This window comes from Drosophila persimilis, unplaced genomic scaffold (assembly GCF_003286085.1).
Source record: "Drosophila persimilis strain 14011-0111.01,24,50 unplaced genomic scaffold, DperRS2 tig00000000-arrow-pilon, whole genome shotgun sequence".
Lineage (NCBI taxonomy): Eukaryota > Metazoa > Arthropoda > Insecta > Diptera > Drosophilidae > Drosophila > Drosophila persimilis.
In genome coordinates this window covers 10,088,947-10,226,208 of record NW_020825288.1, presented here as the reverse complement: position 1 = coordinate 10,226,208, position 137,262 = coordinate 10,088,947, and the positions used below count along the sequence as shown (strand labels likewise).

Genomic DNA, 137,262 nt, shown 5'->3' with positions numbered 1-137,262 from the left:
ACTTCATTTCAGCTGGCCTTTGCGGCAACGACTCGATGCTTTGCCAAAATATATGTACATGTCCTCATGCATGCCCCCGCCCCATACTCGTACATATCTAGTAATAGTATCTATGTACAAGACAGTACATATGTATATGGTCAGTGCCTGAAGCCTCTGGCTGGATCGGGCTTGTGCTCTGCCCGCCTCTGGATTATTTAAGCCGACCGAATGCTCTCACTTAATAGACTTGTTCCATGGCCATCCAGCGCCAGTCAGCTCGGGGAGTACTGTTCGTAATATACTGGAAAGGTAAGCGGATTCATAGAACAATGAAGTGCAATTCATACTGAAATTGCATCCTGCATAGGCAGCAGAGCGAGTCGGATTTGCTGGAAAGGTAATAGGATTGATGGAACACTGAAATAAAATTCATACATGAATTTCAGCCTGTCCGAGCAGTGTGGAAAATACGACTGCCCCAAGATAAGCAATCATCCATAAACGGAGATAAGTGATAGCACAATGCACAAGGTTTCTGTCTTTCCAAGGCCCCAGCAAAGTTCAGTTGGAGGAAACGGCGATCTTATCGATGGTTCCAACGCATCTGTAAAATCAAATAATTTTATCTTTTCCACTATTCATTAACTACACCAAAGTTAAAACTATATATTGTTACGTTCCGGCGATTCGTATTCCGGATTAAGGAACAGCGACAGAGAGGTAACATATTTTCTACTATTTAGAAAGGATTTGTTTTCGAAACAAACTATGTGTTGTTCCAAACTACTCTGAGCACAGATTGACTATTTCTCATCAATCCGGCATAACATCTCAATAGTCATATTAAAAAACTTATACCAGTGTCCAACAAATATCTTAAGGTCATTATTTCAACTTCTGTATTATTAATAAATTGTTAGGGGGTAGGTTAGTTGAATACCTTTGACATTTACCAACGTTTCTCCCTCTCCCTGGCGATTGTGATTTCAGAGGTATGTGCGTTCTGCTCTGTCCACGTCCTACCACAACCAACACCGCCACCAGTAGCCCAAAATTAAATTACAAATCAATTAGTCCGTTTTGCGAACAGCGATACCAAAAAGTCAGAGAGATATGTAGATATTTATCTCGCGTATAGTTTACGTAGGCATTGCGTAGTAGCGCATTTTCGCATATTTTAGGGGCAATTTGTAGGCAGAAGATCTGAATTATAGTCCGTTGTGCCGCGGATCCTTGCATTCCCCACTTCAAAAGGAGCCCTGAAGTTCAGTGGCGAACGCCGCTGAAGTTTTCATAATCAGGAATATTGTTTATCGGTCTGCGGGCAGCTTAGAGCTCAGCCATTCCGAGTGCATTTGAGCATAATGGGATAGACTCTGAGAAGCCTCGAGCTCGCTCTGACTGGGGGCTGAACTGGAGTCGCGCTTAAGCAGCTTGCTAAGTGCTAAGTAAAGAATAAGTAAGGCTGTAACAAAGCGCTGAAGGAGCCGGCGAGACTCTTTACATTGCATTGGTTTCTGGGCGGTGTGAAAAGCCTCCTCTTTAAGCCAGCCACGTGCTCATGTTCATAATATGTTGGTTCAAAGGTTTACAGCGTATTTACACATGGCATTACACAAATGCTGAGCGCATTAACTTTAATTGAAAAGTATTTTAATTAATAAATTTTCAGCACGTTGCCGCCAGTGTAGCCAGCATAGCACATAATTGCAAGTAGGCATTACACTCCCATCCCGCCTTCCCTTTGTGGCAACAATCGTCACTGCAATAACAATATTATGTCCAGCACAAACAAGAATATGTATGATCTTTATGTAGCTTGTCTGTTCATATATATGTACATATATAAGCATACGTACGTATGTATGTACGCATGTATGTACATATGTACGTATGTACATCCCATTGATATGTCAGACAACATCAGTAACAACAGCAAAGAGGAAAAAAGGTTAATTGACCAACAAATAACTTAATTAAATCAAATGAAAATTAAACAATTCAATTTTTAATGAGGTTCGCTGGTTTTGACCTCGTTTCAATTATGAATAGCAACAATGGGCACAAGGGCCCGGAAAAAGCGGTGGGCGGCAGGCAGTAGGCAGTATTCCGATCCCGGCTGTCCGATGGGCTGGACGGATGTCGGCCCGCCCACCTGGAAAAGTGGCTTGTCTGACAGCTCCATTAAAATTTCGAATACCCCCAATTTGGTCCACCTCTAGCACTGAGACGGACCGCCAGAAGGACTGGCCCATTGGCTCTTCCCTCAGTTCCCTCTCCGTGTAGTGGTTGCTGGAAACTATTAATTATAGGTGTGTACGAGAAAGTTCGGAATGGGACCCACCATGAGCCACTAATTAGTAAAATACCTAATCATATGTATGTCGGAAAATTCTATAACAATTTACACTGGGTTTCGCCGTGGAGAGCTTTATTTATAGATACTTGATACTTATTTCGATGAACAAAAAGTGAAGCGCCATTACACAATAATGCTAGAATGTATTGATGGACTAGACTGGACTGAAAGCTGCCCCGCAATCAGAACAGTATTAAACTGTACATATTTTAGCAGGCATAATTGTTTCTCAGAGGATTATTTGATATTATAGCGGATCCAACCTTTGTGGTGCTTTCATGGAATGTGAATACTCTTCACCCATTCACAAAGCGAACACATCCATCCAAGGCCGGTCCGACCCTTCGATGGCAGAGAAGATGATACGAAAAAAACACACCCACATAAATTATGTAAATTGATTAAAAAAATCAGCATGCCTCAGCAATAAAATGATTATAAAAATGAATAAACAATCAGCACTTGAAAAAATAACTGCAACAACTGCAGGACGCGACTCTCGTGGAACAACAATTTTCAACTGCTGAATGGCAATTGAAACTAAGACTAGGGCCAAATGTTTCGATTGTGGGCGCTTAATGAATTTTATTGATTGCAAGGGCGAAACAGGAGCAACAGCAAGCAAATGGACCCCATTTACAGCTTAAAAATATTTAATTACCATCCCTCAGCCCCAGACCCAGCCCCAGCCACCTCCTGGGTGGATGGGCTGGTTGGGCTCAGGGTTTCAGGTCTTGCCACCAAATTGCAATTAATCTTCTTTTAACAGCAAACTTTTGATCCGCTTTATTTGCATTTCACTTCGGCCCCAACGGCAGCACAGCGGTGGAAAGCGACGGTGGAAGTGGACGAAATGAATGGTGGTGGGGGGCTCGCTCGCAAAAATAACGAAAATGCTTGTCATAAAAAATTATCAAGGGTTAAAAATTATGTTACGCGTTTCATTTTTGGTGGCTGTGAAATGATTTATGCAAAATCTGTGCCCCAACAGCAAAACAACAGCAAAATGAATATAAATTGTGCAATTTCATGTTTTTCTTTCGCCCCAACTTGGCGCAACTTTTTATGTCCAGCAAATTAATTTAAAAGTATCTCGCAACAGCCACCCACAGCCACAACCACAGTTACAGCAACAATAAGACCAATTGCCACAAGTACACATTAAGCCCAGCAAGCAAACAAGCAAACTGCAGAAGGGTCGTCGGGCCGCATCGCGCTGCACATTATTTATAATCTCACATTGAATGAATGAATTTCATGTTTGTCGGTGGTTGAGCTACGCATTAGCCGATTATAATTTTCTGATAGCCCAGGTAGCCCGGATAATAGCCATAGTACGGGGGTGCAGGCCCGTAAGAGCCATAGCCCAGGCCGGGAAGGGACCAGCCGTAGCCACTACCCCAGCCGCCGAAGGGATAGCCCGGGAAGCCGACGTTTAAGAAGATGCCACGCTCTCGACGGGCACCTCGTTGCTGCTCCTGCTCTTCCCTCCGCACCGCAGAGCCGCCAATTTCCGGCTCCAATGACAGCAGATCCGTTGTTACATCGCCAACTGGTGCCACTTCCTTGTCATCAGCTGCGCCGACGCTGACAGCCGCCGCTCCAGTCAAGTGCGTGCCCCGCAGCAGCAGCACCAGCACCAGCAGCAGCGCAGCCAGCGCCGGCGGCATCGTATATGTGGCACGCATTTTTTAAATATTTAATTCAGCTGCGAGATATGATATTTATATTTAATTCAATCGACAAGCCGCGTCTGTGTTTTCCACCCAACTGCCAGTCAAAGGGCCGCTGATATTTCCTATTTATACCCGAGCCGAATGTGAAAATGCGGGTTGAATTTAATGCCAACACCATTTGCATTTGTTTCAAAGTCCGCTAATTGTGGCCAATGCAAATTGTTTAGTACAAAAAGCTACATAGACACGCACAAACAAACACAAAATGCCAAAAAGCAAACCAATAAAGTAGCAAAGGGCGTGAGACAAAAAATGTGCTAACAAATGAGTCGCATTAGACGGGGGCAATCAATGGGGCAACAGCGACAGCAGCTTAGAGTCGAGCTGGACTGACAAATCCGACTTTGGGAGACACTAATTTTTAAATTATCAATAAACATGTTCACATACACGCTACAATTTGTTTGTAAAACTTTTTTCAGAATATACAATTGCACTTGCGGATACAGTTAAGCGATAAAACTCTTAATTTTTGCTCTGAACTTGGACTGATGCCATCCATCCCTCAATAGCTAAATCGCTTCATGAACCGAATTATTAGGGCATGACGGCATTTGTCTGACATTTGTCGCTAGTACACTCACATCCACACATGGATAGCCCCGGCGCAGGCAGTTGAATGACTGGCTGACAGACAGACAGACCTTGTGTCCCTTTTCACACATTACGCATACGCCACGTTACTTCTTTCTTTGGATCCAATCGCCTGCTTGCCTGCCTGCTGCGCGTCGGCTGCCAATTGACACATTTCATGTTCAGATAGGCGTAAATAACAATTATTGTAATTTTTCACAGCGCTCGTTGCGAGACAAAGCGCAGACTTGTGACAATTCAGGCGATAATACCAGAGCGCAACCTTAACCGAGAGCGTGTGAACCTTGAACTTGAGTGACAGGGGCAAAGGCGACGGCTCCGGATGCTTTTTTGAACAGCTTTCTCCCACCATCGGAGTGTCGTTGTGCCCGTGTCGGCGTGTGTGCTGTGCGCTTGTTTGTGCTGTTTGCCAATGTGTCAACATTTTAGATTGCCTTGCATGATTTGCAAGAAAAATGAAGACAATAGTTGAGTTTACGCTCTCCACTCGACCCTATGTCAGCGCAACAACAACAGAGGCAGGGCAGGGGCAGAGGCAGAGGCAGAGGCACAGGCAAAGGCACAGCCAAAGGCAAGTACCGCTGTCAGCATGTCACGCGATTTGTTGCCCATGAACAAGTATGAAATGAATATATTTGTCGTAAAGAAAAGTCATGGCTCTGCGGTGGGTGTGGGTGTGGGTGTGGGTGTCGCCGAGTTCTTTATCCCCGATTAACAAGTGCTAAGCCAAAGGGTAGAGTAAAAAGTGTATCATAAGAAAACCGATGCTCGACCAATGTATACCTAGAAGGCTGCTGCGATTAGCAATTGATTTTCGGGCAACCTGAAGGTAATTTCCAAAAACTACATGTATATATTGTATATATATAGTCGTATATGTATGGTATCTATACACACAGGTGTCGTTTGGCTAAAGGCTTTACTTTTTATTCTGCTGCCCGAAACCGAACATTTAGTTTATCTAAAAAATAGCCTTAATCGAAATAATCTCCTCTGTCTTTCTGACCAATATACCCTGAGTGTGCCTCTGGCAATCACGTTGAACAAAAAACCCCCCGCAGTGAGAAATCAGAATTGGGTTAGTTCCGTCGCATTTTAATTCTATTTGCACACTCGAGCAAAACTTACAAATACAAAGACAAAGACAGACAACAAACAAAGGAACAGAGCAGAAAAGAACAGAACAAGAAATTGCGACGCCTAGATAACTTCAACAACTTTTCGCGAGAATATCGCGACTTGCGACTTTGGTATTGTGTGTGAGTGTGTGTGTGTGTGTGTGTGTATGAGTATCTGTGCGAGTGTCAACAAATGACTCGAATGAAATTTATAAGCAAAGTTAGCTGAGCGCAGTAGCAGTGGCAGTGGCAGTGGCAAAGTTGATAAGGGTTCGGCAGTAAGTGAAGTTTCACCAAGATGCCCCCCGCCAGAGATACCGAGGGGGGATTTTAGCCTGGCATAGTTGTGGTCCCAAAAGTTCAACAGGAGGCCAATAACATGGCCAATGTATTAATTTACGCAAGTCAAATGCAAACTTTGAGTTTAGTTTGAGTTAATTAAATGCCCGGCCGCTGCCGCTGCCGCTGCCACTGCACAAGAGCTCAACTCAAACAGAAACTGATGATAAAAGGGTAATGGAAAGCCATCCAACCAAGCAGACTACTGGTCAAGAAAGCAGGCCCTCTACCTCCACGAACCGAATGGAACGCAGACCAGCGGTCGCTGAGAATGAGAGGCCTCCCACTTATGATTAAGCCACCCATCGGGCTGGTGGCTGAATGCTGGGGGAAATCTTTGAATAAAGTTTCCGAGGCGAAACTCTTTAGCATGAAAGCAAAGAATACTCGGCCATTTAATGAGTGAATACCAAGAGAAATGTTTAATCAATGGAACGCCCTCCGTGGCGCCTTCGGAATGTGGTACCTATTGGTACATACATATGTATTCATGAAACGGAGCTTGCATTAGGTATTCCTATCTTTTATTCATCGCAAGTGAGATAACACTAGCAAGTACCTACTGATAATTACATTTTGTAGCTTGTGTTGGATGTGATCATTTAAGCATCACATAACTCGTAAACATCATTAGCATTGACTGCCAAGCCACTGAGACGCTAAGACCTCTCCACCACTCCGACACTTGCCTAGGCCTAATGAATCCCACTTCAGATGCACTTCCCAGTCAACTGTGGTTTAGCTTCTTACGAAGTTCCGAAGTTGCTTTAAATTAATTCATACATACATATATTGTGCATACTATGATTCAAATTGAATTAACAATTATAATTATACTTGCCATCGTTGCCTGGCACCCTGGCACCCTGGCACCATGACAGACACACGCACCATATTCAATTAACTCTTTCACAAGGAGGAGGATTGGAAGTCGCAAAACGTTGCATGCACACTTAAGAGCTCTATTAAAAACGCATTTATATCAGAGCCACCGAGGACCAAGGAGGAACATTCGGGAGCGAAGGAGGCGAGGAGGCCCCCTCTGCAGCTCTGCTTTTCCTCGAACGTCACAAAACAAAAAGTTGACTCTGACATTTGTCCGACAGTATTTTCACACTTAATGAGAACGTTACATATTTTTCTTTGGAGCGAGTCAATTACCCCATCCTTTCTCTCCCTTCAAGAAGCGAGCCTTCCCACCTCTTTGCTTCCACCATTCATTCCCCGTGACGGCTACGCCCAAGCCGCGAAGCAATTTTTATTTAATTAGCGTTGATTTACGGTTGCCAGGCCATAAAACTGGTCTACCAGCAGAACCATTGTTCGCATAATCGCAGTAATGTATATTCAGCTTGAACGTATCAAATATCTTTGATCTATAATAGTCGTATCAAAACGCATTTTGCTTAATCATCATTTGAGCCCACCTCCCCGCGGCCTCACCCAAGGGCAATGACAGGTTGTGAGAGAAAAAGTAACTTTTTCAATTTGGTATAGCTTAATTGTTATCGTTGTTGCTGCTGCTCTGCCACTCTTTGGGCGACTCTGCCTCTTTTTGTTGCTATTATCATTATGACAGGGCACTTTGCGATGTCATTGTCGCTGTCTCGGAGTCAACGCCGGAGACGCGACAGCTAATGTGTCGCCTCTTATTGGGGCTTCCCCAAAAAGGTTACTTTTCGTATGACTTTTATGACATCGTAGTCGGCCAATAAATAAAGCATGACGCGATTCGAGTTGCGTCCCTGTGTCTGATCCTTCCAGGGAGACGGAGCCGTAGACGGTGGCGGAGGCGGAGGCGGAGGAGGCGGAGCACCGCCATGTGCCCAAACAAATGCCAAAGTAATCAGCTGGTTAGCTGACTGGCTGCTTGCCTCCTGCAAAAAGTCAAAAAGCAGTTTGGCAGAGTGTGTGGCTGCTTTAAATTCGTGCAGTCAGCACACAAAGAACACCCCAATACCCACTCGGAGCTGGAGCTAGAGCCGGACCCGTGCCCCGTGGCCCGTGCCCCGTGCCCCGTGCCCCGTGCCCCGTGCCCCGTCTTGTCACACTCGACACAACTTAACTCTTGAACACATGCCGCCAGCAGGCACAGAGAGGAGAAACTTTTGTGACGTCGCCAAGGACGAGGACAGCAACAATGAAGACGACGTCGACCAAAACTTGCACTCGACACAGACACACCGACACACAGACACACAGCCACACAGGCACTCTCACATAGACACATAGAAATAGAAATGGTCCCTAAAGTCCGGGGATCGCACAATGGTCAATAAGTGGAGCAATTTCTATGAAAATTGGGTCACGAAATGGCATCGAAGTTGGAATTTCAAAACGGTGCCTCCTGGCCTGCAATTGTAATTGATATTTGAAATGTCATATTTGGGAGCGGTTACATGGAATCGATTAAAGTTAGGGAGGAATATTACGATCATTTAAAGGCAATAAGTTAGTCCCAATGGATTTTCATGAGCGCTGCAGTAAGAACCTACTATATGCCATAGACAGAGTACAATCAGTTTCAGTGCACACAAAAACAATCATACATACGGACATATTGTGTGTATGTTACTACACCAAAACGATAATTAGAAATGCCCCAGTTGCCTTTCCCTAGCCAGGTCGTTTGGGGAATGTGAATGAGAGCTCATGGATGGGTCTTTAACCGGCCATTCATCGACTGCCACCCACTGTGCGACTGCCAGTTGGTATGCTGGGTAATTAGCCGTATTGAATTTTTGGCATAGAAATATACAAAGAATACCAAAACTTTGTTTTGAGCGCTTTGCGGCTGCCAGAGAATTTCACAACTTGTCAAATTTTACGTTGTTCCCCACACAAGCTGCTCCGTTTCTGCTTCTGCTTCTGCTTCTGCGTTTGCTACTGCCTCTGCTTCGGTGGTACGCGCCCTTCACCTCTGCCTCGGTCCATAGGTCAGACGGAATGCCCAGTCCGTCCATCTCTGTCCGTGTTTGTCCGTCGGCTTGTCGGCCTGTCTTCTGGTCTGTTGGTCAGTTGGTTTGGCTCCTGTTGCCGTTTCTGGTGTTGCTGTTGGTGTTGGTCCAGCCTTTTGGTCAGTAGTTTACTGGCGGCGTCCAACCCACTCGATACATTTGTGCTACGTGACTGGTTACAATGCGTCGGGGGAGTGAATAAGGGGCGTTCTGGGGCCCACAAACATCCTTGCAGTACGGACGGAAAAATATACAATTTGTTGGTTGAAATTGATTTGGCTTAATTCGTGCACATTTTAAATTTGCCAAGCCCACACGCACTCACGGACGCAGAGAGGGATATGGCACGGATATTGTATTTATGCAAAAAACAAAGAAAATCCAAGGCAAACAATGCACACACACACACAAAGACACGCATACAGACATCACATGGCGGAATGGCGGCATAAGAGATGGGTGGATGGTTGACTAGGGCTGGGGATCAAGGCTTCCCTAGGGTGCATTTAGGTCTAAAGCGGCATTTAAAATATTTACACAGCTGCCGCAAAACTATGTGCACACAAATATACACAAATACATGCATAATACATTTTGCTCATTATAACGGCAAACAGCAGTGGGGGACGTGGCTACGGGTACGGGGCGTTGAAAACACATAGTTGAAACAACCAAAACCAAAACCAAAACCCTAGCCAAGCACAAATATTCAGAGTTTAGTTGGTTATTTGTATTAATGATGGGAAAAAGCGCAAAAACTAATAGGAAACTTCGTTAATATGAAACGACAAAACTACTTAAAAACTTTCGCATGCCATAAGTCGATCCCGTGGAGTTGGGCCCTACCTCAAATCCTAGCCCAAACCATTGCTCTAGCTCTCTGCTCTGCGCAGGTAAACCCCAGCCGAAAACCCTGGCAAATAGTGGGGAAAACGGAAAATGGAAACAAGAACGAAAACTAAAGTAAATACCTAACAACAAGCAAATCCCTTGATGAGTTATTAAATCATTTTAAGCCACTTACAACTAAAAACAAATTGAAATATCACGCAATACCTCTGAGAGTCAAGCGCGGGACCCACGCGAATACTCCTCCTGCCCAGCTCCATTTTGTGCCTCCTGTGGCTGTGTGGTGGCTTTTGGTGGCGCTAATGCTGCTGCTGTTGGTGCTGTTGCTGCCCCTTGTAGCAGGCCAAACGTAACAACTTAATAACGTACTAAGCCTCAAACACAAATATGAATAGCAGAGGCAAGTTGGCTTCGCTGCCTTACTGCCTCGCTCAGCGGCATTTTTCGGCTGCTCACCTCAGCCAGAGCCGCAGCAGCAGGAGAAGGAAAGAGAAGGAGAAAACTAAATGGAAAGCGAAAGGGAAAGGGAAAGAGAAGGAGACACATACGCACCAAACACCGCACTGAGAGTGCTTTCTGGTTGCCTGCGTAGACGTTGCGGCCTCTGTTCCTGTTTCTGCTCCTGGCCCGAACCCTGCCCCGAACCCTGCCCCAAAACGCTAATAACTTTTAAGCTGCGCCAAAAGTTTTTTTCTGCCAACTTCCGCCCACCGCCCACCGCCCACCACCTACCACACCCCCGAACATCTTGCTTGCTCCTCCTCTCGGGCGGCCCTCTCGTGCCTGACGATGCGACTTCCGCCTGCACCCCATTCAGCTTAATTTCGCTGCGTGCACAGTGGTCCAACGTTATGCCATAAATCATATTTAGCATCGGATTGGTGGCTTGCCTGTCAGATCGCCATCTCTTCTACAATTTCCAATTTAAGATTAACAATTGGTTCCCACATGACGTTCATGAGTTGCATCCACTGTTTGTCGGTATTGGCAAAAGGTTTCTAGTATGAGCAGTTCTATTTGTCCTAATAAAATTGCCACACATGCAGCAATCAACTATTTCTGTTGCTGCGAATGATTTTATTTGGAATCATGAATTGAATTAGGACTTTGAATCTCGATATGGGATATTTTGGAAGGATAAGAGGGTGAAAAATAATGAATAATAACCTGTCCCCATTCAGACTCAATACACAAAGAAAATTTCGGTGGAAATTATTCACAATTAATCACACCGTGTCTACCAGTAGCTGATATACAAAACAAAGGATTTTGTCACACCGAAAACCACGGTGCACTGCGGGAGCTTCGCTTGAAAGCGGACCTGGACCAGGAAGAGGACTTCGACGATGATGATGCAGCAACACTGCCTATGCCTCACAGTGTTGCTCGTTCTCGTTGAAAACTTGCTTGATAGTTGTGTAGGACGTGCCCACGCGCACAGACAGCCCCAACCACCCGCGCGTGTGTGTGGGTGCATGTGTGTGGGTGCGAGTGTGTGCGTACAGACGCCTCCTGTGCCGCCGCGGCCGCAGAGCCTGCTTGACTCGCGGCCCAAAAGTCAGTCGGCTGAATCAGCGACGCATAACGGGAGCGGCGTGGTAGCTCGCCAGACGACAGGAAGCGACGTGTTTGCAGCGCAAGCAAAACTTTTCATTTAACTTTTTTTGTGGGTAGCGAGGGTTTGCCCCGGGCCACCCTACGACCCACCCACGATGCCCCATGGTCCCATTCCACAGAGAGAGCTACCAGCATTAATATTGTTTTGTGTGCGAAAAATCAGCCAAAATTACGACACTTGAGTGTGTTAAAAGTTGCGCGCGCTGCTCGTTGCTGCGACCCGCTACCCCCCAGCAGCAGCTCCTCCTCCTGCCACACAAATCGAAAAGTAGGAGAAAAGTAAAAGAAAAGAACAAGTAGAAAGTAGAAAGTAGAAAGTAGCAGGAAAACTTTGCAGAAGGAGTCACAGCGAGAGCACGCAAAACAGCAAAAGACAGCGGAAAACTTGGCTGGCGACGGTGTCGAAAGGAGCGACGGCCGCCTTGTCTATCACAGATACTCCTACTATCCTGTCACAGTGGGCGGCGGCACACAGGCTGCTGAAACCGAAACTGATGCTGCAGCAGGAGGATGGGAGGATGGGTGGATGGGTGCGGTGGAGAGGACTGGAGTGGGATCGGGAGGAGCAGAAGCATCTTTGATGGCTCGCCCTGTGCACGGAGCGCGTTCTCGTGCTCGTAGTTTGCTTTCCCTTCTTTCGCCAGTTTACACGCTCCGCTGGGATTTCACAGTGGCAAAGAGGCGAAAAAGTTACCATGATCCATTAACGTTAATTGTTTGGCGGCGGCGTCGGCAGCGAGACAACTTGCTTGGGATTTGGTCGACACGCAGCTGCAGCCTCACGCCACACGCCACACAGAACCAAAACTACCACCACAGCCACACAATGGAGAGGCAGCAGCAACAGCAGCAACAGCAGCACTCGGCTCTGTGAGGTGTGTATTACAATGACAGGGCAGGAAAGTTTTTCGGGGCATCTCCCAACTCCATACTTATCTTCCCCTTACTCCCACCACCCACACACAGCCGGAGAAGACACAGACAGAGTCGTGGAGTGGACTAAATTCAATTAGAGCTGCCTCAAATTGGCATGCGCACACCTGTCATTGGGCTTGATAATGATGCATCTGGTGCGGCCAACAAAACTACGCCAATCCATTGCCAGGCAGTCGTCGGTCCTTTGGCAACTTTGTCCTTTGTCTGTGGGATTTTAAAGGAGAGACAACGCCAACGCCAACGCCAACGCCGAAGCCAACTCTGCGCTAATTTTTGAGGCAAACTCATTCGACACTTTGACATACAGTTTTTTAAGTAATTGAGAGTGGAGAGGGGAGACATGGTCGGGCTCGGGCTCAGGGTCGGGATTGGGGTCGGGATTGGGGTCGGGATTGGGGTCGAGGTCCCATACTACCACACTCCAAACTAAATCAATTAAAGTTATTCGAGAAAAATTAAACAGCTCTGCAACAAAGGAACTCGCGCAGAGATGAAAAATGTGCGAGAGCCAAACGGCTTTTCACACTTGTTAATCACATTTTCGCGTCTTAAGCAAATGGGAGTGGCAGGGGCTGTGGCAGTGGAAGTGCCAGCCAGCAACTCATTGTAATTAAGCGGCTTAGGCGTTTGAGAGCCTCTGCTGGCACAAAAGCGTTGCCTGCTTTTAGGCCTCGGCCTCGGCCTCGGCTGCCACAAGACCAAGGTCGTCGCCAGCTCGGCCCGCCGTCATTGCTATGTCTTTAGAGGCCAGTTTATCGAATTAAAAAAAGCAATACGCAAGTAGGCCAGGGAGCCGTGGAGCCACGGAGCCATGGAGCCACGGAGCCAGGGGTCCTTTCGGCTCACACTTCATTGTTCCCGGCCATAGCGGAGGGGCACAATAAAACTGAAGTGGCTGTGGGGATGCCGCTGGCCCGGATCCCGCACCCTCCTCCCCATATCCTCTTCTCTGCATGTACACACTCGTACTGGGGAATTGCTACGAGGCTGCAGAGTGGGGTCTGGGGCATGGGGCATGGGGCATGGGCCATGTGCGGCCAGTGGCTGTGCCGGGCAAAGTTGGCATAATTATTTCATTAACACTTAACAAGTGGCCAAGCCGAGTCGGGTTTGGTGCGGGTGCGGGTGCGGGTGCGGGTGCGGGTGCGAGTGCCAGTCGGGGAGCGGACCTAAGTCCGGGTCCGGGACGCTGTTCGTTGCCCGATGCCGGAGAGCAAAAACTTTCGCATTACGCATTTGTGTGCAATTTTCAAATTAACAATTGTTAATTTTGTTCTTGTTGCCAGTTTCTTTTTTCTTTTCTTTCAGTCCTTCCCTCTTTTCATTCTTTCTATCATGCGGGCGTGTAACAAAACAAAACGCAAAATGAACACAAAAAGTCTGCAAAAAATTTTAAAAATATATAAACTTGACCGTTTGCCTTTTAAAAACAAATTTTTTCAGCGCCGCTGCAGCTATGTATGTCCAGTTGTTGGTTTTCTTCGTTAATTTCGTATTTTTCTCTTACCAACTTTTTATTGCGTGTTTAGCATAATTTTTTAATAATTACATTTTTGTGTGCTTGACCAAAAAAAAAACAGAAAAAAGCGCGAGAACAAAAAAGAGCGAAAAACTGAAACAAGGAAGAAACGAAGGAAAATACAAATAATAAGGAACAAGGGCAGGCGAAAGGAAAATCATCGTTTTCGTTGTCCGCTCGTTGCCCCCTCGTTGGCTGTGGACAAAAGTTGAACAAAGTTTATTTGCATTACTGACAAACTGTTTAATTAGGGATTTTTTCTTAGATTTTTCAGCTGCGAAACTTTCTGTGTGCCACTGTACGTACATGTCAGCCTAAGTGTATATGTGTGTGGTTGTGGGTGTGGGTGTGTCATGCCACAAATACAATTAAACATGCCACCCGAGAGAGAACACCACGAGCCACGAAACCAAAATAAAATCAGCCTTAATCTGGCCAGAGTACGTTGGTGGATAGGGCGGGTCGATGTCGATTTAGGATGAATTCATATCAGGCTGCCAATCGAAGGTTTTTAAATACATACATATATATTACTGGAATGCCCATTTAGAGCTTTCACCAACATTCAACGTTATCTTGAAATAATCCCATCAAATGGAATATATTTCAAGTGGAAATCAATGATATTTAAGTTAAAACTGATGAAAAATTATCAATAAATAAAAGAAGTGCATAGAGTACCAATTAAGGTACAAAAATTTGTACATGGCATGGATTATTGTCGACCAACAAGACAAAAATGTAACAAATACACAAAAGTTATCAGAATTGTCGTAAATAAAAAATTCTAAAAGTCGAACTTTTCATGTTGTGGATGAAAACCTTAATTCTGCGTAATATTTTGGACCAGATTGATTAGCTTTTTATTACTAACCTAGAATATATGTACAAAGCATGAGTACCGCCATAAAATATACTCGAATATTGGAAAGATATAAGATATTAAAGATTTACGTATGTAAAACATGATATATGTACATAAATGTATTTCCATCAGAATTGTATGTATCTAAGTCAAACTATCTCCTACATCGATTTCGGAACTCGCACAATAAAATCAAATCTAGTTGCTACAAAAATCTATGTTTTGTATTTGAGTAAGCGATGGAAAACCTGTGAAATATTATTGACAAAAAAATACACATTTTGGAATTTATTCGGGCAAAAATGTAACAAGTTTTTAACCCGAAAAACCCACAGCATAAAATACCCTTCGTTGCAGATAAGTAAGATTACTTCTAATTGGGGCTGTAACTATGAAATATGTATTTCCGCGATGCAAAGGAATATGAAGATGCAGAATTTTAAATCTTCGTTAGTTGCGACTTGGAAGAGAATATCCACGATGATTACTGGTTTAGAGAATATCAACTAGAGCCAAGCCAAGCTCTTTATCAAAAGTATACCACCCTTTTCGAGGGCATCAAACAATCCATTCTTATTGCTATTGGTCAAAATCTCTCGAACTGAGGCAAGTGAACGAGCCGAGCCGTCTTTGTGTGTGTCTGCACCATGCCGCTCCGTGGAGCGGCAGCATAGAGGAGCCACAACCACATCTACCCCCACATCTGCACCCACATACAAAGACAACAGGACGACAGGCATCCACATTCTGATAGCAGCTGTCAGTCACTCAGGCAGTCCGTTAACCAGGCAACCAAGCGAAAGGAGCAGCACAGGCCCAGGTCCAGGTCTAGCGGGGTCGGGAGCATCGGCAGGGGCCAGCAGAATGTGCTCGCATCATTGTAATTGTTAATTACTTTGATATTTATTCTTTTCTTCTGATCCCTCCCCTGGTCCACACACGCAGGCTCAGAGCTGCGATCCAGTGGTTCGCCGGAAAGGAGAGCAACAACTTGGGCAGCTGGTGTGTCCAGTGGGGCTCACGCATATTTATGCTTATGGCAACGTCTTTTGCTTAAGCCACGACTGGAGCGCTGATTTGGCCGCCACACGCAGCTAACAAGCGATGACCACCCACCCATACCACGCCACCCACACGTCGCCACCAAACAACGTCGTCATGCCATTTGGCAGTGGGTGGGTGGGCTCTCGGCCAGAACGAGCCACGTCAAGTGAGTTCACAATTTTTGCGTGCCACCATTTTTCTTCCGCCTCTGTTAGCCCCTGTTCCCCTGTTCCCCTGTTTCCCCGCTCTGCTCTCCTTCGGCCGTATGCTGCACGGATTATCCTTGGCATGCAACGCCTTTATCCTGTTTTATTTGTGTTGTGCTGAAGGCTCTCCTCCGCCATATCCTATTCTTCCCCTGCTTCCTTTTTTTTTGCCCGCTGATTTCGCTACTTAATTTTTCTTTTTGCCCTTTTTTGGTCCGCCATGCTGTCTGTGTCTCTCGGTTCACCCGTCTCTCTGTCCTTCCGCCTGTCTGTCTGTCTGTCTGTCTGTCTGCCCTCTGTGTATCGTCTCGTTTCCGTTCTGGCGGAGCTGATTGGGCGTATTTTGTTATTTTCATGTAGCTGCTGCTGCTGATTCTGCTTCTGCTGCTGCTGTCTGTCAGTCAAGCCAAACGAAGCCAGAAGAATTCCCGCTCCTGCTGTTGGTCGTGGCCCTGGCACAGGTCCCAGCCACGGCCACGGTCCTTGTCCTAGCCAGGGACAAGTCCTGGGCGGCACCCGCTCGTTTGTTCATTCGCTTTTTTCCCACGTAATTAAAACTTGAAACGCATATGAATTAGAAAATAAAAAAGAGCGCAGAATAAAATACGAGAACGCGACCCGGAATGGAGCCATTTCATGCTACAGAATGACATCCTGTTCCCGCAGTCTGACATCGTTAACATCGCTGATTAAGTTTTCTTGTCCTGTGCTCTGTCTGCCCGTCTGCCCGTCAGTCAACGTGATTTGAAATGAAATTTTTATAATTTCTGCACCACCCCTTGGGAGCAATGGTAGCCCGAAACCCCTTTCACATGAGCTTTACTCCCAGAATTTACTTTCGTCAATTCTTTGCTTTATTGCCGCTTCATCGTCATTGAGAACAGAACTTGCCGGACCTCAGCGACCATAGAAGCCGCCAGGGAAGCTTCCAGCATATCTTCGGCCAGGGGGACCGCCATAGACGGGCCCGCAATAGGGACCCCCGCGATAGGGGTCAAAGCGGCCTCGGCCTTGCCTTCCTCCAAAAGCACCCAAGCCGACTGCAAATCCTCCAACTTGACGTCGCACCCGGTCCCCTCTGACATCTACATCAACATCTCCTTCTGCCAGTAGGTCCTGTGGCTGCTGTTGCTGCTCCTCCGCCTTTGGCATTAGTGCTGCATCGCCTTCCGCCAGAGCATCCCTCACAAAGACAGCCAGCAAGGCTGCTAAAACTACCAGACAAAGTATGGAACGCATCTTAGTACTTGAATGTCGTTCTGGATCATGCCTGTCCCTATTTATAGGAATTGTCAAGACCCGATCTTAACAGCACAAACAAGTTTTAGTCTAAGTAAAGCAATTAAAGCCGCGGCTGATTTGCGTATGCAGGGAGATATTCCTTCCCCGTAGCTAACTGTTAAGACGTTGTACCACATACGAGTACAGCCATGCAGCCTGTAAAGGCAGAATTTACTCCTACGAGGTCGCAGTGCATGCCTAACCTCTAACACAATATCAATTGTCTACCAAATATACCCTTCTAACATATTTAGCCATTCTCCAGAAATTGTTTTTTCATGACCGCTGTCTGGGTTTCAGGTAAAACGGCATTCGGGGCCTTCAGACTCGAGGACCTTCGTCGCAAAGTCTGCCTTCGATGCTGATCCGCACCTTCTCTAACGTAGATGAATCTCCTCTACCATCACCAAAGTGATTTACCCTGCTCGTATCTAGATCCCCGGCCAGAACTCCATTAGCTTCTGTGACATCTTCCGCCAGAGGCAACGCACAGAAAAGGTAATGGCACCCATTCAATGGATCCACTGGCTGAGTACCTTGAAATCACAATATAACACGATGTGTACTAAACTGAATACCTATTAGATTACCTTTTACAAGGCGGAGATGACTCCACACGAGTATGCGAGTCGCGAGCCGTGACAGAACAAACAGGTTTAGCACTTGGTAGGGTAATTAGAGCAGTAGCTCGCGGTGATTTATTAGCAGCTAATCCAGGTCTGATCATATCACATATGCACATTAAATGAATAACACTTAGCCGAAAAAGGGGCCTCCAAAGAAGGGCGGGGGCGGGGGAGGATAGAAGCCGCCAAAACCACCGCCGAATCCGCGCCTGCGGAACCCACCGCCGCCAAAGCCGCCGCCATAGCCGCCGCCGCCGCAACAGAATCGTCTCCTCCCGCCGCCAAAGCCTCCTCCAAAGCCGCCTCCTCCAAAGCCGCCTCGTCTGCCGTAGCCAAATTGCCTGGCCAGGCGCACTGCCGGCATCTCCTGCTGCTCTGTTCCCTGATTTACATCCGCCAAAGTCAGTTGCTTCACATCCGCCTCAGCTGCCGCCTCCTGTGCCAGGGATTGGGACTTCGCCAGGGCTAGGACCAGAACCAGGCCGACACTTAGCACTAATAGATTCAAGTGGTGTACGCGCATTGCTGTTTACTTTCGCTTCGTTGGGGGCTCACTTCTCTAAAACAGAGCTGAGCGCTGGCATAGGCCTTTATATACCCATTGCCAGGCCCTCCTAGATGACTGGGGGTTCTAAACGAGTTGTGCTGACGACCTTAAGCAATTAAATTTCCTGAGCATAATCGAATCGCGAAGAAAACCCCCGAAATCAAGAGCCCCGGGCAGATAGACGCAAAAAACAGAAATTAGGCACGCAAAAAATAAGAATAACAAAATCATTCCTACACAACAAAAACTACCTGTTCCCCCTTTATCCCCAACCACTCTATCACCCAGATTCTCGCTTCGTTCTCGATTCTAATTATGTTTGACCCGCGGGGGGAGTATCGAGCCCCAGGAACTTTTTAATGAAGTCTCTTTCGAGACATACCCTACGATCTTCAAGTGGAAATATTTCAGTTCTTTGGCTCTCAGAACTACTCAACAATATCCTTATGTACGTTAGTGCTGAAAGATATTGAAGCAGTTGAAAGTTCTGCGACAGTATTGTATTTTCTAAACTGTTTCTCAACTGCGAACTCCTACGCTTGAAACTACGCTCCAACAAAAAGGTATTCAGAATGTTCATGAGCATCATTAGCCAACTCGTAAAGTTCTCTCTTTGCCTTGAATATAAGTTTCGAAAACGAAAACTTCAGCTTTGGAAAACATCTAAACAGAAATACACAACCTGGTAACATTATATCCAGTATTTAAACAAGTACTAGATTCGAGTGTCTCAACCAATTAATCAAAGATTTGTTTCATTCTTAATGAATATTTAGGAGATCACAAAGTCCCCCGAAAAAGAGGGAAGCAAGTAAATCGGACTATTTCTATTCCTCTTTTTCAGATGGCCCTCGAATAACTTCGATTTTTCTAATCGACTTCACAGTTGACAGATTATTCTTTTGCGTCATCGTTTGAGAACTACAAGTTAAAACAAATTTTGTACTAGGCAAAATATGTATCCGAATTAGAAAATAATTGATTAAGCCAAAAGAATGAAATTGTAATATGATAGCCAATGCTAGGGTGTTTTCTTTGAATTAACGAACAATGTTTACCCCCAAGTCTTAACTCCAACGAACTCTGAAACACAAAGATTAGTCTTTAAACCTATTTGCTTCAATATAGTTATATATATCTCTCCATATTAGGAGGTTGCAGAACTGAAATCCCGTACCTCCCAACTGGAGAAGAGTATTTTGTGCTTCTGTTTTATACGTCATGAAATGAATGTACTATATACCCACTCGCATGAGTCAGTTTGTTGGGGATATATAAATACGAGTAAGCTCTGTGGGTAAACAGTTTGACGCAATTCAGATGGCAAGAGAACAGGTAAACCATCTCTAATCCAATTAAATATATATTCATACATATGTAGGTATATATGTATTTATATACATATGTATGTCTACGTGAATATGTTATTTCATTTGTCGGCATCTAATGCTCATTAAGAGATTTCGTAAGCACTGGCCACATGTGAGCTGTTTACAATTTTGAGAAGCCGCCCCGAGCGCTGCCCAAACGATACGTATTTATAAGCCATAAATAACGTGCAAACAAAAACATGCCACAAACAACAAGTATGCGCCCGGTGGGGCCACGGCAGGCCTGGGCCACAGGACCTTCCTCTGGCAATGTTGTGGCAGCAGCCGCAGCGACAACAACAGCAATAGTAACAACATCGCGGCCAAATTATAAGGCTATAAAAGGCAATAAAAAAACTTTGCGATATCAAATTACAACGCCCTCATAAAGTTATAAAAGTTTCGAGCGTATCAAGCAAAGCACGTTCCGCCCCGCCCCTGCTCCTGCTTCTGCTCCTGCCCACCTCGCCTGATCCCCTCTCCGACCGCCCTCTTTGGGGAGCAGGCCTAATATTTTCAATAACAAATCAATCAGCTGCGGCTGCTGCCTCGACGGTCAACATGGATAATCAGTTCGAGCGGCTTTTACCCCTCCTCTCCGGATCCTGTGAGGGATGCTGCCAGTTGCCAGCAGCTTGGGTGAGGGCGTGGGCGTGGCGTGGGCGAGGGCGTCGGCGAGGGCGACTGTGTGAGAATTGGCATGGATAGGGTCCAGAGTGGGCGGGCGTATTTTTGAAGGTGCCGTAGATTTATTGAGACACGATTTCGATAAGAACAGCGCTATTAAAATGGCCAAAAGCAGAAGAAATGAGATGAAACAGAGGCTCATCGAAGCTTGAATACTCTACCGTGGTTTCAGAAATAACTTCCGCATCATCTTCAGTTCTCTAAGGATCTAAACTATGAAAATCTGCGATTTTGTTGTTGTATCTTACAGACATAAGCATCGATCCAATTATAATCCACTGCGACAGTTTGTCGTTATTACTTCATTAATAATTATAATTCAGATTCCGACTGAGACATGTGGGACGGTGCATGTTTCAAGAACCTATATTGCAACTTGCTACAGCATCAGGTCTCCCCGCCCAAAGTGTCAACATAATTGCTCCTCAACAACGCACCGAGTATATCCCGTGAAAGTGCAGACTAACAAGGCCCGTTGCAAGACTGCGTTTCGATAGCAAGAAATTTTTCTCTTGGCTAAAATGGGAAAAAGAACAAAGTCGCGGACGAGGGCGAAGGCGAAGGCGAAGGCGAAAAAAACGAAAACTTTTATCAATGTTGGCGTATGGCTCTTCCATGGCTGTGTGGGTGTATGGGTGCCCTCCACACTAAGGTCAAGGGATAACAAAAGGCGTAAATTTAAAGCCCAGTTAATTTTTTAACAATAAAGGGCGCTTGTCAAGGCGAAATTTTACAGCAAACGTTTAATCTTAAACGACTTAGGGGCCTAAGAAGGGAGAAGACGAGATTGGAAAGACGGATAGGACCCGCCAGTGGCAGCATCAGCAGCACCAGCAGCTCCAGCAGCTGGGAGCAATGGATTGCTTTGTTATAAATAGGAAAAGCAAACGAGAAAAGAAGGAATTAAATGCTTCCTCTGCTAAACAATGGAGGAGCGTGGGGCAGCAATGGATCTGCCAATCACTGGGAAAGCTTCTGTTGATGAGCGAGCGACAATGCAAATGACAAGGAAATTAAGTGAGCCAAAGAGCAGGCAGATGTATTTCGAACTCAATTAAAACGTGCTCGATTGCACTGTGATTTCACATTCTATTCTATTTGTAGGCTATAACACTAGTCAGTCACGTCGCGGATTGTGATGCTGGTGGGGTGTTTGTATTTAGCGACCAAAGCCAAAACCACCTCCTGGTCCTCCGCCAAAGCCGCCACCGGGCCCGCCGAAACCACCGCCGCCAAAACCGCCTCCTGGTCGTCCGCCGAAGCCACCTCCAGGTCCTCCGCCAAAGCCTCCACCGGGCCCGCCGAAACCACCGCCGCCAAAACCGCCTCCTGGTCGACCGCCAAAGCCGCCGGGCCCGCCGAAACCACCGCCGCCAAAACCACCTCCAGGTCTTCCTCCGAATCCTCCGAATTGACGAGCCTGACGCACAGAAATCGGCTCTGAGACACCTGCATCCACATCGAGCAGCGTAGTGGCCGCGTTGGTGCTGGCGACCAGGGCAAGGACGAGGGCCGCCAGGACGAGGCAAATAAATGTGCGCATTTTGGACAAACTTCTTTCACTAATCACCGCCAAAGTTAAAGCGGCTTCTATGGAGACCCAGCCCCGTGGCCGGCCAATTTATATGATTTGGGATTTATCGACTCGCGGGAGCGGCAGCGATAGCAAATAAAAGCTGAAGTGGTTCGACCGGGCCCGGGCATCAGCAGCATCAAAGTTGTGAGTGGTTCGCCAACTGAAATGAATACTCGGCGCAGAGCGATTCGTGTTAACTGACACTGACTAAGCGGGCAAGCCAGCAATGCGTATAAGAGAAGGAGATCAAACACACAGAGAGCGGCGCAGCAATGTCAATAGGCATAGTCATAGACAGTAGCAAAAGCAATAATAATAACCAAAACCTATTAGGCAACAAAACAGAGAGGCAAAAAGAGGCAAAGTTTTAGCCAGGGCCCAAAGGAGACTTACAGCATCTGCCAAGTGGCCCGTTCGAGGTGTTTCTTCTCCTCCACCCCACCCCATGCCTCCGTCCCCGCTCCATCTCCATCTGTCTAGCCAGAAGCTGTCCAAATGCGCAAAACATTCAAGTTCCAGATCGATAGACAAGTGGCCAAGTGTGCAAGTGTGAGCTGCCGGGAACCACCGCCCCAAGTGGGGCTCTCCTTCATCTATCAGATTTCGTAACGCTTTTTGTTTGCATTGTTTCTGTATTTCTGATTGTCTGACTTAATTAAAATCTAGGCAATACAGCAACAGCTCAAGCAACTGGTTGTTATTCAAATGCCAGCGCTGTTTTCGTTTTCGTATTCGATTCCGTTTACATTTGGACTGGCTCTGACTCATCCCGGTTATTGGGTTATTCAGTGGCTAGCACATGCTTAAGAAGCGTCTACCTAGCCATCTAGGAGGCTTTTGCATAATAAACAGCCGCATTTAAATGGGCTGTGGGAATAACTAGGTATTGAAAGGCACCTGCACTGATAAGATCTTTATTAAGACGTCAATCATTTTTAAACTTCCAAAGCAGTGCAGTCTAAAAATAATTGCATTTATCACCAATCAACCAAACAATTTGATTTTCATAATAAACAATTTAAAAACAAACATGGCACTTAAAACTTTACATCCATAAAATATAGTGTTCGGAGTTTCGAGTTATGTGTAATCTTGCTTTTGAATTCAATTTTGTTTATTTTTCGGCAACCTGTTGAGTGAATGGAGTCCCATTTAAACATCAAATTCACATATGTAGGTCTTTTGCAGGTCCAATCAATAATAAATGTAATAAAAATCATAAAATAGTAGCGAACAGAACTAACAATAGCTCATAATAAAATATTAAAACACTCTTATAGTCCCTCTGCTTTTTGTAAATTTTTCAGAATTTGACTTTAAGAGCCTTAATACCAGATATTTTAAAAAATTATACGTTTTTCTGTGTCTCTGAGAGAATACTTTTAAGCAAGATATAAGTAAAATTTGATTAGCATAGGTAAATCAAATAAAATCAAATTGCATCCGGTTTTTGCTCCATTAAAAAAAAAAAAAAAAAAATTTTATGAATTCCCCAATAAGCATCTTGGATCTAACCTTAGTCAGAAGTCAGACAAAATTGAAGTGCAAAAGTAACAAAAAAAGATATTCTAAAAAGTCTGGCGGCAGACGATTATTAAAAAAAATTCCATTAAAAACGAGGGGAACATTGTGAGTTGTTGCGGAGACCGCAACTCTACATTTATACCCGATACCCGATGCGTGCGGGAGAGACAGAAAACGTGTCTGAACATGTCGTCGGGCGCTGCGTAGCGACTGAATATTAATTTGTTCCTTTTGGCTATAAAAATGATCCGATCTCATGCAGATTCAGAAATCTCATATATTCAGCAACCGGATAGATATGGTCATTCTCTATGATTGTGCGTTTTTAGTTTTCTCGTATCTTCAATATTGTGGATGCCACAGGGGCGGAAGTGTGTAGGGCGAAATTTTGAAATACACTGGCTATAATAATAATACGATCTGGTTAAGATTCTGCAGTCTTAAAGATATGGTCATTCTCTACGATTCTGCGTCTTTTGTGGGGGCGGAAGGGGGCGGGGCGAAGTTTTTAAATACACTTGCAGCAGTGCCATATCACAGAAGTCTTGATACAAAATGTTGTTGCTCTAGCTCTTATAGTCTTTAAGCACTAGGCGGTGCGCTAAATCGACTCGGCTATTGATGCTGATCAAGAATGTATATACTTTATGGGGTCGGAAACACTTCCTTCTTTATACTCCTATACTCATTTTGAGTATCGGGTATACAAAATATTAAATTGAAGTCTCTATGGTTAAATTAAGAACAAATGCCACAAGCGAATTTCTTTCCCATAGTGCAGTGAAAGTCCATCATGGGTGAAGTAAACATCCTACATTTCAAAAATTTGTATTCTCTTAATTATCGTTTCTCTTAAGCTGCGTTGACGTCATACTATAGAGCATTACATATCTTCTCCATGCTTCTTCAAAAAGGTATAGTACAAATATTGATGGTATCACTGTCTTTAATTGAAATGTAATGCGCAACGACGATTACCCTGTATGCACTCATTATGGGGAATTATATGCAGAAAAGCTTAAATGATATGATAGCCTTAACAAGACCCAAGGGTCATGTTGTGATGCTCTGAGAGAAATAATTAAGAAAACGGCCATGTCACCGTTGTTACCGTGAGATTGGGGTATCCCCCCTGCCCAACATATAATATAATAAATAGTTTTGCGGAGTTGATAGCGACAGCGAGAATTAGCGACTAGTCAGTCGATCGATTGCCGTGACGGTTTAGAATGTGTCAGATTGGAGATCGATTGTGCAAATTGTATATCAAGACTGAATTCAAGGGCGGACGTTCCTCAATGCAGTAGTGCAAGCGAGAGCGCGATAGACCGACAGAAGAAAGATGCAGAAGGCGAAAAAAAATGTGAGAAAACGGCTGCTGCCGTGCGGCATATATGTAAATATATAATCTATGGATTATGGTCTAATTTTGGGCTGCGTAATACAATATAAACATTTCTTTGAACTTTTAAACTAAACACACAAAAAGTGAAAAGGGAAGAAAAATGTACAACTCATGATCAAGTATGGCCTGTAAAAATAATACAACAATTAATGCCTTCGCTGCTCGAACAGGACAGGCCTGTTTACTTCTAGGTTGTTTTTGAAGACATGTAATTATGCATAATTAATAATTAAAGTCAGCTAAATTGCCGCAGAGAGCAGTTCAAGTACCCGTAAATCATAATGTTCTGATGTAGCTGCACTCATTAAAGGGAAAATTGCGTTTTTGTTGTTAAATAATTGTGTGTACAGGTAGTACGAGTATGTTGTCAAACTTTTTCAACGTGAATCGACATTAAATTAATTAAAAAGAATTTTTTGTGTAAGGCATCCATATCCATACCTTATGCTTTTTTGCGCATATCCCATTTCCCTTTATATGCCCTTAATACAAAATATATGGACATCGAAAAGCTCTTAAAAATACAAAACTTTAAATGCCCTTTTTGCCGATTCTGGTGAAAGATTGAAAATGTTCATTAAAAGATGAGTAAATTTGAATTCTCAAATAAATTAAATCTGATTTAATTGGATGCGTTTATAGATGGCTGAATTTTCTTCGACTCTTTTCAAAACTACACCCCGTTGGCGGCTGGTCTATCTCATATTTACATAGGTTGAACCTAAGGTCATCAAGAGTAGATCTTCTGGATGGCCAAGTTTTTTTTGCGTTCACTTCGGGTAGACAGAAAAACTTCAAGAAAAAAAGCTTGACCCTCAACCCATTCCCAAAATCGCATATTTATGCTGGTCCGGAAGTTTCAGCATTCGCATCAAAACGTGAATGAATTACCTGGCGAGACCCGAACATCTGACCGTCGGCTGCGCTGGCGCCAATGTAAATTAGTAATTTAACTAATCGCCAACTGGTTTTTGGAGAGCTGGAGAATATATTTTTGTCTGCTGGTCCCTCCCTGCTCCCGCTCCTGCTCCTGCTGCCGCACTGCTGATTATGACAATCGTCAAAGTCAAAGTAGTTTTTCGGCGGCTGTGGCCGAGTAAAAAATGTATTTTTAATTTATGCCGGGGCTGTTGGTTTTTTCCGCCCGTTTTTTGTTGCACTCTCTGGGAAATTTATGCGGAAGTTTACAGCATCCACTGGATCGGTGTACTGCGAGTGGGACTGAAGACTGGGGACTGGGGACTGGGGAGCACGGCAGGAGGATGTTGAATCTGAAAATGTGCATCGTTTTGACGTTGACATCGTTAATTGACCCAGTTTCTGGACTGGCTAAAAGCGTTTAAATTTGAATAAGCAAATTTGGGCAGCGAAATGGAGCGATTTCCCCATCGCCCTGCCACAACGAAAGCTTTGCATAAATGAATTAAAGTGCCGCAGCTCTGGCTTTGGATTAGACTTAGGATTTGCCGATTCGCAATTTGCCAAAACACATGCGGCAAAACCGCAATAGGGCAATGGAGAGCTATAGAGCTATAGAGCTATAGAGCCGAGGCGCTTCAGAGTTATAGAGCCATAGAGCCGAGGCGCTTCAGAGTTATACATCGATTGAGCCATCGAGCTATAGAGCGATGGAGCCATCGAGCATTGTTAATGGCCAGCCAGCGCTCATAAAACAAACAGCGTGCCAAACAAAGCCAAACAAACATACAGACAAACAGACACACAAGCCGGCAAACTGGCAAACTGGCAAACTGGCCGAAACGGGCAAACAACCAGAACAACAACCAACAGCAATTCACACTTACGCACCCAAAGCCAAAGTTGGAGGAGGCGTCGCTTATGACGTGCGCCGGAATCTGAATGTGAATGTGGTGGGCCTGGAATGAGAGAGGAATGAGGATGAGAGGCTCGCCAGGTCAATAGCATAACTAACCTTCGAATGAAATTAGCACATTTACACAGCTTAGCCGACCACAGCCACAGCCCGGTCGAAGTTCGGCCGCCACAGAGTGAAATGCTTTGCTCTTTAAACCGCCGTACACCTGGCCATTCGATTCCATGAACGCCACTTAGCGCGCCACCCAATGGCCACGGCGATTCAGAGCTGCGAACGGAGAGCAAGTGCCTGGATAGGCATACGTATATGAATTAGCTTTTTGTTCCCCTTTGGCCGCACTCGCATATTTTAATAGTTTGTTTTATGACATTTACATTAGCGTCTCATTTTGCTAACAAGCAGCAGGGCAACAGCAGAGCCGAGGTAGCAGGAAAAAAAGAGAACAAAAGTTTCTATTTTATGCCCAAAGTTCTAGGCTATAAATGCGACGGGCCAGACCTGCCCAGGTCACAGTTTGCCTCACAGCATCCACCCAGACGGCACACGGAACACGGAGCACGCAGCAAGCAGCACGGAGTGCGCGGACACACCTAAAAACCCACTGATAAAGTCAAACAACCAGTTCAAGGAGTCATAAGGATAATGCGTAGCTGGCTTTTATTGGGATTATATGCGCTGCTAATCGCCGCAACAGTTGGCCAGCCGCTGGAGCAGAATGCGCCTGCCGAGACGGAGGGATCAGAGCGAGGAGAGCGCGTGAGTCGCCAAATTGGCTATCCATATAGCTACGGAGGATATGGGGGCTACGGAGGATATGGGGGCTACGGAGGATATGGAGCTGGTATACGCTATCCTTATTATCCTTATGGCAATCTGTACGGCTCCATCAGCCTGGGGCTGGCGGGCAGCGGATATTATGGTCGTCCTTATGGTTATGGCAATGGCTATAATATTGGATATCCGCTCATTGGCGGCTTTGGTGCTACTGCCGGAGGCATCTACGGCGGTGGTGCACCATTCGCCCCATTCGCTTAAGAACCAAAAAAGTACAAATAGAAACGAAAACACTTGACAGAATCCCAGTAAAGAGAAAACTACTAAAACCCAACCACTCAACGCAGATGTTTCACTTTGATAGCCGCGTTTTCTGGTCTAGCACCCGTGCTTATTTGCTCTGTGTCCTGCACTCCTTTGACACGCTTAATTGCTATGCGATTCAAAACGATTATCGCTTTCATTCATTAAAATCATGTGTGGCGTACCTCATTATTTGCACAGCTCAGCTCGACGTTAAACAGAGTGCACTCCGGCTGGCAGGGTGAGAAGCTTAAGCAAATAGCCAGCCAGCGTCGGAGCCGGGCAGCATGTCCACGCAGACAGGAAGAGCTGGCTTCTTTTTAGATTTTAATTGCCGATACTGCACGATAAGCACTGCACCCGTACACTCACAGCCGGGCCAAGTCTTCCGGCTGCCGTTGCCGGCGAGCAGCCGACCAAAGTGTCCAAGTGCCATTTAATTAGTGTGTGACTTTTAAACAACTTGCGTTGCTCATACGCCCCGTTGCACTCACAGCACAACCAACTTCCAGCTGCCGACTGTCGACTGCCGCCCGCTTCCGCTTCCGTTTCGCTCAGTGTAGGCAAACACACACTGGTCTGCTCAGACAGACAGACTCAAGCAACAGGATGCCAGGGACTGACTTGGCAGAATGGGCACGGGGCACATGTCCAATGCCCTAACAAGCTACGTGAGCATGAATTATTCTTTCAATTATCGGCTTGAAGGCTGCAAGACCTGCAATCGTCTGGAGTCGGGAAAACCAGAAAACCTCAATTGATGGTAAGGCTCTTCGATTTTTCGACTTCCTCAGAAAATATCAAGGATTATATCGATATTCTGCATTTAGGAATACTTAAAAGCTGAGTGGATTATGTCAGGCTTAGATACAGGACGATTAGGCAGTACCTTTTATACATTTCGAGCAATGTCAAGCAATCTTTTAGTTAAGAAAGATTTTAAAAACTGTGAAGTTTTCATAAGATTAAAATTGTAGTCCAAGAACAAGTAACTGTGTATTAACTAGATTATAGATTATATATAGATATATGGGTATATTTCCTGTATATTTCCTGTTAGAGATTGTTCTCTTGCTATAAGCTCAACTCCAAATGGGTCCTCCAGTCCATCGACCCGCATCCGAAAGTTCATCATTTGACAAGTTGGCTTTGACAGTCCTTAGACAAATACGGAGTGTGTCCACCCAGCCTTTCCGCTCTTCTCCGCAGCCGGACTCTGATTGCGCTTCTACTTGGTGCCGATTATCTTTTAATGTCTCTGCGGGCACACGCCGCCAGGGCCCGTACCCGTACCCGTACCCGGATCATACAAACGATAACCCAGCCCATTCATTGAATTTTCAGCTTTTCATGCGCTCACTCAGCCTTTCAGGGAGCTTCGCTTTTGATTTTGCCATTGCGATTGCATTCGCAATTGCTGTAGCCGCTTCTATTGCTCCCTCTGTGATGTGGATGTTGCAGTCGCTGTGTTTAAAATGGCAATCAGATAACACCTTCTTTTTTGCCCAGATCTGCTCTGCTCTGCTCTGCTCTGTTCTGTTCTGTGCAACTCCACTCCGGTCCCGGTCCCGGTCCATTCAAAGCGGGCGAGAGCGGTTGACGTGGCTGCTGCATTGAAAATATATTTGCTTTTTATGCGTAGTTGGTCAGGCGGTGACGGCGACGGCGACGGCGAAGGGAGGGTGTGCTAGTACCAGTGCCAGTGCCAGTACCAGTACCAGTGCCAGTGCCGTAGACATGGTGGCTAAAACTGAAATACTGTGCCTCACTGACTGACTGACTGACTGACTGAGTGACTGAGTCAGTGTGGGGGGCTGGGGCTGACTCTGAATGGGGCATAAGCTTTATACATTTTTACGCTTTGTGGCCTCTACTGTGCTATGCTATGCTGTGCTATGCTATTTGCATGTGTATCTGCTCAAAGTAGCGTAAAATAAAAAACGTCGACACTTGAAGCCGAAGCCTTTGAGTGCTGGGTGTGTGGAACGGTCCGGTCCGTCCGTGTTGAAGCGTGAAATAAAAAGGAAAGCGAAGGAAAATAGAAATAAAGCAAGCAAAACGACTGGTATGAGCATAGCACATGCACATCTTGGCCGCCTGAAAAAGGACTTCGCCTAAAGTGGGAGATCTCTGGTTTTTTCCAAGATCTGTCCATCAAAATGGCGCATTAAGAAAAGGACACTAAGGCCCTCAACTGACGGCCACGCCAGAAACGACCGGCAGGGGATTGAGGCGGACAAAGATGAGAGACCCTGTCCCCATCCCAATCCAGTGAAGGTGCGGCTGTGGTGAAGCCGCAACCAAAATACCTTCGTACCCTTTCATCAGCAAAGTGCCCGAGCAACAGTTGTGCCTAGTTTTCAAAAGGACTCGGGCTGACCAAAGGAGAGCTCCGCCTTGCTCCACCCTTTTACCTCATTTTACACTGCTCGTAGACCCTGGATCATCCCCACACTCGTCCCAGGCCAGGCCGCAAGCTCCTAGCCAAACAGTTTAAAGCGCATTAAACCTATCTGATGGTAAGACGCTGGCGACTGTGTACACAGCCTGGAGCTGTGATGGGCGATGGGCGATGGGCGATGGACGATGGCTGATGGAGCCACTTGGCTTATCAATGCATTTTAAACGAGCCGCTCGTAAGCTATGGATGTACGTCGCTGCTCAAATTAATGACAAATTAATATTAACAAAGCAATCTACCACCACCCCGGCACCAGCACCAGCCCCAAACAAAACCCCAACCCCAACAACATCAACATCAACAACAAGAACAAGAACAGGGACAAATGCCAGAGGCACTCCCACTGATTTGCCTAGAATGTTACTTAATTGGAACTTAATGTCCCTCGAATTGTTTACGAACACGAGCCATGGGAGGTGGAACGGGTGACGGGCGACGGGCGACGGAATGGGCCACACGGACATCAGGCGAATGGTCGGTCCGAAGATACATCCAAGTGGCGACAGCTTTGAGCTACACTTCAAAATGTTACCCGGGCGGGGCGAAAGAAAAATGCGTTTTAAAGTGACACTTGATGTAGGTAATGTGACAGCGGAACAACCCGACGAGAGGAGCGGAATAAGACGGCATAAAACGGGATAAAATGAAATAAAATACCAAAACAGCACAATTTTTTCGCCCTCGGACTAGTCAATACTCTGCGAATGTTTGGGTTTGGGAATAAAGGTTATTCTTAAATCCTCGAGCAAACGATATTGTAGAGTGGTGGCCGGTGACTTGGGTATCGTTTACAAAACACCTGCCAGCTTGCTATAAATATAATTTAATTTATTTTGATTTAATCGTATGACTTTATTTTAGTCTCAATAATTAAGGTTGTTTAAATTCAAATTCTCTAAGTTTTGTTGCGGGTTTTGAATGCAAGGCTGGCTTTGATGCAATATACTTGAAAATAATATGGAATCAATGAAACTCTTCTGAACTCTTCTATATCATACATCTATTATTACAGTATTTTGTATAGCATTTTCCAGTCTATGACGGTATTTTTATTTTATTATTAACATTCAAAAGCTGAAATTTAGTCATTTACCATTTGGATTACAAATTTACCTTTATAAATATTTCAATCTTGAAAATTAGATTGTTTTCTGTGTACGTGATCGAATCAACGTTGAACTTTCTTTCTGCTTTGGTGCCCCAGATATTCGGATATTCTATACATTACGTATGGCATTATGCCAATGGGCAACATAGCGCATTGTTGTCTGCGGCGCTCAAGGGTCTCGGCGAAAGGAGACTCTCCACAGATCCCAGGCTCCGGAGGCAGGGCTTTAATTTGCTCGCTCCATTTCCCCGCTCATCAGGCGGCGACTCCGCTGGCCGGCAGACATTATCTTAAGAGCTGCCCTCGCTCGCCCTACAATAAGTCCGGCCCCAGCTCCAACGCTAAGTCGCGTCCGTCCCGCGTTGACAGCTGCTCCAGCTGCAGAAATATGCAAATCGGAAGGCGTTTTAATAGATAAAGAGAAGAGGCGGAGTGCCGCGGCGGAGATGGCGACAGTGCCAGGCAGGACACGCAAAGGGCCAAGGACGAAAAAAGTACACCCGGCTCGCAATGGGGAAGAATGCGTGGAAAATGTGGAAAAAACTGAGCTAAATGGAAGGCAGACATAATAATAGCTTTGGTGCATATTGTGAAGTGAAGTGTTCAAAGCTTATAATCTCATTTTCCACGAGGGAATCAGTGGATTTGGATTCGGTATCTTTGAAACGAATGCGGCTCAGTCCGGACTTACATTTCCTTGCATTTACACACTTTTCCAATATCGGCAAATCGATTAATCAAATGTTTACTTAAACCAGATAATGGACATTATAGTTTAAAAGTTTTAAGGACATACAAACCGATGTATGTGTGCAGCTAAAGATAAGGAATCCTTTCCTGGGACTTAAACATTAAATCAAATGAAGTTTTATTTAACAAAGCAATAGTTTTAAAATAACAGGCACCGTCCTATGAAATCAGTTTAGAACCAAAAGCAAACTTCGAATTTATTTGTGTATGCCGAATGAGATAGGAGGAAAATATACACACTCAACATTAAATTCTAAGCAGGAGGTCATTTTTCTTAAAGAATATTAATGTATCATTTTTAATCTTTTAGATTTGTGCTTTCATTTATTTTATAGCCATATTTTCCAGTCTTATGCTCCCACATTGAAATGCAGTTTTGCACAGAAGGCACCTTTACAATTCCTTTCTAATACTGTGTATTTTCTCGCATACAGTTTCTGTAGGAGGATTACGTTATTAGCCTTTTCCGGTGTAAGTCTAAGGTCTTTTCGATTGCCAGCAGATCAACCGACACCGAAGAAAGTATTTTGTTTGTATAGTATTTGCCAGCATTGAACCTTTACGAAGGAAGCCGGGACCGATACATAAATGTGATGCATGATAAAGACTATTAGTATATATATGTACATACGAGTATGTACAGTGTATACTCGCTCTTTAGATGGCAGCCACCGAATAACCAATGATAATAATTCTGTTAATTAGTATAGTAATATAGTATGAAATATTGTTAATGATATTCCATTAAACACTCGATTAACAGAGTACTCACCTGATAACCCGTTGAGTAATGACAATAAGGCTGTTATTATCACATATCTCAAACGAAATGAATGACTCCATAATCAACAAATAATTACTATTCGTCAGAAACTATCCAATCAAATTTAATTAAAAAATTGAAAAGTGGAAACATGGAACAACTATTTCGATGGCGATACATAGTCAAAGAGGGACCAGGACCACTTACTTCGATCCCATCTTGACACCTGCCACCCATAGCTAATGTGCGAACACTTTTTCCATGTCCTTTTCCCTCTCCGTGGTGGTCTCAGAGTGCGTGTCCGTGGGGCTGCCTCGGACACAGCTTAAAATGCAAAATACAAACTTGAAGGCTGGCCCGAAACCTTTTGGTTAGTTGCGCTGTCATGGCCGGTCTTGCGTTAGGGGTGTTAGGGATGTTAGGGATGTCCTGGGTGTTGGGTCCTGGGTCCTGTGTCCTGTCGTTCCATACAATCGGCAGAGCACAATCCTGTTGCGCGCTTTACGCTCTACAGCTCTTTTCTGCTCCGGAGCCACGCTCGTTTTTTTTTTGCTTTTGGGCGCCCTTTTTGCCGTTTTCGCTGTCGGTTCCACTTTCGCCCGGGCCTTAACACTAAATTGACTTTTAATGCAAAATAAACCAAAATAATGTATTGCGTAATTTTCTTTAAAGAATTTTTACATTAGCATTTCAAAAGAGATTTTTCTTTGTTGCTCTCCCGAGCACGCCACAGCGCTCCCCTCTCCCCCCACCGCTCTCGTTTTGCCATTTTGCCAGCCTTTCCTGCCTTCGCTTTTCACGCCCTTGATTCCGCTGTCCTGGCCGTCCAGTTGCCAAGGAGCACGAGCACCTTTCCCTGGCCATAGCCATCCTGCCTTTCGCAGCCACTGCTAAGTGCGACATTAAATGTTGCGTGAGGATAATCCAATCTGCTTGACATGAATTTTAATTTGCATTGAGTAATTAGCCGAAGTTCATTTTGTTGGCCAACGCCAGCACTGGCCAAGTGCTTTGGCAGGACGTTGTCGTCTCTCTTCCTCTGCCGCTGCCGCTGTCGTTGTCCTGCAAATGCTAAATAGAATTAGTCCGGAGTCAGGTTGGCCATTCCTCCAGTGTCTTTGGTCGCTCCTTCGCCTCATACGTTTGCTTGATTTCGTACAAATTAAACTAATTTGGTTTTTTCCTTACCTTTTTGGGAGATGGAACGAAGATGGAGCTGGGGTGGTGTGGTGTGGCTTGGTACGGGGCGGCGGTGGCCCAACCCGCTGTCGTTTGGCACATTTGCTGATTACGCTCGTCCTGCACATCCCGGCACCGCTTTGGCTCTGGCACTGGTACTAGCACTGGCTCTGGCTCTGGCTCTGGCTCGGGCTCGGGCTCTGGCTCGTCAGCAGGCAATTGAAACAAACAATAATACGTGCGCTTTTCGTAATTTAAATCAGACAGAGAAGGAGATAGAGAAAGAGACAGAAACAGAGAGAGACGCAGTAAAAGCAGCGTCGACGGCGACAGCGAAAAAGGTACTTTTGCCGCATTTAAAGTTGGCTGAGAGAGCGAGAGTTAGAGAGTGAGAGGGTGAGAGCGGGGAAAATGGGGAATCAAACGAGAGATTGAATTTCTGCTTGCCTGCACTTTAATTTTCCAGATGCTAACGCAAAATGCTAAAAACACACGTACGCCAGAAACGAATTGAAAATCGCACACACACACACACACACACACACACACACACACACCGACGCACATAGTGAGTGAAAGAGAGCGCATATAGAAAGAGAGGACATGCATATAAACGTAATCAACAGCTCTCAGAGCATTCGGTGGAATAATAAATAAATTCATAATGGCTTTAGCAAATGACAAAATATTGCATCGACAATCGGCCGAATATTAACACTCACTCGCACTCGCACACACACCAACGCCAGCACCAACACCAGCTGGGGGCCACACAGATGCACACAGCCGGCGCCCCAGAGCCGTGACGGACATTCCATCAGTGCTGACGTCCCAAAAGCCACGACAAATTATTGCATTGCCCGCCACAGAATTTCATAAACCGGAAACGCAATCAAGCATCGCTTATGCCGAGCACCATTGCCCGTTGTTTGCCAGTCAAGCATTTTTGTCACCCCATAACCCCCCTCCCCCCCCCCCTTCGGCCAGTCAGTGACAAAATGCAGTTATATTTTGCGTTAGACAAAATTCAAAACCGCATTGATATGCGTATGTGAATGCATGCCCCACTGCCTCTCTGCCAGCCTCTCCAACCATCCAGCCATCCAGCCAGCCAGCCATCCAACCATCCAACCAACCATCCATTCATCTCCCTCTCATTTGTTAGTGTGCAATGAACTGTGGAGACGAATTAACTCGATTTTGGAATGATTTGATGGTGATTTGATTTGGGCCGAGACAAGCGGTGCGGCCAGCCAGTGGCCCCACGAACCACACCAGTCCAATCACCCACCCACAGCCACAAATGGGCCGCTCGAACGATTCCATCATAGTACGGCAAACTCGGAGTCGAGTCTTGAGAAACTCCAAATAAATCGTTCAAAAAACCAAAAATTTTACTATGGAAAGACAATTTTCCGACTATAGGACAGCCGATACATACATATGATTATTTGCTGTGCACTAATTGGAGTTAGATAAGTAGTGGAAAGCTGAGGATTAGCTCAGCTAATGATTCCTATTACAGTTTTACAATTTGCGACTCAGACGCAGGAAAAGGAAGTATTTGATATGAGTTATATTATTATATGATTTGAAATATAAACATTCTTAACAGGTTCGACCGGCTCTAAGTTGAACAAATCTGCGTAAAGTTATAATAATCAAGAGTACTTATAGTAAAGATGAAGGAGGGTAAGTAATTTATTGCACTGTTCTACTGATTACAAAAAGTCTTCAGAATCCAACATAGACAGACCGACAGTACCCGCTTATTCTCACAGATAAATAATTGCATACGCCCCCACACTCTACGAGTGCCAAATACAACCAGAGCTGCGATTATGAGGCTGTCATTAGCGCAGGAGCGAAAATTGCAGTCGAATAGCTGCAAATAGCGAAAATGCTAATGAACATTACGAGTACAACCTGCACAAGGGCTTTATGCGCATAAATAAATGAATTAACCAACAACCTGTCGCAGACATAGACGTTCACTCCAACTGCGTGCCAGAGATGAGATTGAAGAGTACGGGGTTACGGGGTACGGGGTTACGGGGTACGGGGTTACGGGGTACGGGGTACTCTGGTGCTCGAAAAATACAATTTCAGGCTATAAAAACTCCATTACAATCGAAAAAAAAGTTTTTAATTAATACTGTTTAAGCAATAAAAGTCACCTCCAAACCCTCACTGTGGATGGGCATTATATTTAATTAGTACAAACATATTTATTTAAATCAATTACAAAAGTTCTGAAATACTAACAGGTATTAGAATGTTAACAAATGGGAAAAAAGACATAATTACTTTATTTATTCAAATGCCAACAGCATGACTTTATGGCTCATGCATTATTGTCATTTAATTAAATTATTGATGGACGGACGACATGAAATATAGATTATTCCCATTCTGACAACCCACCAGTCAGTGAAACTAAAGCTAATTTATCATTCAATCGATGACTTGACAGGGAAATACATAACTAATAATCGAGGGAACTACGAAATTAGCTTTTACTGGCTAACAGAATTTATTAGGCATTTTATTTTATTATTTTCAGTTTTATGGATCTCATAGATCAAATTATAGTTTATTGTACGAGTCGTCTTGAACTGGAGAAAAAATACCTTAAATTGCAGGTAAACTTCATGCTTTTCTTAGACTGTAATTACTATGCAGTCACCAAATTTGTTCTTTAACTTGACTTAACTTAATTGTACACTTTACGAGTACGTACGAGTATAGTCCAGCATAATCGTATTACCCCACTCGTCTTAATCGAATAGATTCTCAGCCAACCTAATCTGTACATCATTTTGGAATCATTTAAAACCTTGCTGAACTTTATTAAATTGATTAAAAACGTCGACAACGTAAATAATAAAAAACAAAATCGATTTTGCAGCCAGCTGCTGCCGTTGCTGTTGATCCTTGATCCGTGTTGCGGCCGGACATTGTCCTGGCCAAAAGGTAATTCAATTAAAATGCAACAAAAAATCGCCTGAGTGAAAACAATTTGTAAGTAATTTTAAACAAATGTGCTTTAATTGAATTGAAAGTCGGGTCGGGCTTAATGTTATTAATGGAGTTTTTAGCTTTCATTGGCCACATTTGCGGTGAACTGGCGAAGCCACCCGGAGCAGGCTGATTTTCCCTGTCTTTCAGGACTCCGGGACTTGGGGGAACTGACTTGGGGGAAGTCGGGGGAACTGACAGAGCTGAAAGAGATTTGTTTGCCCAAGTCATCAACGGTACTGAATAGGCCGAACATGTGTATGTACACATGCTTGTGTATACAAATTTCGTAATTAAATTTTAAGTAAATATCAATTCAAAACTGCAAATGACATTTTGTGCACCAAACGCCATGCGGGTTGGGCTGGGCTGCTCTTTGAAAATTGAGCAACCAAGATGCTGGAGCACTGGAGCTCTGTAGCACTGTAGCACTGTAGGAGCAGTAGGAGCAACAACAACAACTGGAGCAGCGCTGATGATGATGATGACACTAAATAAAAGATTTTATACTGTTGATTTTTGCGCTTTTTGCAACTTTGCACGTTGCATTGCACTTGATCTGTGTGCCAAACGTTACAACGACACTTCAGCAGGAGCACGGGCTGAAGATGAAGACGGAGTACGAATTGTAGTAGAGTAGAGAGGGAGGCGGGGGAAGGCCAGGGCAGGAGACGATTGCTGGCAGCAGCTGCAGCAGTTGTTTGTAGCATACAATCAGCTCGTTTCGTTTTATTGCCAACGTCGTCATACTCGTAGAGCAGCGCCAAGCCAACACAGTCAACATCGTCATCGTCATCGTCGTCGTCGTCGTCGTCGTCGTCATCGTTGCCGTGCCGTTCGTTGCCGTTGCCATTGCCATTGCCATTGCCATCGTTGTCGTTGTCGTCGTCGACTAGACACAAGACTTGACAGCAAAGCAAAATTGTATTTACATTCAATTAGTGCCAACAAAATTGTCTTTGGCTGCTTGCCGTACACCACTGTGCCTAGTTGCCAGAGAAAGCCCAAGCTCAGGCCAAAGACCAGGCCCAGGCCCAGGCCCAGGCCAAGCAAGTTCTTTGCAAGTTGGCTGAGCGTAAATTACTTTCTGCTTTGGTAAGGAGTCGTAGTGGCTGGTGGGTGTCACTGGGAGTGTGCCAGGAGTAGGCGCATGACCCATGTTTGCAGCCTTTTAGTTGGGAGCTAAGTAATGTAAAATTTATTTTAAATAAACTGAAAATATGTTTTGGCTTGTACTAGTTTTTCCCTCTTTCGGCGCCTGCTTATTTCTTGCCAGGCATTTTATTTATGCATAACAAAGCACCACTTAAATCTGTTCAGCATTTTGCTTTTTTCCTTTCTTAGAGTGCGCCTCTACCGCTGCCGCTGACGCTGGTGATGCTATTCGAAAGTTTGCAATCTGCATGCCAAGTTGTCGACGTTTTCACACAAACAGGCCAGGAAAGCAGGCGGGACAGGGCAGGAGGGGCCTGTAAGGATAAGGAGAGGAAGTCGGGAACTGGAACTGGAGTTGGAGTTGGAGCTGCAGCTGGTATTGCAATGGGCGATGGGCGATGGGCAATGGGCGAGGTGGAGCCCTGTGCCGAGTGCAAGTGCCTGCGCGTTTATAAGTTTTCAACTGTTGTATGAAATTTTACAAATTAGATTCATTTCTATGCATTGAAATACATTTTCAAACTTTGCTGCAGAAAGTTTCCAGGATATTTGCACACACACACACACACAAACACGTACACATGGCAGGCCAGGTCTGATAGACAGACAGACTGACTGCAGGAGCAAAGGCAGAGTATAGCCCAGCCCAGGACAACGACTACGAGCAATACGAGTACGACCCAGTGACACAACATGCCAAAACTCACTCTATTAGTTTGCCAGTTTATAAAGAAACATGTATAAAAGTTTCACACACATATTTGCAATTTCATTAATACAAAACTTATTTGAAGGCCCGAAGACCGAACACCCAATCCAGCTCTGCTCTGCCTTGCCTCCCCTGCTCTTTTCCAATCCCCAATGATGCCCATTTTTGTTAATTTTAACTTCAGCCTCACTCACACACACACTCACTCCCACTCGAACACACACGTACACAAAAACGTACAGAGGATTCGGGAAAAGTTGTTGGGTAAAATTCCAGAAATTGAAATGTGAAAACTCAAACATTCCAATGATGAAAAAAGAAATGAGAAAAGAAATACTCAACTCGAACATCATTTGCAGCAATAAAAGAAGTCAGAACACCCGAAAGCGGCAGCGGCAGCGGCAGCAGAAGCAGTACAGCGATGCGTCAAATGAATCGAGGCGTGGTCCTTTGGGGTGTGGCGGAGGAAGCTGGCTGCCCGTGGCATCCTCGCACACCCACTCAGAGCTCGCTCACTACGACATTATCATAATTAATTAAAAAAGTTTTTAAAATCAATTTCCAAATGCCAAGATGTGTCTGTGGAGAACTGTTTGATGAACCATGGCCAAAGAGAGCAGCTGGAAAAATTGATAACTTTGGCTTGTCATGGACAAAGCGAGACCCTAAAGCAGGGCACAAAATTCCATGCCAGAAAAAAAATGTCATTCCAATCCATGCAGAAATATTCTACAAATTTGTTCCATAATATTGTGAACGGAGTAAAGTGTGCACAAAAAATAAAAGCATTACATGGGTTTTTATTCAACTTAATAATCCTTTTTCCCAGTTGACAGAGAGGTTATTCAGTGTAATTGGCTGCAACGGTGGACTGTGAAGATCATCCAGCATCCATCATCAATGAACACAGTGGAAACGGAAATCCGAATAAAACGGATGTACATATATTTTGGCAATTGGCCTAACCTAATTTTTCGTATTCAGGATAATATCAAATAACCATGGCATTCCCACGATATTCCTTTTGATAGTTTAATAAGTAAGAAAGACTTTGTGGTATAACTTTTATCATGACTCCTTATATGAAATAATAAAGAAAATACATAGGTAATTTACTAGGTCTTTTAAAATGCATAAATACATATGTACATATATATGTATGCACAATTTGTAGTTCGAAGCCCACTGAGAAAACCATGGACCTACATATTTGGAGCGATATCTGTCCTTAACCCTAATACCAATAAAGAAATTAATTTTAAAAAATGTATTCATATGTACGTGCATTCTTATTATACCATATAGCTTTTTAGGAAAATGTAAAAACAATTTTAAAAAATTTAAAATATTTAAAAAAAAATATTTCGCTTTGTCGCACATTGAGGGTGCACGGATAAGAAATGAGGATAGCTCAATTGATATTTTCATCGATGGAGAATAATATCCCTAGTTTGAAACTGATTACCGACTATGAAAATAGACTCTCGCCTGATACGGCTGAGATTTAAAAAAAAAATATTAAAAAAAAACATTGTGTCGCGATGGTGGGGTGCTTACCAAAATTGTATTTCCTTTTTCGCTTACAAAATTTTAGAAAATAATGTACGAAGCGACGCTTATAAAAATTAGCCAATCTTATAGAAAACTGATTAAGCTATCGAATCAAATTGTTTTTCTTTTGAAAATAGCAGTAAACTGAAATATTATTGCTGTGCCAACACTTAAGTCCGGCACTGTATAATGTGGTGGCTAATGAGAATATGAAAGTACCTTAAACCTTATACCGTATAAATTCTGGAAATTACAATAATCGTGGCAGGTGAGATGACTTGAAGAAGTCGTCGTTCAGGTGTGTTTACGAGTATTCACGAATTGTTGGCGGAAACTGGAAGATGTTTCCACGTACCGTGCCGTTTGTCTTGCCCAGCAATTTATGGTCACTATGTTGCGAAAAATGAGGGTCGGGTCCAATCGCTGGGAAGAGCTGGCACAGCAGCTAAGATACGCTTTGAACATTAAAGAAATTGAAAGCACTACAAAATTGCTAGACGCAAGCACTACAGTGGGACTGGGAGTGCAAATCAAAAAGCCAGCAATAGTGCAATGCATTTTAATTTGGCCCCGCAAACACAACACAAACCAAACCGATCCAAACCAAAAGGAAGCCACACAGTGCACACAGATACGTACATACATACATACATATGTACATGCGAGCGGAGGCAGTACATAAATAAATACTTGAGCAAATATTTACAACTCTGGCGTGGAATTATAAGCAGCGCCCGAAATGCAAGTATGCACTACAAAAATGACGGCAGCCAGCCATCAGTGCTGCCATTTCAGATATTTTCCGCTATTAATTTAGTTTTTTTGTTTAATAACTTTTCTTGATAAGTTTCCACCGCAAGCCAGGTATTTCCTAATTCTGTTCTATCGATCGTGTTTTTTTCAAAAGCGAATTAAGAAAACAAAAACAACTACGATCCTTGGATGCTGGATTCCAATAATCAAGAACGTACGTTGAATAAGGCAACTGAACCCCCCAACAGGACTGGATAACCAAGATTAATACTTCCATTTCATCCAGCTCTAATTGTTTCATAAGATCGAGCTAGAATGGAATTATACTTATCTACGAGTACGAAGGAAGATTAGATAGGATTCTTCATAGTCGATTGGGTTGCCTTATCATTACCAAATAGGTAAATTTCCACCACAAGGAATGTACTTTAAAGTGGTGCAACGAACCCTTTTCCAGCCGTCTGAATTAACTTGGATAGCTGAGCCGCCTGTGCACCCGATGAAAGAGATTTATAATTTGGCATCGGTCTAGGCTAATTGCACAAGTATTCGTATCTTTATTCAGTCTTATTAATTGCAATTTTAATTAGCAATGGTAGTCACTCTCCAAGCGCCGCTCGCTAAGCCGTTCCGCCAAGGTCTACGCCATTACTCCATTATGATTCCTCACAGTGGTTGTGGAGCGGTGTTTATATTGCTTCTGAAAATTGTGGTTGGCTTTTCCCAGCTAGCCACAAATGTTGATATGGCTGTTTTGGGCCCTCAAGAGCTGGCAACACTGCCAGCGTGTGTGACGAGAGAGCGAGAACGAAGCTTCTCGCACCTGTTTGCATGTGTTGTGTGTGTGTGTGTGTGTGTGCGAGCGCGCGCATAAAACGCGCCGCAGCAGAAGTGAGCAGCATTTTTATTTATTTGCCGAGACGTGGGTTTTATTTTGCTTTGCTGGTGCCTCTTTTTGTTCTGCAGCCAAATATGCAGGGCTGGAATTCCAGGACTCCGCCGTCGTGATGCACTGCAGCAGCAGCCAGGTGGGCGTGTCCGCGAGGGGGAGAGACAAGCCAGATAAGGTTGGCAGCGCCGTTTGCGGAGCAGCAAGGCGTAGTCGGGCACCGAGTGTCGAGTGCGAGCTTGTTTGGCAAAGCGCCTGTTTAACACTTAAGATATCGTATTTCTTACACTTGCATGTATGTGTGTACATATGGCTTGGTGTGTGTGGTATGCATGCCACAAAGGAGCTCGTTCGGGGCTGAAGCTACAGCCGGCACTGGCAAAAGATAAATATGCATGCGGTTGGTTTCAGAAGGCATGGCAAAAGGTGCACATGAGTACACCGAGAAAAACAGACTCTAAAATTCAAAACATGTTTTTGACCATGAAGAAACCCCAACTCTGCTAACTCTGTTAACTCTGCTATCAAGAGTACCGTACTCAAATCATTAAATATGTTAAAGGGATAGATAGATGGTCCATGTCCATCAGTATTTTATCTCAACAGATCTTCGATCAATCGTCAAGAGTTTAAACAGCTTCGTCACCAAAGATAGCCTTCCTTTCGGGTTTCCCCTCAGTGCATCAGCATTTGATCTATGTGTGAGTGTGTGCCCATGTGTTAGTACGTCAGCCATTTCAACAGAGACGCCTCCTTTTTGCGCCGTCTCTCGCACATTTGCATGCAATAAAGATGGCGGGCGATAACTAGGTTGCCTGCCATTGTTTGCCTTTTTCCCATATTTCTGCTTAACTCTTTCACCGTGTGTGCCACTAGCTGGCCGCCAAGGAAGCAGACAGAGCCCAAGCAGCCACTAAAATAAAAGGCAACGTACGCCAACTGCCGTATCCTGCCACAGCCACAGCCACAGCCACGGCTGCGCTGCTCCTTCTTCTTTTGGCGGTTCTGCTGCTGCCGTGCATTATGCAGATGTACACCAGGTTCATGAATATATATGCCGGCACTTTGTCTACCTACACACGAGCACTCACACCCGGAACCCCTGAACGCGGATGTCTGTGCGATTGTGTGAAAAAGAAGTCAAACAAACTAACTGACAAAATGCCATATGTTTGTGCACGATAAGCCCCTCCACTGAGCCACACCAAACCCCACAGCTCTCCCTCCCAGCGACCCCGTTTGGAGAGCTCGAACCCATAATTATAATTTAACACCGCATCAAATCAAACAGGGAACACAATAAGAACAAAACCCCAGCAAATCGATGGCCCGGCCACCACACGCACACGCATTTTCATAGCCGAAACCCCAAAGCCCCCAATCCCCCATCAGGGCTATGCTCACCCGGCTGAGTAAATCAAAAATGTGCAATAAAAACTGCAATAAAGCACGCTTCAAAGGTGGCATGGGAATGGGTATGGGCATTGGTATGGTCATGGCAAGGGGAAGGGAAAGGGGAAGGGGAAGGGAAGCGGGGAAGTGGAGGGAAATGCCTGGTTGCAAACCTCATCTAAGCAACGATAATGATTGCAATTCGTTTTTATGACCCACAACCAACTAACCGTTTCCGGGTATTACGATTCTGCAAAGCAATTTGCCAGCACGAATATACCCGTACCCGTACTCGAAACAAAATTAAATTAAAAGCAAGCTCCGATTTCCAACAGAAGGGAAGCATTTATCCTAAATTCGTCGCTTTAAACGCACAAATAATATGTTCTTAGATTTAAGTAATTGGAGAATTTATGTTAAATTATAATAGTTCTTGCGAGGAGATATTGATTTATAAGACCAATTTCAAGACCAATTTCAATGAAGAAAACATCTACTTAGAAAACCAATAGGTATAATGAATAAAGAGTACTGAGTACTGAGTGCATTTATCATTTGTCAGCATAGTGGATATTTGTGTAGAAGAACAATCCTAATGAACTACTTTCACAACCGATTCAGTGATACGTATTTACCGAGGCAAAGGCGGTGCCCGCATGGAAGTTAGAACTCCAGGAGCAAAAAGGGCATCTGGCCAAACACTAGAAATGCCACGGAGAACCGCCCTTCAGGTTATTTTTAGTCGCGTGGCCAGAAGTGGCCCGAGTGGCCCGACTGGCCCGAGTGACCGGCTTGAAGTGGTCAGGTGTATAGTGCACCTGTCGTCGCCAATCAACCTTGACTCGTGCTGGCCGTTAGGCGGGCGGCAGTGGGGTATTCCGGAGGTTCATGGACCCAACACCACCGCTACCAATTGCAGTCCCAGCTCTCCACGCTCTGCGAGGTAGCCAGACCCTTGTCGCCGCTGTTGGTTGGTTTTGGATGCGATTTGCTTGGTTGGATGGCCAGCGATTTTCCAATAAAGTAAAATTGCATTTGATGATGCCAGGATATGTTTTTTCCAATCACTCTGACATTTCTCGGTTCCTCTTTGTTTTCTCCTGTTTTCCCCCAGCCATTTATAGAAAATTGAATAAAAGTGTTGGTGGCATTGCGACAAACTGGGCGATGAATGAGCGCGTGATTGGAAGCGATTTGTAGAACGGTGAACGCCGCTCGGCCAGCACTCCGCTTTCCGCTTTCCACTCACCACTCTCCGGGGTCTCCGGGCCGGGCACGAGGAGGAAGTGATTAGTGTTGCGCTCCTCCAAAGCTTCCTTGCGTGCGCCGTACGAAGTGCGCCTTGCGCCGTGCAACCGGCTCCTCGGAGAAACGTAGGCAAACACAGCGGAGCGCAGAAATCCAATTTGTAATATGGACCGAGCTAGGTGGCCCTTGACTTCATTGTTTCACTCAGTTACTTTGGCTTTTATATACAAACACAAATACATACCTATATCGTAGGGACTTTCGATTGTATTTCACACAATTTTCGTACTCAACAAAAATACAAAAAACAGTTAACAATACTTGAGCCAATATGCATACGACCAAGATAGAGGAGGGCGATGACAGGGTAAGTCCAAGTCCATGTCCGAGCCCGTGTCATATGTGCCGGACATTAAACATGCTCAACTAATTTGCCTGCCCATCCAATCTCCCTTGAACCGTCTGCAGGAGGATATGGAGCTCAACCAAGTCTGGCGGGCCTGTCGTAAAATTCAAGGTGCTATTTTTCGTTATAACTTTGACATCTGTGCCGATTTGAAGCAGCAGGATCCAGGATGCAGCGGCTTCGTATCGGGTAAGAACGACATCCGCTAGGGACATTTCGGTCTGCCCTTTTTTATGTAATTTTTATGACCCCAACAGAGCCCATCTTCACGGCTGTGCTGGGAAAGTATCGCAAGGTGGCCGGCATGTCCGAAACCGAGCTGAGGGACGTCACCGACTACTTCCAAATCCGCGACGGGCGCGTGGCCTATCGCCAGTTCTGCAAGGTGGTCTGCAGCGAAAGTGAGTTGGGCATGGTTCCTGTTCATGATTTTCTGGCTCTGACCCGGCTCTGACCCGCAGCCCTGCACAAGAGCGCCAAGACGGACCTGGCCACTGGCCTGGAGTGGAACGATCCCTGGCATGTGAATGTCATTCCCCAGCCGGAGGATCGACGCAGGCTCTGTCTGATTTTGCTTAAGATTGCTCAGGAGGCGAACATACCATTGATGCCGTACTTTCAGGACTATGAACTGGTGATTGCTCCTCGGCGCTGTGCCTTATACCAGGAAAAACGTATTTTATTTCACTTCTAGATTGCTCAAAATGTGGGCGTGGTCACGGTGTCGCACTTCTCGCGGGTGCTGCACTTCATGAAGATACCGCTGTCGGAGCCGGACTTTCTGCTGCTGCTGAGGCGCTATATGAAAGACGGCTATTTGGTTAATTACGTGGCGTTCCTCAAGCACATCGATAACATAATTGCCTACCTGAAGGACCACCGTCTGCTGGACAACTCTCAGGTGGGGCATTTTGGGACATTTTATTCTATTCATTTTAATCGGGTCCCGTTCTTCAGGATATCATTAAGGACTTCCCAGGTCGCCTAGTGGACTTGGAGCTCTCCCAGCTGCCGGCAATCAATGGCTGCAAGCTGGTGCACCCTATCTTTCCGGATGCGTGCAATCATCCGAAGAAGAATCGCAGCCAATGCGACATCATTTTCTGCATACAGAACTACGTCTACAAGAACCAGGTGCGCACCTCCGAGTTCCTGGAGAGCTTCGACGCCTTGAACATCGGCAGCATCACCAAAAACCAGTTCGAGCGCGGCCTGTCCACCATGGGAGTGGGCAAGTACCTGTCCCAGCGCGAGATGGCTGTTCTGGTGGATCGCTATCTGGATCCAATGGACATCAACCGCGTACGTTGGCGCAATTTTGTGGATGAGATCGACACGGGTGGGGAGTGGTTAAGAGTAGTCTAGGGAATTTTTAATTTATTTGACCCTGTTTCTGTAGTCTTCACCATCAAGAACCTAGACAAGATGCCGCAGTGCGTGGTCGAGTCGCCGCTGCGCCACATCCAAGAGCTGCCCCGACCCGGCGCCGTGGACTGGCAGTCGGCCCCGCAGAGCATGCGTGAAGTGTGCGAGGAGGCAATGGCAAAGATACGCATCCGCATCCGCAACCGTCGCCTATACCTGCACCCCTTCTTCCGCAGCTATGACAAGTGAGTGGAGTGGATGACTCGAGTCCTGATTCCTAGGTTTTTTTACCCATCCGCCCTGCCCTTTCCAGACTCAATAGTGGCCATGTGCGCTGCAACCAGACCAATCAGATCTTCCGCACCAATGGCATACTCCTGTCCGATCAGGAGCTCGATGCTGTGCTGCATCGCTATGGCAATGAGCTCGGCTTTCATTACACCAAGTTCCTGGACGACGTGGATCCAGCCGAGTACGCCATGCCCAGCATGGTGACCAAGCAGCAGCTTCAGGATTGTCCGCCATTCGCCCGGGACAATCTGGAACAGGAGGAGGCCAGCGAGGAGACCATTATTCGCATCCTGACCAGTGCCAAGCGTCAGGCCCTGACCAAGGGACTGGCCGTCATCGATTTCATGACCGACTACGACCGTCACCGCGAGGGCGAGATTCTGGAGTCTGACTTTAAGCGGTCCCTGGACAACTCAGGCGTCATCCTGACTGAGGAAGAGACCACAATTCTTTGCAACATGTAGGCTGTCCAGTGACTACCATAACCATCAATCTCACCTTATCTCTCGATCTCCACAGCTTCCGTTCTCCCCGGCGCATGGCGTGCGTGCGCTACCGGGACTTCTGCAAGGCCCTGGACGAGATCTTCATACAACTCGAATCGAGTCTTGGCGACCAGGTGGTCACAGCTGTTCCTCTACTGCACCTGCCCAACTTGGACTGCGTCGATTGCTTCCTCAGCTTCGACGAGCGGACCATTTGTTCGCAGGCCCTCATGAAGCTCGCTCGCAAACCCGACGAGATTTCGAACTTGAGCCAGGTCTTCAAGGACTTTGACCGCGAGAACTGTGGCTCCATCTCCCAGAACCAGTTCCTGCGCGGCCTCACCGTCCGCGAGATGCACCAGATGCTGAGCAGCCGCGAGTTCGAGGCCATCTGCAAGTGCTTCGGGATGCAGCGTGGCCTCTGCCTCGAGTTCAACTACCGCGAATTCCTTAAAATTCTGGACGTGCTCTTCACCACCGGCCAGGTGAAGCGAAACTATTAGAGATCATTGATGAGAGCCTGATGTTCCAAATTCTCAGTGTGTAATCGTTTTTGTTTGTGCAAAATTATGATTGTTACGAGTGTTATAAATATAAGAAAACGCAGCAAAATAAAGTTTACTTTTCTTTAATTAATGTAATTCGCTTGAAAACCGCCCCCTCTCTCATCCCACGGTTATGACGGAAGAGAATAACGTTTTTGTTTATATTTTTAGGGGGTAGAAACTATATTTATACAATTTTCAAATTCGTCTTAGCCTAAGCTGAATCTGTTCCGAAAATGCTACCCTACCCCAAGTCTGTGGCCCGTCTCATCTGTGCGATTTCGCAATGCCGCGCATCCCTCTACTTCTACCTTTACGGACGTTTCTTTCACACGATCTCATCTGGTTTGTAAATATAGTAGTTTAAGTATGTATACATATATAGAGAATTCTTTCAACAAGTATTCCGGCATCTATTATACAGTTCTGTGTGTACCACGCATATGTGCATATGCACGTGTTTTTGTTTATGTTTTCGTTTGTGGGTAGCAAATAAACTCGAGTTTGATTTTTAATAAAATATTATCTGCTCTGCCCCACCAAGGAGTATATAAATATAGATATACAAGTAGTCTATAAGCTAATGCACATACCCAAGAAACAGAATTAAACAGAAGTATGTTTGCTGCTTGAAAATCGTTTGTTATCGCGTTCTTTGTGTTTTGGTGGATCTGTTGGTTGTCGTAGTTTATGTAGTTCAATAGTTCCTTAATTTATAATTCATTCAGGACGCTACCACCCTCGTCCATTGCCCACCAGTCAACTTCCATTGCTCTCTTGTGTTGCTTTTTCTCGTGTTTATAGTTACTACAATATTACATGTTACAGTTATCAGTAATTAGAGTTAAACAAATACTTATCTCTACAGTATTGTATTTTGTTGCAAAATGTGTTGAACAATTTCCTCGTGTAGCTGTCTCGTGTCGCTGCTGCACTTTAAACAATTACCCCGCATAACACATGAGACTACATTAGAAAAACGAATTTGTTTCGACGCACAGACCTTGTGGGGGCCACCACGGCTCCAGTAACGTGTTCCGACTGTTTCTTGTGGGAGGCTTTTGGGCTTGAGGGATAGCTCTTGCTTTTGCTTTCGCTGTTGCTTTTGGGTGGGTGTGGGGGTTGGTTGGTCTGCCGGCTTAATGAGCGTGTGGCTATGAAAAATTAGCCACTTGCTGAGAAAATATTACATGTCTCTAGGCCTAACTATCTATGTATGTATGTATTTATGTACTCGTATTTGTGGTGGGGATGTATTAATGACGCTCCTGTTGCGGCTGGTGTTGTTGCGGCTGGTGTTGTTGTGGTTGTAGATTTAATTGTTGTTGGAATGGTGCTACACATCATGTGTGTAAGGATGTAGCTTGTTGGTTGTAGCTGCTGCTGCTGCCAGTCTGCCAGTTCGTCTAATGCAATAAGAATAGGGATCTGCCTCCGTGCAGTCCCTTTTCAAATGTATATCCATATATACAGGTGCGTATATATGCGTTTACTCAGAAGTGGGTTGGTGTGTTGTGGTTGTAGTAATGCTGCAACGGAAAAAGAATTAGCTTCGGTTAGCAAGTGCCTCGCCGGGGGTACGGCATGTATGACTTGTACTCACCATAACAAACTAAACTAGGTAAAATTCAAATAGTTTGTAGTTATCTGGAGAGTGTGAGTGCCCAGTGACCGGTGCTTAGTAGGGCTGGTGCCTGGGCTGGCGTCCCGAGCCGCGCTGCTTGCCCCCGTTGAAGCTGCCGCCTCCGCCACCACCGCCGCCGCCTGTTGTGGAAATGGAGGAATCGGTTCGAGGGATTAGTACATCTCATTCGGCCCTAACACTCGGGCAATACACATGCTCAAAGTCTGACGGGAAGGGGATATAAAAGTGTTTTGTTACTACGCCAAACGATTCAAGCGACTGTTTAGAAATTTTGACCAAGGCTAGACTAGGGATAGCGCAAAGGATAGAACAATGTCTAGGAAACATAACTCTGAACAGGCAATGGGGGGCAACGCAACTGAAAATGGAACAAAACTCGGGAGCTTGGGTTACAGACGATAAACATAAAATAATTGATCGGATTCGACAGTTCAAAAGGTACGAGTACTTGGAGATGGAATAAATGCAAAGAGTTGGATGATAGTTCTGGGCGTTTCTGTGATTTTATACCTTTGGGGCCGCCGCCGCCGCCACCGCCACCGCCGCGTGGGCCGCCGGCACCGCGACCGCCCAAGCTGCCACCACCGCCGCCGCCGTAGCCATTACCGTCGAAGCCGCCGCCGTAGCCATAGTCTTTCGTTTCGAGTATATTTTGTGGTGCAACCACGTGGTTATTGCAGTGGTTTGGTGTGGTGGTTTGTGGTTTGTTGTTTTTTCGTATAGAAGATTGATGAAAACACAAACAGAGCTTAGCTTATAAATGGTGTAGACGACACAAACGAAAGAGGATGGAGTGGAACTTGCTGTGTCTAGAATATGGATCGGGATCGGATCGATTCGGTTTGGGATTCTGGTACGGATTGGAATGGTCAAAATTTGCTGCTACTGAGGGGCGACGCCGCGCCGAGGGGAGACAATTCAAATTCACAAGTCAAGAGCTGGAAAGGAGATCTCCAGAATCCGGAATACAGGATTCGGAGAAGGGACCAACGGGGATGGAACGGAACGGGACAGGAAAGGTAAGTGGGAAGGGAAAGGCAACTGAAATACACACAAAATTGTTGTCTGGTTGGTTTTTTTTTGTTTTTCTTTTATTTGCTCATTTCTCGTTTGTGGATTTTGATTATAAGATTGATGGTTAAAATGTTTCTTGTTATTGCTGTAGCTCAAAGTACAATATGGTTTGTGGTGGTTGTTGGCTGTTGCTGATACACAAATAAAAATTAAAAACAATTTACTCTCTTCTCTCCCGACTCGCTCTGGAGCGATGGAGGGGAGCAGGCGCAAGGCGACGCTCACACATACATGCGGATCGATTTGTTGTTGATATTGTTAACTGATGTTGTAGTTGTCTGATTCTGGTTAGGTATCATAATCTTTATCGTTACCGACTCGACTCGACTCGACTCGACACGACTCGTTTCGACTTATTAACATGTTTCACAATGCATTGCAATGGACTTCTCCTTCATTCGATCGATCAATCGATCGATCTCTCATCTTACAGCACTCGTTATCGTTATGCATTTATGTTTCTTTTAAAATCTTTAATTTTTACCTCATTTTCCACACAACAATTTCAGCATTTCAATTTCAAGTTATTTGCTTTGTTTAACAATTCGATAAACAATTTATCATTGATTGGATGATGCCAAAGATTGCGAATTCATTTGCTGCTCTTGTGTGTGTGTCTTTTGAATGTCTCACCTCAGCAAAAAAGATATATAAAGTGTTCTCATTTTGTTTGATTCTCGTTAGTTTCTCTTTTAAAGGGGGAGTACGTGGGGGCGGATCGGGATCGGGGATAAAATGGGGCGGCGTATGCGTGGTTCGTCGCGAATATTCTGGAGTGTCGTTGAAAACGTTTTGCGAAAAACAAAAACAAATGCAATAGTCAACAAATTTTACTTTTTACTCGAGTTAATATAATGTTTATAATAATTACTCTTTGTGTTCGCTGTTGTTGTTGCTGTTGTTGTTAAAAACAAGAAAACTGGTTTAGCTTAAAAATTGTCTCGGGAAATCGCTTGACAAATCGTTAAATGTAAATTACTTTGGGTTTTACTTTTTTTGTAGAGTTTTTCAATGCATTTCACTAAAAACAAATATTAATTACGCTAAATTACTTGTAAATATATACGCTTTAAGTTTAATAGAAAGGAAGATTTAAGTAAAAAATGAAAATCGTTACAGTTAAGTGAAAATAACACTGTGGTGCTGTTTTTCTTGGTTGCTTGCTCGGTTGTTTGGTTGTTTGGTTGTTGGGATAGTGGGTCGTTGTCCTCTGGGCCAGACAACAACGATTCGGACACCGGGAATATATCGTACCGCCACGGGGGCTTGGACAAGACAGACGCGCGGCGGCGATCGCTTTGGATATTCACTTTTGGGTGGTTTTAATTATCCCTCATTAAGGGTCGGTCATTATCTTTCTTTTCTTTTCTTTTCTTTTCTTTTCTTTACTGTTCTTTTGCGGTTGGTTGGTTGGTTTGGTTTGATTATTTTGATCTTTCTTTTTCGTTTTTGTGAGGCGAAACATCGGAAAATTCGGCATTACAATCATCGTATATAAATATATGCTCAAAATCATAATTACGAAAGTAACATTACATAATTAAATAGTTATCGGGGGTAAAACTGCGGGGAAGTGCAAGCGGAAGCGGTAATATGCACCGTGGATCCGTGCAGCCGTCCTTCCCCGCACTTTAGTGGGGCTTGTTGGTTAGTTTCAAGATTTCAGAGAATAACGGAAGAGATAATTATAAAGAAATTAAGAATATATTGTTGTTAGGAATTTAATATTAAAGGGGGGCACAAAATTATTGCTATAAGTATATGTAGAGGTATACAAAAATTTTGTTTATATCAAAAGATTGTTTACACATTTAAACAGGATAATAATCGGTATAATAATCAATAAAAATATAGCATAATATGTATAAAAAACTTGATTTGTATGGGTAGTTTTTTTAAGATAGGGGTTAATATTTTTTTTCTTATTTTTGTTTAGTTTTTTCGTTTGTTTTTTGTTTGTATAAAGAAAACTGCTAAAAACATTGAGAAACATGCAAATTTGTTGTAAAATTGATGAATATATATGTATGCACAAATGTATATATAATCGGCGTACAATATTTGATATGTCCATCAGAACTCGGTTTCCCGGACTCTGCCTTCGGAATCTTCGGAACTTCAAATACGTATAAATATACATATATATATATACATTTGCCAAAGCAAAGCTCGTAAGTATGTGTGGGTTGTGTGCTCGACTTAACATTTAAAAACCATAAAAGGAAAATTATATATGTATAATTGTTTGAATTAAAATTACTAAAATTGACGAAGTGTGTTTTGTTTTGTTTAGCTTTGTTTCGTTAAGTTTTCACTTGATGATTGTTTGAAAAGTTCTCTAATCAGCTGTCGTTGTTGTTCAGTTAGTTGTTGTTTTCTTTTCTTTTTGGTTGTTGTTTGTTGTTGTTGTTGTTGTTGTTGTTTTTGTTGTTGTTTCAGTGTGGTTCTTGAAATCGACGTATGAACGTGCAGAATGCCGCAATGCGCGATCTAAAATTGAGTGCTGTTTGTTTACGTTTGATACGTCTGTTACGTTGTTGCTCTACGTTACGTTACGCTACGCTACGCAAGTTACATTTAGTCAAGAAAGTGCAGCGAAAATGCAAATAAAGCAAATAAAAGAATGATCCTTCGGGGCTTGCCCCTGGATCCAAGAGCTGTCGTTGTTGTACTCTTCCGTTTTGTAGTTGTTTTTTACAAGGATTTGCCTTAAAGTAATACTATCAAAAATAGTACCATAGTTAAATGTTACGTGTATGTATAAATATATATAACATTCGTATATACTCGATATAAATATATGTATATATATATATATATATATATATATGGTAGGTATATTGACGTATGTGCATACGAAAACATATGCATTGCAAGAACGTGAATATCATCCCGTTGCCGGGATAATAATATGTATCTAAAAATATATGTATATGCTATATATATTTAAATAGACATTGAATCAAAGCTTTGATTACGCGTTTCGTTTTTTGTTTGTTTGTTTGTTTGTTTGTTGTCTCTGTTGTTCTTGCTGTATTTCGTCTTCTTCTTGTTGTGGTTGTTTGTTGTTTAGTGTTTTGTTTAACAAAACAAAGAGGAAAAACTATTAAATAACTATATTTTTGAGAAGGGAGTGTGTGTGTGTGTGCGCTCGGGCATGAGTGTAGGAGTGGGGAGTAGGGGAGTGGGAGTGGGAGTTGGAGTGGGTTTGTTTGTCTGGCATTGGTATTGGTATTGGTGTTTGTGTGGTTTTGATTTTGGTTTCAGTTGGCTCAAACAATAACAGTTAGTTAACAATTAAAAGGCACATGTTGCAGTTGCGCAAAAGGCCAAAAACGCTGGCACTTCACACAGTTTTCACATACTCGCAATTGGCACATGCTTCTCGTGTGTGTATGTCTGTGGTTGTGTGGTGTGGTGTGGTGTGTTTGTGTGTGTGTGTGTGTGGTGTTTTTGCTTGTTGTTTTGGTTGTTTGTTTGTTTGTTGTCTGGTCTTGGTCTTGTTGTTTGCTGCCTTTGCGTTTGAGGTATTTGTCATCTTTGGAAAGTCTGTTGAAAGCGACCTCGTATCAACATCGCGCTGCTGCAGGATTTCCTGCTCTGGCTGGTCCGGTCCGGTCTGGTCTAGTGTGGTGCGGTTTGGTGTGGTGTGATGTGGGGTCGCCTGATCGGGAGATCCCACGACCCAAACGCCTCGCCACGTCTACTCTTCACTTCACTTCACTTCACTTGGCTTCATCCTGCTCTCTATCTCCTGCTCTCTCTCACTCTTTAAACAACACAATCGTTTACACACGCTTCGTCAGTTTTATGTTTAAATGCTACACAACTAATAATTGATAATTAAATGTTTCGTGTAAGTGAAGAATGCTCGTTAAAAGTACGCTTTAAAATGTAAAACATCAAATATTCTTTTAAAATTATACGTTGTTTAGATATACATATATAAATGTGTGTATAAAATTACTAATTTTTTTGCTTTTATATAAATGAAGAAAATCTTTCTGTTCGACTCTTCGCTGAATATGATTAAATTTTACAATTAGTTTTAAAAAGTTTTCTTGTTTTTAGCGACGTTGCTGTTGTTGTTGTTTTTTGTTGTTGTTGTTGTTGTTTGTTTATTTTTGGTTGTTCTTGGACATATGCATACCGTATATGCACCCGGCCGCCACCCGCCACACACATGTACACGGGGGTGCACGCGTGCATACACATAAATGCAGCACAACGATGTTTTTGTTTTTGTTTTTGCTTTTGCTTTTGTTTTTGCCTTTGCTTTTGTTTTTCTCTCAGTTTTGTTTGATTTGGGAAACACAACAACGTGGAAATTTCGATTCAGGTCTATGGCAAAGTAATTGATAATTAATCTGGTGGTTGTTGCTGTGATTGGTGTTGCCTGTCTGTGGTGGACTGTGGCTACTTAAAACTGCTGGTAGTTGTTGCTGCTACTGTTCTTGTTTTGGTGGTAGTTACTCGACGTGTTGTTATTGTAATAGTTGCTATGAGCATTATTATGTTGTTTGTTGTATTTACCATAACCGTAGTCATATCCATTATAATAGCCACCGGCATAGTAGTCGCCGTAGCCGCCGGCAGCACCGTAGCCGCCATAACCGCCGTAGCCAGAGTACGAGCTCTGGCCGTCCCACTGGTTGTTGTAGCCTGCGGAAAAAGAGAGATCGGTACGCAGTTAGAGGACTGTTCAATTCATTGCGATCTATGCCAGATGGCAGATGGATCTGCTGTGCTCTGACTGTACTGACCACCGCGTCCGTAGCCACCGCGACCACCGCGCATTCCACCGCGTGCACCACCGCGCATTCCCATCATTTGGTTCTCGGGCTTCGGCGTGGCACGCTTCACGTCGACCTCCTTGCCAGAGATCTTCTGTTTGGGCGTCTTCAGCAGATCTGTGACCACCTGCTCCGAATCGAAGGTGATGAAGCAGAAGCCTTTGCGCTGCGATTTTTGCTTGTCGAAGGGCATCTCAACCTCAACAATCTAGAGTATAAAATCATCATTCAGCATTATTCAACACTTTTCCACATTGCCGAAACTTACGTTGCCGAACTGGCTGAAGTAGGTTTTGATTTCCTCATCGCTGATTTCTGTGGTCAGGCCGCCGACAAAGATCTTGCCGTGGCGGGCCTTGGCCTTCTTGGGGTCGACCTTCTTGCTGTTAATTATGTGCTCGCCGGCAGAGCTCACCTTATCGATGGCCTCAGTGTTTGTGAATACGATGAAGGCGAATCCCCTCGAGCGTCCGGTCTGTGGGTCTGTCTTTACGTTGATGCTCTCGATTTCGCCAAATTTGCCGAAATGGTCCCTCAGTTCCTCTGTAAACAACAAGCACACGAACAAGAGCATGGGGTCAGACTCTGGCCGCATCCGATTGAAAATATTCTTTCTACTCACTCTCGGTCGTCTCCCAGCTGAGGCCGCCCACAAACAGTTTCCTGCGAAAGGGTACAGAAGAATTGCGGTTTAGTCGGGCATTGCTTTAAGGGGTATTTCCACCAATTAGGGGAGGGGAAATCTTTTTGAGGACAACTAGGGGCACAGAAAACGGAAATAGGCTGTGTTTTATACTTTCTTCTTCGATTTACTTTAAAATTTCTCTTCTTACATTTTGTTTATGGCTGCAAAAGATTGATGGCAGAGCTAGGATACAAACGAATAAAAAAAACTCACCAAATTTGAAGTGAAAATTGCTTTAATTACTGTTTTCAATCAGAGATCTGATCGGAGATTATATAGTATCAAAAACTTGCAAACTCGGAAATGAGCGAAAGAGTGCGACGAGCGATCGATAGCGAGCGAGAGACACAAACGAGCGAAAGATACATATATGCAAAGAGTGAATATTTAGTTTTGTTTTGGGTATTTTTTTTACATAGTTAACAATTAGTTTTATTCGATATGAGAAAAATGCAAGGGTTTTTATTCTGGATTCTGGTTTTACTTGCTTTATTTGTCTGTTTTATAAATTGTTAAGAAAATAGAATACTTAATTTATTCCGAGCTGTACGTTACTTCAGAAACGGCAAAGTTCAGAAACGGCTGGGTTCTGCGGATTGGATTTCGGGCAATTTGGAACAGTCTAGTCTCATCACGGCGGAGGAATTTAGAGGCTTTTAAGACTATCAATATCGGCATGTCGGCGCACGTTTTCGAATCCGATCCGTATCGTGGGAGAGCTTTAGCTTTACGTTACTTTCTTTTTCTGCCTTTAACTCTCTCTCTTTCAGCGGCTGAGCTTGATAACAAACAAAAAATGCGAGTCTCTTTCACTCGGTCTCGGTCTCTCTCTTTCTCTGATATATCAATATTTTTTTAAACAATAATTGTGTTATATGTACGTTAAGACACTCTCCTGTACAGGGCACAGATATTTAACATATTTTATAGTGATCCAATTTGAAATCGAGATAATTGCTGACAATTTTGTGTGTACATAGTTCTATTGACTGATTGATTGATTGATTGTTTAGTTTTGGTTAGATAAATACCATCAACATCAATATCGGCGTGGGGTGAGGGCATCCGTTGCGCACGCTCCGAATCCTCGGCCAAGGGAATCCCATTTCCGTTCGGGCCCTCGCCTCGACTGCGTTTGCTTGAGAATAGTTTAGCCTTCTCTCAAGACCTGCCGGAGAGGAACAAGGTTAGTTCGCTCAAACACAACAGGAAAAGCTATGTATTGTTTTGATTTGTTTTTGGTTTTGGATTGGTTTTTCTTTATTTTTGATGTTTTGTGGGCGCTCCTTCCAATTGCGGGCCGATTTCCTCTGCTCGGCTGTTGTTGTGTTGATACAAAGTCTCCTCTTGACTTAAGATTAAACTTAGGCATTATAATGATCAATTCAATAGATGGAAAAATTATGTATACCATAAACAAACCAAGAAGTAAACGAAACGCAAGACAAAAGTTAACAAAGACCCTTCTTCAGCCTGATGCAAATCGGATTATCTTTATCACACTTTAATATGGGATCGTATGAAATATCCAACAAAAATGTTAATTTTCGTTTATTTTTTCCGACTCAACAACACTGTTTTGACGCCGGCTGGCAATGCCTCGCCAACAGAGCGCGAAGCCGGCAAGCAAAGGGGAATAGTGAAAAATGCAAAACATACATACAATCCATACATACACACACTCGCGCACGCATATGGGCTTGTGTTTGTACATATACACACTATGGCCGCCATTTTGGGTACAGAACTGGAAGAGCATGGAAACGAGCGAACAAAATAACAACGAATGGCTAAACAAAAGAGTAATGCGAAAAAAAAATACAAATACTCTGACAAATACAAACTTGGTTTTTTGCAAGTGAAAGGCAAGGCGAGCCAGCTGTGTGCTTGTGTGTGAGTGCGAGAGTGTGGAGGCAACGTGGGGAGAGCTCCACACACAGCGAACATAACCTCACAAATGGGGGAAAATGTGCTCCCGTGGGGTGCTCCGAGCCGAGGCCTTCACATGCGTCAGGCATTGGGGACCGTTTCGGGGCTTTGTTCTGGGAGCTCTGACTAATGAAAATATCGCTCGTTACCGAATTGCGAGAAAACGAGCAGTGCACAGCAGTGCAAGCCTAACGCAAGCAAACAAAATTTTCCATAGCTAGCAAAAGGACAGAATGAACAAAAAATAAACGCCCGGCTACAAACAAAATTTCCAAAAAATTCTATTAATATTCTGCTTATAGCTGCTGCTGCTGAATGAGGTACAGTCGCACGCACACACACAGACACACGCACGCGAGCGAAAACAAAGGGGTCAGCGCGGCGGGCAGAGTGGAGACTCCGCCGACTCCCGCTCCCACCGACGCGACCAACGACGTTAGCTTCGCATTTACGTAACAGAGGAGGAGGAGGCAATAGAAACTGAAGTTGGGCACATGATCTGCTACATTTATCAGCTCCCTGCCTGCGGTGATTGGCCCAATATGTTATTTCAATACCTGTCGTCATCCCGCTGGTTAGAGACAGCGGATGTGTGTTCTGAGCCGTTGGTGGAACCGGCAGCTCCCGCCGCATCACCATTTTCGGAGCTCACGTCGTTGGTGGTTACATCCTTGGTGAAGTCTTCGCCGTTCATCTCACTGTCTACAATTTTATCGGCCATGTTGTCGGTGGTGTGTAGTTAATTTCTTGCCAATTAAACTCTTAGATTCAGCACAATTTTAGATTATTTTAAACGAAAACCTTTTTTTCACACACTCGCCAAACTCGCGCGACAAACGACCGGAAAATGACAGCCAGTGTGACCGCGAACTTAACGATACGATATACGGTCTGACCTCAGAAATATACCAACAATCGTCACAAAACACTGACGATATATTGACGAATTATTTTTATTCAATTTCCATTATATTCCTCGGTTTTTATATTCGGCTTAATATCGACAGCTGGCTAGGACACCCAGCATTAAAATCATAATTTAATCTGATTGATCAATCAATTTCCTACAAGATTAGTTAACTTTAAGCTCTCATCTTTAATGGACTTTTTATAAAATAAGGTTTAAACAAAAACGGTCAACAACAATTTCCACTAAATCAATGTCTTTACATGATAACTACACGCTAACTACATTTTTGCATATTAACTACATTTTTATGTAATAACAAAAAATGACACTTGAAGGGGAATTGTGAACGTTTATTTTTATAAAATCCCAATGGAAGCCATAACTCGTGAGGTGTGGGCCAAGCCGTACATCAGGTGTATCATGCTGACCAGGTCGGCACCAGGTCGCCAATGCCGTTGGTGACAATGAGATGAAGACGTTATAGAAATAGTCCAGCAATTCCCAGTCGGACTCCAGCATCACGTAGCCGGCTGAGCCCACCAGGATGTAGGAGATGAGCAGCAGGAGGGCCACCGAAACGGGCAGATTGAACTCATCGTCCACTTCATAGATCTCCGGGTACGGCGATGTGGGTGTCTCCGGGTGCGATGTGCCCAACGACCTGCCGCCTCGGCATCCGCGTGTGACTCCGCCTTTTGCAATTAGCGCAAAAATTGCCGCATGTGTTTCATGATTCTGCATCGCAGCAACTGCATTATTCATTTCGCTATCACAGCATTTAGAAAGCCGGATAGCGTTCAAGGCAACAGGTCGGGTTGTAGAGGAAACAATCGGCGGTCTAGTGCACTTCCTCTGCATCCTTTTATTAAAAATATATGTATATTTTAGGCAACCCACCATTCCCAATAAACCAATTCTCCTTCACTTCCTTTGGGAGCATTTATAAAATTTCGTCTGTAAATGATCTGCGTTTCGGAGCATTCATTCTTAGAATTTCGTAGAATTGAAAAATTCTTATAATTACATAGCGAATACATAAATTAAGATTGGTCACAAGAGAATATAATGTGTGGGGATTAACATTTTAAAATTACCGTAATATACCAAATAAAATGTATTAAATATTCCATTTTTCAAACCGTATAGAATTTCCAAAGAGAAATCCCACCACGAAAAGAGCCATCACTGGCAAGCAAAAAATATTTACTTATAATTTTAAAATACTTGAAGCTATTTCGCAACAGTTGATTGTTATAAAAAACAGCAAACAAAAGTTTAAAAACGCGCGGCACTTAAAATATGTAACAGGCAGCATTTTTTGTTAGAGCTGAATGGAAACATCGATGACAGCGATGGATTATGAAATGTTGACTTCAAACACTACATACAGTGGTGTACCATACTGTATGGTTAGTGCTTCAAATGAAATAATAATGGGCGTATTCCACAAGACTACAGGAACGGCAGAATTTTACTTGGATATTACATCTATTTCTGTCCTTCAGTCTAGATAATGGTTTTCACCATTATTCTTAGACTTACTTTCTGATTTTTAATCTTTGATATTAAAAAATCAACTGACTTATTGTAATTTTTATAAAAACGAAAGTAGCTGTTTGTAAATTGTCAGTGCTAGTAACGCAATAGAAAACTCGGAAAAATACGAAAACGAAATTCAAGTCTTTGTTCATTTATTCTCATTCAATATTTGAATTCTTTTATATTGTATTCAAAAATTATTGCTATTGGCAGTTTGGCTTGAAGATTGAGTTATTGCTGTAAGTACACATTGCATCAAAGAGGATAGGATGTCGAAATTGATGATGATCTTAATATATCGTCAATGTAAATGAATTAATAAGTTTTTAGCTGTAGCAGGAGTGTTGGCGATTTCACTTTTTGCCCGCATATCTGGATCGTTTTGAATAACTAAATGGCAAACATTTTTGATATGCGTGAAGTGGTAATTTTTGATTGTTTATAAATGTGTTTGAGTTTTTTAGTTATTTTTGATGTTGCCATTTAGATTGCAGTTCAATCCTTGTCGCTTATACACTTCAAACAATTTATGGCGCTCAACTCTAGCGCAACTCAGCGAAGTTTTGTGCGATATTCTCACCTTTTTTGGGACTTGTTCTCTTTTTCTAGATGGGATGGTGTCCCTACATTTCATACTCACTTGTAACGGAATGAGAAAATTCAGCATACCCCAGGGAAACGATTATTATAGAATTAAGGAAATGTTTGTTATCCCAGAATCATATAAACGCAAAAACTAGTCAGTCTCTATTTTAAAGGAATCTCAATGAAATTTTGCAGTTTATGGTCTTCTTACAGATACCAAGAATAGGTATCGGGAACGAGAAAGGGTATTTTAATATTATATGGTATACAAATTTCCATACTCCCGGTAGAAAAGTCTTAAATTCCAGCCACATACATATAAGAAATTCCATATTCACCACTTACGTTCTATGTCTTGACATTCTTTACTAGACAAAACTTATTTTAGACATAATCAAGTTAAAATTTACATATCTTTAATCATCAATTGGATGAAATTATGTTTTTCGGGCTGAAGGTCCTATCTAGCGAGTAATATTAAACCGAATATCAATATCGACGAATTCGATTTCCGAACATGGACATAGAACAATTAACCAGTGTAGGTGAAAGATACATTTTTTTTTATGTAAAGATGAAGGATGGTATGGATCTACAAGAAGAATTTTTTATTATTGTTGAGACAACATTAAATTGTTACAATTGTTAAATAATTTCACGATTTAATGATTGCAGATACATTTAAATTTTTATTGTAGGTAATTTGTCCATGCTAAATCCTTGTACAATATAATATTAGCGAGTGATACACTTGGGACAAGAAAGACGATCTCTAGCCAAATTAATAGATTGGGGAGAAAAAATTTCCGTAATCTAGTTATATCAAGCAGTAACTAACTAGAGCAGGCGCAGCTGCTGCCGGCTTAGGGACGACATAGGTACAAAAAAATAACAAGAGCTATCATAGATAAAGAATAGATAATGAAATGAGAGCATGGTGCTGAGCGAGCAGAGACAGAGGTACGCTTACGTTACGTTAACTTAGTGCAATGACCAAAATAGTACAGAACATGAATTGATATTCAATAGGAAGATAGTACAAAATTTACACTCGGTCTTCGCCCGAACAATTATTATTAGTATTATTTTCCGCTGTTTAATTCAAGTTGTTATCCTGGTTTAATAAAGGGGATTTAAGTGGGCTAAGTTCGTTTTTCATCGGTATGTTTGCGGTATTTTGGAGGCTTAGTGTGACCACTGCTGCTCTCCCCTGCGACGAAAAAATGAGTCGTAATTTGGAATGCGCTATAAAAAAGGTATGGATAACAGGCAAAAACAGCCAAGGAAAATTGGAAGGCTCGTACGAACCTCACCTCGCGTGTGGGGACAATAAACCTCGAAGACAAAATGTGGAGTCAAGGTATATTAGGCAAAAGAGGTGGATTTTACCTTGCACTCGTTGCATTTTCTGGGCCGTATTGCCAATTGTCCATACCTTCTTTCCTTTCATTATGTAGGAAATGTGTAATTACCGTGTAGTTGCCATGTAGTAACTTGAGCAAATGTTAAATCAGTAAAAGCAATATTTATTAAGTAAAAAGCTTGAATAAACATCCGGAAAGAACGTCGGCTCTCTTCTACACTTGACCAATTTGCGTTTGCGATTATTTTCTACACAAATCTGACAAAAATAACGCATTGTAACTTAATTAACCAACAACTGTGATCGCCAACATCGGAAAAAGCAAACGTAAAGCACGAGCGGAATTGCCAAGTTAGTTATTATATTCGGAAAAATTTGCAACAAAGCAAAGCAGACTAAGCGACTACTTGAAGCCAGCCTATCTTCGTGTGTGTGCGTGTGTGCTCGTTAACAAAACTAAAATTTTCAGTCTCACTGATTTAGTACAGATATATTTCAGCTTTTCACGAAAGTAGGCCGCGAGCAAACCCTCCCTATCGCTCACCAACCATTTCTCCCGTGCTTCAGCTTCATACAAAATTCTGTGAACCAAGTGCTCTTCGCCACAGCAGCAGCCACCAAGTGCAAATTTCTTCGATTTCGGACAATCAAGCAAATCCAACCACTCAAAAGCAATACCTAGTGCATTAGAAACGTTCCCAAGTAGACAGACAACAGCAGCAGGGGCCTTCAAACGTCGCAAAGGTAAGCCCAATGCCGGTCCCGGCGACTGCGACGGCCTCATCTCGTGTGGTCTGGTCGGTCTAGAAAAGTAGCATTTTTCATTGGGGTGGAACCCGCTTCGCACCGACTGCAATCAGGAAAAAAAAAAACATTTCTAAAACTAATTTGAGGACAGTTCAGTTTTTCCGCCCTAGCGGCGTTTTTATCGCTTCTGTTTGGTCTATTCATAACCTAAAAATGTAAAAAAAAGAATTTGTTTTTGTTAATTTGTTTAAGCACTGGTCTTCATTTATCGCTTTCTTTGTTCTGCCTACACACGCGGTTCGCTGGCAAAGAGAATGAGAGAGAAAGAGAACAAGAGAGTGGCGCGCTCATAACAGTATGCGTGCGTGCGGTCTAGGTTATGTGTGTGCGTGTGTATTTGGCGGCCTGAACTGCATTATTTGGTTTGCTTCCGAGACCTGTTATCTTCAGTTCATACTCTCAGAAGGGGAAGTGTGGGGATCCCACAGATTTGCACATTCTGTGACTTAACTACGGTTATTATCACTCATTAAAGGCAAGATTTAAGGAAAAATATCGCGAATTTCCAGGAATCTTCCGCGAGTTCAATGATATCGCGACGATACTCTCATACATGTCCACCCTTTCACGTCTGTGTGTGTCGGTTTACAGTAGTCATCGAAAGCGGCGGCACAACCTTGAAGAGCAAACATAACCTAAAATACTCTGCTTGGCTCACGCTCCCCACCGCTACTTTCGTTGTCGCTGTGTGCATGAGGTCATTTACTCGGAAAGTACACGCACACATACAAACTCATAACGGCCGGGGAGCGGAGTCCTTTGTGTGGGTTTAGATCGTACGAGTCGGAAGCACGTGTCAAGCCAAATATCCTTCAGACGCACACACACACAAGGAATGCAACCACACACAACACCGAGAATTGCGGTGACAGCTGCACTCTGTCTTACTTGCACGAAGTTTCCCATTTGCGTGTGTGTGTGTGTTGTGCCACGAAAGTGGGTCACACTGCACCGCGCTGCGTCGGTTTTATGTGCACTGCCGCAAAATCAGTTCCTTATAGGTGACCCTTTGTGTCACAGTAACTTCTCGATGTTTCGGTCTAAAAGTCCTCACTGTACTGATTGATGAACACATACTCTGTGGTTGTATGTGTGGACTGCTTTTAATGTAAACTGATACGAACACGCCCACAACGTTTACCGTTAAGGCAGCTGTTGCGGCGACCTGTCCATCTCTCCCCGTCCTGCTTCCCAAACGGAGTAGCCCTTACCTCTGCTCTCAGTTCTTTTTTAAAGGAGACCGAGTCGAGAAATCCACACCGCCCCTGTTTATTGTCAATTATTGAGATATATTTTGATAAAACTGCCATATATTTGCATCGTTTCAGATAAAATAATTTAATACCGAATACGCATTGTGTTGAGACTCCATAGCGCATTACGAGCAGCAGAAGTAACCGAAGCCACTGTCGATAGCTTAAGAGGACCCTAGCAATGGTCATGGATGCGACCCAATCGCAGCAGCCTTCACCGCAGTCGGTGGGACGCGAGTTCGTGCGTCAGTACTACACGCTTCTAAACAAGGCGCCCAACCACTTGCACCGCTTCTACAACAACCACTCGTCGTACATCCACGGCGAGTCGAAGCTGGTGATTGGCCAACGCGACATCCACAATCGCATTCAGCAGCTGAACTTCAATGACTGCCACGCCAAGATCAGCCAGGTGGACGCGCAGGCAACGCTGGGCAACGGCGTCGTCGTCCAGGTGACTGGAGAGCTCTCCAATGACGGTCAGCCAATGCGCCGCTTCACCCAGACCTTCGTGCTGGCCGCTCAGTCGCCCAAGAAGTACTATGTGCACAACGACATCTTCCGATACCAGGATCTGTACATCGAGGACGAGCAGGACGGTGAATCGCGATCGGAGAACGACGAAGAACACGATGTGCAGGTGCAAGTGGGCACCTCTGCAGATCAGGCCGTCCAGGTCGTGGGAGACGTGGCCCAGCCGGCACCACAACAGCTTCCTGCCCAGGCTCAGGTGGTGGTGGCCCAGCAGCAGCAGGTCGCTTCCGGAGCTGCCGGAGGTGTTGCGCCGCAGCAAATCTTCTACCCTCTACCGGCTGGCGGCACCACTGGACGCCCTCATGCTGTGTTGCCACCAGCCCCCCAGGCGGCCGCCGTGCCCTTGCCGGCCCAGTTTGCAGCTCAGCAACAGCCCATCCAGAACGGAGTTGTGTCGCACGAGGAGCTGCAGACACAGCAGGTGCCACCCCAGGCCTTAGTGACGCCCAGTGTCTCGCCTCTGGTGCAGCAGCAGCCGAATAATGTAGCGACAGTCTTGCCTTCGACAGTGGGCATCGTGCCAGTGCAGTCCACGAGCTTCCAGCAGTCGCCTCTGGTGGCTCCTCAGCTCATTCAACAGCAGCAGCAGCCGGCTCAGCTACCGCCACAGCAGCCCATTCAGCAGCAGCCTCTGCAGCCGCTGGTGGAGCCCGAGGAACCCGTGAGCACGACCATCGTCAGCCAGAGCATTAACGAGATTCCACCTCGGCAGCAGCAGAAGCCCCCCACTCCCGTCGAGGACTTCAAAACGATTCACGAGCAGCAGCAGCAGGAGAAGTACGAGGCGGCCAAACAGCAGCAGAACGAGCCCAAGACCTACGCCAATCTATTCAAGTCCACCTCCTCTTCGCCCAGCGGTTTCGTCAACGCTGTCCTGCAGCAACAGCAACAGCTTCAGCAGCAGCAGCAGTCGATCAACACGTACACGTCCTCATCCGCAGGTGTCGGTAGTGGAAACGGCCAAGTGAGCTACTCGACCACAGCTTCCTCGTACAACAACACCAATGGAAACTCGCGTCTGGATAACGGCGGACCACTGCCCCAGCGGAATAACTCGATCAGGAACAACAATAAGAGTGGTGGTGAGTTCTGCTCCCCGTTTTTCTGGAGTGAATTTCCTATTACCACTCCCGTTTATTTTGTACAGACTTTGAACAGCGTCGTCCGAGCAATTCTCAGCAATTCGGTGACAATCAACAGCTGTTTTTGGGCAACATACCACATCACGCAAGTGAGGAGGAGTTGCGTGAGCTATTCTCGCGCTTCGGAAACGTGTTGGAGCTGCGCATTCTGTCCAAGTCTGGCAACAAGGTGCCACCGGGCATGCGCAGTCCCCTGAACTACGGCTTTCTTACCTATGACGATCCCGAGGCTGTGCAAAAGTGCCTGTCCAACTGCGTAAGTAACTTGGAATAGATAGAATGTGACGGATGCACTTATTTTGAATTTGGAATTCCTATGCAGCCCCTGTACTTCCCTGAGAACTCGCCCGATGGTCAAAAACTCAACGTGGAGGAGAAAAAACCTCGCATTCGTAACGATATGGGCCCACGTCAATCCATCGGAGGCAATAGCCTGAACAGCAACATGGGTGGACGTCTGGGTGGGAATAACGGACCACAATCGCGACCAATGGGCAATAACAACAATGGGACCGGTGGTATAATGCGCAACAACGCCGGCGGCGGTGGCAACAATTTGCGCACTGGAGGAGGAGGTAACGGAGCCCCACGTCTGGGCGGCGGGGGCTTCGGGCCACGCAACGACAACCGAAGCGGCGGGGGTAGCAGTCAGTCCAACGGACCGCTGCGCGGTGCCGGCAACGGACAGACTGGTGGTGGTGGTGGCGGTGGCAACTACGGCCGTCGCTAAAGCAGGTGTCGCCAGCCGCCAGTGCAGAAACAACAGAAACACCAACAACAACAACAACAACAACCCAACGTTTAGAACATCGACTTCTTCCACAATGCAATCAATTAAATACATTCAGCATCGCATGCATCCACACACACTCACAAACCCACACACAGGCATACACACAACAAAGTCAATCAGACACCCTGTAGTCGGATCAAGAAAAAGTAAAAATGTAAGAAGAGCAACAACAGAACAGCTTGCTTCAGGCGTATGCGTATAGCTGCACAAATCAAATGACACAAGCTTCGGGGCCTTAGTCCCTAACATTAGTTCAATTGGGTCTGAGCCCGCTTATCAGCCAGTTCGTGCCAAAAGAAAACCAAAATTTATGTGCAAATCTTTGTTGTGAATCGAAAAAACCAGAAAGGCCCCCATCTTTTCACCGCACTCAATGTGTATTATGTTTAAGTCTCAGTCATGCAGCCCACACCACAATCATACTCAATCATCCACACACACGAAACAAACACAAACACACATACAAACACATATTAGCATAAATTTAAATCTTAATTTGAGCTCTCGTTCGGCTATCATCTCCGAAATGTAACCCAAAAAACAACCGAAGTTTGCATGCAAATTGGCAAATCAGAAAGGATGTGGGGAGAAATGCAAATCTTTTTCGTTTGTTTGTCATTAAATACCACATTTACTTAAGCTAAATGAAGAGGAAATAAAGAAAAACTTAAAGAAACTTAGCTAAAAATAACAAGAAAATACAAAAACAAACAAAAAAATGAAAAACATTTGTAAAATGCAATAAAAAAGAGCAAAAGAAAGACTTGAAAAAATTAATCTAAAAATGAAACAAATGAAATGAAAAAAAAAAAAAATGTAAAGAAGCAATAAGACCAGCAGAAAGAACAGAGAAACAGGAAGCAGGAAATCCATTTAGTGCAGATACGAAACGAAGAAGAGAGATGCTGCGCCCATAGTCCGCCGCATTCTAGAGAGCCTGCAACATTTTGCTACTTAAATTTAGTTTGCCACACTTTAAAGCTATTAACTAACTAGCCAGTCTGTAGAGGGATTGAATGGAACAAATGTGGAGCGTGTGACGGCCGATGCGGTGCCGGCGCCGCAGCATGGGCGTGGCAGTGGCAGTGGCAGAGTTCGTGATCAACGATGGACTGCGTCGGTTTTCGTTTAACTGTTTGCTATTTCTGTTGTTCTGCAACGAGTTCAGTTCAAGATCGTAAACCAAACTAAGTCAAGCAGCAACTTAACGATTTGGTGTTTCCAACGCAGTTGTGAACTAAAATTTAGTACATATTTTTTAAATAAAATCAAGAAATCCCAAAAAAAGGAGAAACGAATACAAACAAAACCTATTGATAGTCTTGATAGACATAGAGACAGACGAACACACAAGCTACTAACATTTTTCTCAAGGCAAAAAAAGCAAACATGTAACAAAAAGTATATACAAAACATATATGTAACAAATCATATAATTTAATGTTAACTTTTAGACTTACAAGAAATCTAAATATACATAAAAAATATATATATTTATATAACTGCAGCCACAAGCGGTGGAAGAGCCACGGGAAGAGTGGACAGTGGAGGAGTGGAGAAACTAAAGCCTTTCCGAATTGTATGAGAACCTTTCGCGTTTCGCCGCAGGCGTCTGAATATTTCATTAGGTTATTCTTGATTTGTTAAAGTTAAAATTCTCGATTCGTTGGGAACATATCATTTTATTTGTTGTGCGGCAACATGCCCAGAAACTCGCTCTGGAGCTCTAAATACTATTTTCCACCATTATTTCTAGTAATAGTAACCCCCACACACGCACGTTTGCCAGACAAACAGACAGACAGCCAGCCAGTCAGCCAGTCAGACAGCACTTGTAGCACTGTGTTGTAAGGGTCTAAAGCAATTTTAGTACATTTTCCGTAAGAAGAAAATGTTAGTGTTCAAATGTTAGCTCAACGACCAGTGCTACTAAAAAGTGCTTCCCACAACACAGCAACACAGTTTAGACATTTGCAGACACCGATCAGAGGTACTAATAAATGAAATGAATGAATAAATGTATCTTAAGAGTTATACGAATTAAAGAAGAATACGAACCAACGGAGGTAACCATGCTCATTTCTAATTAATCGGAGATAACACATAGAGGATGTAGAGGAACACACTTAATTATAATTTAATTTATATGTACACACATTACAAATACAAATAATTATAATAATAATAATAATAAAAGAAGAAAGATTCACGTGTTTACCAGAAAACCTATGATTTGTATTATTATTTTGTTCAAGTCTCCCTCCCTAGATCCTTCCTCCCCTACCCTTCCTACCTAACTACTATAATCCACGTACACTTTTGATATTTAAATTCGAATCAAAGATTCTGGTGAATGCGCCATTGGCTGATACAACAAACACCAACAAATCAAATGAAATCAAATATTGAATCAGAGAAATACAATACACCACAAACGTAGAGAAATGATTATTTTTAATTACGATTACCAACACGTTTGTTGCGAGTCGAGTGATTTTCCCTCGCATTCGAGATGAACAAATTGAGCATTTAGCATTTAATGAAATCGATGCGCACAAGCCAAGCAATTGCAAGCAATTTGCATAATTTTAATCAATTAAAAACAAACTCAAAGAACGTGTACTAGTAGTAGCCCATTTCTAATCCAGAGTCACAAACAATTCAGTGGTGCGTTTTATAGCGATTCAGATATAAAACAATTACGCAAATTAATTCACTCACGCAATACTTTATGTGAAAATGAAAACAAACATAAAACAAAAAAAATCCAACAAAAATAGTTTAAATAAAGAAAGAGTTTACGGTTTTAAGTCTCAAAATGTCTGCGCACAGCGTGTCTAATCAATCTCAAGGCGAGGGAAGACCTACATAACTTAATGGATTGATCTGAAGTATGTAGGTATCGTTTTATTCTCCTCATACAGGTCTTAGCTTAATGACACTTAACTTAATACCACCCCAGACAAGGGCTTTCAAATCAATCTCCAGGCGAGGAAATGTTTACGTAATGTAATTAATTACTTTAAAAAATGTGTATATGTAGCTGGACTAAACCTTTTTCGTTGATTTATATTTTTAATTTGTTTATTATATTCTGAATTTCTTGTAATATTGGTTACATGAAAAATTAATCTACACGGTCCTTTCCTCAATCGCCTTGCGAGAGAATGCATCGCTGTTAGGTATACATGTAACCCTTTTCATTTCCTGTTCTCTTAGAGATTGTCGTGTAATTCGGTGTATTCAACAAATATTTAGCAAATAAGTGGAACCAATCAATGAATAAATAATGAATGTGTCGCTCCCATGAAGCGAATGTGTGCCACGGCCGCCGACTTCCTTACATGCCTGTAATATTTAGGTACGGGCGTAGAACAAATTAGTAATCAAATTAAATGAATTTACCCTACCGTACGCGGGCAGAGAGTCTCAGTCGAGCGAAGGAGATGTCTTGAAAACGTTGTTGTTTTCGGTGGACCACTTATTGTCCGGAGCAATAGCCGCATCGCCTCCGGCGCCAACATCGACCACGTTATCTATAGTCCCTGCTGAAGAAGCAGCAGTAGCCGCCTGTACCGACTTGTAATCATTGATGGGACGCTGATTGGTCGGAATCTGGTAAGGCTTTGGCATCCATTCGATGAGATTGCTGCCCCCAGACTGTTGTGCCGTATTGCAGGCAGACTGAGGGCCCTCCCTAGCCCCAGGGGCGATGGGATTCTGTACGGCATAGAAGATGTGGGGCACTGCTGGTATTATGTTTGGGGTGACATACGAGGCCCAGCCATTGATATAGGCTGAAGGCGGCAGGCTTGACTGTGCCAAAAACGGATTGAAGTGTGGATTGTAGCAGTTTCTGTCCATCACGGCTGGCTGCGGTGGAACGTAGCCGGCGCGGGCCGCACCGCCCATGGGAAAACGAAGGCGCTTGCCAGGATCGGGTCTCTGAGTTGACTTCTTCACTTCGACCGTAATAAAGTTGATGACGTGCTTGCTCAGAACTGTGATCAGAGGTTAAAGAGTATCAATAAAATGTTGCTGAGATACCTACCCAACGCTCTCTCGGCACTGTCGATATCCCCGAACTCCAAGAAACCGAAGCCCCGCTTACGCCCGGTCTCCTTGTCTATCAGCACCTTGACGCTCATGACGGTGCCAAACTTCGAGAAATAGTCGCGAATCATGGGCTCGTCGTGACAGTCCTTCAGGCCACCCAGAAAGATTTTGTTCGTCTGGCCATTGCCCATTCCTGGAGGCTTGTTGAACTCCAGCCGCGGCAAGGCGGGCTTGGTTTCTACAGTCCTGGACAAAGGATCGTGTTGAGTAACCTCCGCTGTCCCGGCGCTGAAGCTGTTTTTGTTTTTTTGTACTTACTTGCAATCAATAATGTGTGGGCGGGTGCTCTGCACATTCTCTACTGAGCCCGGATCAACGAAAGTGACAAAGCCGAAGCCGCGCGAGTGGTTGGACACGGGGTCGCGCATGACCACGGCATCGGCCACTGCGCCGAACTTAGAAAAGAACTCGCGCAAAGTTTCCGGAGTAGTCTGCGTGGGTAGCCCACCTATAAAGATCTTGCGCAAGTGCTCATCGTTTTGGATTGCACTGTTTGCCATGTTTTCAGTGACTTCCGCATAGGTTAAGTTGGCCTTGTCACTGCTTCCTGGAACTGCCTGGCGCTGCTGAAGAAAAAAGTTCACATTTTCAGGGTAAATTACATGCCGTGGCCGTTTGTACAGAAACCAAATATATACCTCTTGCTTGGTGAGCCAGAGACCATCGAAGCTGCGTTTGTTATTCATTTTTGTTTTAAAACCGAATGGATTGGGATCAAATGCAGATAAACTAGTCTGAAGTGTAGCGAGAAAGTGAATGACGGGAACCGATTGGAAATGAAAAGATTTAAACGTCAGACGGAAAGAAACCTGCAAGTCAGTTAGCTTGAACAAATACAACCCTGGGCCGGCCCTATTTTTTGTCCTATCGAATGTCAATGAAGGATTCGATAAATTGCTTTCAAATTTGAATATTCCTACAGAAAGGGTGTAATTACTGAAGAATCTCTTTTCCCACGTTTACTTACGCACCGTTAAAATTAATTTGCAACTTGAAAGTCACTTGACTAGTGGATTGGATGGATTGTTGTGGATCGATGGTCAATGCACAGAGTTTTGATCCGAAATTTGCATACCATATACAAAATTGTGTCGTTCGGGCTTGTATTTTCCGAGATTACGACTGGACATTACCGAAGTCAGTAGTTCCGTCCTCGTGTTAACACGAACAAAGTATATGTAATGCCCAATGCCATGTAATCGCCAAATAAATAGGTAAAATGCATTTTTATTTGTGGAAATTGTTTGTTTATTCAGACGTAAGCATATGTACGAGTAGGGTATATGGAATACATGGGTTAGTAATTACCTGGACTTACCTTCGGGGTAAAATCACTGCCAACCAGATTCCAAAGTGAATCCAAGCTTCGCTCGCTCTGGTGGCCGCTGCAATCTTTTGACTTTTCGGAACCGAAGTGCAACAGAAGCGACGGATTTCGAATTCAGCGCAGGAGCAGGGGCATCCATCCAGCCCAGCCAGTCTTGCAAAGAAATACGTAGTGCATTAGTACGCAGTCTGCATTGTTTGTATATGAGTTTAGTTTGACCGGTTGTCTGCCACGCTATCTAGGTTACCCTTGCTACCCTGGTTTATGTCACTGATCGCCTTATCGCCTGCGCCTGTTCCGCTGAGATGTGGCTCTCGCCATCAGTCTCGCTGTCAGTTGGGGGGGTCGTTTCGGGTGGGGTGGGTAACATTCAGTAGAATTTTATTTTCTTTTCGCCTTTGTGGTCTCGTAACGAACTAATTACAGATTATGTTTTGTTTTTGGATTTCGATTTGTATGGATTTCTTGTGTATCGTAGCATCTACTTCTTAGGGTCTAACAAAGTTGGTATGTTTCGTTTATACGAGCATGTTGTTTGCTTGCTTTCATGTAGGTCTAGTGGGTGTTACGGCAAAATATACACACAATTCTAACTCATTAATTACGAGTACTCATCATTAACAAGACTTGCTTAAGTTGCTCCGGGAATTGGGGTAGTATTCTCTTGAATACGATACGATATAAATAATATAAAATTTCTTAAATGTACAAAATGGTATTATAAAATATGGTTCTATTTGATTCTTTGTAATGCGCTCATCCGCTACAAAATACGAATTGAAACATGAACATTACATCTGTATACTATATCTGAGGGGACCTGCCGCAATGGCGATCGCCTTCAACGAGCTACACAATAAAGTCAGTGTAAAGGTACTCTACCTGGCGCAGCCCGTTCCCAACGAGATTGTTCGCTGCATTGTTCTCGTTTCTGTGGTAGTCAATTTATCATAAAATAAAATGTAGTTTAGTATATTTTGCGTTTTTTTGTTTGTTTGGTTTTTCTTTTGTTTTCGTTATCGTTTTCTTGTTAATATAGTTAAAACTAAGCGTTCAAGGTTCTTAAAATCCTAAACATGAATTGATAATATTGTTGTTTATAAAGAGAGACAGCAGCAGTCAAGCTGTCGACAAGTGGAGTGAGATTGGTTTTCTTTTGGCTTGTTGTGGCTGGATGTGGCTCTTATCAACACACACGGTACGCGGTTCTTAGCGGATTCAGGGGTTTGAGGGCTGAAAACTGCATATCTGATCGAGCTGGCTTGTTTGCTGTTTTCTTGCATTGTATTTTTTGTTCGGGTATTTGTCTGCCTTCACTGACACACTCGCGCCCACACAATTCTCACTGTCACTGATTGCCTGCCTCTGCCTCTGCCTGTGCCTGTGCCTGTCTGTGTCTCTGTCTGCCTGCGCCTAGACTGCCTGTTTGTCTAGCTTGAAGCTTGAACTGACTCTCTACGTGATTACCTATTTGCGAGAAAGGAGAAAATTTGGCATTAGCGGTTTCAAGAGTTCAGCGATTCACATGAATGGTTTTTGGCTAGCTGCAACGACGAAATATGTACGTATCCGAGCGCTTACACACATACGGAGCTTCGGGGACAAGCCCGTCCGGCTCAAATCAACTCGATTACCATATTTACCTTGTCTAGTAACGTCTATTGCCGCCGCCCATGTTTCCACCCTGACCGCCTCCGCCTCCAGTGTTGTAGTTGTTGCCCCCGAAGCCCTGGCCACCGCCGCCGCCTCCTTGATTTCCACCTGCAAGGACAGAAGATGCTTTTGTTAATTGATTTCCCGAATCGTGTTGCACGAACGTTGACTCACTTTTGTTGAAACCGCCTCCACTACCGCCTTGGCTGTATGGAGCAGGCCGGCTGTTGCCAAAGTTGTTGGTCCGCTGCGGGCCGCCACCATAGCTCTGCTGGTAGTCATTGCCAAACCCGCCGCCGCCACCGCCGTTGCCTCCCCAGTTTCCGTTGCTATTTCCGCCTCCATAGCCCCCGCCACCGCCACCGTTGTTCCAGCCGCCGCTGCTGCCCTGATTGTTCCAGGGACCACTTCCACCGCTCTGCTGATTCCAACCTCCGGAACTGCCGCCCTGGCTGCCGCCAAAGTTGCCATTGTTGCCGAAGCTACCGCCACCGGCGCCCCAGTTTCCACCGCCGTTCTGGCGGTTGTTGCTCCAGCCGCCGCCGCCTTGGCTTCCACGATCCCCTCCGCGACCGCCTGTGCGTCCACCGGGGCCTCCACGGCCACCACCACCACCGCCGCCGCCTCCACTGCCACCTCCACCACCAGCGCCTCCGCCACCACCTTGACGATCCATATCTTGCTTGGCTATGGCCTTTTTCACGTCGAGGCTCTTGTTCTTGATGGTGTGGGTCTTCTGGAGAATGATCTTGTCAACGGGGTCGTAGTCGTCGAACTCGATGAAGGCGAATCCACGCTTCTTGCCGGTGTCCTTGTCCGACACGATGTTCACGCCCACGATCTGGCCAAAGTCCTTGAAGTACTCTCGCAGGCACTCCTCGTCATGGTCGTCGCGCAGTCCACCCACAAACAGCTTCTTGACTGTGGCCCCGGCATTGGGAGCATCAATCTCCTGGCGCGGCACAGCACGCTTGGGCTCTACGGTGCGTCCGTCGATCTTGTGCGGACGCGCGTTCTGGGCATTGTCGATCATGTACGACTGCGAATAGGTGATGAACCCAAAGCCACGCGACCGCTTTGTCTTCGGATCCTTCATGACGACAACATCGACGATGTTGCCCCATTTCTCGAAGTGCGCCTTTAGGCCATCGTCCGTGGTGCGGTAGTCCAGACCGCCGATGAACAGCTTGCGCAGCTGCTCCGGCTCGGTAATCTGCTGCAAGAGTCAAGAACGTTGTAAAAAAAATAACAAACAAACATAAGCAATTTTCAGGTACAGTCGCAAGTGAAATCAATACAACAAAGAAAAATGCCGCCCGCCATTTTCTTTTTATTTGCAACGCCGCGTCGATGTGTGTATATACATATAGTATGTATGTTTGCATGTGTGCTTGTGCGTACATGTTTTCTGTTCTCTCGCCTACAGCCGGTTTCGTTGTTCTTTTGCAAATTCGTTGCTTCTTTCGAACGCTTTGAACTTATGCCGTGTCACTGGCCGGCCTCAAAGGCCCGAGGATCGGAGCCACATACACGCACACACACGTACATATTCACATTAAATTCTCCGAAAAAACCGCGTGCAAAATTTGCAGTGCATTGTCGGCATTGATATTTTTTCACGATAAAAACTTCGCAATCCTGCGCTTACCTCATCGTTGTCGTCGTAGTTGCCGTTGGAGTCGTTTAAGTCTGCCATAGTACTTTTATTTGCACAACTGCACAAGTTGGAAGCAAAAAACTTTTCAATCACTTTTTCACTTTCTTCAAGCAGACGCCCTAGAACTGTATAGTGTGACCGCAGATTTTGTCAATAATAAATACGCTTTGACTCTCAGAAATATACCGAAATATACGTCACAAATTTTATGGTATCACCTTTTGACGTCATTTGTCAAATGATCAGGAATTCGATGATGATTGGGACATCCCAGAAAACCAATAAACGTGCGTTTTGCGAGAGTTCCGCAAAGTGCTCGCAAACGAGCTCGCAAGCGAGCTTTTGTAGGTACGATATGGTTTTGTATCGTAAAACTCTCGCAAATGAGATCGCAAGCGAGCCAAAAATGAGCTCTACTTCTTGTTTTGATATTATTATATATCAAAAACGACTCCCAACCGATATCGCAGAAGGCTCGCAAACGATTATTTTGCGAGCTATCATAAATGATACCTTCACTGCCACAAACTGAACGACACAAGTATCATATTTCTTTCATATGCCTGTCCGAATACGAGCGTTTTGTCGGGTTAAGTCTCGCATTTACCTCGTATGCGATATCATTTGTTAGCGTTTGGTTTGCTGGGATGCTCTAAATGTCATTTCCCCACGATTTATATATTGGTGCATTGACATCCTCTTGGATGAGTCCATCAGTCTATTGGTATATTTAATTCTATTGTGAGTGGCTTGGTTAATTTTTTTGTCAAAAAAAAGACACCATAAACATTATTTACGGTCATTGGTATTTTGTGATATATCGATTTATAGTTATTTAATGAATAACTGATGAATTAATTTTTTCATTGAATATAGTATTTTTGTGAAGAATGTTACGACGAAAACACTCGGTTCCTCTGAAAATAATATATATCTCATAAAAAGAATTTATTAATATTGAAATTTTGGTATTTTTGTGCGATAAGCTGATGGTACTGTCAGTGTGCCCGTTCGAAAGCGTACAATGTGCTGACAGTAAAGTAAATTCCACTTCCGTTTTCGTCGGGAGATTGAGTTTGCATTTTTTCGTGACTGTCGCAAAAGTGGGATTAAGTGTGTGAAAAAAGTAGTAGATTGTATATTTAGTGCAAGAATTCTTTAGTAAACGGTATGTTATTCAAATCCACGATTCTTATACGTGCACACACAAAACGCATACCCATCGGCTATTGATTATTTTGCCGTGTTCTGTACCCGGTATATTGCACACATAGGGGTGTACATGTGTGTGCGTGTACCTGGCGGCATCGCCATCTTGGCAAAACACTTGGGCCCATACACACACTGACACACTTACACAAACGCAAGCCGTGAATTGCATGTGTATTCCCTTGGCGACGGCGGGACAGTCGAGCAAAATAGAATCTGAAAATTTTCTCTTTCGTTTTTCAGCATTTACTAAAGACACATAAGCATCAGTAATATGGTTGGATCACGAGTGTACGTGGGCGGTCTGCCGTACGGAGTGCGGGAGCGCGATCTGGAACGCTTCTTTAAAGGCTATGGCCGCACTCGCGACATACTAATTAAGAACGGCTACGGCTTTGTGGTGAGTGCGAGCACTGGCAGGCGATTGTTGGACACGAAATTGAAAATCAATACCAATATCAATACCTAATTTAATTTGCAGGAATTCGAAGACTATCGTGACGCCGATGATGCCGTCTACGAGCTAAATGGCAAAGAGCTGTTGGGGGAGCGGTAAGTTGACACGCAAGCGGGAGTGCTTGAAAAGCGCGCGTAAACTCTATCTGCTATATTCAATTTTTACAGCGTGGTTGTTGAACCTGCCAGAGGCACAGCCCGCGGCAGCAATCGCGATCGCTACGACGATCGTTACGGTGGACGCCGCGGCGGAGGCGGACGTTACAACGACAAGTAAGTACAGGCTGTGTTCGTAGTCTCCTGTATAAGCGATGATTATGATCTAAAACATCGAGTTAAAGTAGAACCATTACCCTCATGTATTACATTGTATTTTGCCTGTGTTCCTTTCCACACCGATGCGATTCGTTTCTTTGAGTTACTTATGTTACCTCCTATCGCCAATGAGTCGAGTGGAGTGATCATCTGAACGGCAGTGAATACTCCGGGCCTGAATACTCCGTGTGGAAGGGACTAAAAGACACTGACTTGCTGTTTTATTCTCTCGTTTTGCGAAGCGCTCCTTAGTTCCTTACTGCTATGCGAATTATGATTTGTTCTCCCATTTGCACGCAACCTAACGTAATTCTAATTTATTTTGTTCCGCGTTTCCTGCTATCATGCGTTCTTTATTTAAATATAAAAATATACATCATATCTCTGTATCTGTGATGGAGCAGCGGCAGCAGCGCAGTGTCATACTAATTTGAAAATCCATTCAATTATTCACCAGAAACAAAAATTCCAGATCATCCTCCCGCTACGGGCCGCCATTGCGCACCGAGTACCGCCTGATTGTTGAGAATTTGTCGAGCCGCGTCAGCTGGCAGGTAAGTGCATTGAGCTTGCTCCTTCTAGAGCGTTTGGTTATATCTACTGTAGCTTAGAAATCACGAAGAGAAGGAGAGTAGCACTAGCCATAACAGCTAACACTTGAAACGGATCCGAGAAACCACTAATCCAATCCCATACAATCCAGTCCAACCTATATCCAACTCCCGTTTCGACTACTCTCATCATTTGAACACTTTTTCCCCACTTTTCAACTTTGGTGTTCCCGTTTTCTGTTTGCTTCCGATACCCACTCGATACCCACTCAAAACCAACCCGAACAGATACTAGCTTTAACATTTAGTTAGCACTAAGCTGTACAGTTGACTTAGGCTTAAGTGAATTGTAAACAACTATACTACTATGCTAAACTCTGGTACTGATCGGCGTAATCTACCCACAATTATTTCTCTCACACACCAACTACCGAACACCAAAAGAGTTTTTTGATGTGATGAGTACTGTTACTGCCGCGAGAGCCCAGCCCAGAGCTGCTCGACAGAGTGAAAGAGTGACAAACAGGCACACAGAGGGACAGAGATGTGTGTGTGTGTGTACCGGTCCAAAGGTTCCACAATCTGGCTAAAATGAATCCAAAGCCGAACCCGAAACCAGATGTAAAGACAAATAATATAGAGTTGTCGTTGTCATCCTCCCAAGACGTGGGCAGATCCCAGACAAACTAGTACCGTGACCCCTGGTATGGTCATACAATATCATGGAAGACAGACAGAGAGAGACAGCACGGCAGTCGAGTCGTCGGCACTAGAAGAGGGCCACTAGAGCATCGCATCCCAATAGACTGTGCTTCATTATTATCGTCGCTCCGCTTGGGTCTGAACACGATGCGCCATCGCCCGCCGCTCCATCCGTCCATCCCAATAACGAGTCGAACCAAAACAGAACAGACCAGACCAGACCAGAAGACGATGGCCGACGCTGGCCTGATGGCCCATTGCTGATATTTGAGTGATGCGTGCTGCCATGCTGCCATGCCAAAAGGCTAGCCTACGCAGTGCGTCTATGCCCGCTGTGTGTACCTGCCCCACGTGCGTAGGCTTGCCTCTTGCGTTAGGTATTTAATTGTTACAAATTTACAATTAATTTACAAAACATTATATATGTATAAAGAATTGTCAAATTCCTTATAGCAATTGTGAGTGTAAGGGTGCGAGGCAATTTGGAATCAATCGAATCTGGTCGAATATGGTTAGAAGAAAAGAGAAGAGAAGCGAAGCGTTTTGTTAATCAGATGATCTTGGCGACGACGATGAGATGAGGATGAGGATTAGCCTGACGAAGATCGATGAAGATGGTGACGATGGCGATGACGATGCTAGTCGACTCGTAGAACAGAACGCGCATTCAGTTGCCACATCGGCTAGCGCATCCGAGCTTATTCCCCTTCCTGGTTCTGGCTTCTGGCTTGTGATCTGGCGGAGACTACTGACTAGACAACCAATCGCTTGGAGCAGCAAGCCCCTGCCGTATGTCGTCGTCACGCGCGTTAGCAGCGCCCATGCCTCAGAGGCAGGCGGTCGTCCAAAACGTATTTCTTATTTTTGCAGTTCGTTCTGTGAAGCGCCGTGAGAGATGCTTGCTGGCGACGCCTCCGCTGCCCGGTTGACTGCCTCTATGACTGGTTGTGCTGCCCAAGTGCACGGCCACTGCTCGCTCGCTCTTGACCACAAATCCCGCCTCCGGCATCCGGCGACTGTGTCTGACTCGTGATGTTTTGATCTGACTGTATCCCGCCGGCGACTCCTCCCTCCAATGTTGGCTGCTGGTCCAAATCTGAAGAGCTAATACTTTTTCCAATATAAAATACAAATTTATACAAAAACCATACGAGATCTGGCTAAGGCTGAGGCTGTGGCTGTGGCTGTGCATCCCTCCGTGTTGTCTGCCCGCCCGTGCGTACGTGCGTTTTCTGGTTTCTGGCTACTGGCTGCCGGCCTGGTTAAGTAATCGATGTTCGATCGGAGCGCTCTCGACTGCTCGCTCACACCCTTTCGATGAGGTGGTGTCCCCCATTGGTCCACAGTTACTAGACAGACAATCCAAACTCTCGGTGTTAAGCGAAAACCATAAAAACGATGTGTGTGTACGTCCTCTCTCTGAAAGCGCATTAAGTAAGAACTCAATTACAAATATATTTTGTTTATTTTCATTTATTTCCAAAATATCTTTACGAAACACAATGTTCTCTATGATTAATTATGCCTAAGTTCTGTGACGTGTGCAGCAAGGAGTATTGAATATTTCCCCCAACTGGCTGCCGGCTGACGACTGTCGGCTGCTATAATGTGGTGGTTGAGGTAACAGCGCGAGCTGGGCTGATGAGGTTCAGTTTCCACAATAGGCAGGCGCGTCAAGAGAAGAAGATACAGACTCAGGCACAGGCATTAAAAGAGGGACAGAAACTGAGGGTGGAAATGGTTAGGAGGCATGTTCCACACATGCCACACAGCGAGAGTCCGAACCCGACCCCGACCCCGACCTGGAAATATTCAATCTACTTCGTCTGCTGCATGCGTTCTCATTTGATTTGCCACTATTAGATGCGGACTATGAGACATCTCCCACGACCATTGACTAATTATGTTTTTTCTCTACTGAATTTGTGCGAATCTGCAGGATTTGAAGGACTACATGCGTCAGGCCGGCGAGGTCACCTATGCGGATGCTCACAAGCAGCGCCGTAATGAAGGGTAAGTCTTCATCTGGCGAAATCTGGTTGATCATATCGAAACTAACCCTTCTCTTATGTTTCGCATTGCAGCGTGGTCGAGTTTGCCTCGTTGTCGGACATGAAGACGGCTATTGAAAAGCTCGACGACACAGAGCTGAATGGCAGACGGGTCCATCTGGTCGAGGATCGTCGAGGAGGACGCGGCGGCGGTGGCAGCGGGGGCGCTAGTGGTGGTGGAGGTGGAGGCGGACGTGGTCGATCTCGTTCTTCCAGCTCGCGCTCACGTTCTCGCTCGCGCAGGCGTTCTCGCTCTCGTCGCTCTTCGCACTCGCGCTCCAAGTCTCGCAGCCGCTCCAAGTCTCGTGGCGGACGTTCCAAGTCCAAGTCGCCTGTTAAATCGCGCTCTCGATCCCGCTCGCGCTCCAAGTAAGTAGAATGGTTATCTTTTTAAATAGTTTCGTACTTATTTGCTCCTACCATTGTATTGCAGTAAATCGCGTGATGTGTCTAAGTCAAAATCCAAGTCGCACTCGCGTACTCGCTCTCGCTCGCCCAAGCGTGAGCGCGATTCTCGTTCTCGCTCTCGCTCCAATTCGAAGCGTGAATCACGCTCCCGTTCACGTTCCAAGTCAAACCATCGCGACTCTCGTTCACGGTAAGTAAGGTGGATCTCAGATACGAGAGGCACTATATTGTAAAATTCTTTCTTTCGTGCTTTCTTTGGTTTTGTTTGGATGCACGTGTTCGTTCGTCTTATGCATAGTCCTTCGACCTTGGCTGCACAAAAACCCTTTAAATAGACACTAATGTTCTCCTCGCCCCTCTTCATTGCAGCGATCGGTCCGCTTCAGTTGACAACAAGTCGCGTTCGCGCTCCCGATCCCGTTCGGCCTCGCCCAAAAACGGAAATGCCTCACCGGACCGCAATAACGAGAGCATGGACGATTAGATTAGTTAGCTGTCCCTTTAATATTAAAACACTTGATTTTAGATTTCTACTATAACTATTCTACAAACATCCACACAGACACCTTATTCTAACCCGCGTCACTGGCACCCAGCTAACGATAACGAAATCATGCAAATCCACTCTACATATTTTTTAATATTTAAAAATTATGTTTTTCGATTGCCGCCACACTCGACACAATCCAACTACCCCATTGTCCATCGCTGGGCAATAAAACAGAACAGACAGGGATCATTTAGTCGAGGGCTGCACATCGCGCATCGCAAGGTAAACCAGATTCTTGCAGATGACAACAATATTGTAACATATGTAACAGCAAAAGAACTAAAATTGTCTTTTAAAATGAGTAATTTCAATAAATACGGATACATTTAATATACATTTTTTGTTTGTGTTTTGGACTAAATCTTTAATTTAATTAATTTAAATCTACTAAATGTTGTCTGGACATGAACTCATGTAAGTTCAACTATGTATGATGAGGTAAGCTCAGCCAATACTAAGGCCAAATCAAAAATCAAAGTAAACAAACACAATAATTCAATACCTAATCAAATGCTATGGGAAATGGCGCACCGCAGAAGCTGGGGTACTTTTGGGGACTGAAGAGTTGCATACATATATGTTAGCCCCAGGATGCATATTAGAGCCCTGCATGAATCCACAGTATTCATATTTAAAATTGACAAATCGAGCAAGTATGCAACTTGTGCATTTATCCGTTTTTTGCTGTTCTTGTTTTTTGTCGCGGAAGGCGTCATTGTGTGTTGTGTCGGAGATTGCTAGCAGATATGTTTACTTACAATTTGTATGCGGACTCTGTATATTGGTTCCTTTGAATCTGAGCAATGTTTGTATCTCACGGTATGTCTCATGGTGGCTAATCATCACTTTTTGGTAGCTTAACCAAGTCTACGCTTAAATTTGTTGTACCGGGTTTTCGCAGCGGAAATGGATGGTCCTCATCTCCAAATGTTTCAAATTTTCAAATGGGAGGTGCTATTTGCCTTGATTATACAAAAAATAGCCAACTCTAACGATGTAGGCATAAAGAGCAGCAGTAATGAGAGGATTTCCGCTATCGTAACAACATTTTTAAATTTGTACACAACTATTTCCTGCAAATATCTGAATCTAATCTTATTATGGCCTACCAAGGGAATCGACATGGGTGTCGCCCGTCGCCCCCCCCTTTCAATATAACCAGATGTCAGATACTGATGTGATAAAAAGAAGCACTACCTCTGAAAATATAATTAAACCATACAGATTTTTTAAATTTGGTTTGGTTTGAGTGGTTTAAGATGCACTTTTGTACCAGGATAAATTGAAAACGCAATCTGCTATTCATATATGTATAAATTAGTTTAATTGTTGTTTTTTTTTTGCAATCCTGGAATATAAGTATATTACAAAGTCTTATTTTATCTGATTAGCTTGAATTAAATTAAATTTAAGTTTCTTTTGCTCCTATGCTGAATTCAAAGAATACCAGAGGCATATTTGCCATAAGTACTGGATGAAATTTGTTACATATAAATATTTAAAATTTTTAAAGAAATAATTTTCATTTTAAAAACTGTGAAGTTAAATCAAATTCATAGCTAAGTTTTTAAACTCGCGTAGTTTCTGCTGTAACAATATATCATTATTTAAAGTAATATTATTCCTTTCAATATACATAAACACCTATATACATATACAAAGCACATAAGGATAAAAGAGAGTTTGAAGCGTTTGACGTCTCGAGTGAGCAATGGAAAAAATTGCCTTGAAAAATGCATCAACTAACTAGTACAGATCTCGTGAGCTGTATTTTAAATACAAATGCTGTGAAGAAATTAACAAATGCCTAAATTATGGGTCATGGGATTTGGAAATTTATTTCGCCATTATCTACAACTAACACTAAATGCACTCTGCATAAATGCGACTGGGGAGGTTCTGGTCTGAGACTATTCGCCCACATAGTGGGTTAGGTCTGCATCCCACGTACATATGTACATACGTATGTACGTACGAGTGGGTGCTTTGGCACATCGTGGAGACACTTGAGCACTGGAGCTGCCTAAATTATTTTTGTGGGTGACTGAAAGCTACATTAGTATTTCACACTTGGTTTGAGTGGATAAGATCGAGTTTAATTGGCGTCGTATGAAATGTGGCTACTAGCTACAATATGCGTACACACTAACCGTAAACTAATATCAAGTTTGGAGTCAAACATTACATAATAGTAATCAATATAAGTTGGAATAAAATGGATTATTAAACATTATTTACCATTAATCCGTTATCAAGTATTTACACAATTTCATTTGATACTCTCTTTGCCCTTGATGGTAGTTGAACTATATGTACGATTGGATTCGGTTTTCGGAGGCTTCCCAAGGACTCGCAGCTAGTGAAACCCGCAGTTGTTTCAGTGAAGGCAGCACCTAATTTTCATAACAATTTCGATATATGTATGTATGTATGTCTGCATGTTGTTCATGCACGGGTATAACTTATATATTGTATACCGTTCAGAGGCTGTAAGTGTTCAAATAGAAAGACGACCAATGTGGGCACCGCTTCATGTACATATACGATATGTACATGTAGTCGTTTACATAGCTCCTGTTCTCTATCGCTCGGAAATGGCAGTGGTTTACTTTCAATTGTATAGTGCTCTAGTTCAGTAAGTACTGTATATGTATGTATACATATATTTAGGTATAGTCGCTAGCATGCCTACTGCAAGTTTTATAGATTTATGCACTAATTTACATTGTAAATGCACATAAATAGAATCTCGCGGAGCGCACATAAATTGCGCATTTCAATAATCCTCCCAACTCCATCTCGTCCTACATTCGGTTTCGAATCTAAATAAGTTTTAAGTACTATTAGAGCCTTTTTATCACTTTCAAGTTGTAAGTCGTTTTTGGCGAGGGCAGGTCCAAGGGGTGGGGCCGCCACTTCGTTGTTCCTGCTTTCTGCTCCCCTTGTTTATTTTCACTCTGCGATTGCTCCTCTCTTGGCTGCCACTGGAATACCAATACCTCCTCCTAGATGCGAAAAGATAGAAGTGAGACGTTGCGCTTGAGCAATTGCTGTGGCCGCAACGGGGATCCGCTGCTCGCAGTATCCACCATGTCGACTCCCATGTAGTTACTGTCCATGATCCCGCGATCCGGCATTGAGTGCAGACTTTGTGTATCGTAGTCGTAGTTCAAATCCTGCATGGGAACCACCTCGGGCAGCAGGTGCCGTATGTGTGTGGGCGATCGCTGCAGTCTGTACCGATTCCTGTTGGGTAATCAATGGCCATTGTGTTAATAAGCTGCCGGTTAAAGTTTTCAAAGAGGTTTCTTACTCTGTATCATTGTTCCTGCCCAAGTGGTTACTCCTGCGCAGATATAAAAATCGAAAAGTTGAGAAAAACCACAAATGAATAAATACTCGTACATAAGACGTTTGGTGGTACGTCCTTCGTTTTGTCGATATAAATGCAGGCTTAAAAATAATCTACATATCTAGAATAATGTACATTCAATAATGTTCCTTAAAATCACCACTAGTAGCCAAGTGAATTTGGCCAAGTCTGACTCTCTGACTGTCTGTTTCTATTCAAACTTTCTCGAGAGTCCCGTTGGCAGCTGCATGCACTATGTTAGGTCTATCTCTATCTCTGCTCACGGTATTCACTCTCAGTCGGAAAAGGAAACGTCCTTTGGATAATCTTGCCCTCCGACGCGTCGTTCGCAGAGCTTTTTAAGTACAAGTGCACTGTAAATTGCCCTATTGCTAATCTTTTTTTTGTCGTGTGATGAAATGTACTCAGGCGGATTACGTACTTTTTATGTCGGTTTCTATTTAGACACATACAATGGCACGAGCACATGGATGACGCACTTGATCCGTTCAGCGATTGGGCATCGTGTCCCTCGTAGCCGCTCAGTATGGACCCGTTGGATGTTATTACATCGCCCTCCAGTTTGACAGCCACTTGCAGTGCCTGTAAAGGGTATCGGCATTAATTATTATATTATATTACGCTGGAGTGTGCAAATGTGGAGTAGAGCTTAGTATAGCGTGGAAAAAATAGGGAGCGGAGCTCAGTTTTTTGGGACTGGATTTGTGTGGCTGTGGCGAGAGTGTGTTTGTGGTTCTCGGTGCGGTGGCTCTGGCTGTGGCTGATGTTCAGTGTGGTATAGAAGCAGGTGGTGAAGTGGTGGTTGTAGTTAGAGTAAGTCAAATATATGGAATCGAAAAACCGCAATCACCTCGTTGGTCCATAAACTGGACTTGGACATAAACTAAGCTCGCGTTTTGCATTTGATTCGTTCGTTAAGTCAAAAGCAACCGAAAATATGCCAAAAAAGAAAATATTAATTCGTTTTACATTGAGTTGCTCTCGTATTGGCCTGCATTGAATAAATTGTATAAATTAATTGGTTCCAAATACAGTACAAAATATGTATTGCAATTGCACAATATTAAATATTGAAAAAGAAACCGAAGGTGCATGATTATCAAGAGTAAGTCGGTGGTGTAAGTGTGCAGCAAAGTGGCAAGCAGATATTCAAAGCTATGTAGAAATAATTTAACAAGTTTCTGAGAGAAAGGTTCAGGTTCAAGGTTCGACATGAGAGATGAGATGGAAATTATTCGAGTTGAATTGAATGGCAATAAACGTAACAAAGTTGTACATATCGTATTCAAAGATTCTAAGTGAACAGGTACAGCGAAGCTTTTGTATTAGGATAAAACTGGAGAGTAAAGCGGTTCACTACGAAGGGGAGGTACAGCGAAACTGGATTATCTCGACTTGGTAAATGTACTCGTATTTTTTAATTTGTATTTAATCATAAAAATAATCATAGGAATGCTAAAACAGTCCTCAAGTCTACGGTAAAAAATGAGTTGCATGAGCTGCTTGGAGTCCGCTGCCACGGCTCTGATCTTCTCACCTGCATGGCCTGCGCCTCGTCGCGTCGCTCATCTTCGGTGTTCATTGTAACAAACCTAAGCACTAACAAGTTCAGCGAAGCGGCCACGATTGCTAGGCCGAATAGTATAAATATCAGTGCGAACATCACGTACTCCGGCTTTCTATTCAGTGCGTTGTCCCTTTGTAGGGCTACCATATCGCCAAAGCCTAAAAATACAAAATACCAATAGGTGAGCTGTGCCATCTTCTCTCAAGGGCCATGGAGATCTTACCTATTGTAGTTAATGTAATAAAACAGTAATATACTGAATCAAAGTAGCTCCAGCCCTCAAATTTTGAAAAGGCCGCAGCACCGCCCGCTATCGTCAGCGAACTAAGCGTCGTCACAACGCAAATGAGGTCCACCTCCGATGCGACAGTTCGTTTGCAGCGCAGCGATGTGCGAACTGCTTGGATAACATAGCTGTGGGTATGGCAGAGGAGGTGGAAGTATCAGTAGGGGTAGCCGGAAAAGGAAAGGGCACAGGAAGGGCCCAGGCACAGCCAACCCACCTGCTCAGTCTATTCACTCTTTCTCCGATGCTCTGGAACATAACGAGGCCCAGGGGAATTCCCACAATGGCATAGCACATGGTGAAGAGCTTCCCGCCCACGGTGCTGGGTGTTGAATGACCATAGCCTGCTCAGATATAAAGAATGCATCGTTTGAATGCCAGATGCAGTAGGGTGACGTGACGACATAGTACCTATGGTGGTTAGCACTGTGGTTGCGTAATAAAATGCGCCGGTGAACTTCCATTGCTGGCCGGCCTTGTGCGATTCCGATTTGAGCACCACCGTCTCCATGACTTTGAAGTCTTCTGGCGATATATTGTACTTGCGTATTATCATGTCCTCGGCATCTGGAAATGCAACCAAATTGCACCACTGTTTAGTTTATGACGTAACTCGAAGCCAGAAAATGTCCTGGCCGGCCATTCACTTACCTTGCAGCGCCTCCCAACGACGCTTCTCCGTTTCAGATTCAAGTGCGTCAAAGACGGCGGCGCCTACAAGCAGATACGTAAATGTACACACGATCAAGGATATCGTGCGCACATTTTGTTTCTTCATTCTTCATTTAGACGAGGTTATTTTATTGGCAATGTGGCATTCACTGGCGGCGCCTCCGCTTGCGGTAAAGCTGCTTACTGCTACTGGATTTCTGGCTGCACCTGCAACTTGTCCGGCCGCTGGCTGCCATATGTGCCACTCGCACCGTGCTGGCTTGCTGTCCGCTGGTTCTGGCAGGGGCTCGCTTTCGTTCAAAGGACAAACTTTTCAAATTGGGTTAAGCGCCAACAACAAGTCTGACACCTCTCTCGTACTCTCACTTGCTCTCTCCTCTCGCGCTCTCTGCCACGTAACGGTTGGCTTGTGCGTGTGTGCTACTGACGCTCCCGCCTTTGCGGTACTGGCACTTAAGTTTTTGGGCCCGGCACAATTCACTTAGCACTTTCCTCGTCCTGATTGCATTACAAATAATGTCTCTCGACTATGAATCTGAATCTCGTCATTTAGCCGCAATGGGAACCTAGTGGCCTAGCTGCACGGTCACAGCTCGCAATGGATGCTGGTGGTGCTTTCAACGTTGCTCTCACACACGCCGATACCGTTACCGTTACCGTTACCGTTGTCGTTGCCGTGGGCCTTTGTCCTCGTCGCGTTCGTTGCGCCGTCCATGTCCTTGTGTTATTTATACTTCTGCCACCTCTGATGCATTCCATGCTGGGACTGCGACTGCAAGTGCAAATGCCTGCCCCTCATCAGTGACTGGCAGCGCCTGTATTCGTGGTCCTTCTGGCAGAGGGCGCGGAGCTTTCAAGGATGCCACTGCTGCTGCTTCTGACGGCAATTGCTTCGGTATGTCGCATGCACAGCGGCGGCATCTCGTCGGTGAGGCGTGTGTAGTGTCCTTCGGCTTCACTTACGCCGCACTTGCCTCCAACCGGGGGACGGACTGGGACGGGCGGCTACGTTGTGTGGAAATGACATAAATTAGTCTTTATGGCAAGTTGCAATGGGGCGGTCTAAAAATAGATCCCAGTGTGTGGCATCATCCCCCATTACCTGCGCGCCAGGATGCAACCTCCTATCCACATCCTGCCTAATTTGCTGACTCATTGATGCATCGCTCTAATCTGTCATCATCCACATCCTCCCCAAGCAAAACTCTATACGGCCTAGGCCCGTCACAGGCAACCCTCACCCCATCTAGCTTACACTGAAACAAATGTATGGTTAAATGATGGCATTTTCCAATAAAACCCTTTGAAATATCAACCCACCATACGAGTATCCTATAACCATTGTCCTCGGAAACTTATTTTATAAATATAATTTTGACCTGTGGATTGAAAGTTGAATTTGATCTGTTTTTTTTTTCTGTGTACCCAATGAAAACGTGCAAATTAAAAATTCATTTGCATGCGTCCTTCGCTTCGCAAATAAGCGCCTGGATTTGCGAACACACTGGCAACTGGAAGCTGGCAAAGTGTGAAAGTGCTGTGCGGGCAATTTCAGATTCAGCGGTAACTGTATTTGGTGAATTATTAAAGCAACGCAACGGGATAATGAGAAAGCAACAAACAAGCACGAAAGCTCCGGCGTAGCATTAAATCAGACAGCGGCTGGGCTGATGTGAATGGGTGGAATGAGAAGCTCTGCGGACAGCTCTGAACAATGGATGACGATATTTTAAACTTGGCCGTCCAGCAGCATTGCAGTATCTCTGAATTATTCAAGTATGTACTACATTCACTCGAATCGAACATTCATATGCTCAAATCATGGAGATGAACTTTTTGTTGACCGACCCGAGTCTGTGTGTGCGCGTTAAAGCTTACACGCATACATATATACATGCACATTCATGAACACCCGTACATGATACACAGAACCACGCACTCGGTTTTCTTTTTAATTTATTGGGTAACCAAAATGTTGGTCCTGGGCTCTGTGGGGTCTGTTGGGGTGGTTTGCCAGCATTTGCACACACATACACACACACAAACACACAGGATGCCAGGTTCGCAAAGGATGCCACAACACACACAACGTACCGTGCTTTGCCGCGTCTAAGTCCGCCCTTAGTTAACTTTTTTGTTAGTTTGCCTCAGAATAAGGAGTACTCTGCCGTTCGCACGGCCATTATACGCATTGTTTGTTAACCTATTTGGCCACCCGCAATCGGAATCGTGCAGCCTCCCCCCCCTTGGACTCCTTTCTTCTGTTCTGCTGTGCACTGGCAATGACAGTGACACTATCAAGAGCTCCGCCCCCCTCCGCCACCACCTCGCCTATCGCATTTGCTGTATGCGTCTGCCCTCGTCGCTGGCGAGAGCTGAGCGAAAAAATCGTACATCCTCCCAGCCAACACACATTAATGCTTTTCCATTCCCTTCCATCATTATATAAAAGACACACAGACATACACATATTCTCACTGCCTTGGCAAATTGGACTCCGTAATTGGCAATTTTCGGGAATATCGCTCGGGAGATCCTCTTATTTATCACTCGAAAAATAGCAAAATTTTCCGCCTGGCAATTTTTTCACTACAGTTAAATTTGTTACTCGGCACGGCTTCGGTTGCGTCCCGTCCGCAATGCACGCGACTTTAGCTGAGTTTGAGAACTGCTACGGCGCACAAACTGACAGTTGGGGCTGCTGGAGACTGTGTCCTGTGCGGATTGTCAGCTTCAGGGTTGAGTCCGAGCATCCTGCCTCGCTGTTCCGAAATTCCGTTGGGCTTTTGCTCTCTCCCAAGCTTTCTTAACAGCGTGCTGTTAAGCGCAAGTTTTATTTCGCATTTGGCGGGAGAATTTCGAGAAAACTTGGGGATAACGAATGCGAAATAGAGCCACTGATTTGAAAATATTTATTTTCCCTGAAACAGGGGACAGTCGTTGCCGCTTATTTTGGAACCTTATATATGAGTAGGGCCATTCGTGCACTTGTCACTCTATCGCCTTGACCATCCCACCTCATGGCATAGTGACCCAGAAGCCGGGACGTCGGTCACTCGAAATAAGCTCAGATAGGTTTGGAAACGAAGCTACACATAAACTAAAATCAATTTTTACAATTTAGAACAATTATGTTCTGTGTTCATTATGCCTGGCAATGAATGAATAATTAAATGGAGCAAATGTACATGCATCAAAGTTTAAATGATAAATTAGTACTCCATGGACTCTGGGGGCAGCACAATGTTACATCCCAGCAAGCCCCGTCCACTCCAGGCTTTTGGCACCAACAGCAGATCTAGAAGCTGGTCGCCGCGCATGACTTTGAGCTGCACGTTCTGGTTCTGCATGTTTCTGGTAACCTCGCCGATCTGGCCCAAATCCCCCTTGAAGTTGTTGCTGTTAACGGAGCCGAAGCGGCAGATATTGTCGCCCACGCGCAATCCCTGAAAATGACAAACGGAATAATTTCACACATGAGCGCGGAGGGCGTTAGGTCTTTAGTCTGCCACTACTCACTGCCTCTTCAGCCGGGGAACTGGGGCTGACTAGATTGACTACAACTATGGGGCGAATATCGGGAGGCGCAATAGTAGCTCCACCCAACCCTCTTTCGCTGTCCAGCTCCAAGGCGGAGGCGCGATTCACCAGCTCAGGGTCGGTCGTTGCGATCTCACTGTGGTATTGGTTGAGCAACTTCTGGATTTGGTTCATCAGCTCCTTGTGATCGTTCTGCAGGCAAATTATCGTCTGGCGGGCCTGCCGTACCTGGTAGATGTCGATATCGTTGCGTGGAAATCCTTCGGCGTCGATCATGGGACCGGTCATGCCCACATTGTCGTTCTGGAAGAGTTTATTTATTGTTATCTGGATTGTTTAGCTTCGATATCAACCAGCCGCTGGACTAGTTTACTTACTGCAGCTAAAATTTGTCCATTTTTACTAATTTGAGCCTCCAGCTGGGTTTTGGCGGCCATCAGCCTCTCCAGCCGCTCCTTGGTGGTAATTCCAGTGGCCATGACTTGCGTTTTGCTTACTAAAATCGGTGGGTTTTAAAAAAATGTAATATATGTGACCGCCAACTTCGTTTCTTTCTCGTCACTTCGCTACAGCATTTATTTATTTTTTAATAACAATTCAGCCCTGGTGAAAGCGATTTCGATGTCGTCAAAATATCGCCACCGCCATATCGATACACATTTCACTTGAGGGTAAACACAACAATGTACAAATTGAATCGCAGTCGTAGCTTTTAGGAATTTTCACTTACTTTATCATTTTTAGAGTACTATGACACTTTTTGGTTAAGTTTTATACATAGAAGGTACATATTACCAAATACTTTACATTAATATTACTAAGAAATTAAATATGAATGCAGAGAATATAATGAAATATTTTTGGTACCCAACCAGTTAATGAAAAAAAGGATTTTAAAAAAAATTTCAAAAACATGTTTCCGGCACATACGTACATGCAGGTTCAGGTACACATGCGACCGGATGAAAGGGGATGTGTGTAACACCCAGAAGGAAGTGTTTTCAACCCCATAAGCATCAGCATCAATAGCCGAGTGGATATAGTCATGCCCTGTCTGTCTGTCCGTCTGTTATCCCGATGAGCGCCTAGATCTTGAAGCTGATCAAGAATAAATATACTATATAGCAAAAGAAGAAACAAGTTGGATTTCCCTGAATTCTTTGAGATTTAAGGTTTGCTGGTCAGAGTTAGGGGCCCCTGCGTCGCGCCGTCTTTCCCCACGTAGCTACTGGCCACTGCATGGGCCAGCGCCCGCCGCACAAGGCAGCTTTGTGAACATCAGATGAAACATCAAAAGCAGCTGCGCAGGGTACATACATATGTATATAACAAGAACAACAATCGGCCGGCACTAACAGGAGTCCTGTTGCTGCCGTCAAAGAAACCCTTACAGGGGGTAAAGGATTTAACGGACAACACCCTCAGACATGGCTCTCCCAACGAGTCGCCTACCATTATAATGAATGATCATAATCATACGAAAATCGTTGCCTACTTCGCTTAATAACAATTCAGCAGCCCTGGTGGCAGCGTTAGTGTGACATTTCATATCGATATAATATCGACACCGTCATATCGATACCCATTTCACTTGAGAGTAAACACAAAAATCTACAAATTTTGAGAATCTAGCACCGAGTTCGAGAAATCGGAATCTGTCAATTTGGTTGTGCTTGTGCGAATTTATTAAAAAAAAATAAAACTCAAAAGAGAGGCCCCAAAGCGCGTAGCACTAGCCTAGCCAGTACTTGGCCAGTCCAAGTAATACGGAAGTACACCGCCCCTGGGTGTCAAAAAAAGGTTTTCAAGAGCCGTTTTCGGAGCCGCTGCTGCTTACGACGTGCTCCGCTCCTTGCCGTCATATCACCGACGTCCGATCATATCGGTGAGAAGCGCCCTCCTCTGGCCCTCGAAACGATACACACAATGTGAGCGGTGGGCTGTGGGCAGTTCGGAAGTTTATGCAATGTTCTAGTTCTAGCCCACGAGACGGTGGCGGTGACGGGGATACGGTGGTACGCAGGCAGACACCGATACGGAAGCAGAGAAGGGAGCAAGGAGAGAGCAGAGTCGGCAGAAGAGAGTCGTTTTCCGTTTTTATATACATACAATACATAGGGATACACAGACAGCGTGTGTGGAGGGAAGTAGAGAGTATCGTATCCAAATGACTGTGACCAGCACACATATAATGGAGGCACCAGTCAAAGCAGGACATCATCATCATCATCAGGGCGGCGGAGGAGGAGGCGGCGGTGGCCAGCAGCTCGGCTCCAACAAGTCTGTCGATGGGGCCGGCAAGGAGCCGTTGGATGAGGACGCCGTGGACGATGAGATGACAGTACTGCTAGCCAATACAAACTTTCACTATGATGCGGCATCCGAGCTGGACGAGGCATTTGCGGAGCTCAAGGAAGGTGAAGAAACGGCAGAGGGCGTGGCCAGGGCGGGCAGCTTTTATAATGAGCCCGAGCTGCTAGAAGAACATCCACACCCGCAGGTCACTTGGCTGGATGACGACGAGATCGAGACACTGGACCGCGTCACTCTGGACATGGGCAACGTGTTCTTCAACCGGGTCGACAGTCAGGACATTATTTATCAGCAGAAGAAGAAGAACATTAAAATGGTCGGCAAGTACATAATGGGCGATGTTCTGGGGGAGGGCTCGTACGGGAAAGTGAAAGAGGCAATGAACTCGGAGGACCTCTGCCGCCTCGCCGTCAAGATACTCACGAAGCGCAAGCTGCGCCGCATACCCAACGGTGAGCAGAACGTAACGAGGGAGATCCACCTGCTGAAGCAGCTGAAGCACCCGAATATTGTGGAGCTAGTGGATGTCCTCTACAACGATGAGAAGCAGAAAATGTATTTGGTGATGGAGTACTGCGTGGGAGGTTTGCAAGAAATGGTTGACTATCAGCCCGACAAGAAGATGCCATTGTTCCAGGCGCACGGCTACTTCCACCAGCTGGTCGATGGCCTGGAGTACTTACACAGCTGCCGCGTCATTCACAAGGACATAAAACCCGGCAACCTTTTACTGTCCTTGGACCAAACACTGAAGATTTCCGACTTCGGCGTTGCGGAGCAATTGGATCTCTTTTCGCCGGACGACACATGCACAACGGGCCAGGGCTCGCCAGCATTTCAGCCGCCAGAGATAGCTAATGGCCACGAAACGTTCGCTGGCTTCAAAGTGGACATCTGGAGCAGCGGCGTCACACTGTAGGTCCCACCTCTCAAGGTCCCGATTTGGATCTGACTAATATTCGTATACTTGTCTTTACAGCTTCAACTTGGCCACAGGACAGTACCCGTTCGAGGGCGATAACATCTATCGCCTACTGGAGAACATTGGTCGCAGGCAGTGGGTGGCGCCCGACTGGCTCTACGAGCTGGACCCAGACTTTGCCAAGCTAATTTTAGGCATGCTGCAAGCAGATCCCAGTGCCCGCCTCTCGCTGCAGCAGATACGCAAGGACACGTGAGTGGGAGATGTCCATATTCAGTGTCTGGTTTTCAGTAAAATGGTTTCCTTGCTTGCAGTTGGTTCATATCCGCACCGCCGGCCACCGGCCCACCGATACCCATTCCTCCACTGAAAGGCGACAAATACCGATGTTCCACAGTACTGCCTTACCTGGAAGCCTACCACTATGGCAGCGAGCACGACCAGGAAGATGTGTATTTCACTGAGCACGATGTCAATCGTGAGTGGTCAATGCTCAATAATGGAGAGCACTGGTTTGGCGTAGCTAATTGGGCACGCTTTGTCTCTTTTCAGAGGAGTTGGCGCGACAAGCTGCAGCGGCCGCGTCTGAGATACGAGCAAAACAGTCAGCGGCAGCCCATGCTGCCTGCCACACTTACGAGCATCCCTCCACAAGTGCAGCTGCCGCCGCAGCATCCTCGGCGGCAGGACAGTCATTGGGCAATGGAAACAGAGACGAGATGCCGGCTAAGAAGAAAGGATCGGCGCTGAAGCGACGCGCAAAGAAGCTAACCTCGTGCATCTCGGTGCGCAAGCTGAGCCATTGCCGCACCTCGTAGGCGGGGCAGGCGAAGAAGGTTAACCTAGCTGCTAAGAGTAATGAAAGAATAACTTCGTTAACAAATTGTGAGCAACTTTTTGGTTTTGTTTTCCCGTTTTTTGTTGTCCTATATTCGCCAAGTATTTGTAGCTATAAAAGAAAGTAGGAACCGGATGGCGGACCAGGACCCCAGCAGCAGCAGAGACTTAAAGTCGTCTGAGACGAGCGGCGGTGGGGCAGTCGAGGTCGGGCTCGAGTTCGAGCGACACGAAAGTTATACATATATCCATGTGACAATACTGTGTATTATATGAATCAAATGAAAGAGTAAATTAGTTGTTACTATTATGTACTGAAGGTAGAAGGATGAAGGGATGTGCCCATCGTTCATAAATGCTTGGGGCACACATAAAAAACATCTGTTTTAATGAAATGAAAATCGTTGTTGGCTTCGTTATATTCAATACTCAAAACAAAACAATTGGAGCATTTTCAGCCGCCGACGAATCAGTAACTGCTGGACAGTACATACTCGCAAGGCCCAAGCTGAGATTTTAATTTACAAAAATCTATGAATGAAAGAAACAAACAAAAATAAAGCCAACCCATTGAAGTTCAAATACAAATACAAACACTGCATTTAGTTCACACACCTCACACTCTTACATAATCTTATTCTAGTTCGACGATCTGTAGCCTGGAGGCGGGCAGCATTGTGGCTGCTGCTGCTGTTGTCTCCGCCATTCCTGTTGGACCGGGTTTGCTGTCCATCAGCTCAGCCATGATGAACATCTGGTGGTAGTGTGGACCCAACTTAGAGAGTTTCCTTTGCATTAGATGCCGCAGCGTGTCCACATACTGAGGAGGAACCTTGGCCAGACTGGTGTTGCGCCAATGTAGGCCATTGTTGTCTACATGGAACAGCGCTGGAGAGGGCACATGGTCCTTTAAGTAGTTCCAGATGCATTCGCGCAGCAACAGGGCTATCTGCAAGACAAATGTGGCCATATAAGTGATGCTGCGAAACGTGCTAGAGCTGTTAACATTCCTCAGCCGACTCGAAGTGTTCAATGATTAGATGCAGATTGGTCAACGGGGGTGGTATTAGCTGACTCATCGCCAGCAGCTGCAGGAGCTTCTTCGTGCAGAGCATGAGCTCGTCATTCGCCGCGGTGGCCTGAAATTTGCTTACTGAGAAGGGATTTCCCTTGGTTAATGGTCCCCCAAGTTACAGTCAAATCTTGCTCACCATTTTTGCCGCGCCAGTGATGCAAACACGTGGCGCATAGGGCCCGTAAAAGCACTGATGAGTAGCAGAGAGCGGGTCTGTGGCCCGCTATCAGACCCAAGACTGCCCACAGAACCGGGGACGTTATGAAGGCGCGCCTAATCTGCATATCTCTTTCCATTGTGACTTTTGTGAACTCCTCGTCCGGGAAGGGCAGGCCATTGTACATGACATCAGTGGAGACCAGCTCCACCAGCAGAAGCGAGACCAGCGAATACCCTTCTACATTGTTCGGCTTTTCCTATTAAGCAGGAGGGGAAAATACATACATACTTGTACTAAAGGAAAGGCAATAATTGCTTAAAATCGCTTACCAAGTCGGCGCAGCAGGCATTCAATGCCTTTAGATATAGAGCCTGCGTTTCCGCATCGCACGTTCGGTCATTTGTGGGCAACACTGGCCGCAGGCCACGCCCAATGATTCCCGAGTGGAGCACCGAACGATTCGAGTTGGCCCCAGAGCTGGTGTGAAGGTTTTGCAGAATGAGCATCTCATGTTCGGGTATTTCCAGCTCGTCCAGCTTGTACTCCTCCAGTTGGCCCAAGAGATGGCCGTGATAGAACAGGGCACCCTCCACAAGTTCCCGCAGACAGACGGTTCTCGCAATCTTGCGGGCAGAGCATTGGCGCTGCAGCAGGGCATATGACCGATGAGCGGCCGCGGCGCGACGAATGACGGCTGAGGGTAGAGATTAGTAGCTGGCTTAATTATTTATTTGCGACCTTTTTTGCGCACTTACTTTTCTCGGTGAGACCCACAAAGAAATACTTGACGCTTAGCACCGCTAGCTTAAGAACCACTGGAGTGCGCAGCACAGTATGGCAGGATCCTCCTTCAATATTGTTTAAGAGGTCCACAATGAGATGGGCCAGGCGCATACGGCATGCATCCTCATCATCGACAGGGCTACTGGTCGTGCCATTCTCCCCTGGCTCCGTTTTGGGTCGTTTCCCATAACCATTACCATTACAAATGTCCGTCAGGCCCTCGCGCTTATTATTACTGGAATGTTGGGCCCTGAACTTTGCAGCACTGCTCTCGGCTGCATCTCTGTCCATTTTCAGGACCAGTTTGTTGACGGTGCAGTCGAAGATTTGTACAATCTTGGGCAGACATTCGTTAAGAGCCTGGGTCAACTGCGTCGACCTGATGTAGGGAGCTACATTCTTGCTCTTATGCATTCTGTTGAGGAAAATGAAGGTAGATTGAGTTGGAATTGGAAAACTAAAAATCACAGCTCTTCTGCATTCATTACTTTGCTAGCATATTAAGGTTGGAGAATGTATTGTACGCTTCTGTAGGAGTTCCCGGAGGCACGGGCAGGCGGTTGTTGACTTGAACGTGCAGCGTTATGTCCTCCAAGACCATTTCGAAACCCGGCGTAAAGCCGGGAAAGTTGACCACGCCACTTTGCCCGCCAAGCAGGCGGATGAGTGCACCTATCCCATTCGGGTTCTGGGTGTAGGACTTCCTCAGCAGCTGGGATATCGTCTGATAGTATATATGTGGATGCTGAGAGGCTAAGAGCAGAGAAATGATAAACTATTGCCACCATTTCATGGGGAGGCAGATGTACTTACAGACAACGAGTAGCAAACGGACAGCCGTTTGCTGTTCGAGGAGATTCTTGCTGAGACAGCTCTTCCAGAGCATGTACTTCGTCTCCTCGTAGGCAAGATCTGCCAGCAGGGGGAAGTTGCGTTGTTTCAGCACCCACTGCTCCAGCTCCTGCATGGAGTTGTCCAGAAAGTCCTGACACCACACAAACTTCTCTGCCATTTTCGCCGCCGTGATCAGAAGCGTGGCTCCGTGCTCGTTCATCCGTAGCACTGCATTATTAAGAGTCGGCTGCATGTCAGCAAACATCTTGTTGCTTAGCCAAAGCGGGGCCTTCTCTATAATCACTTCGCACATGTCTTCCGAGTCTGCAGAGAGAGGAAGCGATGTTAGAGAAAGAATAAGAATATTTTTGCTCTTACTAACATATTTCGACAAGCACATTGACTAGGCTCTGAAGAATCGCATCCGAGTAGTTTGTGGTGATCAGTAGAAAGGGAACCACAGCGATATCGAGCGGTTTCATTGGAGCAAAGCCTTCCTTAAGCATCTCCCGAAATGCGGCACGCAACTGCTGCTCGTGACACGACGTCATGTAGTCCAAGATGCCAGCCTCAGAGTCCAGATGACAGCGATAGTCCTCAACAAAGCGCTTGATGCCACACTGAAGAATCTGCATAATGATTTTGTATGGAAAACAACCGCCCAAACGTGCCACAATCCAATCAAAGGTCATGGGGAACCGGTGGAAGGCATTGAGCATTATTTCCACGCAGGTCTCTTCCTCGGCGCTGGTTAGCTTGCGAAAACAACTGTTGATGAGAGTCATCAGTCCGTGCATGGCACTGCATTCCAACCAATAGTTGCAGGATGCTGTGATGGTCATGCGGCGCTGGGTATACTTGTCAGAGAGCTTCGCGACCAGCTCCAGGCTCCAGTTGGCAATCAACGGTGACCAGGCAGGCAGACCTTTCCACACCAAGTTCTGAAGGGCTGTCTTGACCATGTTGAAGCTCTCGTACTCCTGGGCACGCATCTGTTGCTTGCGGTTGCCGCCTTGCTTCACCTGCGACACCGGCATTCCCGTTTTCTGGTCTATCATTTCGGGCGAAACATAGAGCTGCACGCTGATCTCGGCCAGGAGGGCGAAATATTCAAATACACAGTCCCGCGTCGCTGGCAGCTCATCAAGGAAGCTCAAACTGTGGATTATAGATTCAATAAAAATGTTGTTTACTTGTTTGTGGGAATGGGTGGTATGGGGAATCTTACGCGAGCTTGATGAGCGTTGGATTTGTCAGCAATTGTGGATTGCTGTGACCATTGGTGACCGTCTCTATGAAGTATTTCAGTTGATCTAACAGAGCTTTCCTCAACATTTTTGTTATTTCTTAATTTGTATTCATTTATTGAAGTAGAAGATCAGGTTACCACCGTGCGCTCGCTTTGCCACTTAAATAAACTGTGCGCTGAAATCCGTAGCGACCCAATGGAATTCCACAATAACAGTACATAGAGCTGATCCGCGCACAACAATTGGTTGCAGTTATAGTTATATAGTCCTGCTCAACTTTTAAAACAGCAATTGCAAATTAAATTGTAATCCTCAGTTGTGTGCCGATAGTCAGTCGTGAACGGAACTGGGTGAATAATATGAACTGGTTCTTTGACCAGGTGACGGGGATGTGATGAACCATTCTATTTGTATGTTTCGATACTTCGATACTGTATTCTACAATTAAAAAATACCCAGGCACAATATGACAATCGTAAAATGTAAAACTTGCGCTTACTAGTTTCATTCCACTGTGGTTCAATGAACTTATTTCCATGAGCTGTTTACCGTCTTGCAGCCCTGGTGCCCAGCTGTTTACCATTTGTTTACCTTTAGTGCTTCTCTGCTTTTTATACCCGATACTCAAAATGAGTACAGGGGTATATTAGGTTTGTGGGGAAAGTGGATGTGTGTAACGTCCAGAAGAAAGCGTTTCCGACCCCATAAAGTATATATATTCTTGATCAGCATCAATAGCCGAGTCGATTGAGCCATGTCTGTCTGTCCGTCTGTCCGTCCCCTTCAGCGCCTAGTGCTCAAAGGCTATAAGAGCTAGAGCAACGATGTTTTGGATCCAGACTTCTGTGATAAGTCACTGCTACAAGAATATTTCAAAACTTTGCCCCGCCCACTTCCGCCCCCACAAAGGGCGAAAATCTGTGGCATCCACAATTTTAAAGATACGATAAAACCAAAAACGCAGAATCGTAGAGGATGACTATATGTGTAAAATCTGAACAAGATCGTATAATTATTATAGCCAGAATCAAGAAACAATTTCATTCTTTCTTGCTCTGTCTCTCTCTAACACACAGGTTTCATGGTCGGTTGTGCCAATTCGAGAAAACTAAACACGTACAATCATAGAGAATGACCATATCTATCCGGTTGCTGAATCTGGATCAGATCGGATCATTTTTATTTGGATTGGATCTTCGAGCCGATCTAATCTTTTGGTCCGAATCGATCTCGTTCTCCCTTCAATGAAAAGTTCCCCAATAACTTTTTTACATCGTAACTTCAAGGTAACAACACATTTGCTACACAGCAACTACATAAAACTGTAATTATCAACAGATGACCAAATCGCATGAAACACATGTCAAATGGTTTCAGCTAGGAGTATGGATATATTCCTTTACTTAATGTTAAAATTATGCTTTCTAAGCTCGTTTAATAAATGTGTATCGATGCATCGATATTATCGGTATTTGTGTGCGATAAGCGGAGCACTGCGCGCCGTCAAAATCATTCAAATCTGTAATTTCCATCCATCGATCAACTTGCGCATTAATAATTCAAATTGGTAGTTTTCCATTGGCTAAATGCATTTAGGGGGCTTATTTAGCCACTTTGCATTTGAATGTACATTTGAGTGAAAGAAACGAAGTTTGCAATGAATTAATTTGAAATCAAGCGCGGCTTATCATGCAAATTTCAGGTGACGTTGCACTTGCTGCTGCGGTGCAGATTGCTCATTGTGTGAATGGGTTAATGAAATTGCTAGAGTTGGAACTAAAATATCCATCAATTAATATTATTAAGCTCAATCGATTGGTTTGTGTGTCAACTGGCTGACCTTGATATAATTTCACGATGGCCGGCCAATGTTCAAATGTCTTGCGCAATTTCTAATATCTCTCTGTTTTTATATGCGTACTAAACCCCCTCGAGCCCCTACTAGGCCCCGCTCACCATCGTCGCCATCATCTTCGTCTTCATCTTCGTCATCATCGCATCTTCTCATTGCTGTATTCAGATTCACATTCAGATGTGTGTTGATCGATTTGCTTTGAACTTGTTTGGGCTATTGACAAATGTCGTTAAAATGGACTCTCTGTCAGCTCCGTGCAGGTTTGTTGTATGGGAAGTCCAGTTACCGTGTTAATTCCATGTATTATTATTTTCAATACGCTTCTATGTGTATATGTAATATAAGTAGGAATATTTATCTGCACATGTTTTTGTGGGTAGCCGTTTATTGTTTTTGGCAAGCCTTAAACGGGTTTTTCTCTCGTACCTATGACTTGTGGTTTGTTTAGGCAGTCTGAGAGGCAGAGGGCTAAAAATTGACTCGTGTCTCTGTTTATTATTCTTGTCCGTCTTGGTATTTCACACTTTCAATTGCATTGCTTCAGCCAGACCAGAAATTCCACGCTAATGTGAATGCGAGAATGATTTGCAGAATCAGAAAATGCCGCTTGACTTAACCGTTATTTAATAATCACAGTAACAGTGGCCAGCGGTTGCACAGCCACAACCTCAGCCAGAGTACAGTCGCGATATGCATCGCTGCACCCGCCTTTGTGGATTGATTGAAGGGCTATTGAGACTTTGGCAGCGCCAAATCATTGGATCAATCATAGAGATCATAGAGAGTTTCACAACAGCATGGGGTCGCACGAGGCCCCAAGGGGCATTGAACACAGCAACTGCAACTATACTAGCCACAGCTGAGGTCGCAGCTGCCTTAAAGGCTGATAGGATTCCGTCCGAGCTCTTCCCTTGGCTCGTGTTTTAAGCATTTGGTAATTTTACGCGAACGCTAACCTTGAACTCTGTCTTTTTAGTATCGTTTTTCTCGAATAAGGCCAATAGTACTAACGAGATTCCAAAGCAGCCATAAAAAGAGCTAGACAGCAACACAAAAACTCTTCAACTTGGCCCAATAAACAATGGCCGGCGAGCAACACCCACCAAACACTGGCCATACATGGAATCGGTCCATCTGTGTAGCATCATCAGCACTATGATCAGCACCTGCGCCAATGATTGAAGTTAAATTTAAAGTCAATGTCTCTGGGCCGAAGGTTGCACAATTAAGTACGGGTGTGTTGAAAAAGTCCAAATTACACGGAGATGCGCACAAAAAGTCATTGCACTGCCAATAGAGCCGGGGTTGGCTTCTTCGACCGGAAGAGGCCGAAGCCGCTGCTCAACATGGACAAATCCGGCTATCGAGTGGCTGTTCATTTCGCTCTGATTGATGGACATCATAATGACATAAAGGATACCACAGTTCCTTCAATTTACATACAGAATGAACGATGAGAAGTCTTGGGAAAACCTACTAGATTACCGCATTCGGAAATATGCGGAAATTCCTGTTGCTTCACTCGGAAGTTGTAGCTTTAGTCATTCAGCCACTAGAGAAGCCCTTGAGAAGATTGTATTCAAATTTCTGCCTAATATGGGTGACGCGTGTATCGCATCTCTTCGATGGGATCACCAAAGGGCTACGTAAAACCTCATGAATATTCAGCGGATCTCACGCTGATGTTTGCTCAGTTCGAACGTAATTAGATAGATGTACGAGTATAGGGGTTTCGCCAGAACTTGTCGGAAAGAACTCTGTAAAGGCATTGTACCACGCAATGAACTTTGAGAGTACACATGCAGCTGTTTGTTTTGCTCAGAAACGAAAACTGCAAGCAATTGTCGGTAAATGGTGATATTTTTAGCAGGCAAATTCAAAATAAAATAGTATACTGGCTACTGATCAGCCGATCACTCGGTCAAGCAGTGCAAGTCACGCCGTTGAGGGTATCGAAATAATGGCCTCCTCTCTCCTTCGATCCTGCCATTCGAATTTCTCTACCCATGACACGATCGAGTATACGCTGGAGATCTATCCCCTGGGGAAGGCCGCCCATTGGCAGCAGCATTGTTTGTTTCACAAGTTCACGGCGCGTTTTGGCCGTTTATTGATCAGGCAGATGCCACAAAGCAAACAGAGGAATCGGCGGCTAGTGACAGCAGTTGGACACGGGGCAGTCGCTCTTCATTATAAATATGTAAAAGCCAAAAAACAAACTGGTTTCGTCGCAGGTTCGTCTTCTCTTTTCGAAAGCTGAGCATCGATGTCGCGTTTGATTTGTGTTTGTCGCTGACCCAGGGGCGTCCTACTTGTATTCTCTTTTCGTCTTGGTTTTCACATTTTTTGCACACTTTTCCGAACTGCGAAGCTCGCGATCTCAGTAATTATATGCACGGCAGGGCTGGTCAGGGGTTAATTAACGGCTTTTCAGGTGCTCTTTGAACGGTGCTATTACCACCATTACAACAGCAAAGAGCACAAGGCATGAAGTCAAATACAAGTAAAACCATTATAATCGAAATTCCAGCTAACTGATAATCGATACTTAGGTTGATTAGTTGCTAATAGAAAATTATCCAACCTGAGATCAAAAGGACTAAAATTATACGACAGCTAGAACCTTACAATTGGAAAAATGATTTTTTCATTCTGGTTGAACATTTAATCGACTGCGACGACCTTTGGTCTAAAACAAAACTCGCTTAAATTTCAAAACTAAGTCAAACTGAAAATATCCGAAGTTTGATCTGAGAAGTTTGACAGATAATTGTGCATCATTAAAGATTACGACAAGATCTAATTAAAATTTAAATATTATTAGTGTGGTGGCGGATGTTCCACCCAGAAGGAAGCGTTTTGGACCCAATAAAGAACATTGTATATCACTTCGATATAGCCATTTCTGCCTGTCCGTCCCGATTAGCCCCTAGATCTAGAAGAGAGATATAGAGCATTCAAACGTTGTATCTTAACACCACCGCCCAGCCACCTTAAAGGACGAATATCTGTGGCATCCACAATTTTGAGGGGGTGGCACAGGGCGTGGTAAGATTTGGAAAAAAACTCGTTGCTGTAGCTCCAATAGTTTCTGAGAACTAGGCGGCAAACAAGACGGACAGACATGGCTGTAAATGTACATATATAATTTGAGGGCATTGTGGCATCGAGCGTACCCCGAGTTTGATTACCTATTGAATAAAAACAGACAAAAAAAAATAAGCCTTCTGTTGTGACAATTATGCTGGCAGTTTAATAATAGTTTTGGAATATTTCGATAAAATTCGATAAATATGCCTATCGATAAAAAATGAATATAAGAAAATAGTTTAATGTCACTAGACGCTGTGTATAAATTCAATAGTATTTCTAGATATTCATTAAAAAAGCTGCATAGCCCTCCCAATCCGCGGAACGGAAAATGATATTAGTAGAACATCCGGGTTGGCTGTGAATCATATCGGATCGGAAACGCTCATTACTCTCTGTTTCATACATCTTCACGAAAACAGCACGCTTGTGGGCTCCACGAGTAACGGGTATAACAGCAGAGAGCAAAAATCCCCGCAGAGATTTGGTATTTTAGTTAATTATCGCTGCACTTCGGTGTGGGTGCAAAGCACAGCCGAAGCTCAGAAAACGATGTTCCAAAGGGCTACCAAGCTCTCCATCTCCATGGCCCGCTCTCAGCCGCAGTCGGCAGTGCGCCAGGTCAACGCCGCTGCCAAGCATCCTTGCAGCTCCAAAGTCGGCAGAGCGAGAGCGACTCGCAAACAATACATACATACACTGATCAAAACACACACACATACATATGCATGAGGGCTGACAACCTGTTGCTGCCTCTGCAGTCGCTGCTGCTGTCGCTGCTGCTGTCGCTGTTGCTGTCGCTGTTTCTGTCGCTGCTGCTGTCGCTGCTGCTGCCGCTGCTGTTGCTGAGCTGCGCTCAGAATTTTGTCGAAAGCTTTCGTCTCAGCTTCGACTTTAGCTTCAACCTCGGCTGCCGCGCACGCTCACGATCAAGCCGCTGCTCCCGCTCACCGAAAATGCGCCACGCCACCAACAGCGCTCCTATGACTCGTATAAAAGCAAAGCGGCAGCGTGAAATTAAACTTATTTTGATTTTTGATTTGAATGTGAATACGTCCGCTCGCCCAGTCGCAGTCCAGTCAAGTCTAGCCGTAGCTTTGTGGTCAGCAGCATCACCAGCAGTACCAACGGCGTCACCAACAGCAGCAGCAACAGCGACAGCAGCAGCAGCAGCGACAGCATCAGCAGCATCAGCCACCCAGCAATCTAGCCAGTCGCAGCGTCTCCGATTGTGATGTAGTAACAACCAAAATCGAATAAACATGATACGAAAGTGTGTGTGTGTCTGACGCGCGTGAAAGCCCTGATATAAATAGGAGTCCAGTAATCAAAATCAAGGATAATCGAGTCGAATCAAATCGAATCAAAACGAAACGTAACAAACGAGAGTGCGGCGAACGAGCAGTGAAAAGTTGAATGCCAAAGCAAAGTAATCTTTGTAAATCAGCAAAGTGAATATCTTTAAATCCAATACGTCTTGCTGTATTAATTGAAAGGAGGCCGATCTTTAGTGCCTTAAACCAGCGTTTCACACAGGAAAATGGTAAGTTTCGCTAGTGGGAATCCCCTCTGAATTCCTGTTGCATTTACCCCACTTAATGGAGAAAAATATAGTATCAGCTGGGACTCCACCCTGCAATTTTGGTTCTGACAATGTAGCAAAGTAGCATGCAAGCGCGGCTGGGCTTTACGTCCAATCTCACAAATGACCCTTTGCCAGTCGCACGATTCGCATATGTTATTTATCTTGAATACGGTAGGGTGTTATTAAGTGAGCAGGGGAGAAAATATTCCCCGCAGTGCATTACAACATCCGCAATATTTCCTTAAATATCATATTGTGCGAGTATCTACAGTTAATTGAGCAAATTGAATAACTCTGGGCATGAACAAAGAGAGACTTCCATCAGATGAGAGTCATTATTCATTGAGAAAACCTTCCGTAAAGTGTCACGCTCACTCTTTCTCCCTCCACTCCACTCCACTCCGATCCACTCCACTCCACTCCACTCCGATCTCTTCTGATTCTCTTGTCTGTTTCTTTGGAAATGGAAAAACACCAAGTTCGGGCCCGAGCAACTGGTTTTCACTTTCAAGTACAAATTTTCGGGCAAGGTCTTTCAATGTCTTTCTCAAATGCATTTTTGCCGAGCGCAGACCTTTCAATGCTTTCGCTTTCCCCCACTCTCTGAATATTTTCTGTTTTGCTAGAGCCATTCGCACTTGAGATTCGAGAAAAGTGCACACAGAAATTGCAAGTGGTGCACTTTGTTGTGGCTTGTCTGCGGTGGCACCAGCACCAGCAGCAGCACCAGCACCAGCACCAGTCTTGGCCAAGTGAAGTGAAGTGAAGGCTGACTCGTTGGAGGCTAACTCTGGTTTAGGCCCAGAGCCAGCTGGCTTGACCACATTCACACGGAAGTGCCGTGGAGCGCTGACCTTGAATCTCAACTGGGATAACTGGATAAGTAAGGCGCTCCGCTCCGATCCGATCCGATCCGATCGAGCGATGGGCGACGGCAAGTGAAATGATACGGCCTCATGGCCAGGCCAGAGCTGGGCGGGCTGGCAATCGAATGCTCTCCGCTGTGCCCATCTTCGTTGTTATCCTCAGCTTGTTTTATTTTTTCTGCTCATCATTCAGACTGCTTCTGTCGCCTGCAACTGCTGCTGCTGCTGATGGATGTAGAAATCCAGTGATTGTCATATTCATTCATCGGCTTGCCTGCTTCCCTGCAAATTGGAAAAAAATGTATTCGGTTTGGCAATCTGGCAATCGCAGCTGCCGCTGGCTAATGATCCAAGCTCCGGCTATGAGCATTGCACCATTTTACAAAAAACAGCCCCAACATATCGAAACTTATTCAAATCTCCCAGTTGTTTTCTTCTCCTTTTGCCCGCTTACACAATGATTATTACACCTCGCGTTTTTTCAGCTTTTGCCGCACTTTCGGTGGGTCGCATATTTGACACTGAAAAGTGCCAAGAGGCTTGCGGCCAATTTTACTAGCCGCCGCACAGCCGCCAAACTGCGCAGCAATCACAGTCATCACAGCAGAAATGTGCCTTAATCAGTCGATTTGCTTGCGGGCACTGTACAGCAGACAGCCACATTAGAGAGACAGTTAGTGAGTACGAGTACCCGCTCCCGTCCCTGCTCCGCTGGCACTCAGCTGTTTTCCCACCTGTGTGGGAGTGTTTGCACGAGAGAGCCGCGAGCGATAGCTCGGCTATCTCGGTGTGTGCGTGAGATAAGTTCGGCCGCATGTGACTGCGATCGGTTCGGCCTGCGTGCTCCACTCTGGTGCGTTCCACTTCGGTTTTCCTGGCACAACTCGGCGTATGCGCGATATACGAGAGCGGGAGCTGCCTGCCAGTCGATGCATTTTTGCACCTGCCTCGCCATCGAGCCATTTGGGCAAAGGTTTATTGTCAATACTAACACTGAAACACGGCATGCGTGGCGCTCCCCCGCGGTTTACCTGGCGTATGCGTATGCGTTTGCGTGAGTGTTTGTGCCTATCCCCCCTTCGTTCTGCAAGTGCTATATACTGATAACGGAGAGCGCGAACAGAGAAATAGAGAATCGACATTAAGCGATGACGATGTTATGGGACTCTTATCGGCTGGTAATTGATGTAAGTGTCACTGCAATTAAATTCATTGATTCACTGCCTGTTTGCGATTAATACAGTACAGATCACCGTACAGGGTGTTAAGCGATCATAAAAAAGACCTGCTCCTGAGCCCATTCTAACACTTTACTGCCTTCTGAGAGGTTTAAAACGCTGCTAAAAAGCCATATACATTTCATTTTAGCATATTAAAGATCAGATTTGATTTGCGTTTTGCTCGTATGTGTGTGATTTCGTTGATTTAAATCGGTCCGATTTAGTTAATTGTTTTGTGCATTTTAAGTTGCTTTCGAGTCTAGGGGAGAGTAAATTGTGTGTCATGTCGTATGCGTAATATCGTGAACTGTGGCCAAAGCGAATTTGCATTAAGAGGGATTCAGGGTTCATGTTTCAAGGGGGGCTTTGCACGATTAATGAAATGTACTCTTTCAGAGCGTATTTCTTTTTTGCTTCATTTTATTAATTTGCATTGAAACCAATGAATTTTTACTTTTAATAGTAACCGAAACCGCAAAGATTTTAACATATTTATGTATCAACTGACAGCTGAATAAATATTTATGTAAATATAAAGCCATAGTGGTTGAAACCTGCGCCAAAATGCCCGCTTGCCCATTTTGTAATATCTAATATTTTAAACTATTTTTTGTAAGTCTGTTCGTTCCTGCATGTCCCCATACAAATCCCCATACATACCTATGTATTTTTAGCCCCTTGGATGTTGAATATTTCACAACTCCATTTTTGCGGAGACAAAGCGTTTGGAATGGAAATATTATCCGTTTATTATCTATTATCCTATCCGTCTCAGTACGAGTGCACTCCATCTGAAAACGGCTACAACCTGCGATGATCTTCATCTGAAGAAAAGTGTATCAAGTTCTCGTGAATGGGGTTGGTGGCTTGACATGAATATTTGAATGCTATCTGGAAGAAGGAGAAATTCCGAAAACTTTTCGAGCACCCGTTCGATACAAGGCGAAATTTGAGATATGTGGTTAGACTGAACCTGATAATTAGTATGTGAGGGCACCCGTATGCAAACTCATTGCCTGCTTAATTACATCGTTAGTGATTTATAAGGCTCACAGTGCAGGCCACTGGGGAGTGCGCGGTGTATAGGGGACATTCGGGTGGTGGAATCTGCATCGGAATGGCGTATTAAATAGCTGGTTTTAGGCCCATTTGATAACGTACAATTATTGATGCAAACGCATAACTCACTGGAACTGGAAACATGGCACATGCATATACTCGTATGATTATCTCTGAAGATATCTGTATTCCTATAGAGAGAAGGATGCAACGTGGGATGACTCAGCTAAAGGTCTCAAATGGCATCCAGCATTATGAGCATTTGGAGTATTTGCAGCTGTGCACTTGACTACGGATCGAGTTTTAGCGGCAGCAGCAGCAGCAGCAACAATATTTCATCAACTTGCAACTTGAAACGGGGCTGAAACTTAGTGAGCGGAGCAGAATCGCCTCGAAAAGCAACGGCAACAAAAATGGCTGCACATGGTATGTGGACGGGCTTCCTTCGCGCAGCATGGCAGCGCTGGTGGCAACAAATGTCTTGCACCAATTACTTGGCCTAGGATTTTAGGCCAGCGCCAAGCGGCCGACTCCAACGCTGCTCGATTGCCAAATTAACGCGATTTAGTTGCTTTGAAAAGTCGCTGGAGTTAAGTTAAGTCAGCCACAAATGGACCCACATACATACGTGTATGTCTGTACTCGTATATTGTTGGTGTTGTTGGTGCACCAAGTGCAACAAGTGTTTCGATGTGGTTGTTGCTTCGCTTTACGTACACATGAGCGTATGACGAAATGGCGCGTTTTAAATCGCGTGCAAGTCGCTCGCTTGAAAGTGAACGCTTGTTGCATTTTCAACTTGACCCACAAGAGGCGCAACAAAAATGCGGCACGGCACCGATCATCGTAGTCTTGGAGTCTTGCTTGTATTTAATATACTCGAATATTTTCGGTTTTCTCTTACCAAAGATTTGTTTACACATTTAACAAATTGCACAAAGCCGCAGCTGCAGCAGCAGCAGCGCCAGTAGAAGCCGCAGCAGCCGATGCTCTCGCTGGGTGTCTGCTGGTGGTGTTGCATCATCGTATCGTATCGTCTTATTAGACAAGATGCCGCTTGGGTAAAAGTCGCAGGCTGAACCTGAATGTTGGCTCCAAAAGCCAGTTGCACACCCCACACCCCACACCCCACACCCCGGTCCGTCTGCAACGCTCAACTTGACCTATAAATTGATTTTAATGTTGCGCAGGCTCGTGCACACCCGGTATAACATACGTATACGCATACTCTTGCAGAAATGCCTCTGCACACACATGCGTATGTATTTGATTTGATTTTTCTTTGGCCCGTCTATTCGGGGCAATTTTTTGTATTAATGATCGAAAATCATTAAGTGCGACACGAGCATCGATCGGTCGCTGCGATCCCCGGAGCCCGATGGGTCCAAACCAGTTTGGCCCTTTACATTTGGCTTTTATCTGTACTTCTTCTCTGTTGGGTTACTATGCCGTTGGTGGTGGTAGCGCCGACCGACTGTTGTTGGGAAAGTAAAAGTGTTGAGCCGGACAATTATGCGGCTCTACAAACGGGAAATCATAATTTTGTACTTACGAGTACTTCATTTTTGTGGCCTGTGCAAATTGCTTAGTGCCGCCCCAGAGATGGGACTTATATAAAAGTTATTAAAATAAATCAAATTAAAAATCATCCGAGCGAAGGTATTTAGACAGCACTGACGCTGTCACCTCTCCCTCCCCCCGCGTGTCTTGTTCCAGCTCAATTGCAAAAAAGATCCAAAACACAATCGAAAAACAAAATCACAGTCAGTAAGCCAAGCCAGTCGCAGCCACAAGCCAATAGCCGGTTGGCCTTGACAAGAAATATATACTGAAATCTTCAGATTTGAACTGATGATTTCTGTTACTACATCGCAGCCCCAACAGCCCCAACAGCCCCAACACCTATATCATCTGCTCTCTGCCAGCTCCCCCATTCTCTCTACGAGATGGCTCTTCTCTGATTCGCTGTATCTTCCCTCCCAATTATGCATTTGAAACGCAAGCTGGTCTGATGCCCAGACCAGACACTGTCCCGGAGGGCACTCGGAACTGGGGAGGCTTGGAACTTGGACCTGATGGAGGAGATGGACGCCTGGCTTAATTAATTGCCAGTCTGTTGTAAAGTGTTAATAGCACTTTTGTTTTGTTGTTCGATTGTGTTGGGACTGGTGGGGCTGGCTCTTGCGGCTCTTCGTTGATAATTTAATTGCCCTTGTTGACGCAGGCTCCGGCACCACCGAATGCAAATGTTGCCAAATACGAGTAGTATATGTAGTATGTAGTATGGCTACTGGTTTGTATTGGTTTTTGGGTCAAATTGTACAAAACCCAAAATTTGAATGATAAAAATGCAGTCGCCATTGATTCGGATTTGGCAAGCATTTTATGTTCGGGATGAGCCGTCTTTTTCAATGTGAATGAATCCATAAACATCCAAAAAAAAAAAGCGGCGAAAGACGTTGGCATTGAAAACGGAATAATCGTATTTATTAGTTAAATCAACAAAACCTGAGCGGGAGCGTGGGCCATAAAAACCGTGAAGATCAGCGAGGTTTCTTGGAACAGATACACCACTACCACTCCCCTTCCCGCCCCGTCTCTGATGTCTTCTTCTGAACCTGCTGGCCAGCCCAACCTAGCCCGCCGGTGTGCTGTGCGGCTAGTGGCAGAGTGGCAGCCACTTATTACACAGTCACTGGCCACACATTAGCAGAACAATTTGTCGCAGCGACCAAAGACTAAATACTAAAGACTAAAGACTAAAGACAATCATTGTCGGGTCGTCCATCGTTCCCAGGCGGAGCGGAGTAGGTGGCTTAGTCACTGACTGCTTCGGGCGGGGCCTGAGCATTGTGGGTCAGGCCCTGCTAAGGAGACGCTGGTGATGGCGAGGCGATGGCGAGGCGATGGCGATGGCGACACCGGGCAATGATGATGGATATGAATGGTGAATGGTCACTCATCACCAGCGTCTTCTGTTGGGACAGCCCCGAATCGTGGGCACAGTAAGTCTCAACTCATTTGTTGGGCTCTTTGGACCTCGGTCGTCTTTATGGCGCATAATGAAGCGTTAAAATGTAACGCGCAACGGCAGCAGCAGCAGCCACAATGGACCAACCACAAGCAGAAACAACAATTACAAATGCCTCTTTACACTTGCCGCTGACGCTGTCGGGACTGGGCCTGACGGAAGCATTTTTGTGGGCTTGGAGGGAAAGCATTTGGAGCCGGGCGCGTGTGAACCAAAGAAAGCGAAAAAGGGTCAGCATTTGGCCAAGAGATGCTGGTGCCGGTGATGCTGGTGATGCTGCTGAGGCTGTGGCTTACGCAAACTGGCCAGAGCCAGAGCCAGAGCCAGAGCCAGAGCCAAAGCCGGCCAGGCAACAGTCGGCCAGTCGAATGTCAGCTTTATGTAATAGCAAATACAATACATTTTCAACTGGCACATTTGTTGGGGCAAAGTCCAGCCCAGCCAGAGCTAGCAGCAGCCGCAAAACAGCTGGCGAGGCCAGAAGACGGCTCGGTTAAAAGCAAAATTCTGCCCGAGACATCGCCACCTCCTCATCATCGTGAATTGGCAGAATTCAATAGAAACGTTGCACAAGCCCCGCTGTACGTACGCCTATGGAGTGTATCCGATGCGAGTGAGTCAACATTTGCCATTTATTGGCCAACCTTTTGCAGATCGCCACATTAACGATATTCAAGTATATACTTATGTATGTACTCATGTGTCTTGCTCGTACTTACCACGAACTGAATGTATTCATCAGTCGATCAGCTACGAATTCTCGCGAATACCGGTTTCTATACCAAATTTGTCCTTTATCGAAGTGTATTTTAATTCTAGTTTATTTTGCGAAAAACAAAGTTCAACAAACTGCGCCTCCAATGTATTTAGTACTATATTTTATACTCGCACTGGTATCTGCTCGGGCTTACAGATGGCCGTAAATGATGTTTACGCTATGTTATTGTCGTCTTTGTTCTTTGGACGCCATTTGGTGACCACCCAGCGGGGTCTTCGTGATTTGTGATGCGGACTTTTGTCGGATTTTTACTGCACTCTCAGCTTCCAGCGAATGTTAATTGAAACGACTTCGCCGTGTGCTTTTGTGTATTCCAGTCAGCGGTCGGAAATTTGCTCATTTGATTTATTGAATCGCTCAATTAAGACAGTGCCACTCCAGTCGCAGTGCGCACTACTCGAGAAGCCATCGGCGGCGCCCACACTTGGGCCCGTCCGGTAGGTTCGTGTCTTGCGTCTTTTGTTTGGGTGCTTGGGTGTTGATAAACATCGGGGCAACAAGAGGAATAAGACATGATGGATTATGGCTCGGCACGACAGGCCGCGCTATGACAGATCATTGGATAAGCCGATCAGCAGCTCGCGCACCAAACGCGACAATTATGAATGGAATGCCTTCGGTTCCGGCCTCGGCTTGAACTTCCTCCTGCCACTGCCCCCAACTGGAGCGCCAGCGCCAGCACCAGCGCCAGCGCCCCTCCCTGCACTCGGAAATGCACCGCTGTAAAGTGGTTTAGTTTTCGGACAGGGGCAAGAGCAAATCTAAGCGGACACAGCCCCAGCCATAGACACAGACACAGACACAGACAGACAATTAAATTTAATTGCACTTAGTGATTGCCGCAGTGCCCTCCTCCTCCAGCTCCAGCTCCAGCTCCAGCTCCAGCTCCAGCTCGGACTGCAGTGTGGTGCGTGTTAAGTATATACAATTTCCATCTTAATGGATCTCACCTAGATAGTGTGAGAAACGGGTTTTATGACGCTCATCGCTAGTAATTTTCCTTAATCAAATGGCATAAAATATGTGGAATTAAAGCAGCACCGCTGACCCGCGCTCCAGGTCTGTGGCAAAAGTGCAGGCTGTGCGAGTTGCTTCATAGGTGCTTCTGGTGTGTGATCTGCCCCCACATTGTCCGCGCCCCCTCCCGCGCGGGGGAAAGCTCGCGAAATCAGCGAACACTGCCGCATCACCGGAAGCAATTGAAGGCTAACAAGACTTGAGGCTGGACCCAAAGACCCGAGCATACGGATAGAAAATAAAAAGATTTACTCTTCTTGCAGTTTATAGAAAAGATAATACAGAAAGATTTGAAAAGGATTTACTGTGAGAGCTCTTAGAGGATTCCCATCGCCTAAACTGACTCTCAAAGTATGTATCGAACGGCCTATCATCTGTGGGTATTTCTTATTTCTGCACATCACCTGTTCGTATTTCTTCTTTCGAAGGGTATCCAAGCTTTGGCCTCGTACTCTCGGGTTTCCCCCTTGGAATTCAATTAACTAGCACGCACCTAAAAAAGTGAAAATCTCTGCCAGAGATCTCGGGGACGGGCTCTAAGAAAAGTGAATCTTAATTAGATGCAATCAGCGGCGACATTGTTGGGATGAGAGCGGAGCCCTTTCGGAGCCCAAGCAGGGGCAGCAATATTTTCCACCGATCTGAGTCACCACGCCGCCGTTTGATGGCGACAATTACGAGAATCTCGTTTTGGACGCTTCACTGGCTGCGGCCTACTCGTGCCGCCGAAATTACGTCAGCTCTGCAGTGGAAATATTGTCGAGTCATATGGCGACACATGGGGCAGCACGAGTCCAATCGCTGAATTGATGGAAATTTCAATAAATCTTGTAATAAAGAGAGATGGCCGGCGGGAGTTTCCAAGTGGCTGAGGTGACTGCGGTTCTCTCCCGACTATAACCCGCAATTACATCGACTCCGGCCACACCCACAGTATCCGCCCAACCACCGCCTAACAGCCAGCCAGCCAGTCGGGTCGGTCAGTCAGCGGGTTCATCTCACCGACTGTCGAGCCAGACCTTGTCCGTTAATGAACCGAATAGACGAACGAACGGCATAACGCGGCTCTCGGAGATCAATCTGGTGGCCATTGACAGCTTGCTGCTGTCCGGACCGTCTGCTACCTACTGGCCGAGACGAGGCGACGAATGAGCATTGTTTCCCCCGTGCAGGTCTACGTCCGTGTTGGGTCGCGGATCCGAACGTCTTTGTTGGAGCTGGGGCTGACGAACAGGTACTCATGATGGATGAGCCTGCAGCTGGCCAGTGGCGTAGCTATCGCACCAAAGATGTGTGCAAACAAAAGGCCTGGGGCTCTGTGGGCACCTGGGCACCTGGGCACCTGTGAGAACGAATTAGCCTAGTTTGGGCGAGATTCGAGAATTGAGATTAGTTAACAGTTTCGAGCCAGTTTCGAGATATTTCCTTAATTGTGAGTGGAACTGAGTCGGTGTATGGGTTGCATTCCTCCATTACAATTTCAAATGTCCCAGAGTTGGCTTTAATTAAATAATTGGATACACCGTATACTCGTGTCCGTATATGCGATTGTGTGCATCAATTGAATTGGCCTATTTCGAGGATTCTCCTTGACATTCCCCGGAATCGTGTCTTTCGCGACGACGCCCCTGATCCGCTCAAATCAATTCAGCTAACCCTAACCCCTTGCCGGAGTCGTAATTACGGACAGCTTTGTTGTTGTTCTTTAATTGCCGTCAGTCAGGTATTTAACTATTTAGTCAGCGATTAACGATCGCGGAACTGGTTTAACTCTTTCCTGGCATCCCCCTCGCTTCCTCCCCCCCCCCTCCCTACCTATCTCTATCGTTAGATTTTCCCCTCTCCGTTAGTCTATCCGTCCATCCGATCATTTGTTGATTGTTTCGCTTTGTTATTTATCACATGGACAAGGAGACATTGCAACATCGAAATCGGCAAGCTGGCTGCACCAGTTTTCAAATGCGAGGCTCAGATTTCGGCCATTTATTTTCGAAACGAGCATGCCAGTGCACATACGTATGTACACATACGTTCTATGTATATTATGGCGGCTGGCTTTACCGGGTGCTAATCGACCGTCGCCACGGTAGAGAACTACCGCGAAAAATCGATAGAAAATCACGGTGAACCGGCTAGTGGGTAGCCACGTACGGAAATTCGCCTAGAATGTTGTTTTGGCCAACTTAACGGATATTTCTTTCCGAGCCACTGGCTCTTAGTTTCCTTTGTTTCTGTGTGACTGGCCGATTGCTTCATGTGGCGAAACAAGACTTGTCAGTAGTCATATTCGGAGATCCCAGTGAAGCGGAGCGAGCACCTTTAATTAGAGCCGAACCGCAGAATAGTTATAATCAATCAGTTGTCCGCCCCTTTGAACTTTAGTTGATCGTAAATCGTAGATCGTCGAATTTGGCGGAAACTCCATCACTGCTCCACGGCTGTTGCAATTTTGTAATTAACGAGGCAAATTATTTATTAATTTGACACTTGATCTTGCCAGGCGAGCCTGGTGTTGCCCAAATAATTGCATTGCTCCAAATTGCTTGGCAAATCTCCGCTGAACACTCGACTAATATGTTATCTTTCCTTTCGCTTGCTTTGCAGGATTACCTCACAAGATTCTACGATGGTTGGCGGGATCTGATGGACAACAAATCGGATCCCCGAACACAGGGCTTCCCGCTCATGAGCTCGCCGTTCCCCACGATAGCCATCAGCCTTACATATGCGTACATCGTCAAGGTAAGTGGAGAGACTGAAACTGGGACTGGGACTTGGACTGGAAATGGGAGTGGGGAAGCACCGATCATTTATACCTATGGGGTGGAAGGAACGAGAACAGAACCCAAACTGAATCGAACACAACAACAGAACGATTCTGGCCAATTTATGCTAATTTGCCAAACTGCCAGAACTGGCTGATAGCCATCCGGGAATGGCACTCAGCGATGCCATTTCGATGCCTTTCTGGAAGCTCGTCGGAAACTAGTTTCGGTTTATTGCATTGCAAAATGAATGTGAAACAAAAGAAAAGGTTCAGGGCCATCGCATGCCAATCCCAGAGCGGACAAACATTCGGTATACTACTCGTACGGGACGATCGCTTGGCAGCTGGTGTCGAAATGTGACCCAAGCGAGGGCAACGAGATTATGCAAAAATCAAAAAATCGAAAATCAATTCGAATAAACGATTTCTATTTAGGTTGACCGCTTTGCAGTGGTTCACATTCATAGTATAGTTTTACCGAAGCATTTAACTTACTTTCACATAACTGCCGAAACCGCACTCCAGACTCAGGCGCGCTCTCCGCGGCGGGGGAGCCAGGGCTGGCCAAACAAAAGACTTGGGCAACGAACTTGTCACAAAACCAACAGTCGAAGTCGACGTCGACGTCAATGGGTTTGATTTGATAATTGCTGCAACGGGCTGTGGCCTCTATTTGATTATGGCAAATGACAGACGATGATGCCGAATCGAGGGCAGGGGACAAAGGGCATCATATTCAATAAGCAATATACATATGTATGTATTTCAACTTGAACATCTTCCAGGTGCTGGGCCCCAAGCTCATGGAAAACAGAAAACCCTTCGAGCTGCGCAAAGTTCTGATTGTCTACAACGCGGCGCAGGTGATCTTCAGCACTTGGCTGTTCTACGAGGTAACCCCCAAAGCGGAGCCGGATACCCACTTCCACTAGACGACTAAGCTCTCTTTCTTTTCCCAGTCCTGCATAGGCGGATGGCTGAATGGCTACAACTTGAGATGCGAACCCGTCGACTACTCTTACTCACCCAAAGCGATACGTGTAAGTGTTCCTCTTCTTTTTCAAGAGTACGAGTATACACAGGTATAGTCGGGCATGGGGGTATGAATTTCCATATATTGTTTATGGTTAGCAAACAGCAAAGTTCTTTTGTTGACTGGGCCAGATTTTATGTAAGCAACCAGTTTCGGCTGCGGCAAGACAAGATAGAAAAACGGCAATGGCGACAGGTTCTCTTATGCTAATCAAAAAGAAATGGATACCGAATACCAGACGGCTGGCCGGCCGGCCGACTTTGTGGCTCTTTGCCTGTGGGGATGGCGAGGAATAGAGAACATTTTATGCGGCTCTCTCCGCCTCACGTGTGCCGTCAGGTTGGCTGACTGGCAGTGGCTGGCTGGTTGAAAGTGGCTGGGTCTTAGAAAGCTGATCGCCCAGAGATTTTGCAAATTGCTTTTTTGTCATTGATAAGCGTTGAGACTGTGTTACCGTTAGTTCAAATGCGAATGGAAGCGCCCTGCTTAAGCTGAAGCCGTTCTTTGCATAACAAAAACGAAAGATTTGAAATATTGGTACTGGAAGGCCATAAATATTGAGTCGTGGTGAGCCCGGTTCCACTCTCCAAGAGGTAATATCGATCTATACCTTTAAGACAGAGGAACACCAGAACGAACCCTCTCTAAAGGATGTCGTGTGAGCAAAGGCAGTACGATTAACGCTTACAGCCACCAGAAATGTAGGGTTTCCAGAAAATTGCATAGAGAGAGGGACATGGATAGGGATAGAAATGTGTACAGGGTGGAATATATATATCCATTTGGTTTCATATCGAGTGACTTATCCGTGGTCATCTTTCAGACGGCCGAGGGATGCTGGTGGTACTACTTCTCCAAGTTCACAGAGTTCTTCGACACCTTCTTCTTTGTGATGCGTAAGCGCTACGATCAGGTGTCGACCCTGCACGTGATCCACCACGGCATTATGCCGGTGTCCGTCTGGTGGGGCGTCAAGTTCACCCCCGGCGGACACTCGACGTTCTTCGGATTTCTCAATACCTTTGTGCACATAATCATGTACACGTACTACATGTTGGCTGCGATGGGACCGAAGATGCAGCGCTACTTGTGGTGGAAGAAATACCTGACGGTGCTGCAGATGATTCAGTTCGTCCTGGTCATGGTGCACTCGTTCCAGCTCTTCTTCAAGAACGACTGCAACTACCCGATCGGCTTCGCCTACTTCATTGGCGCCCATGCTGTGATGTTCTACTTCCTATTCTCCAATTTCTACAAGCGGGCCTATGTGAAGCGCAATGCCAAGGTATGTACAGCTGATTCCAGTCATGCCTCTAAAGCTCAGCTCCGCTTCTCTTCTGCGTTTATCTGCAGGAAAAGGCAGCCTTGAAAGCCAACGGACATGCGAACGGCGCCATCAAGACCCTGAAGGACGGCGACGTGCCGCCCACTCGGAACGGCCAACTCAACGGTTCTGCGAACGGCTTCCACAACACCTTCTCCAAATTCACCACGGAGATGTGCAATCCGGCGCTGAATACGACGACGCGACAGCGGGCGCTCGTCAACGCCGGCAACAAGTAGAGCGCCGCCAGCCAGCCAACGCCAACCAGCCAGCCAGCCAAACAAGAAACAAACATAAGCATAAATTAATTACGCTACCATTTAAATTACCGTACGATTAAATTAATCATAAGCATAGGGAGTCCAAGCCTAATCTAAGCCAAATCGAATTCGTAATCAATATCCAACACATACAACAAAATGGAAAACATATTTTCATGGAAATCCAATCCCTAGCGATCGCACCACCCTAAGCACGCCACGTCACGCTGAACCTCTCCTCTCCTTCTTCTGTACTCTACAGATTAATTATAATTTGTGTCCAACTTTGTATACCTACGCATTCGACTCTCAGTCAGCCCAATGCTCGTGCATTATCCTCCCTACGTGTGGAGGACTTTGGTTGCACACGGACGAGTACAGAGATAATCGACATATGTATGTATGTATATTTTCTACTATATAGCACACCCTTGAGCGATTATGTCGCAGACCAGGCTCTATCTATTACTTACTATTACTTACCTATCGCCCTTTATTTTTGTATTTTGGTAATGCAAGCGACAGCTTTTTATACGTGTACATTATTTCGTTGGATTGTATTGAACAAAAATATGTGTTTTTATTTTATAAATAAATTCGAGATTTAACTGAAACTGGTTTTGTTGACCCCTTTCGCATAAGACGGCGATTCTATACCCTGGATACCATTCTGATTTCGAAAATAGTTGAGTTTCTTCGACAAATAATCCTATGAATCGATTCGACAATTAAATTTACATGGGCTTGGGACTTAGTTGGGACCAGTAAACGCAGAAGTATTTACAATAGTGACGAAAGGGAGCAGTGAGGATTTTGGAGCCTAGTATTGAATTCCAGGCGCTGGGTTGTCTGTTCGAACAGGGGCTCTTACTCGGATAAGGTGATCTTATCCGGCTGCTCCCACTCCTCGACAATGGAATGGAATGAATTAAGGGGAATGCAATTATATTGTGGACGATACCTTCGGATGCACCACTGTGAACGCGAAGGTTTCCTTCATTGCTGACGCATCGATAAGCTAAAGCAAAAGGCTGTTCAAAAGTATTCTCTAATTTATTTGTCGAAGGGGTTCGCTGAAAAAATAGCAAAAGCTTCGTTTCTCTTGAAATAAAATTACTCAAAGAAACGAGGGGGAACGTTGTGAGTTTACGGCAGTAACTCTACATTTATACCCGATACTTATTTAGAATGGCTCTCCTCCGCCAGACGGCGCTAACATTGAACGACAACGAGTGCGTGCGAGAGAGACAGAAAATCAGTCATAACGTCGCCACAAATCTAATATACCGCTATACTCATTTCATACTCAGTATCGGGTATAAAAATTGAAATCAATAAGGAAATTCGGAAAGAAAAATGTATAGCATATTTGTGGGTGGTAACATGTAGAAGTCATGTAGTTAGTTATTTATTGCCTACTTCGAGGTTGAGTCGACGATGATACATATGTAGCTCAGAGTGTGGTACAGTGGGCAGTGCGAACAACAAACAATAATAAGGATCTGGCTATAATCTATGGCTTATGGCTTACAATTGAGATTTAGTTTCCGGGTTTCATTTTTGCATATGTCCTCATCAGTGTTATAAAGAGTATTTATAACCATCAGGAACCATCGAGACTTTGCACAATACTCGTGTGTCTCGACGGGTGAGCCAGCTGATGCTGGCTGTGCTAATTCAGAGAATTAGCCTTTGGCTTTTAAGCTCTGTGAGCTGGTAGATCAGGCAGCCAGAAAGACCGAAAACTAACGAACATGTTTTGATTTCTGTTTTTTATTTTATTGAAACATTTAACGCTTATATCTACATATATACTAACTGTCAATTATCCAGTGAAGAGGATCTGCAATCGCGAGCCGCTTTGAAGCTGCATCGTACCCGGAAGAAAGCACCAAGAGGCCACCAATAAGCAGATGATGTTGCCCCACGGCGTGTGACGGACTGGGCCCGAGGATGTGCCCCAGCCGCGGTGATGGGGATGCCGACGAACTGCTGGTCAATATGGAATGTGCTGGCATTTGAAGACTTGTTGCTTGTCAACCGGTGTATGTGTATGTTATATTTTGTTCATATAATATTACAATACTGGTTTCCAAGCTTTGAAATTTAATTAAAAATATCCTTTTTACATATTCATGCATTCGATTTGTTTTCTGTATATACATACATCGGGAGCCCGATCTCGATATAATACGTTAATATCTTTGTAAGATGATCTTTAACTGCAATATTTCGTCGAAATTACTCTAAAAATTGTCTGCTTTCATTGGAGCGATGACAAAATCTGTAATATCCTATAATCCTAATATACGATGCAGGAAAGCACGAAAATCAAAATTAAAAACACCTGCGTCAAAATATACATAGAGTATATGTCGTATTGCGTCGTGTAAGTAATTTAATAGCGATGATATAAGTTATAATACAAACGATATATCGATACTATAAGTTGGAAAATATCGGCACGTTGAGATACATGTTTGAGATGCCAAGCTTTTTTGGCACCTATTTGTTTCAAACCAAAAAAAGAAGAATTTGGTTTAAACTTTAAAATATATATTTAATTTTGGTGGCTTAGCGGAAGCCGATTGGTTGCTATGGCCAGATAAATTTTGTGAGAGGTGGATATGCAACCAATAAGCAGAGGGGTTAGCATAGAACTGAAAAACGACGGCGGCAGATCAAGGTAATTGCCGAAGTGGCGGCGGCTGAGAGTCTTTGTGCGGGAGAGCGCAGAAGCTCTGCAGAAATTCAACGTTGCAAAACCTCTGCTCATACAATAACAATAATAAATAATAATGTATGTATGTATAATATACATATATTCTTGATCAGCATCAATTGTCGAGTCGATATATCCATGTCTGTCTGTCCCTCCTCCGAAACAGAGATCTCAGAGTCTATAAGAGCTAGAGCAACCAAATTTTGTATCCAAAAATTTCGAAATTTCGCCCCCACAAATGACGAGAAACTGTGGCATAAACAAATTAAGAAGATGCGAAAACTAAAAACACAGAATCGTAGATTTTGACCATATCTGGCCCGAGTCTAGGTCAGATCGGATCATAATTATAGCCAGAAGGGACAAATGGAATTGCCATGGCTACCCCCGGCACGGGCTTACTTATTATCTCTCACACACACTTTCTCTCGTGCAGTGTGAGCACTGGAGAGGATCCGACTAGTCAGTGTATTTTTTGTAAGGAAGATGGAGCCCACGGAGTCCATTGCCTGGGGAAGCTGCATGTCGGAAGCTCACTGGCCTCGCCATGACCATTGCTTGCTTGTATCTGGATACTAGCGAGGCCAGAGAGTTACGCGAGGTGCTGCCTATAGCATCTAGGCTATAGAAATTGTGCCTCTCATTGACCGTGAAGATATCCAAATGACCTGTTGTGTAGAGAAACTATTTGTACTGAGTTGGCTCTAAGTGACACCTTCCACGGCAGTTTTTCTTTTACATAGTTCAAAACCAGGCCAGAAACAAACACAAAAAAACATTAAGAACAGTTTTAAGAACGTCGTTGTTGGTAAATCGGTACGTACATACATGTACAATATATGCACGTACCTATGTTCTTACAACAAAGTTGGAGGACAGACATTCCATGCAGTAACAACCTAAACGGTGTAAATTGGACCTTTATCTTTAATCAAAAATTGCATACGATTCGACATGCATGGATTCATCGATTGAACAAGTATAGCGATGAATGCCCTTTACATAAGATTTCAAAAGCCCATGAAATTTACAAATTCGATTCGAAGTGCATTCAGTTATTAATATAGACAATCAGTTTTGATACGTATGTATGTATGTCAAAATCTCAAAAATTTCCGAAGAGGATATCGGTGCAAAGTGCATACACAAGACATATGTATGTACACATGTGCATTCATATGCCATTCTGCAATGACACACCCAATTTGTAAAACTACTCTTCAAAAATTATTGTTGGGACACAAACTGTGCGCAAATTGGAGGTCCTCCCTTGAGGCTTGTTTATGGAAAAGCATTCCCACTGAAGTTTCGGCCCTCGATAGTAACCAAAAGCCGGTGATTGTCGCTACTCGTGCATATGGTAAGGTACACCAATACTTTGTTGAGAGTATGCAAAACAATCTTGAACGCAAAGAAACGGGGATAAAAATAACCTTGGGATGCTAAGACGATGCTGTATAATTATTTCATTAGCAGCTAATGCACGACTTCCGAATGCGCTTATGAACCAGGTCATCAACGCTAATGAAAACATTGTATACCTGAGGCTTGCGTGAGCAAACAGCCAATTTTGTATACACGAATATCGATTTCCATTTAAGGAAGGAAGGAATATGAGGGTAGCATTTTTCAAGACTCAATCTCAGTCGAAAAGATTCAAGTTGGCAGATTCTATATACATACATATGTATGTATGTACATATATATTTATGTGCTATATTCAAACTTCCCTGTTGACTATTCCGTTGTCTAATTTAAGACAAATACAGTGTCGATCCATGAAACGATGCGATGTGCTAACAGGCAAGATCAAATCAAGTAAAACTAAGATCCGAAAAATCGCTAGTTAGTGGTGAAGCGAAACTGGTTGGAAGTTGTGAGCTTGGCAGCAATGTCAATTGAATGCGAAAGGGCTAAAGATGGTGAGAAGGCTGCCAAGGCATACTGTAAAGTATAATTTTAAACATAATTATCAATTCATATGTATATTTCCTAGCGCTTTGGTACAGCTTTTTTCATGGGATTGGCCCTTTGCCTTCTGCTACTCCTGCATACCAGTCCTTCGGAGGCAAGAAAAAGAAATCAGAACAGGGCAGCAAAATCTCGGTCGTCATCCAATCCGATTGCAGCAATTGAGTACTTTGATGAGCCTGAGAGACGGCGTACTTCAATGCGCAACGGTTTTAACCGTGCGCCCAATAACCCGGGCGATGCCGATTATGGTACCATATGGGATCAAGATAAAACTTTACTTAGGCACCAACATTTAACTAAACGGTTGAGTGGTGGCGCGGAGCCGGGCGCTGCTTTCTTCAATCAGTGCCGTTCCATATTCAAGGAGGAGAACTTTGCAGCCCATGTCGTAGCGGGAATACTGGATTCGATTACGACACGGCTTGAACAGCTCTGCGCTGACAAAGAGATCCATCCGCTTTTTAAAAAAATGGTCGCTGGTAATCTTTTTTGCCATTCTAATGTACTGGAGACCATGGACATGCTTCTCGACCTTCTGTTAGACCAGGTGGAAAAGCGTTGTGAAGATATACCCGGATTCCATGGTATTTTTCTCTTCACCAAATGAACAGATAATTAAGATGAACTATGCCTGAACCTGAAAGATTTCAGAGAAACAGTGTACAGAAAAATATATGTATTTTCCAGGACACAATTTAATATTTATACGAAAATAAAGCAAATAAAACTTATCACAAGCCGTGAGCTTCTAAGCTACTCTCTATTATTGCCCAAATCTGCATCTATCTGAGGGTTGGGTTGCAAAATCACCGCAGTAACCAGCTCAGTTCTTCAAATGTTAGCCCTTTTACAGCGATAGCATGTGAATTTTACTTCCTCTCCTCGGAAAACCCATCCAAGCTGCTCTTAACGTTGTTCAAAAACTGGAGGGACCTGGCTATGCGATCGCCTACTGCGTCCGGGCTAGGTAGAACAGCCTCCAGCAGAATTGGGACGATTTGCTGGCCTACGGATTGAAAAAGCTCAGCGATCTTGATAATGGTGGCCGGGTCTGGCAAACCTGGAATTCCCGCGCGTGGCAACAAAGCATCGTCCGTGCCGACCTCGCGACGTCTGCGTGCAGTCTCTTCCGAGTCCTCGACTGTTTCCTCGGAGGATGAATCGTCATCATCGCCATCCCCATCACCATCGCCGCCCTCCTTTTTGATCACCACCTCGGTCTCGTTCTCCTCTACAGCAGCTGTGATCACTTCCTAGCGCGGGGAAAATATTCAGATTATGCTGGATTTTAACTCATCTGTCACCTGTGGCCTGGCCTCCGTCTGGAGCCCCACTTGTAGCAGCACCAGCAGGAAGGAAGCTAGCAGCATCAGTCGTCTCCCATGAAAGCCCATTGTTTAAACTTGACAAAGTGCGCCCGCTGGCGATATTTATAGTCCTCACCTAATGGTCTAATGACGCTTGCATGTCGGCCAATAGGCCCCGTAATCTAATCTGCCCCAGGAAATTGGTCAATTTCTGTGTGGAGAGCAATTTTAGTTCTGTCAACCTTGCTGACGCCGAATCGGAACCACCTGAGAGTGGGGGCACGGGCAACGGCATCGCAATTCAGACGTGCTATCACTTTGTAGCAGCCAGCCTCTTCCATCACGAGACGGAGACGCTGCACATTTTGGGCTTGGAATGTGCCGACTTGTGCATTTTTTGCCCATCTCGGCCTCGGCCCAGCCCAACCCAGCCCGAACAACTTGCTTGCCAATTTAGCAAGTCTTGCTCACTCGCTCTCGCACTCGCCCAGGTAAGCTGAGCTGGCAGGCAGACAGGTAGTTTTGGGCCCGGCTCGGCTCGGTCCGGCTGCTGCCGCTGCCACAGGCACATAAATTGTAATTAAATCAAATTCGAAAAGAGATTGCGGTGGAGAGACTGGGTCTCTGGGATCGATGCACTGCCAACGCGTATCTGCAAATTCATTTTCGATGCAGGCCTCCAACCAGGCAGTTGTCAGTTGTTTGTTCGCCATTTGCGGGTAGTTACTAACCCATTCTTTACCATGATATTCGCGATTAAAAAGTGTGAGAAATACAAATTTTAGAAACTAGCTCTTTCAATGTAAGCTATGTTAATTAAAAATGTGTAAAAGTGGGCTCGATTGCAAAATGAACCATTTCGTGACTATTGTGATTTTTACAGATTCTTCAAAGCTACCACAAAAGTTCGCCATGAATTTATTTTCACGCCTGAAACGTTTAGGTGGCGCCGCCTGCAAGGTAAGAAATGACTCTGAGATCTTAATTTGTTTCACCGAAATAAGCCAAATACATCTTATTGCAGAACTCCGCTACATTGCCTGTTACAGGTCTGTATACACCCTAAACATTTGAAATTTGCGCCAAGAGTATTTGGCAAATTGTATCAATCAGCCTTCGCAAGCGTCGTTTAATAACGCGTTAGGATGATATCTATTGTCGATATGGTCACACTTGAAATCACAAACAGTTTTTTTGCCGCATGTTACTACGCATGTTTATAGGGCACCCTAAAAAATGTTGCTCGTTAAATACATTGTAAAGAATCGTTAGTTATACATTATTCTAAATTTTGGTAACTCAAATAAGTTTCTGCCATGGATCCGATTCCGATGGAAAACTATTCAAGCTATAAGCTTTTGAAATCTGTCTGCTATAGAACTATTTCGGTATATTTTGAAAATGGGAAGGTAAATTTGAGGTATTTCTGAAGCTCAGATGTTCACACTCTCTCCTGTAACGAACAGATGAGTCGTAATTTTCAATGTGCTGTAAAAAGGGTATGGAAATCAGGCGAAAACAGGAAAGCAGCTCGTACGAACCTCACCTCGCGTGTGAGGACAATATACCTTGAAGACTAACTGTGGATTCAAGGTATATTGATCAAATGGGGTATTTGTTTGAAGTCAAAATTAAGCTGACGGTATATTTCCGGTATATTGGTATATAAAGGTTGATTTGATCAATTTCATTTGTTACATTTTATTTTTAAAGGTATATTTAAGAACAAATGGTATAGAAACTTCCTACGCAGGGTTTTTTGTATTTTCGCACTCTCAAATCCTTGTCGCGTACCCTAGGGAAAAGAATATTATAGAATTGCGGAAATGCTTGTCATCCCAGCAACATTGACATGAGAACTTTGCGACAGGTTTTCTGTTGGACATTTTTGTTTAAACTTTATTTTAGCCAAAATAAAATAAAAGCAATTTTAAAGAAAATTTATTCATCAACGGTTTAAAATTATGTGGGCAGAACTAAAGGTTTTAGTTAGCCAGAATTATTCAACGGAATATTAAAATTGAACAATTTGAAGGACTATACTCTTTCGTTTTTTTTGACCATTTTCGTTAAAACCTTTTTTGTTTGACCGATTTCGCTAAAACCTTTTTTCAGGCAAGATCCAATAAAAACAAGCGGTTAAAATACGCCAGTCAGGTAGAAAATTGATTCATTAATAGGATAAAATTATGTGGGCAGGGCTGAGGGTTCTATTAAGTTTGTTATATTGCACGGAATATCAAAAACGAGGAATATGTATAATAGAACTTGAACTCGTCAGTATATTTATGGTATATATTCGAAATGAGACGGTATATTTTGATATATTTTGGAGAGTCGCTATATTTCTGAGACAATACTGTAATCAATTATCGTTTACAATTTCAATTTCGAACTCGTTTACGCAGCTGCCGCAGAGACGCCAGTGGATTCCACAGAAGTTTTTAAAACCATAGCGGAGGACAAATTGCTGGACAGCAAGCCAACCCCCGAAATAGGTAATTCTATATAAAGTATGTATAATTAATGTGAGAAAACTTAATTGCTGACGTAACAAAGCAAAGCCATTGCACTCCAGTATATATATACATATATGTACATTCATATGTATGTACTATATTTACAAATACATATGTAATTATGTAAAAAGGCGTGGGTGGTGGGCGCCTTATCAGAGGTGACAGATACTGAAAATATGCGTCGAGCTGGGATGATAGGATATTGATTTTATCAGAACAGTGCCAATACCTGGTTAAGTGCAAACGCAAGTGATGACGTCAGCAACGCTTCGGTGATAAAATTCCATATGAAAGACTGGGACTGGGACTCTCCATTGGACGAATCATTTAATTTACATGTGTGGCTGAAAATTCACAGCTGGGTTTTCAACGTAACCTTAAAATTCTTGTTTTGAAGAGAAAGTCGCGTTCGATGACGGCGAGATTCTAATTTCCGCTTAATTGAGGCTGATTAAAGTCAATTTAAAAACTGTTCACTTTTCAGTCGACATGGTGCAAGAGGAAAAGATTACTGTGGCGGATGGCGCCGACGAGCAAATGCTGGGATCTGGCGGGCCTGACGAGAAGCTGGCCGGACGAGATGAGGTCAAATTCATCAAGGGCGATCACCAGAATGGAGATGCCAAGATTGATATCGGAAACGTTAACGGAAAAGCTGTAAGTGTAGAGGAATCTATAGGAAATCAGGTTGCTAATCTTAAATTTCCTTTGTGTAGGCTTTTACGGGCATGAGCAAGGAGGAACTCATGAAGTACGCCAACGATCCGTTTTGGGTGCGCTTGCGATGGATTTTCTTCGTCGGTTTCTGGGCCATCTGGGCAGCCATGCTTGTGGGCGCCATTATGATCATCATCGGAGCACCGAAGTGCGCTGCTCCTCAGCCCTTGCCCTGGTACAAGCGAGGACCCCATGCGAAGTTCGCTGGTATTGAGGCTGCCAAGCCGGATGACGTCGAGACTGCCAAGAAAATCCATGCTACAGGAGCAATATATGAGCTTCCCGCTGCCCTAACCTACAGTGTTAGCCAGCCTGAAGTGGAGCAACAGATTAAGCAACTTGTGGCACAATACCAGGCCAGCGATGTAAAGGTAATCCTTGATTTGACACCCAACTACGTGGGCAAGGAGTCGAAGTTGGTTCAGGATGCTCTCAAAAACAAGGAGAAGCGGGCCGCCTTTGTCTGGGTGAGCGGAAGATCGGTCCCACCCACCAACTGGCTGAAGGTGGGTGGTAATCGGTCCGCTTGGGAGCAACTGGATGACAGCTATGTGCTCTCCCAGTTCCAAGATGGCTATTACGATCTAAAAATGAATAGCTCAATAATAAGGAACGAATTCGGTGGGGTGCTAAGGCATCTGGTGGAACTGGGTGTACAAGGCTTCCGCCTGAAGAATACCAAGTTCTTTGTGCTGTCCGACAGCCTCGAGGACGAAGTCATCTCTGCAGTGCCCAAGGATCTGAATCTGGGACCCAGCGAATATGGCTTCTACGACCACAAGCAAACCACCTTCCTCTCTGGGCTGGGCGATGTGCTATATGACTACCTGAGCATTGTGAAGAATGCCTCCGCCGATGCCTTCCTATCGGTGGCTGAGGACATCGTACAGCCAGAGGTGTACCAATTGAGTGAGGTTGCAGGGGCCAACGGCATTGATCTGCCTATGTACGGCAACTTTGTGCAAGTGCTTAGCAAATCTAAGCCAGAGAAGTCTCTGTTTAAGAATCTCGAGAACACGCTCCTCCAAGCAGGCAACGGAAGCTGGCTTCAGTGGAACTTCCGTGATGTCTACGTGGACACCCCCCACGACCCGTCAGCCCTGGCCTTGTTCCTCTCTATGTTGCCAGGCGTGCCAGTGGTGTCAGTGGATGCCATCGAGTATCAGAACGTAACCGAGAAGACCTACAAGCATATCGAGCAGCTGCGTCACTCGGCCTCCTACATGCACGGCGAGTTGAAGCTCTATGAAGCGGATCCTCTGGTGGCCTTCTCAAGGTAATGAGTCCTTCCGTATTCTTTTATTTCCTTGACACTAATCTTATAACTTTATTCATGCTTGCCCATTGAAGGCAGAGGTAAATTCATGACTTCACTTAACACTTTTTGTCTTTGCCCGATTTTTTTGTTTTCAACATTTTCTTACTGAATCTTTTTATTCCTGCAGAATCAAGTCTGGCAATCCTGGTTATTTTGTAATTTTCAATCCGACCGACTCGCCACAGTCTAGCAACATTACCAGCGCCCACGATCTACCCGACAAAATGACTGTCTCGGTGTTCAGCGAGAACTTTAACAATTACGAGGAAGGCGACAAGGTAACACCCCTTGGCAAAGTTAGCCTTGGCGATCTTAAGGTGGCCCCACAGTCGGCCATCATTCTGACCTACGTGCCAGTGAAGACGGAATAAATATGTCGTATGTCCTACAATACAACTACTGTATTGCACAAAGATGTGCATATCTATAAATAAGCTCGCTTCAATGTTCACTGAGATTCAAAGCCGCAAAACAAAACTACAAATTTGTTGAGAAATTATATACATATTTAGAGTTCTCTGCTTGTTTAATCGCTTGCTATACAAAAATATAAAGGATTATTCGATTGCATTTAATAAAACGGTTTTTAATTATTGTTATTACCTTTCAGGGAGTTTAAAAAATTGTTCAGGTGTTTTTATTTGATTATTTATTATTATTATTTATTTTATTCTTCAAATCGTTGTTTCAGCAGATTAGAGGGAAAATAGATAGCTCTCTGGAAATACATCAGAACGATGTTAAAGGTGGATTTGATCTATTTAATTGCTTTTAAATTAATTAATTCGTAGCTTAGTAATTTCAATTGAAAAGCTTTTGGATACCTAAGTGGATTCTATGAATATCATTAAATACTACATCAGCGGTATAACTACCTATGTATATGCTTCCCAACTATATATGTATCTTAAAGGTTCTGATGTCATTAGTTGTTGCTGTTTCAAATTTATGATTTCATTTGAAGTCATTTCCGACCAAATTAGCCAGAATGAAGAAAACAATTTAATTTTTTCTCGCCTTGTCTCTCTCTAACACACACGTATCATAGCCGGCTTTGCTTAGCGCAAAACATTAGCGCCTAGATCTCAGGGTCTATAAAAGCTAGAGCAACCAAATTTGGTAACCACACTCCGGTTAGATCTCATTGTTACAAGTGTATTTCAAAATTTCGCCACACCCCCTTCCGCCCCCGTAAAGGTACGAAAATCTGGGGCATCCACAATTCTCAGAGACTATTAAGGCTGGATAAAACAAATTTGGTATCCACACTTCTGTTTGATCTCACTATAAAACGTATATCTCAAAATTTCGCCCAATCCCCACAAAGGACGAAAATCTGTGGCATCCGCAATATTGAAGAAACGAGACAACTAAAAACGCAAAATCATAGAGAATTACCGTATCTACTAGATTACTGAATGATTACTGAGGATCAGATCGGATCATTTTTATAGCCAAAAGGAACAAATTAATTTGCATGGGCTACGCAGCGCCCGACGACACGCACACATTTTCGCTCAATGTAGCCATACTGACTATGTATCGGGTATAAATGTAGAGTTGCGGTCTCCGCAGCAACTCCCAACGTTCCCCCTCGTTAAATTTCCATGATCACTTAGTGTTAAAAAAGATGTGTTTGCGTTGGATCGCAGACAAATTCAAAATCGGCCAAAAATAGGTCGAAAGTTGTTTTAGAATTGAGGAAAACCAGCCTCTAAATACGGATTGTACTTTACTACCACAATCCGACCTCTCACACTAAGCCTCATCCCTTTAACCACCCAAAATATCGAATCAGTGGGTCATCTGCCTTGCAAATTCCTCTCATCTAAAGGGAACTTTAAACAAAAAATGTATGTGTCGACGTTTTTTCGACGCTTAAGGAGGCTGTTACAGATAGTGTTCACTTCCTTTTGAGTGCCAACAATGCTCAGTATCGTATTTATCTTCTTGGAAAATATTTGTAAAACCAATAAAACCTTTTGCAACTATCCAAGTTCATTTTCTCATAGTTAGCCCACGTATTTATCTAGTCCGACACACTGGCGAGGATCAAGCTCCATTTCAATTAAATATTCTTTAATAGTTGGAGCTATAAAGCATGCAGGCATACAGAGATATATAGAGATATACACTGTTCACTAAGGTTCGTACGTGATACTCGTTGTGTTTTTGCGCGAAATCACATAACATGGAATACCGAATGGTACCAATCCGTTTTTTTTCTGATGAAAAAAGGTCTAATTTGGATGAAATATGTAGATGGATCAAAGATTATCATTTTCATGACATAGGAAAGGGAGGGAGGGAGGCGTAGTGGTGTAGGTTTCCATCTCTTAGTATTTTCATTTTGTTTAGTCTAAGCTGAATGACTTGCTACAGAAAGCTACTCAAAAAGTCATCTTCATAGGAATTTCCAGGGAATTTAGGAATTTTACAGAGATATTGCATAGTAAATATGTAGAAAATGCGTTACGGGAAACTTGATGGCGCTGCTACGATGGAAAACATTACTGCTGGCTTTGTTTCATACGATCCAGACTTTAATGCAGGTCAGGAAACATAGCTTTTTGCATGGGTATCACACGCCCCACAATTTGAGTCCACATACAATCTATTACCTCTTAGCCAAGAGCTTATCGTCGTGAATTTTGAATTTGAGTAGCTGGTGGGGGGACTGTTACGAATAAGTCGAATAAACTGATCACTGCGCGGGCTGGGGAATGAGGAAGGATGCGAAATTATTTCGCCTTTGAGGAAAAGTTTGAAGTGCACAAAGAAAATTTCGTGCATATGCATGTGGTATATGTATGTACGTGTGGGGCCAACTTTGAGATACAAATAGTTGGGGAAGCTAGCAAAAACAAAAAACAAAAGTCTGTGCGGGTAGCCACAGACAAATAATCAAAATCGACAAACGAAATGAGCCAAAAACAAAGCGCCCAAAATGTTTTTAGTTTTCACAGTCCTCGTTGGCAATGGCAGCCTGGGGAGTCAGAAAACAGCAACAGCACAACCCCCGCCAACACTGACACACGGGCCGGGCCGAAAGGATATGCGCACGTGCTAATGTGATTAGATACACAGGCACACCCACCCCACAGCGACAGCCACGGAGAAGAGCAATGCTGTTCGAGGAACCGCAACATGCAGTGCAGTTGATTGCGGCAAGCCAGCTACAATAACAAGAAAAGTAGAAGAAGAGCCAGAGAAACAACTTCTCTTTGGGTATCTGTGAGATGCAAACTATTGTTGCGCAGGTCATCATTATCATCATCAGGATGTGGAAAACTTTCGGACTGTCCCGCTGTGCATTGCTGTGTGCGAACCAAACCTTCTGCCCTTGCTTATGCTCCATCTCTGGCCATTTGCCCCCCTCCGAAATTATTTTGTCTCACAATTTTTCCATCAGCCAGTCGTCAAATGCAGCCTCGGCCACCCTCCATTCCAGATCAGCCAGAGACCCAGCCAGTGATTTAATTGCAGCAGACAAAACATTCTCGCAGTCTTCCACACTCCACTCTATTTCCCGTATGTCTCGTAACCAAATCCAGATAATACATATCACAAGCCAAATAAGAAAGGGAAAGAATAGTCTTATAACTACTTCCTTTTCTAAAAGAATGAAAGAATATGAAATAAATGTACGCTTGCCAAATGATACTGCCATTAACCGCGTATTTTTAGGCAACAGCTTTTTCAAGGAATAAATCTGTTTTAGCCAACAGTTGTGTGTTAGTAAAATGATGAAAAAAATTCAGAATTATCAATAAATATGTTTCGCAATACAAATAGTTCGTACATATGTACAGAAATATTTGTAGACTCGTACAACCTATATAACACTCTATTGAACTGTTCCGATGGGATTATGGGGCAGAAAAGTCGACTTAATAGAAAAAAAGAACAAAATAACGCGGCTAATTTGTATTGATTTTTTGTATCGCACTTGCATTTCTTCTTTTGCACTTCCTCTGCTCTTTTTTAGCTCTTTGTCGCTGGCATGGCATGGGATCGCTCGTTGGTTTGTTTTGAGCTTTCCCATGCATAAATTTTGCATATTAATTGAGCGGCTGTCATCAATATGTCTCCGTCCAAGGAAACCCCGACTCACTCTCCCACTGCATGCTGCCCTCACTGCCGCTCCATCGCTGGCTCTCGTCGCTCATTAGTTGGCCTAAAAAATCCCATCAGGCTTTGATTAACATTTTGTGCACACAAATCCCGGCCAAAATGCGAGAGAGGCTAAATGAGTTGCATCTAATTGAGTGACAAACACGCCACAACAACATCAGGCCCGGCAAAACACGGGTGGCACTGGCTCTGGCCACCTCTCACAAACTGTGCCAATTTGTTTTAAAATGCATCACCCTGGCGCTCAATCAGCCCAGAGCAGCTCCCACTCATCTCGCTCCAGCACCCTCTACAGTGTCTGGTGTCCACTGTCCAATGCCTGTTCTCGACTGTTTTTCAATTTGCATGCAAGCGTAAATTACTCGCCGTTCGACACCCTTTCCCGAATCCACATTCCGCATCCGCATCCGCATACGCATCCTCCTGTGCAACTTTCCCCACACAGGTTCCTGGCTCTCCCCGCTGGTTATCCCCGTCGGTTAAAAGGTTTGTCCTTTGGTTGCTTTATATATGCAGATTGCCTGGCCTCCCTCTCTGGCCCCTTTCTTCCTGCTGCCATCCTCTATGTATGTCTGTATGTTGTTGTTATTGGCTGTCGGAATCTTATGCCTTCGTGCCTTAAATGAGTCTGCGTCTTTTGGCTAAGGACTTAAAACACGTTTTTTGGCACTCCATTTGTCATTAAGCTACCAATTTGTTCGGCTTCAAAAACATCTCAAATTTCGGACCGAGCCGCAGCGAGGGGAATGTAAAAAATCGAACAAGGTTAAGGTTAAGAGGTGTATACGGAGTAAGATCAAACGCACGCGTACGATGGAACTGGTTATCCATGAAATATTCAATCGGATTGAGTAGAACTAAATTAAAGCTGGATAATTTTTCGAGATTCCTTGTAGTGTTCCAACTGGAATACGTGATTCAACACCCGGTCCTTCAATTTCCAAATTAATTATTTCCTTCTTTAACGATTGTACTTTATGCATTAAAGTAAGGTAATAAAGGTGGCTCCTTCCGTATTCGAAAATGTGCAAAGACTATGAAGGCATATGGTTCATTTTCTTTACTAAGTAATTTAAAATAATTTAATTTGGTGTTAGTAACTTATTTTTCATCATTTTCGACGCCATAAGTCCAGCGTCTGAGTCTTTTGACTTCTTAGGGCGAACATGGCTCTTTGTTTGCGGACAAAGTTTCGTTTCTGATCACCACCGATTGAATAATTCCAAGCTTTTCAGGACTTTTCAGTACTTGCCACTTTAATACAATTTTCAATTTTTAGCGGTAGTTTTTTAATTTGTAGGTAAATCTGCAAGCAAAACTGAGTAAATGTGAATTGTTGTGGTTTTTATGCCCGATATCCAAAATGAATGTAAGGGTGTGTTTATTCGATTTTTGGGGAATGTGGATATGTGCAACGCCCAGAAAAAAGCGTTTTCGATCCCATTAAGTACATATATAAATTTGTAATAAGCATCAATAGCCGAGTCGATAGAGCCATGTCCGTCCGTCTGTCATTCCGTCTAGTTGGACGCCTAGGTCCCAGAAACTATAAGAGGTCGACCAACGAAATGTTGTATCCAGACTCCTGTGATATCACATTGAATCAAGTTTCCTTCTAAATTTTTTCAGGCCTGTTTTCGCCCCCACAAAGGACCAAAATCTGTGGCATCCAAAATTTTCAAGATACGAGAAAACAAAAAACGCAGAATTGTTGAGAATGACCCTATCTAAAAGACTGCCTACTGGATCAGATTGGATTACTATCATATCTGGAGGGACCAAATGAACTTGCAGTGCCTACTTATTTTCTGTCTCTCTCACACACACTCTTGGTAGTGCCCTTTGGCGGAGAGGAGCTATAGTGACTGAGTAGGGGGTATAAAAATTAATCAAGATGTTAGTAAATTTTTAGGATTGGCAAATCACATTTTTCTGACTAGTGCCTCAAAACATTAGAAGCTCCTGGTAGCGCTAGGAGAGTGAACAAGATATATTAAATAACAATGAAGTCATATTTTAATCAAAATTTAGACAAAGCCCTAGGTATCTCTAGTTAAACTTTTTTAATGGTTGAGAATTTCAGAGGTAAGCTAGCTTTTTTCCACATAACTTGAGTGGATCGTGTCCGGATCCGTTCCAAATTTTGGTTAGTCGTCTTTCAGATGAAATCCAGGGAGAATGCAGTTATATGAGCACATATACATTTGAGATCTGGGCGCCAGTGATGTGAGTAATTCGCATGCCTAAGCAGCAGCCCACCCCTCCCCTCGTTACCTGGTACCCACTACGCGGTGTCCCGATCCCGTTCCCCCCACCAAACAAAGCAAACAAGCGGCCAACAATGTACAACAACTTGTAGAATGGCCATAACAATTATAAAACACGAACACGACCCGATGCTGAAAGGGAGCGGTTGGGGGTGGGGGTGGGGAGCGGGAGAGGGAGCGCGTGGGGAGACTGAATTGCGGTTGGCAACTTGGATTACAGTGGCGGGTCATTTGGAGAATTCTGCAGCATGCATTCCCGGGTCTCCATCCGTCCGTCTGTCCGTTTGTCCGTGCTGCGGCTGCCAACGTCGTGTCGTGCAACTCGGCTGCGGCTTTGTAGGTGACAACTGCGACAGCTAAGCGTCAAATTGTATAAATGTTTGTATTGCCACCGATTGCGGTGAAATTGTAAAAATAAGGCTCTGAAAGAAGAGATCGAAGCGGGGGTCGGTGTCGTTCGCCCCTCCGGTCGGGTCGGTCAGGGCAAAGAAAAGACTCCAAAGAGAGATATGCAAAAGAGAAAGAGAGAGAGAATGAGTGGGCCACTAAGAGCAAATCATAAATAAATATTTGCCGGTTTCTTTGCAATTTGCATTTTCTCAGTGGGTACGGGTTGTATTTTCTGTTTGCTTTTTTCGAGA

General features: G+C 44.6%; 18 protein-coding genes across 30 annotated transcripts; 8 read left to right on the top strand and 10 right to left on the bottom strand.

Annotated features, from left to right (window-relative positions):
- Positions 1-3,580: 3,580 nt before the first annotated feature.
- LOC6588557 lies at positions 3,581-4,011 on the bottom strand. Its single transcript, XM_002013128.2, has one exon. It carries the CDS (start codon positions 4,009-4,011, stop codon positions 3,625-3,627), a length of 387 nt encoding a protein of 128 aa, XP_002013164.1. The 3' UTR covers positions 3,581-3,624.
- A 14,054-nt stretch (positions 4,012-18,065) lies between these two features.
- LOC6588500 (keratin, type II cytoskeletal 1) lies at positions 18,066-18,563 on the bottom strand. Its single transcript, XM_002013126.2, has one exon. It carries the CDS (start codon positions 18,549-18,551, stop codon positions 18,159-18,161), a length of 393 nt encoding a protein of 130 aa, XP_002013162.1. The 5' UTR covers positions 18,552-18,563; the 3' UTR covers positions 18,066-18,158.
- A 3,082-nt stretch (positions 18,564-21,645) lies between these two features.
- Positions 21,646-22,205, bottom strand: LOC113566569 (glycine-rich protein 5). Its single transcript, XM_026992772.1, has one exon. The coding sequence runs from the start codon at positions 22,173-22,175 to the stop codon at positions 21,792-21,794; it is 384 nt and encodes a 127-aa protein (XP_026848573.1). The 5' UTR covers positions 22,176-22,205; the 3' UTR covers positions 21,646-21,791.
- A 5,299-nt stretch (positions 22,206-27,504) lies between these two features.
- LOC6588057 (shematrin-like protein 1) lies at positions 27,505-28,072 on the top strand. The gene has a single exon (XM_002013125.2). The coding sequence runs from the start codon at positions 27,617-27,619 to the stop codon at positions 28,007-28,009; it is 393 nt and encodes a 130-aa protein (XP_002013161.1). The 5' UTR covers positions 27,505-27,616; the 3' UTR covers positions 28,010-28,072.
- Positions 28,073-45,321: 17,249 nt separating this feature from the next.
- Positions 45,322-48,190, top strand: LOC6587673. Its single transcript, XM_002013124.2, has 9 exons — positions 45,322-45,394; positions 45,496-45,622; positions 45,691-45,834; positions 45,895-46,067; positions 46,128-46,334; positions 46,391-46,772; positions 46,833-47,043; positions 47,112-47,549; positions 47,609-48,190. Exons 1-9 carry the CDS (start codon positions 45,359-45,361, stop codon positions 48,075-48,077), a joined length of 2,187 nt encoding a protein of 728 aa, XP_002013160.1. The 5' UTR covers positions 45,322-45,358; the 3' UTR covers positions 48,078-48,190.
- A 76-nt stretch (positions 48,191-48,266) lies between these two features.
- LOC6588504 (RNA-binding protein squid) lies at positions 48,267-59,051 on the bottom strand. Its single transcript, XM_026984778.1, has 7 exons — positions 58,803-59,051; positions 56,254-56,294; positions 55,900-56,174; positions 55,602-55,839; positions 55,372-55,500; positions 49,723-49,883; positions 48,267-49,648 (listed from the first exon to the last, which is right to left on the bottom strand). Exons 1-6 carry the CDS (start codon positions 58,964-58,966, stop codon positions 49,798-49,800), a joined length of 933 nt encoding a protein of 310 aa, XP_026840579.1. The 5' UTR covers positions 58,967-59,051; the 3' UTR covers positions 48,267-49,648; positions 49,723-49,797.
- Positions 59,052-62,886: 3,835 nt separating this feature from the next.
- Positions 62,887-67,851, top strand: LOC6588616 (ras GTPase-activating protein-binding protein 1). Of its 2 annotated transcripts, none has more exons than XM_026984341.1 (4): positions 62,887-62,993; positions 64,778-66,318; positions 66,384-66,634; positions 66,701-67,851. In XM_026984341.1, the coding sequence occupies exons 2-4, from the start codon at positions 64,884-64,886 to the stop codon at positions 67,106-67,108; spliced, it is 2,094 nt and encodes a 697-aa protein (XP_026840142.1). In that variant the 5' UTR covers positions 62,887-62,993; positions 64,778-64,883; the 3' UTR covers positions 67,109-67,851. The 2 variants fall into 2 exon arrangements, with proteins under 2 accessions (XP_026840142.1, XP_002013157.1); XM_002013121.2 differs by having other exon boundaries at positions 62,887-63,386.
- Positions 67,852-70,237: 2,386 nt separating this feature from the next.
- Positions 70,238-72,778, bottom strand: LOC6588615 (ribonucleoprotein RB97D). Of its 6 annotated transcripts, none has more exons than XM_026984335.1 (6): positions 72,606-72,778; positions 71,926-71,956; positions 71,546-71,853; positions 71,223-71,473; positions 70,582-71,172; positions 70,238-70,519 (listed from the first exon to the last, which is right to left on the bottom strand). In XM_026984335.1, exons 3-5 carry the CDS (start codon positions 71,785-71,787, stop codon positions 70,601-70,603), a joined length of 1,065 nt encoding a protein of 354 aa, XP_026840136.1. In that variant the 5' UTR covers positions 71,788-71,853; positions 71,926-71,956; positions 72,606-72,778; the 3' UTR covers positions 70,238-70,519; positions 70,582-70,600. The 6 variants fall into 6 exon arrangements, with proteins under 6 accessions (XP_026840136.1, XP_026840141.1, XP_026840140.1 ...); XM_026984340.1 differs by having other exon boundaries at positions 71,546-71,850; XM_026984339.1 differs by having other exon boundaries at positions 71,926-72,021; positions 72,606-72,721.
- A 1,484-nt stretch (positions 72,779-74,262) lies between these two features.
- LOC113567375 (heterogeneous nuclear ribonucleoprotein 87F) lies at positions 74,263-76,029 on the bottom strand. Its single transcript, XM_026995021.1, has 4 exons — positions 75,916-76,029; positions 74,910-75,480; positions 74,442-74,861; positions 74,263-74,363 (listed from the first exon to the last, which is right to left on the bottom strand). Exons 1-4 carry the CDS (start codon positions 75,961-75,963, stop codon positions 74,263-74,265), a joined length of 1,140 nt encoding a protein of 379 aa, XP_026850822.1. The 5' UTR covers positions 75,964-76,029.
- A 989-nt stretch (positions 76,030-77,018) lies between these two features.
- On the top strand, positions 77,019-82,167 carry LOC6588545 (serine-arginine protein 55). Of its 4 annotated transcripts, none has more exons than XM_026987931.1 (9): positions 77,019-77,092; positions 77,377-77,533; positions 77,615-77,685; positions 77,758-77,862; positions 78,362-78,458; positions 81,097-81,170; positions 81,242-81,577; positions 81,642-81,806; positions 81,915-81,979. In XM_026987931.1, exons 2-9 carry the CDS (start codon positions 77,408-77,410, stop codon positions 81,949-81,951), a joined length of 1,011 nt encoding a protein of 336 aa, XP_026843732.1. In that variant the 5' UTR covers positions 77,019-77,092; positions 77,377-77,407; the 3' UTR covers positions 81,952-81,979. The 4 variants fall into 4 exon arrangements, with proteins under 4 accessions (XP_026843732.1, XP_026843729.1, XP_002013155.2 ...); XM_026987928.1 differs by lacking the exon at positions 81,915-81,979 and adding an exon at positions 81,986-82,167 and having other exon boundaries at positions 77,021-77,092; XM_002013119.2 differs by lacking the exon at positions 81,915-81,979 and adding an exon at positions 81,986-82,167 and having other exon boundaries at positions 77,023-77,092; positions 78,377-78,458.
- Positions 82,168-83,744: 1,577 nt separating this feature from the next.
- Positions 83,745-90,708, bottom strand: LOC6588611 (two pore potassium channel protein sup-9). The gene is made up of 9 exons (XM_002013118.2): positions 90,531-90,708; positions 88,044-89,069; positions 87,804-87,959; positions 87,610-87,736; positions 87,330-87,520; positions 87,077-87,264; positions 85,961-86,121; positions 85,480-85,512; positions 83,745-85,412 (listed from the first exon to the last, which is right to left on the bottom strand). Exons 2-9 carry the CDS (start codon positions 88,168-88,170, stop codon positions 85,172-85,174), a joined length of 1,224 nt encoding a protein of 407 aa, XP_002013154.1. The 5' UTR covers positions 88,171-89,069; positions 90,531-90,708; the 3' UTR covers positions 83,745-85,171.
- Positions 90,709-91,174: 466 nt separating this feature from the next.
- On the bottom strand, positions 91,175-92,164 carry LOC6588081 (26S proteasome non-ATPase regulatory subunit 9). The gene is made up of 3 exons (XM_002013117.2): positions 91,982-92,164; positions 91,584-91,907; positions 91,175-91,510 (listed from the first exon to the last, which is right to left on the bottom strand). The coding sequence occupies exons 1-3, from the start codon at positions 92,081-92,083 to the stop codon at positions 91,277-91,279; spliced, it is 660 nt and encodes a 219-aa protein (XP_002013153.1). The 5' UTR covers positions 92,084-92,164; the 3' UTR covers positions 91,175-91,276.
- A 1,079-nt stretch (positions 92,165-93,243) lies between these two features.
- LOC6588609 (serine/threonine-protein kinase stk11) lies at positions 93,244-95,973 on the top strand. Of its 2 annotated transcripts, XR_003408549.1 has the most exons (5): positions 93,244-94,832; positions 94,897-95,091; positions 95,154-95,317; positions 95,392-95,724; positions 95,789-95,973. XR_003408549.1 is itself a non-coding variant. In XM_002013116.2 (4 exons), exons 1-4 carry the CDS (start codon positions 93,772-93,774, stop codon positions 95,655-95,657), a joined length of 1,686 nt encoding a protein of 561 aa, XP_002013152.1. In that variant the 5' UTR covers positions 93,244-93,771; the 3' UTR covers positions 95,658-95,973. The 2 variants fall into 2 exon arrangements, 1 of the variants encoding a protein (XP_002013152.1); XM_002013116.2 differs by having other exon boundaries at positions 95,392-95,973.
- A 279-nt stretch (positions 95,974-96,252) lies between these two features.
- On the bottom strand, positions 96,253-100,051 carry LOC6587995 (integrator complex subunit 5). Its single transcript, XM_002013115.2, has 9 exons — positions 99,757-100,051; positions 98,911-99,686; positions 98,508-98,852; positions 98,183-98,447; positions 97,667-98,109; positions 97,241-97,605; positions 96,888-97,167; positions 96,687-96,829; positions 96,253-96,625 (listed from the first exon to the last, which is right to left on the bottom strand). The coding sequence occupies exons 1-9, from the start codon at positions 99,861-99,863 to the stop codon at positions 96,311-96,313; spliced, it is 3,039 nt and encodes a 1,012-aa protein (XP_002013151.1). The 5' UTR covers positions 99,864-100,051; the 3' UTR covers positions 96,253-96,310.
- Positions 100,052-105,765: 5,714 nt separating this feature from the next.
- On the top strand, positions 105,766-119,924 carry LOC6588280 (elongation of very long chain fatty acids protein AAEL008004). Of its 2 annotated transcripts, none has more exons than XM_026994659.1 (6): positions 105,766-106,266; positions 116,884-117,021; positions 117,832-117,939; positions 118,006-118,086; positions 118,903-119,364; positions 119,433-119,924. In XM_026994659.1, exons 1-6 carry the CDS (start codon positions 106,264-106,266, stop codon positions 119,640-119,642), a joined length of 1,002 nt encoding a protein of 333 aa, XP_026850460.1. In that variant the 5' UTR covers positions 105,766-106,263; the 3' UTR covers positions 119,643-119,924. The 2 variants fall into 2 exon arrangements, with proteins under 2 accessions (XP_026850460.1, XP_026850459.1); XM_026994658.1 differs by lacking the exon at positions 105,766-106,266 and adding an exon at positions 108,100-108,361.
- Positions 119,925-124,283: 4,359 nt separating this feature from the next.
- LOC113567317 lies at positions 124,284-124,972 on the top strand. The gene is made up of 2 exons (XM_026994654.1): positions 124,284-124,307; positions 124,382-124,972. Exons 1-2 carry the CDS (start codon positions 124,305-124,307, stop codon positions 124,964-124,966), a joined length of 588 nt encoding a protein of 195 aa, XP_026850455.1. The 5' UTR covers positions 124,284-124,304; the 3' UTR covers positions 124,967-124,972.
- A 64-nt stretch (positions 124,973-125,036) lies between these two features.
- Positions 125,037-125,753, bottom strand: LOC6588540 (antennal-specific protein OS-C). Of its 2 annotated transcripts, none has more exons than XM_002013113.2 (3): positions 125,664-125,753; positions 125,420-125,612; positions 125,037-125,365 (listed from the first exon to the last, which is right to left on the bottom strand). In XM_002013113.2, the coding sequence occupies exons 1-3, from the start codon at positions 125,751-125,753 to the stop codon at positions 125,229-125,231; spliced, it is 420 nt and encodes a 139-aa protein (XP_002013149.1). In that variant the 3' UTR covers positions 125,037-125,228. The 2 variants fall into 2 exon arrangements, with proteins under 2 accessions (XP_002013149.1, XP_026850456.1); XM_026994655.1 differs by having other exon boundaries at positions 125,251-125,360.
- Positions 125,754-128,069: 2,316 nt separating this feature from the next.
- LOC6588431 (neutral and basic amino acid transport protein rBAT) lies at positions 128,070-130,772 on the top strand. The gene is made up of 4 exons (XM_002013111.2): positions 128,070-128,164; positions 128,670-128,842; positions 128,902-130,178; positions 130,348-130,772. Exons 2-4 carry the CDS (start codon positions 128,675-128,677, stop codon positions 130,589-130,591), a joined length of 1,689 nt encoding a protein of 562 aa, XP_002013147.1. The 5' UTR covers positions 128,070-128,164; positions 128,670-128,674; the 3' UTR covers positions 130,592-130,772.
- The last annotated feature ends 6,490 nt before the right edge of the window (positions 130,773-137,262 follow it).

Coding starts and splice junctions, on each gene's coding strand:
- LOC6587673 (XM_002013124.2), top strand. CDS start 45,359: ATGCATACGACCAAGATAGAGGAGGGCGATGACAGG. Junction 47,044..47,111: donor TTCTTCCGCAGCTATGACAA/GTGAGTGGAGTG, acceptor TGCCCTTTCCAG/ACTCAATAGTGGCCATGTGC. Junction 47,550..47,608: donor ACCACAATTCTTTGCAACAT/GTAGGCTGTCCA, acceptor CGATCTCCACAG/CTTCCGTTCTCCCCGGCGCA.
- LOC6588616 (XM_026984341.1), top strand. CDS start 64,884: ATGGTCATGGATGCGACCCAATCGCAGCAGCCTTCACCGCAGTCGGTG. Junction 66,319..66,383: donor GAACAACAATAAGAGTGGTG/GTGAGTTCTGCT, acceptor TATTTTGTACAG/ACTTTGAACAGCGTCGTCCG. Junction 66,635..66,700: donor AAAAGTGCCTGTCCAACTGC/GTAAGTAACTTG, acceptor ATTCCTATGCAG/CCCCTGTACTTCCCTGAGAA.
- LOC6588540 (XM_002013113.2), bottom strand. CDS start 125,753: ATGGGCTTTCATGGGAGACGACTGATGCTGCTAGCTTCCTTCCTGCTG. Junction 125,613..125,663: donor AGACGGAGGCCAGGCCACAG/GTGACAGATGAG, acceptor TCCCCGCGCTAG/GAAGTGATCACAGCTGCTGT. Junction 125,366..125,419: donor GCCACGCGCGGGAATTCCAG/GTTTGCCAGACC, acceptor TTCAATCCGTAG/GCCAGCAAATCGTCCCAATT.
- LOC6588500 (XM_002013126.2), bottom strand. CDS start 18,551: ATGCGCGTACACCACTTGAATCTATTAGTGCTAAGTGTCGGCCTGGTT.
- LOC6588611 (XM_002013118.2), bottom strand. CDS start 88,170: ATGAAGAAACAAAATGTGCGCACGATATCCTTGATCGTGTGTACATTT. Junction 85,513..85,960: donor AATAGAAACCGACATAAAAA/GTACGTAATCCG, acceptor ATATCTGCGCAG/GAGTAACCACTTGGGCAGGA. Junction 85,413..85,479: donor GGCAGGAACAATGATACAGA/GTAAGAAACCTC, acceptor ATTACCCAACAG/GAATCGGTACAGACTGCAGC.
- LOC6588081 (XM_002013117.2), bottom strand. CDS start 92,083: ATGGCCACTGGAATTACCACCAAGGAGCGGCTGGAGAGGCTGATGGCC. Junction 91,908..91,981: donor ATGGACAAATTTTAGCTGCA/GTAAGTAAACTA, acceptor AAACTCTTCCAG/AACGACAATGTGGGCATGAC. Junction 91,511..91,583: donor GTTCCCCGGCTGAAGAGGCA/GTGAGTAGTGGC, acceptor TGTCATTTTCAG/GGATTGCGCGTGGGCGACAA.
- LOC6588545 (XM_026987928.1), top strand. CDS start 77,408: ATGGTTGGATCACGAGTGTACGTGGGCGGTCTGCCGTACGGAGTGCGG. Junction 78,459..81,096: donor CGAGCCGCGTCAGCTGGCAG/GTAAGTGCATTG, acceptor GCGAATCTGCAG/GATTTGAAGGACTACATGCG. Junction 81,807..81,985: donor CATCGCGACTCTCGTTCACG/GTAAGTAAGGTG, acceptor TCTTCATTGCAG/CGATCGGTCCGCTTCAGTTG.
- LOC6588431 (XM_002013111.2), top strand. CDS start 128,675: ATGGTGCAAGAGGAAAAGATTACTGTGGCGGATGGCGCCGACGAGCAA. Junction 128,843..128,901: donor GAAACGTTAACGGAAAAGCT/GTAAGTGTAGAG, acceptor TCCTTTGTGTAG/GCTTTTACGGGCATGAGCAA. Junction 130,179..130,347: donor CCTCTGGTGGCCTTCTCAAG/GTAATGAGTCCT, acceptor TTATTCCTGCAG/AATCAAGTCTGGCAATCCTG.
- LOC6588057 (XM_002013125.2), top strand. CDS start 27,617: ATGCGTAGCTGGCTTTTATTGGGATTATATGCGCTGCTAATCGCCGCA.
- LOC6588504 (XM_026984778.1), bottom strand. CDS start 58,966: ATGGCCGATAAAATTGTAGACAGTGAGATGAACGGCGAAGACTTCACC. Junction 56,175..56,253: donor CAGCTGGGAGACGACCGAGA/GTGAGTAGAAAG, acceptor TGTTGTTTACAG/AGGAACTGAGGGACCATTTC. Junction 49,884..55,371: donor TGGATATGACTACGGTTATG/GTAAATACAACA, acceptor TTTCCACAACAG/GCGGCGGCGGTGGTGGCGGA.
- LOC6588280 (XM_026994658.1), top strand. CDS start 108,323: ATGACGATGTTATGGGACTCTTATCGGCTGGTAATTGAT. Junction 117,940..118,005: donor GCACTTGGCTGTTCTACGAG/GTAACCCCCAAA, acceptor TTCTTTTCCCAG/TCCTGCATAGGCGGATGGCT. Junction 118,087..118,902: donor ACTCACCCAAAGCGATACGT/GTAAGTGTTCCT, acceptor GTCATCTTTCAG/ACGGCCGAGGGATGCTGGTG.
- LOC113567375 (XM_026995021.1), bottom strand. CDS start 75,963: ATGGCAGACTTAAACGACTCCAACGGCAACTACGACGACAACGATGAG. Junction 74,862..74,909: donor TGGTGGCGGAGGCGCTGGTG/GTGGAGGTGGCA, acceptor GTGGCCGTGGAG/GCCCCGGTGGACGCACAGGC. Junction 74,364..74,441: donor TGGAGGCGGTTTCAACAAAA/GTGAGTCAACGT, acceptor GTGGAAATCAAG/GAGGCGGCGGCGGTGGCCAG.
- LOC113566569 (XM_026992772.1), bottom strand. CDS start 22,175: ATGCGCACATTTATTTGCCTCGTCCTGGCGGCCCTCGTCCTTGCCCTG.
- LOC6588557 (XM_002013128.2), bottom strand. CDS start 4,011: ATGCCGCCGGCGCTGGCTGCGCTGCTGCTGGTGCTGGTGCTGCTGCTG.
- LOC6588609 (XM_002013116.2), top strand. CDS start 93,772: ATGACTGTGACCAGCACACATATAATGGAGGCACCAGTCAAAGCAGGA. Junction 94,833..94,896: donor TGGAGCAGCGGCGTCACACT/GTAGGTCCCACC, acceptor TTGTCTTTACAG/CTTCAACTTGGCCACAGGAC. Junction 95,092..95,153: donor CAGCAGATACGCAAGGACAC/GTGAGTGGGAGA, acceptor CCTTGCTTGCAG/TTGGTTCATATCCGCACCGC.
- LOC6588615 (XM_026984339.1), bottom strand. CDS start 71,973: ATGAATAACAAACGCAGCTTCGATGGTCTCTGGCTCACCAAGCAAGAG. Junction 71,854..71,925: donor TCTGGCTCACCAAGCAAGAG/GTATATATTTGG, acceptor TTTTTTCTTCAG/CAGCGCCAGGCAGTTCCAGG. Junction 71,474..71,545: donor CCACACATTATTGATTGCAA/GTAAGTACAAAA, acceptor TCCTTTGTCCAG/GACTGTAGAAACCAAGCCCG.
- LOC6587995 (XM_002013115.2), bottom strand. CDS start 99,863: ATGTTGAGGAAAGCTCTGTTAGATCAACTGAAATACTTCATAGAGACG. Junction 98,448..98,507: donor CCGTTTGCTACTCGTTGTCT/GTAAGTACATCT, acceptor CTCTGCTCTTAG/CCTCTCAGCATCCACATATA. Junction 97,606..97,666: donor TGTGGGTCTCACCGAGAAAA/GTAAGTGCGCAA, acceptor CTCTACCCTCAG/CCGTCATTCGTCGCGCCGCG.